General features: G+C 58.5%; 7 protein-coding genes across 20 annotated transcripts; 2 read left to right on the forward strand and 5 right to left on the reverse strand.

The window, feature by feature from the left end:
• The first annotated feature begins 12722 nt into the window (after positions 1-12722).
• Positions 12723-16271, forward strand: AVPR2 (arginine vasopressin receptor 2). Of its 8 annotated transcripts, none has more exons than XM_041741745.1 (5): positions 12723-12896; positions 13346-13505; positions 14284-14400; positions 14695-15576; positions 15730-16271. In XM_041741745.1, the coding sequence occupies exons 3-5, from the start codon at positions 14313-14315 to the stop codon at positions 15933-15935; spliced, it is 1176 nt and encodes a 391-aa protein (XP_041597679.1). In that variant the 5' UTR covers positions 12723-12896; positions 13346-13505; positions 14284-14312; the 3' UTR covers positions 15936-16271. The 8 variants fall into 8 exon arrangements, with proteins under 8 accessions (XP_041597679.1, XP_041597681.1, XP_041597680.1 ...); XM_041741747.1 differs by lacking the exon at positions 12723-12896 and adding an exon at positions 12922-13113 and having other exon boundaries at positions 13343-13505; XM_041741746.1 differs by lacking the exon at positions 12723-12896 and adding an exon at positions 12922-13113.
• A 44-nt stretch (positions 16272-16315) lies between these two features.
• Positions 16316-33676, reverse strand: ARHGAP4 (Rho GTPase activating protein 4). 2 transcript variants are annotated; one of them, XM_041741742.1, is made up of 22 exons: positions 33480-33674; positions 28890-29097; positions 28653-28815; positions 28433-28495; positions 27939-28151; positions 27104-27232; positions 26802-27023; positions 21912-22013; positions 21569-21760; positions 21396-21480; positions 21162-21189; positions 20847-20949; positions 20182-20242; positions 19994-20071; positions 19777-19911; positions 19565-19670; positions 19236-19469; positions 19082-19155; positions 18811-18994; positions 18548-18640; positions 18166-18280; positions 16316-16974 (listed from the first exon to the last, which is right to left on the reverse strand). In XM_041741742.1, the coding sequence occupies exons 1-22, from the start codon at positions 33544-33546 to the stop codon at positions 16744-16746; spliced, it is 2886 nt and encodes a 961-aa protein (XP_041597676.1). In that variant the 5' UTR covers positions 33547-33674; the 3' UTR covers positions 16316-16743. The 2 variants fall into 2 exon arrangements, with proteins under 2 accessions (XP_041597676.1, XP_041597674.1); XM_041741740.1 differs by having other exon boundaries at positions 19777-20242; positions 33480-33676.
• Positions 33677-38992: 5316 nt separating this feature from the next.
• Positions 38993-43494, reverse strand: NAA10 (N-alpha-acetyltransferase 10, NatA catalytic subunit). Of its 2 annotated transcripts, none has more exons than XM_041741776.1 (8): positions 43294-43494; positions 42705-42887; positions 42474-42532; positions 41624-41669; positions 41423-41538; positions 41180-41224; positions 39816-39900; positions 38993-39314 (listed from the first exon to the last, which is right to left on the reverse strand). In XM_041741776.1, the coding sequence occupies exons 1-8, from the start codon at positions 43312-43314 to the stop codon at positions 39078-39080; spliced, it is 792 nt and encodes a 263-aa protein (XP_041597710.1). In that variant the 5' UTR covers positions 43315-43494; the 3' UTR covers positions 38993-39077. The 2 variants fall into 2 exon arrangements, with proteins under 2 accessions (XP_041597710.1, XP_041597711.1); XM_041741777.1 differs by having other exon boundaries at positions 42789-42887; positions 43294-43491.
• A 217-nt stretch (positions 43495-43711) lies between these two features.
• Positions 43712-49942, reverse strand: LOC121483335 (renin binding protein). The gene is made up of 11 exons (XM_041741775.1): positions 49797-49942; positions 49410-49519; positions 49175-49250; positions 48899-48974; positions 48558-48730; positions 47744-47968; positions 46922-47003; positions 46410-46585; positions 45916-46047; positions 43954-44041; positions 43712-43861 (listed from the first exon to the last, which is right to left on the reverse strand). Exons 1-11 carry the CDS (start codon positions 49821-49823, stop codon positions 43728-43730), a joined length of 1299 nt encoding a protein of 432 aa, XP_041597709.1. The 5' UTR covers positions 49824-49942; the 3' UTR covers positions 43712-43727.
• Positions 49943-51540: 1598 nt separating this feature from the next.
• On the reverse strand, positions 51541-76718 carry HCFC1 (host cell factor C1). 3 transcript variants are annotated; one of them, XM_041740798.1, is made up of 26 exons: positions 75014-76718; positions 69024-69172; positions 68645-68805; positions 67815-68023; positions 66762-66846; positions 66153-66259; positions 64794-64973; positions 64332-64691; positions 63906-64066; positions 63181-63378; positions 62593-62817; positions 62346-62450; positions 61892-62111; positions 61272-61414; positions 60982-61120; positions 60580-60800; positions 58429-59956; positions 58066-58229; positions 56970-57414; positions 56192-56512; positions 55899-56017; positions 55676-55813; positions 55332-55517; positions 54482-54782; positions 53858-53921; positions 51541-53666 (listed from the first exon to the last, which is right to left on the reverse strand). In XM_041740798.1, exons 1-26 carry the CDS (start codon positions 75204-75206, stop codon positions 53627-53629), a joined length of 6162 nt encoding a protein of 2053 aa, XP_041596732.1. In that variant the 5' UTR covers positions 75207-76718; the 3' UTR covers positions 51541-53626. The 3 variants fall into 3 exon arrangements, with proteins under 3 accessions (XP_041596732.1, XP_041596731.1, XP_041596730.1); XM_041740797.1 differs by having other exon boundaries at positions 56192-56515; XM_041740796.1 differs by having other exon boundaries at positions 56192-56515; positions 56970-57546.
• Positions 76719-76854: 136 nt separating this feature from the next.
• TMEM187 (transmembrane protein 187) lies at positions 76855-81659 on the forward strand. Of its 2 annotated transcripts, none has more exons than XM_041740800.1 (2): positions 76855-77173; positions 80570-81659. In XM_041740800.1, exon 2 carries the CDS (start codon positions 80800-80802, stop codon positions 81598-81600), a length of 801 nt encoding a protein of 266 aa, XP_041596734.1. In that variant the 5' UTR covers positions 76855-77173; positions 80570-80799; the 3' UTR covers positions 81601-81659. The 2 variants fall into 2 exon arrangements, with proteins under 2 accessions (XP_041596734.1, XP_041596733.1); XM_041740799.1 differs by lacking the exon at positions 76855-77173 and adding an exon at positions 77704-78970.
• Positions 81660-115170: 33511 nt separating this feature from the next.
• Positions 115171-124388, reverse strand: IRAK1 (interleukin 1 receptor associated kinase 1). Of its 2 annotated transcripts, XM_041741861.1 has the most exons (14): positions 124155-124388; positions 123907-124074; positions 123663-123797; positions 123463-123557; positions 123105-123293; positions 122817-122881; positions 122504-122618; positions 121616-121734; positions 120799-121006; positions 120321-120386; positions 118397-118633; positions 117398-117812; positions 116822-116965; positions 115171-116288 (listed from the first exon to the last, which is right to left on the reverse strand). In XM_041741861.1, exons 1-14 carry the CDS (start codon positions 124288-124290, stop codon positions 116227-116229), a joined length of 2154 nt encoding a protein of 717 aa, XP_041597795.1. In that variant the 5' UTR covers positions 124291-124388; the 3' UTR covers positions 115171-116226. The 2 variants fall into 2 exon arrangements, with proteins under 2 accessions (XP_041597795.1, XP_041597796.1); XM_041741862.1 differs by lacking the exon at positions 120321-120386.
• Positions 124389-128120: the final 3732 nt, after the last annotated feature.

Here is a 128120-nt window from a genome sequence, read left to right on the forward strand (position 1 = left end):
TTGGAGGAGACACACCCACATTACGGAGGGTGATCTGCTTTACTCACTCTATTTATTGAAAGGTCATCTCATCCAGAAAGATCTTCACAGACACACCAGGGTGATGTTTGACCAAATCTCTGGGCACCCCCTGGCCTGGTCACGTTGACACATAAAATCCAACTATCATAATGGTAAGCTCAGATGTGTGGGGCTGCCTGGGTGGCTCAGCGGGTGAGCGTCTGCCTTCGGCCCAGGGCGTGATCCCGAGGTCCCGAGATCAAGCCCCATATGGGGCTCCCCGCAGGGACCCTGCTTCTCCCTCTGCCTGGGTCTCTGCCTCTCTCTGTGTCTCTCATGAATAAATAAATTAAAAATCTTTAAAAAAATCTCATGGGATCCCTGGGTGGCTCAGCAGTTTAGCACCTGCCTTTGGCCCAGGGCACAATCCTGGGGACCCGGGATCGAGTCCCACGTCGGGCTCCCTGCATGGAGCCTGCTTCTCCCTCCTCCTGTGTCTCTGCCTCTTTCTCTCTATGTCTATCATAAATAAATAAATAAATAAATAAATAAATAAATAAATAAATAAATCTTTAAAAAAAAATCTCAGACGTGTGGACGGGAGCCCAGGCAGAGTCATACACCTGAGCTCTGGGGAGTTGGAAGCAGGGTTTTAAGCAGCTCTAGGGACCAGGTGATCCTATCTGCAGGGCACACCTCCCACCGCTCGCTCAGCTGCTCTCCCGGTGATTCAGCTCCTGTTGCTTCTACCACCAGCAGCCAACTCCATCCCACCCTCCTGTGTGTCTGTCTTTGCATCGTTTTTTTTAAGATTTATTTATTTATTGGGGGGCATGGGCTAGGGGAGGGGCAGAGGGAGAGGAAGAAGCAGGCTCCCCATAGAGCAGGGAGCCCAACGTGGGGCTCGATCCCAGGACCCCAAGATCTCAACCTGAGCCGAAGGCAGATGCCCAACCGACCAAGCCACCCAGGCGGCCCTGCTTCATCTTTTGCTTCTGCCTAATCCTAATTTCTTTTTTTTTTTTTAAAGATCTTATGGGACCCCTGAGAGGCTCAGTGGTTGAGCGTCTGCCTTCAGCCCAGGGCATGATCCTGGGGTTCCAGGATCGAGTCCCACAGGGAGCCTGCTTCTCCTTCCTGTGTATCTGCCCCTCTCTCGGTGTCTCTCATGAATAAATGCATAAAATCTTTAAAATAAAAAAATAGGGATCCCTGGGTGGCACAGCGGTTTGGCGCCTGCCTTTGGCCCAGGGCGCGATCCTGGAGACCCGGGATCGAGTCCCACGTCGGGCTCCCGGTGCATGGAGCCTGCTTCTCCCTCTGCCTATGTCTCTGCCTCTCTCTCTCTCTCTGTGTGACTATCATAAATAAATAAAAATTAAAAAAAAATAAAAATAAAAAAAATAAAATTTGATAATCTTCTAAAAAAAAATAATAAAATAAAATAAAATAAAAAAATAAAGATTTTATTTATTCATTTATTTGAGAGGGGCCGTGTGTACAAGCAGGGGTGTGTACAAGCAGGGGGAGCAGCAGGCAGAGGGAGAGGGAGAAGCAGGCTCCCCGCTGAGCAGGGACTCAATCCCAGGACCCCAAGATCATGACCGGTGCCCAAGGCCTAGCCGACCAGGAGCCCCCCAGGTGCCCCTGCCTGATCCTAATTTCTGCCTCCACTTGGCTTCTGCTGCTTCGGGTCGGTTAGAGGCTCCCTTTTCTCCCCAGGTCGGTTGGCTTCTGATCTCACTGCAGTTTAAGTAAGAAAGAAGCTGATTGGCCCCACTAGTCACCAGCTTAGGTGGGAGGAGCTTCCTGTGCAGGTAGACTGATGGATGGGCAGGGCCCCGGGGAAACTCCAGTTGTGCTTGGCCAGGTGCTTGCTCGTGGTCCAAGCAGCTGAGGCCACGGTTAGGGCAGGCCACGGGGTATACAGTGGGGCCATCTGTTATGGACTGAATTTTGTGCACTCCCCCCATTCTTTTTTTTTTAAGATTTGATTTATTTATTCATGAGAGACCCAGAGAGAGAGGCAGAGACACAGGCAGAGGGAGAAGCAGGCTCCCTGCGGGGAGCCCGATGCGGGGACTCGATCCCAGGACCCGGGGGCACGCCCTGAGCCAAAGGCACACGCTCACCCGCTGAGCCACCCGGGCATCCCACACTCCCCCCATTCATGTGTTGAAGCCCTAACCCCTCATGTGAGTATATCCGGAGATGGGGCCTCTAGGAAAGTAAGGTTATATGACGTCCTAAAGGTGGGGCCTTGATCCCACAGGACTAGTGTCCTTGTGAGAAGAGATAGCAGAGACTCCTCTCTGTCTCTCTGTCTCTCATTGCCATGTGAGGACACAGCAAGGAGACAACCATCTACCAGCCAGGAAAAGAGCTTTCACCAGGAAAGCAACCTTGTCAGAACCTGCTTCCAGGGCTGTGATAAAGCAAATGTCTGTTGTTCACGCCACACGGTCTAGGGTATTCGCTGTGGCGGCTGGAGCCGGCTGAAAGCACCCATGTGCCAGCCGCTGGTTAGAGGTGCTTCCGCGGCAGGGAGTCTCGGTGCTCCTAGGTCACCTCTGCTCTTGTGGCTCTTGTGATTCTTCAAACCCAACTGCCCATTGGACGCGCGCGGTCACCCCCCCTTTCCCGCAGAGTGCCACGTCGGGACGGGTGTCACTCGGGCTCCCCGCAGGGCTGCCGCGGGCCCCCTCCAACCTGCTGCCCGGACCTAAGTTAAGCACAGGCACTGACTTTCTCCTAAAATGACAGCGAATGACTGTCTTTTTAAAAAAGATTTTATTTATTGATTCATGACAGACAGAGAGAGAGGTAGAGACCCAGGCAGAGGGAGAAGCAGACTCCATGCAGGGAGCCCGACGCGGGACTCGATCCTGGGTCTCCAGGATCACACTCCGGGGCCGAAGGCGGCGCTAAACTGCTGAGCCACCTGGACTGCCCTGAATGACTCTTTAAAAGCAAACATTGCCGAGGACAGAAGCAAAGGAGATGACACAGCAGCCGCAGGCCGGAGCGCAGAGTCCCAGGGCAGGGCTCACGCGCGACTGAGGGGTCGCAGTGACGACGGGGGCCAAAATCTGTTCAAGGGGCAGCCGGTCTCCCCCACGCTGTCCTCCGTCCCAGCAGAAAGGGAAGTTCTTTGTCTGGAGACGAGGAGACAAAGGGTGCCTCGGCTGGCCAGCCCCGGGGACAGCTGAGGCGCACCACGCTGGGGACAGGAGCTGGGGCAGGTGAGCACTGACCCCTCCGCCCTCCCAGCTCCCGCACCCGCAGCCACCCCGCCACGTGGGCTGGAGAGAAGTCCCCAGCTAAGGGCCGTGCGGCCGCCTCCCCGCCCAGCGGAGGAAAGGGGGACGGAGGTGGCCGGCAGGCTCCTGGGCCGCAGCGACCCGACAGCCATACCATCAAGCTGTGTGGCCAGAGCGTGGACCCGGCCCCGTCCAGCCGATCATCCTGCGGATGCCCCGAGCCCGAATGTGGCCCAGCTCACCCCGCCGCCCCTGCCCCACGATGGGAGTTCAGGGGTCACCAACGGCAGGACTCGAGAGGCCCATAAGCTGCCTCCACCCCCAGCGCCCGGACCACCTGGAGATGCTTGCGCGACCCGAATCCCGCCCTGCCGCAGGCCGAGCTCTGGGCTGCCCCAGGAGGAGCCGCCCCAGCCCGAGCCCGAGCCCGAGCCCTTGCCACGCGTGCTCGGCCGCTGCAACGTGCAGCACTTGCCAACGCACCCACAGGTGGAAGCAGTGTCATCAGAAGCAGCCTCGGGACTCAGGAAGCATGAAAATCCTGAGGGGGACGTGTGGGTGACAGTGATGTTCCCCTGCCCCCCCACCCGCTCCCACATAAGCACTCCCTCCTTCACATCTTCAAAAAAAAAACATACTAAAGACAGTGACATTGGGATTTTCCACTAAAACACCTCAAGCACATCACCTACCTTGGAGGCCATAGGTGGCAACCCACTGCTCCCAACAAGCATTCTTAATGTTTTGTTTTGTTTTTTTTTTTTTAATTCATGAGACACAGAGAGAGAGAGACAGAGACACAGGCAGAGGGAGAAGCAGGCTCCATGCAGGGAGCCCGATGCGGGACTCGAATCCGGGACCCCCGGGATCACGCCCTGAGCCCAGGGCAGGTGCTCAACCACTGAGCCCCCCGGGGGCCCCCCAACACGCATTCTTAAAGATGAGAGGACGAGAAGGATCATTCCAGGGAAGCCTCTAACGGAGATCAAGACGAAGACGAGACAATCAGTGGGAAACAGGACCCTAAGGGATAACAAGTATTTGCTTAAAATTCCTTAAGGAGATTTCTTTAAAACTCCTTCGCATCCTCAGGGAGATAATAGAATGTGAGTATTCACGAAAGAGCACGGTGCTCCGAGAGGGCACATTCGAAGAACAAGTAAGAGCTTCCTGCGGTAGGATGAATTAGGAAGTCGGTGTACGTGGATCTCTTGCTTCTGCCGAGGATGCGGAAGGTTCCATTCCTAGATATTAGAAGCACAGATTTTGTTGTTGTTGTTGTTGTTTGTTTTTGTCTTAAGCCTATCATGGAGCTGAAGTTGCCAAAAAGAAAAAAAAAAGTGGGCCAAAAAGAAAAAAAAAAGTGGGCCAAAATCTATAAAAACAGCAGGCCCTTCCTAGGAAAAAGCCCCATTGGCACTTTTGTCCCTGGCAGCGGCGGCAGCAGCAGGAGGAAGCTGCCATAGGCTCGAGTAAAAAGAAAACAGGAACTAGTAACACATTTGTAGAGGCCACATAGGGGATGGCATGACATTTTGAGTCCCCAGGGGCCTCAGACACAAAGAGCTGGCATTCGCCCACCGACTCTTCTCCGTGGGCTTCACCAAGAAAGTCTGCAGGCGGCCCAGGGGGGCTGACCTATTGTCTCTGGGCACCCACGTGCTAGGGGTGCTGAAGCCCGCGTGCAGGGCAGGAGATCTGGGAGGAAGGCCACCGCAGGCCTTCCAGGGGCGTTGGCAGGGGACAGGTCGCGCCGGGGCTGAGGAAATACAGGACTCAGGGCAGGTAGGAGGCTTGGCACAAACCTGCCAGGCGCCTGAAGTCCTACCCCGAAGCCTGGCAGGACTCGAGCCGGAAGACCCGAAACATGCTCTGGGGCGCACGTTCCTGGATCCCCTGAAGTCTAGGGGTGAGGCGGAGCTGGAAGAAAGATATCCCCAGGCACTATGATCACAAGTCCACAATTTTTTAAAAAAATGATTTATTTGTTCGTTTAAGACAGAGGAAGCAGGGCAGCCCGGGTGGCTCAGCGGTTTAGTGCCGCCTTCGGCCCAGGGCGTGATCCTGGAGACCTGGGATCGAGTCTCACGTCAGGCTCCCTGTGTGGAGCCTGCTTCTCCCTCTGCCTGTGTCTCTGCCTCTCTCTCTCTGTCTATCATAAATAAATAAATAAATAAATAAATAAATAAATAAATCTTAAAAAGAAAGAAGAAGAAGAATTGAGGAAGGGCTAAACCCGGGCAGCCCTGCCTGAGTGTTTCTTGTGGTCGCGGTAGCTGAAGCCGGGACGGCGCGGAGCCGGGCACCTTAGAGCTGCCTGGGCATCTCCGTCTCTTCACGTCTCAGAGCCCTTGCGTGCAGTCTCTCACGAGGCCTACCGTGGGCCTCTTCACAGCCCGGCAGCCTCGGGGAGGTTGGACTGCGGTGGCTAAAGGCTGCTAACGAGGCAGGAGCTGCACCCCGTTTTCTGACCCAGCCTCAGAGATCCAGCAGCATCACTCACATCATGTTACGTTGATGACAAACAAGTCACAAGCTTGCGAATTATAGGGAGAGGGAGGCTTAATTCCACCTGTTTTTTTTTTTTTAAGATTTTAAATCATAAAAAAAAAAAGATTTTAAGTCATCCCAACACCCAAGTGAGGCTCGAACCCACAACCCCGAGGTCCATAGTCGCGTGCTCCACCGACTGAGCCAGCCAGATGCCCCAAATTCCACCTTCTGATGGCAAAATGGCAAGGTCCCAGAACAGAAGAATGGTAGATATTGTTGGGGATGCCTTTGACAAACACGGTCTGCCACACACCCCGGTTAAAAGGTGGAGACTGTGGGGCCACATAAAATGGCTCTATGTTACTGCAAGAAGCCTACAGTTAAAAGAAGAAGAAGAAGAAGAAGAAGAAGAAGAAGAAGCAGCCAACCGTTAGCATAAAGACACAGGGAAGTTGAAAGTAAAAGGATGGAAAAAGATACATCACGCCAACTCAGCATGAGAAAGCTGGTATGACGATATTCATATCAGAGTTGAATTCTAGACAAATAATATTACCGGAGATAAAGAGGGGCAATCAAAAAGACATAATAATCTTAAATTTTAATTCTAAATATTTATGTCAGAAAAACATAAATAATGTTAAATATGACCCGCCTTTGGGTCAGGTCAAGACCCCAGGGTCCTGGCATCGAGTCCCACGCCCGGCTCCCTGCTCAGCAGGGAATCTGTTTCTCCCTCTGCCCCTCCTCCTGCTCATGCTTGTGTGTCCTCGCTCTTTCTCTCTCGGAAATAAATAAATAAAATCTTTAAAAGGAAAAAGAAATAGGCAAATCTCCAAACATAGTTGGAGACTAAAACATCCCTTTCTCAATAATTAGTAAAACAGAGAGGGAAAAAGTCAATAAGAATGTAGATTTTTTAAAAAGATTTTATTTATTCATGAGAGACACAGAGAGAGAGGCAGAGACCCAGGCAGAGGGAGAAGCAGGCTCCATGCACCGGGAGCCCGACGTGGGATTCGATCCCGGGTCTCCAGGATCATGCCCTGGGCTGAAGGCAGCGCTAAACCACTGAGCCACCCGGGCTGCCCCAAGAATGTAGATTTGAACAACACTATCAACCAAAGTGACTTAATTGATATTTATAAATCAAGAAAATAACAGGAAAATATATATTCTGGGGCACCTGGGTGGCTCAGTGGTTAAGCGTCTGCCTTTAGCTCAGATCATGATCCGGGGTCCTGGGATCGAGTCCCACATTGGGCTCCTCACAGGGAGCCTGCTTCTCCCTCTGCCTGGGTCTCTGCCTCTCTTTGTGTCTCTCATGAATAAATAAATAAAATCTTTAAAAAAATAGAAAACAGGAAAACAATATAGTAAATAAATGAAACCAAAAGCTGTCTTTGAAAAGATTAATGAAATTGATAAACCTCTAGCCAGTCTGATCAGAAAAAATGGAGAGAAGATACAAATTACCAATATCAAGAAATGAAAGAGAGAAGAAAAATGAAAGGGAAGCTATCACTACACATTACAAATATTAAAAGGATAATAAGGGAACACCGGGAAAAACTTATGCCAGGTAATCAACCATATTAACAGAGTAACATATTAACAACAGGGCAGCCCGGGTGGCGCAGTGGTTTAGCGCTGCCTTCGGCCCGGGGCGTGATCCTGGGACCCGAGATCGAGGCCCACGTCGGGCTCCCTGCATGGAGCCTGCTTCTCCTTCTGCCTGTGTCTCTGCCTCTCTCTGTGTCTCTCATGGATAAATAAATAAAATTAAAAAAAAAAAAAACAGAGCAACAACAAAAATGAAAAAGCACATGATCATCTTAATAGATTCAGGAAAAATATTTGACTAAATTCAATGCCTACTTGTGATAAAAGTTCTCAGTAAAGTAGGAATAGAGGGAAACTTCCTCAGCCTGATAAAGGGCATCTATGAAAAACCCACAGCTAACATCATATTTAATGGTGACACACTCACTGCCTTTCTGTTTTGATCAGGAACAAAGGATATCTTTCATCACTTTTACTCACTGGAGATCCTAGCTAGTGTGATAATGCAAGGAAAAGAAATAGAGGCACATAGATTAGAAAGAAATGTGTTTTTATTCAAGATGACATTGTTATCCCTGTAAAAAAAAATCCTAAGAAATCTACAGAAACCAACAGAACTGTTGAGTAGGTTTAGCAAAGTCACGGGATAAACAGTCAATATGCAAAAATCAGTGGTATTTCTATGTACTAGCAACAACCAATCACAAATTATGACATTTATTTTTTTTGAAGATTTTATTTATTCATGAGAGACACAGAGACAGAGGCAGAGACACAGGCAGAGGGAGAAACAGGCTCCCTGCGGGGAGCCCGATGTGGGACTGGATCCCAGAACCCTGAGATCATGACCTGAGCCAAAGGCAGGTGCTCAACCACTGAGCCCCCCAGGTGCCCAGAAATTATGACATTAAAAGTACCATTGGCAGGGGTTCCTGGGGGGCTTAGTCAATTGAGCGGCTCACTCTTGATTTTGGCTCGGGTCGTGATACCAGGGTCATGAGACCCAGCTCAGTACAGAGTGTGCTTGTCCCTGTACCCGCCCCTCCCGCTGCTCATGCACTCCCTCCTCCCACCTCAAATAAGTAAATAAACAAACAAACAAACAAACAAATAAATAAATAAATAAAATCTTTAAAGAAAAAAATAAAGAAGCACGTGGTTTCACCATTTCTTCAAGTCTTCCTTTATTTACAAGGGTTCCTGTGTCTTGTAAAACTTACATAAATGTATGTGCTTAAAAAAAAAAGAAGAAGAAGGGGGATCCCTGGGTGGCTCAGTGGTTTAGCGCCTGCCTTCGGCCCAGGGCGTGATCCTAGAGACCCAGGATCGAGTCCCACGTCGGGCTCCCTGCATGGAGCCTGCTCCTCCCTCTGCCTGTGTCTCTGCCTCTCTCTCTCTCTGGGTCTCTCATTAATAAATTAATAAAAATCTTTTAAAAATTAAAAAATAAAGAGGCAAGTGGTGGCACAGCTGCAAAGCAACAGAGCTAGCAGCCTCAGTGCTGAGGACGTACAACACGCACACACGAAGGCCTGTACTCAACATTCAGAGTAGCCTTATTCATAACGGCCTCAAACTAGAAACAACCCGTGTGTTCAGCAACTAGTAAGGGAATCAATTATCTGTGGCCCATCCCCACAACAGAACCCTACTTAGCACACGAGAGGAACAAAATCCTAATACACACACCAGCAGATGTGAACTCAAAGGCATTCTGCTAAGTAAAAGACGTCAGGCACAAAATACTACATAGTCTATGACTCTATTTATAGAAAATTCGAGAAAAGGCCAATGTATAGTGATGGATGGTGGTTGCCAGGCTCCAGGTGGGGAAAGGAGATGGCAAAGAGCCACGAGGCAACTTTCTGGAGAGAGGCAAATGTTCCGCATCATGATTATGCTGGTGGGCACGCCTCCGTAGACGCGGGCCAGATCTCATGAAACAATTTGTGCATTTTCCTGGCTACGAATCATACTTCAAAAAGTCTGATTTTAAGAAGTCAGGCGGGACAAGGAGAGAAATCATTGCCTAGGTGGTGGCCGTAAGAAGAGTGGAAGCGGGCAGCCCGGGTGGCCCAGCGGTTTGGCGCCGCCTTCGGTCCACGGCCTGACCCTGGAGTCCCAGGATCGAGTCCCGCGTCGGGCTCCCTGCGTGGGGCCTGCTTCTCCCTCCACCTGGGTCTCTGTCCCTCTCTCTGTGTCTGTGTCTCCCATGAATGAATAAATAAAAATCTTTTTTAAAAAAGGGGAAAAAAGAATAGTGGAAGTGCTGAGCAACGCTGAAGTGGCCCCAGCCGCAGCCGTGCATGGAAGGCTGGCAGGAGGAAGGCGGGCGCGTGGCAGTGGCCCTTTCGACCACAGGCCGGGACAACCCTGACCAAAAAGGAGGCGCCTCTGTCAGGCTGCCTTCCCGCCAGATGAGGACCTCCCGGTCATCTGGGGGCACAGCCGTCAACAGCTCCCCAGCCTCTGCCCCTGGGTCCTCAGCCCAGGAGAGAGGATGCTCCCAGTGGCTGCTGGGGACCCCCCGCTCCCAAGCTTCGGGGTCCTAATCCAAGGACCAGTCTCCTCCCTCCCAAAGCTTGCAAGCAGGCTTTGCCTAATTTTCAAAAGTATTATTTACTCGAATTTGGACCTCAGGTGAGTGGACACCCCGTCTTGCTGTCAGCGTTGGCACATGCACGTCCCTGCGCGCGCACACACACACATTTTTTGTGTATTTTTTTATATCACACACACGTTTTTATTCAATGTATTTTTGCCCCTTTGGGTCCCACCCTGTGCCCCAGTGCCCTGTCACCCCACTGGAGCCCCTCCTGGGTGTTTGGTTGCCATCAGGCTCTCCTCATTCCGCTCCTTGCTCATCACTTCAGTCTGGCTGCCATGCAGCACCGGCCGTCTGCAGCGAGGACCCCACTGGGAGGGACGCGCAGCCGGGCCCCCCCCTCGCCCGATACCCCCCAGCGGCTCTGCTCGCGCCCCTCCCGTCGGGTGCCCACCTCTGCCCCCGGCCTCCTGGGCAGATCCTCTCCTGGCTCTATCACCTCTTCTCCATGCGTCTGGCTGCCTCCTCTTCCTCTCTCTTCCCTGAAATGTCCCTCGAGCGTTTGTTCAGGAGCCCGACAAATGTCTCCTCGCCGTGGCATCCACCCGCTAGCGGCGTCACCATTTCTCCGCTGGGCGATGCCTCCCCGCGCAGCCCGCTCGGCCCAGACCCACACAGGGCCCTGCGCAGGGGCAGGGACTGGCTCCTTCCGGGGCCTGCGGCACTTGCTGTTCGCTGAGCAAAGGGTCTTTTTTTTTTTTTTTTTAAAGATTTTATTTATTAATTTGAGGTAGAGAGAGGACGGTAGCAGGGGCGAGAGGGAGAACGGGCTGGATCCCAGGACCCGGGACCATGACCTGAGCTGAAGGCAGACGCGTCACCGCCCGAGCCCCCGGGGGCCCTGAGCCAGGGGTTGTGGGGACAGAGAGCCACTGCTAGGGGAAGACAGGGTGGCCTCTGATGCCCTGCCCTGGTGCTGGCGCCTGGGATGCTCGGTGCCCCCCCAGGTCTCGTGTCCTTTGCCGCGCAGGCTCGTCTCGGGGGGTGTGCTCCGACCTGCGCCCCGGCCCTTGCTCCGGCCTTTCCCAACCAGCCTCCGGTGCTCCCTGCAGGGAGTGCGGGTGCCTCCGGCCACCCCCCGAAACTCTGGTCGGGGATCCCTCTCTGCCGTCTCCGGGGTCCCCGGCCACCTGCGTGTCTCGGGGAGGAGCGGCCCCCGGCCGTGCCCTGTTCACGAGCCCCCCGTGGCCCTGCCGGTGAGTGCGCCCGTCAGCCTTCTTTCCCATGAACTGCTGCCCAGCCCCATTTTAGTCCCCTGGGGGTGGCGGGGGGGGGGCCTGCGACAGGCATGTCACCTCTGATCAGCTCCTCGCCGCAGGCGGTATGACTCAGCAGGCCTGGCCCAGCGCCCACGCGCACCTGCGCCTGCACCGTGGGCCCCCCAGGCCCGGAGGCTCTGGGCGAAGGCCCCAGCCTCTCTCTTGCCTTGGTGGCTTCTTGGTTCCTCTGGGAGTCGCCAGCAGCCGCTCCACGTGCCCAGTGTCCCTGGAGCATGTGGTGGCCTTGGGCGCCGCCGCCTCCCCTTGCCTCTGGGACACAGCACCGAGGAGGGCAGGGGCTTCGCGCAGAGGTTGCCCCGGGCTCAGCAACAGGAAACAAGGAGTGTGGGGAGCAGGGCCGGCGACAGATGCCAGCTCTCCGCTGGGACCCGGGCGGGGACGCCATGTGGGGGCTCGGTCTCTGGCTTCCGGCCGGGCCCCCGGCGCCGTGAAAGTGGGCTCTTCCGTGGGCTCGTCTCCAGGCCTTTGCCCGTCCTGTCCCCGGCAGCCTTCAGCGGGGGGCTCCCCATTTCAGAGACCCCAGTGGAGCTGGGCCTAGGCTGTCCAGGGTCACGCAGCTGTAGAGGGGCAAGGCGAGCACGTGTGGCACGCGGGTGCCTCAGTTTCCCGGGCAGACGAGGGAGGTCCCATCTAGCATGGGGGGAGGGCGGCGTGACAAAGGCTGCTGGGTGTGCTGTGACTTTTTACCAGCGGCTCAAAACTTTCCCTTGAGGGATCCCTGGGTGGCGCAGCGGTTTGGCGCCTGCCTTTGGCCCAGGGCGCGATCCTGGAGATCCGGGATCGAATCCCACGTCGGGCTTCCGGTGCATGGAGCCTGCTTCTCCCTCTGCCTGTGTCTCTGCCTCTCTCTCTCTCTCTCTCTCTCTCTCTCTGTGACTATCATAAAAAAAAAAAAAAAAACTTTACCTTGAATAATCGGTTTTAGAGTCTTCCCAGGAGCTCCCTTTCCGACCATTCCTGTCCACCCGGACAGTGGCAGAAAGTGGTTCCTAAGGATGCCCGGGGGCTCAGCGGTTGAGCATCTGCCTTCAGTTCAGGGCGTGACCCCGGGGTCCTGGGATCGAGTCCCCCACCGGGTCCCCCACAGGGAGCCCGCTTCTCCCTCTGCCTGGGTCTCTGCCTCTCTCTCTGGGTCTCTCATGAATAAATAAAATCTTTAAAAAAACAAAAAGAAAGAAAGTTGTTTCTACGCTGCTAGGTTAATAATGGCAGTGTGGTTACAGGGGAGAGTGACGATTCTCTAGGTCTCAGGAGGTGTGACTGAGGGTTCCGATGCCGGGTGTCAGCATTCTGCAACCTGCGTCCGAATGGTGCAGCGGAAACCACTGGAATATGCGTGTGCACTGTGCAGGGGGGTAGCGTGTGTGTGTGTGTGATTGTAGTGAATGTGCAGCACGTGTGGATGCGGTACGTGTGCCCCCTGCAGGGGTGGGTGCGTGCTGAGTATGCGAGACGCCGCCCCCCCCAGCTGCCCCCCCAAGGCTCTCTGGCCAGGAAGGCGAGGCCCAAGTCTTGGCCATACTTGGGCCTAGTCAGCGCGAAGCTGTCTTGGCCTCCAGCCTTGCAGGTCATTAGAGAAGACGGACAAACAGGAAAACAGGGCCAAGTGGGCCCAGGGCCTGGCACTCGAGGCGAGCGGGCCACGGCGCGGGGCTGGGCTGCACCAGCCTTGGCGGAGCGAGGCCAGGCTCTGCGGTGAGAGCAGGGTTGGCGGGAAGAGGGCACCCGGGACGGCAGGGAGAGGGTGGGCTGCAGGCCCCGCCCTGGAGCCCCCGGAGGGAAGCCCCTCCACACGCGTGCCCGGACGTGAGCCATCCGTGCCTGTGTGGGTGCCGAGTGCGTGCGCCCCTGTGGCCGTCCGGCGGTGCGGGAGGGAGACAGAGGCCTGCAGCCTCCCCTCCTCCTAGGGCAGGTAGCTGCAGGTGGGGGGGGAGGAAGAGGGTGGGGGTGTCCCTGGCTCCCACAGGATCCTGGGGAGGAAGCTGGCTGTCACAGGGGTGCATTAAGCCCTGGCTTGAACCCGCCCCACCCCCTCCCTTCCTGTCCCTCATCTCCGGTGGCCCTAATTGAGGAGGGGCGGGCACCAGCACTCACATAGTGGGGATTCCACGAGCTCTCACCCCTTCCTCCCCGGGGCCCAGCAGGGACACAAGGAACCTGGCTGGGAAAGGAGTCACGCCGTGCCACCAAGAAGCTGCGTGGCCTTCGTCAGCCTCAGCCATCTGTGGCCTTAGTTTCCCCACTTATACAGCAGAGCTGCTGAGCTGAGCGATCTCCCAGAACCCCGCCGGACCTGACCTCCCAGTAAGGTGGACCCCGCGGGGACGGAGTGGGGGGACAGGCAGCGGCTGGGGGTGTTGGCTGCCTGCTGGTCACAGCCAGGCCTAGCCGGGGACCAGCCTGGGAGGGCTCAGGCACCCGGGAGTGGGGGGCAAGGCGTCCTGGGGACAGACCCGGGAGGGCCCGGACAGGAAGGGCAGCGCAGGAGGCCAGGAGCCTACTTCCCGGTGCCCCAGGCAGGAGGCCAGGAGAGGCACGTGGGGGCAGGGAGGGAGAGGAAGTCCCCTCCTGGGCAGGTCACTCCCAGAGGCTGGGCTGGGGCGGGGCAGGGGATGGGGAGCAGATCTGAGCTCCTGGGCCACCTTCGCAGCCGCCACTGCCCAGCTGCCCGGAGCCCAGAGAGCCGAGCCAGGTAAGGGGCTTTGGGGGGCCCCGGGGACAGTGGCCTCTCCTGCCCAGCCCAGCCCTCCACCGGCCGCCTCTCCAGGGCTGTGCGAGAGTGCGTGGGGGGAGGCAGTCTGGACGTGTGCTCCGGATCTGCGGGCTGCGACGTGGGTCCTAGGACACGCTCACGCGTGTGTGCGACGGCTCCTTTCTATCTTAACCTGCTCGGTACTGGGGAGCACAGCGGGGCCCGGGATCCATGACCTCACCGACCTCCATCTGACCGAGCGTGCCTCCCCACCGCTGGGACCCACACACACAGGCACCCCGCCACCCTGGCACCTAGTCTCTAGGGGCGCCTGTCGAGAGACTAGGCCCCTCGGTTGGGAGGCTGAGCCCGATACCCTGTGTCCCCCAGGCGCTCGAGACACCTGCCCCGGCCCCACCATGCTCATGGCATCCACCACCTCGGGTAAGGTTCCAGCCCCCGGGCCGAACCCGTCCCCCCACCAATCCCTCCTCGGGGACGAGCCAGGTAGGCCGAGCGGGCTTGCAGAAGCAGAGAAGCCCCCCTTTTGGAGACTCCTTCACCCTCCCTGTCGGGGCTGCCAGCGTGGGGAGGCGCGGGCACGGCCCTGCGTGCTCATGGGGGGGCTGCCCCCCCCACGGGCCAGGAGTGGTGAGCGCTCCACTTCGAGCCGGGGCCTGGGAGGCGGCAGGGAAGTGGGGGGGCCCAGGTTGACGCGGCTCAGCCACTGGCTCTGCCCGTGGGCCCAGGGCCCCCCGCAGAGCACATACCCTAACGGGGCCTCTTCCTCCACCCGCCCAGCTGTGCCCCGGACCCTCTTTCCACCTACTCCAGCTGGCAACGGCAGCAGGGAGCTGCTGGACACCCGGGACCCGCTGCTTGTCCAGGCCGAGCTAGCCCTGCTCTCCACGGTCTTCGTGGCTGTGGCCCTGAGCAACGGCCTGGTGCTGGGGGCCCTGGCGCGCCGGGTCCGGCGGGGTCGCTGGGCACCCATGCACGTCTTCATTGGCCACTTGTGCCTGGCCGACCTGGCTGTGGCTCTGTTCCAAGTACTGCCCCAGCTGGCGTGGGATGCCACGGACCGCTTCCGTGGGCCTGATGCCCTGTGCCGGGCAGTCAAGTACCTGCAGATGGTGGGCATGTATGCCTCCTCCTACATGATCCTGGCCATGACGCTGGACCGCCACCGCGCCATCTGCCGCCCCATGCTGGCATACCGCCACGGAGGTGGAGCTCGCTGGAACCGGCCGGTGCTGGTGGCCTGGGCCTTCTCGCTCATTCTCAGCCTGCCCCAGCTCTTCATCTTTGCCCAGCGTGACGTGGGAAATGGCAGTGGGGTCCTTGACTGCTGGGCCCACTTCGCTGAGCCCTGGGGCCTCCGAGCCTATGTCACCTGGATCGCCCTAATGGTCTTTGTGGCACCTGCCCTGGGCATCGCGGCCTGCCAGGTGCTCATCTTCCGGGAGATTCACGCCAGCCTGGTGCCGGGGCCAGCAGAGAGGGCTGGGGGGTGCCGTGGAGGGCACCGGACCGGCAGCCCCAGCGAGGGGGCCCGGGTGTCCGCAGCCATGGCCAAGACGGTGAGGATGACGCTGGTCATTGTGATCGTCTACGTGTTGTGCTGGGCGCCCTTCTTCCTCGTGCAGCTGTGGGCAGCGTGGGACCCGCAGGCGCCCCTGGAAGGTGGGTGTGGCTGCAGCTAGGGCGGTGGGGGACCTTCGGGCTGGGCCGTGCACGCGCCTTCACCCCGCAGACATACACCCCAGTGAGCAGACGGGGTCACTGCACCTCTGCACGGACACCCTCAGCCCCAGCCCGGACTCTCCCTGCCCACAGGGGCCCCCTTCGTGCTGCTTATGTTGCTGGCCAGCCTCAACAGCTGCACCAACCCCTGGATCTACGCCTTCTTCAGCAGCAGCGTCTCCTCCGAGCTGCGCAGCCTGTTCTGCTGGGCCCGGAGTCGGGCCCCACCCAGCCCGGGGCCCCAAGAGGAGTCCTGCGCCACGGCCAGCTCCTTCCTGGCCAAGGACACTTCCTCCTGAGGAGCCAAGGGGCGCCTTCCTTCCAGAGGCTCTGCGAGGCCCGGCTGCCTACCTGGGGCTGGCCCTCGGACCCCTGGGGGGGAGGAGACCCTCTGGGAGGGGGCTCCAGGACTAGGAGCCAGAGGTCAGCTCCTTGGGGCCGGGCGTGGGGGGGCTAGGGCGGCAGCCGGGGGCCACGTCCGGGGGGTGCACAAGGCCTCCATGCAGCGGGTGCCTGCCCCTGACATGGAGGCTCCCCGGAGCCCGGGAAGAAGAAAAGGGGTAGGGGGCCTCTCTGCTCCCCCTCTGCCCTCCCCTCTCACTCTGTCCCTAATAAAAGATCCAGCTCTTTTTCCACCCAGCGGGTCTCCTTGGATGAGGGTAAGGGCGCTTGTCGGCAGCGTGCAACGGCATCCTCGGACCCCCACCGGACACCAGGCCCTGCGTGCGGCTCAGCAGGCCGCACGGCCCCCACTCGGACGGCCGTGTACCGAGACCCCTGCCGCCTTTGCCGAGCGCCCCGCATCTGGCCGTGCCCCCGCCTGCCCCCCGAGACAGAGGACTGGCTTGCACGGGGGTCAACACGCAGGCCTTTATAAATGGCAGCCAGCACCTGCCGGCCGCCACCGGGCTGGCACCCAGTGCCCGGCAGCCACCGCCAAGCCCTCACAGCAAAGCCAGGGTCGGGGCAGGCAGGGGCACGTCGGGGCAGCCGTCTCCTCCTCTGCGAAGGGGCAAGAGCAGGAGCCCGGCGCCGGCCACACAGGGCCAGGGAGACGCCACAGGTGGCCACGTCGGGGTGGGGGGCTGCAGAGCGGCCGGCAGTGCCTCAGTGCTTAAGGGGAGAGTCCAGGCCCTGGGGATGGGACGCCGAGGGGGACGCCGGGGCCCCGGAGCTGCGGGAGAAGCCTTTGCTCCTGCCCAGGCGGCCGGAGGCCGGAGGCTTCAGGCTGCAGGGCCCGGGGCCGGGGGATCCGGTGGACGTGGGCCCCGCGCCCTGGCGGGCGGAGGTCTTTCCCAGGAGCTCCTTAAACACGGAGTCCATGGTCTGTGCCACGGCCTAGAGGACAGAAGATGAGGGACAGCATCTGCAGAGCTCCCTCTCCCACCCTCCGGTCAGGCTGTCGCCACCCGAGCCACACGTGGGGCCTTCCTCCCTCTGCTGCCCAAGCGTCCGCTGGAACTCGTTCTCATTCCACAACCGAGGTCCTTGGCCACCTTCCTGTCACCACACCCCTCCTCCCCACCGGTCCCGAAGCCGCCGCCCCTCCTCCCTGCCTGGTTTCCCTCCTGCCGCTTATGGCGAGGGGGGGGGTCACAGCCACCTCTGGGGATGGCAATTCTCAGCCCAGCCCTGACGTGGGGGCCCCTCTGGCTGAGTCCCAGGTCCCCTCTCTCCTCCTACCTACTCTCTCCCTGGCTGAGGTCACAGCCACCTCCCGACCCCTGGGAGCACCACTGTGCTGGAGCCTCACGGGTCGGCGTCCACCCGCACCCCACCTGGCCCTGCCTGCTGCCCGCGCCCCCCATTCCATGTTCTGGCTGCCCACCCCTCCCCTACGCCTGACTCCGGCTTCTCTGGCATTAGCAGCCATGTGACCTAGCTCGCCCCCTGGTCCCCGACTCCCGGCCCGGCCACTGGGCCTCCACCGGCACACCGCGTGCTCTTGGGCTCTCTCCCTGGTGCATGTCCCCACGGCTTCTGTCTTAGCCCAGCAGTGCTCACTGGGAGCCCACAGGTGGGCGCGCTCCCCAGAGTAGGGAGCCGGGTCTCCCCAGGGTGCTCCCTGGCCGGGGCCATGTTCAACACCCACGGTCTCCCGCACTGAGAACCAGCACCCTGCCGGGCTTCCCAGGCAGCCACCCACTCCGGCATCTCTTCCCCCGGTCCCTTTCATCCTCCTCGGGCACCAAGCGCCTGCTGGGTGACTGCCTGTCACCCGCCCTGGCTCTAGATGCCATGCCTGCCTGCGAGTCCCACTTGCCACTCCCCAGTCCAGAACGTGAAGCCCAACCGCACGAGCCCCCGTGTGCCCCTCAACCCCGCTTCTGGGCTCATCCTTCCCCTCTGGCCTCACCCCCTTACTGGCCTGCCTCTCCCTGGGCTGGGCTCAGCCAGCAGGTGTGGAGCCAGGAAGGGCAGACCCGAGCATCAGGAGGAAAAAGTCTGGTTTCTAAAGTGACGCAGACTCTCCGGGAGAGGTGTCACCCCGCCCCCATCACCTGCCACACAGCCAGTCCCGGCTCTCACCTTGTCTACCTCCACGTATCGCTCCGGGGAGGTGGGGACCAAGCAGTGTCGTCTGGGCCCAAAGGGCCCCCCGGGTATGCCCAGGGGGGCCTCAGGCGGAGTGCATGGCTCTGGCCTGCAGGGTACAGACAGTGAGCCCACAGGGGCCCCTCCCGGGCCAGGGCACGGCCAAGGTAGAGGGAAGAGCGAGGCCGGCCCAGCGGGTCCCTCACCTGGACGGCTCTCCCCCACCTGGGCCCCTCTGCACGTGGCCAAAGTCAGAGCCCACCCCTTGTGACCTGGCCCAGCACCTGCTCCCTGGGACGGGCTTCACTCCCCAGCAGCAGTGCTCAGGCCGAGGTGGGCAAGTGGGGCCACCAAAATGAGTCTCCCCCTCGCTCACCGATGGCCAAGTTCCACGGCCAGGAGGACCTCTGGACTGCTCACCGGCTCCGCTGCGACCTGTGGCCCCTGGCCCGCCGAGTGCTTCTCTGCACTAGGGTCAGAGGGACAGCCTGCTGAAAGCGCGCCTTCCGGGGCCAGGCTCTGGGGGCCGGCGGGCCCAGTGCTGGCCAGAAGGGGTCTGGGGCGCCCAGGCCTAGGGAGGCTAGGACTCGGGCAGGGGAAGGGCCAGAGGCCCGGGTGAACGAGAAGCAGCTCACTCACCCCACGGGCAGCGTGATGTACTTGTGGGGAATGAGCCCCCGGGCGCCCGCGCACTCGCCCCGCCACCAGTCGCCCGACGCCCGCTCGTACAGCCGCAGCACATCCCCGCGCTGGAAGCTCAGCTCCTGGGCCGTGCGGCCCGTGTAGGAAAAGCAGGCCACGGCCTCCACGCCGCCGTCCAGGTCTGGGGAGAGAAGGGGGTCCGAGCTGGGAGGGGGAGTGGGCACCCAGGGCGGGGACAACCCTCCCTAACCCTCCTCTCCCCCCTCACCATCCTCCTGGGCCAAGGTCCCGGCTTCCAGCTCCGGCTCGTTCTCCCCAACCAGGCCCTCCAGCTGGGCGTCCCTGAGGTCAGAGCGAGGCATCTGAGTAGACGAGAGGGCTCCCCCTGCTGGACCCCCCACCCTGGCACGCAACGGGCATACCCCAAGCAGCCGGTGGAAGGCGGTGCCATGCACTTCTCATAGATGGGGCCGGGCAGCAGGGTCGGGGGTGGGAAAACCCGCGCGGGCTGCACGATGAGAGTCTGTACCAGCTGGTTCACCCGACCCTGCAAGGCCACTGGGTCCTGGCCGGCGGGCACGGGCAGCAGGGTCGGCCCAAAGCACACGGCCAGGTTGTAGGGATCCATCATGTTCTCATCGCTGTACTGAGCCAGGCTGTGGGCACACGCGGGTCACAGGCAGGGGACTCCCCAGCTGGGGTCCCCTGCACCCCCAGCGCCAGCCCCCCTCGGCCCCCAAGAAGCACTCACTGGTTGAGGAAGGCGAAGAGGTAGCGCAGGACCACCAGCACCGGTCCGGGCAGCTGGGCCAGGAGGCGGCTAACGTGCTCCACCCGCTCGGCCACGGCCTCCAGCTCTGCGGCCCCGGGGCCGCCCCCCGTGGGGAGAGAAGCCCGTGAGTGTGGCCACGGCCACAGGGAAGCGGCCCCGCCCACCCGGCCAGCCTCAGGCCCCGGCCTCACCGGCCGAAGCCAGCAGCTCTTTGAACAGGTCCGGTGGGAAGAGCGGGGGATCCAGGCTCCGGAAGTAGAGCTTCAGCACCCCTGCCACCGAGTCCAGGTCGTGGGCCGTACAACCCTCCACCAGTGGGTCCTCCCCTGAGGGCGGCACGGGGCGCAGGAGGCGATCACCCCGGCTCTGGCGATGCCCCCGCCCCTGCCCCATCCTGCCTGTCCCTACCTCTCTCGAAGGCTTCACGGATTTCTGAGACCCGGGGCTGGGCGCCCGACACCCGGAAGATGCCCTCGTGCTGCAGGCCTGAGGGAGGATGAGAGCCGGTGGGTGCCGGGTCCCCTCTCCAGGCGGTCCGGGGCCGGTGCCAGGGCCAAGGGCCAGGCCGGCAGCAGGAGGGCCCGGGTCTGGCTTACCATTGAGGTTGATGAAGCGGACGCAGCTCTCCACCACCAGGGGCACGGGCTGGCCTGAGCTCTGCGGACAGAAGGGGGTTCACTCACTGTCCCTCCTTGTCACTCGCTCCCTTGTACCTTTCTCTTACAAGCCATGGGTATCGGCAACGAGGTTGGCGTGTGGTTTGTGACATCCGCCAGTTTAGGCAGCGCCTGACATTGTTTGCTGTCTGCCTACTGCAAGCAACTTCTGCGTGTTGACCTCGAATCGAGTGACACTGCAAATCTCAAATTTGTTCATTTAAATAGTCCGTTGGCTCTTTTGAATACGGACGGACTGCATAGTCGCTTCATAACAAAGGCTAGCGCTATTTCTTCTCGGACCTTTCTCGCCCCCCGCACCCTGACCTCTAGGACCCCCCCCCCCCACACCACGTCAGCCAGAAGCGGGGCTTGTGGGTTCCACGTCGCACATGCGCCTGCCTGAGGCTTGCTCTAGATGCCTGTTACTAGCTAAGGACGTTCCCTTCCATCAGAGGAGACCTGACAAAGGCCCATCCAGGAAGGGACGATTGACCAGTTGTTGGCAATGGAGGCGACACTGGGGTCACAGGCACCGGGCTGGACAGAAACCAAAATGCGGGGGAGCGCCCGCACTCAGCTGGAGCATGAGGCAAAGCCAGTACCTGGATAAACTTCTCCATGTCTCCCCCGAAGAGTTTCTGGTTATACTGGGAGCTGGGGCGGGGGTGGCGGCTCTTCTGCAGTCTTCTCTGTGTGTACTGGGTCCTGTGGTGAACGGAAGTTGGCTCTGAGGGGAGCAGGCATGTTTAGCGCCACCTTCAGCCCGGAGTGTGATCCTGGAGACCCGGGATCGAGTCCCACGTGCTTCTCCCTCTGCCTGTGTCTCTGCCTCTCTCTCTCTCTCTCTCTGTGTGTCTCTCATGAATAAATTAAAAAAAAAAAAAAAAGAGCACACCGGCCCTGCACGACGCACTCACCAAGACACCTCCCGCTCCTCCTTGTCACCTGGGGCGTAGAAAACATTGGTGAGCTTTTCAGGCCAGGAGGTGAGCACCGCCCTGAGCAGCGCCAAGGGGCCGGGCTCACAGGGTAGCGGCCGGGACCCTTGCTGGGGTATTGCCAGCATGCCCGCCAAGCTCTCCGGGCAGAGAGGAGCATGGGCCGCATGGGGTCCCCACGCAGGAGGGTCGAGGGCCAGAGGCAGGGCCCACCTCGCTCAATGGCCTCCTGCAGTTTCTCATGCTTGGCCTGCAGCTTGGCAAGGATGCTCCGTCCGCTCAGGTACTCCTGCAGCTTCTGTGAAGCCCCAAGAAGAGTCCAAAGTTTTAATCCCAGCTCTGGCCCCTCCCTGTGGGCTGCCCCCCGCCCCACCCCCCTTTCCCACCATGATGTAGAAAGTCTCGGTCTCCTGCTGCTGGCCTCGTCTCCGGCCAGCCTGCCGAGCCCCCGGGTCCGAGCTGGTGGACTTGAGGGACTCAGTGGAGGGGCTGGCTTGGAGGGAGTCGAGCACGTCCCCATCTTCCGATGCCACCACCTCCAGCAGGGCCTGCAGTGTGGCCTTCAGAGTCTTGCTCACCTGGAGAGAGGGCAGCACCAGGGCCGGAAGAAATGGGGCAGGAGCGAGGGACAGGAAGGCCTAGTCGTGGAGGAAGGGGGCATGGAGGCCGCGGCCCCCTGGCTCCAGGGGTCCGGGTCCGTGTCCCTGTCCCGAGCCAGGGCGCTCATACCTCCTCCGTCTCGATGGTCTGCCGGTCCAGGCGGCTCTGGATATTCTGGGCTCTGGGCAAAATCTCGTCCCGCAGCTCCATCTCCACCCGGATCTCGGCCACCTGTGCGGGGCAGCATGCAGGGCGCCGAGGCTGAGCCCAGGCCACAGGCGGGGGCGCATGGCGGGGGGCGGCCCCACGCGGGACCCCAGCACTTCTCACCCACTGACACTCGCACCCCAACACCCACGGCAGCGCTACTCATAAGGGCCCGGGGACAGAATCGAGCTGAGTGTCTAGTGGATGATGAGTGGAAAAGCAAGAGCAGCATGTCCATACGAGGGGATGTCACTCAGCCACAAAAACGAGTGGCCCCCCCGGCTGATGGGCGCTACACGGGGGGCGGGGGGGACCTAGAAAACATTCTGCTCAGTGAAAGGAGCCGGCCACAGAAGGCACACATCACACGATCCCATTGCCACGGAAGGTCCAGGAGAGGCAAAGCGAGACACAGAAAGGAGACAAGCGGGAGCCGGGGGCTGAGGCAGGGGGTGCGCGGGGACTGCTTCACGGGCCCAGGGTTTCTTTCGGGGGGTTGGACGTGTTTTGCCACGAGCTCATGGTGATGGTTGCATAACTCGGCGAATACTGCAAAACACATCGGATGGTGCGCTTCAACTTGGCGAATTACACGGCAGGTGATTCAGACCTCAACAACGCTGTTGATTATTTTTGAAAACATAATCAGGAGGACTGGGGCCTGAGACAGAAGAACGGCCCCCTCTCATCAGGCAGAAATAGATTCCCGAGGCAAAACGTGAGTGGCTTGGCGGGGGGGGGGCAGAGTGGAGGATGGGGGAGAAGGCCCCCAGAATTGAGAAATTCGTCTCCTCTGAACATTTAGGGATCCAGAGAACCCTGGCATCAGGTGAAAATTGAGAGTGAAGACGTGGCTTATCCACGGCAGGCTAAACACACCCCCTCTGTTCTCTGCAGGCCCCACCTACAGGGGTGCGGGAAGGCCCAGGTCACGGCGACGCAGGGGGACGCAGGGGGACGGGAGCAGCTCAAGTCTGTCCGGGAAACGATACTGTAGCTCCTCCAAAAACCGCACCTACACCTGCCACACGAGCCGGCAATGCCACTGCTGGGTGTATCCTCCAAAGAAGTGAAAGCAGGGGCTCAAAGAGAGATTTGCACACTCGTGTTCACAGCAGCCCAAAGCGGGAAGCAACCCAAGTGCCCATCAAGGGATGAGTGGATAAGCAAAATGTGTTCTGTCCAGACACCGGAACGTTATTCAGCCTTAAAAAGAAGGAGATCGAGGTGCCCGGGTGGCTCAGCAGTTGAGCATCTGCCTTTGGCTAAGGTCGTGATCCCGGGGTCCTGGGATTGAGTCCTATATTGGGCTCCCCACAGGGAGCCTGCTTTTCTCTCTGCCTCTCTCTCTTTCTCTCATGAATAAATAAATAAAATCTTAAAAAAAAAAAAAAAAGACAGACAGACGTGATCCCTGTGCTCGGGGAGGCTAGTGCCAGGAGTGCGGCCCAGGCAATAGAGAAGCACATAAGGACATTTCAGATTGCATTCAGAGCACTGAGGTACATGGTGACTCAATAAAATCTTAAAAAAAAAAATAGGAAGGAGATCCTCTCGCAGGCTACAACTTGGATAAACCCCGAGGACACTATGCCGAGCAAAACCAGCAAATCACAGATGATTCCACTCATATGAGTGACCCAGAGTAGTCTTGATATAGATTCATAGAGACAGGAAGTAGGTTGGTGGGCGCTGGGGGGCTGCGGGAAAGGGAGGGGCCGTGAGTGTCTCCTGGGGACAGAGTTTCAGTCTGGGAAGATGGAAGAGTCCTGGAGACGGAGGGTTCCACAACAGTGTGAATGTGCTTAGTGCCACCGAACATCACACTTAAAAATGGTAAAAATGGCTAAAATGGGGGCACCTGTTTGGCTCAGTGATCCAAGCATGTGACTCTTGGTCTTGGGGTCTTGAGTTCCAGCCCCACATTGGCTACAGAAATTACTAAAAAAAAAACAACAAAGAAACCCTACACACACACACACACACACACACACACACACACACAATCAACTGTACATATAGAGTTAAAATGGTAAATCTTATATATGCTTTACCAGAATCACAAAAAAAAAGCCTCTCCAGGTCCTAGGGAACACTAACATTAGAAGAACCTCCCCTCAACCCATACAGTTAGCAGAAAACTAGAGATGTAGCCTCTGGAAAGGATAAATCAGAGGGCTTCTGGACTTGGGGACACTAGTCACAGCTAAAGAAGGAGAAACAAATTCCTACTGACGCGATGGAAGCAAGCAGCCGCTGCCATCTGGAGCTGTCCAGACGGGACTTGGTGTTATCATACTGAACATAAGGAATGTCACAGAGCATCAGCATCAGACAAGGTCACTCGGTGGCCATGAGAGGTGAAGACAAAAACAAGAACTTTATCCAAGCCACAAAAATAACCAAACCTCCCCCTGTTCAGGTAACAGGAGTGACTGCTGCTTTAGCCTCCCTCATCCCCCACCCCCCACCTCCTGCCTTCTAGACAAGATTTATGAAGACATCCAATCAGAGTTACCCCTGCTTCCCCACAGTATCTAGGCCAGAGCCGGAGCCGGGTCCCTCCCCCAAATCCTCTAGCCTCAGCCCAGGTCCTACTAGTCCTTTCTAGCACCCTTTTACCAGGATGCCCCACGCTCCCCACCATGGGGGTCTTCCTCAAAGCAATGGTCCAAGTCCCCGAGGGGAAGTCCCCTGTTGACAAGTTCTGCTCAAGCGCATCGGATATCTAATCCACCACTCAGCGCCTCCTCTGAAATATGACCTGATGGCCAAGAATTGCCAGCCATTTGAGGGAAGCTCTAAAATGAAAGAGAAAGGCGAAAGCAAGCTTTTCTTTCTTTCTTTTTTAACTGCAAAGAAACTAGAAAATGCAGGGAGCAGAGAAAAATGTCCAGAAAACAAAAATGAACATTTCAGAATGATTTGAGATGATATGTCCACAAAACAAGAACAAAGGGTTATTTTAGGATTTTTATTTATTTATTTGAGAGAGAGAGAATGAGCATGGGGGACAGCGGAGGTGGAGGGAGAAGCAGACTCCTCACTGAGGAGGGAGCCCACGTGGGGCTCCCTCCCAGGATCTCAGGATCTTGACCTGAGGCAAAGCAGATGCTTAACTGACTGAGCCACCCAGGCAGGGACCCCCAAAGCATCATTTTAAATAGGAATCTGGAAAACAAAACCGAACTCTCAGAAACAAAAACTACGAAAGTAAATTTTTTAGAATATTCAACAAAGGGTTGAAAGAGATAGTTGAAGAAATCTCTAAAAAAGCAGAACTAAAAGGCCTAGAGGTGAGGGAATAGGAAAGGGAAAAGAGGAAAATTAGAGAATCAATCCATGAGGTCCAACATCCAATTATAAGAATCCCTAAAAGTGAGAGAAAAGAAAATTAAGAGGAGGAAATAAAGCAATAATATGATTCCCAAACCTAGGGCCACACCACTCCAGAAAATGCCCACCGGCTGCCCAGCATCATGAAGGAAAAAGGATCTCCCGAGGAGCATCATCATAAAATTTCACCAGGCAGGAAAGAGACTCCTGAAAACTTTAGGGAGAAAATGTGCAGGTCGCATACAAAGGATCAGAAATCAGAAGGGCATTGGAGCGATGCCTTTAACGGTCGAAAGGGAAACTGATTTTCAACTCTGAATTCAATATCCAGCTAAACTATCAATCAATTTGAAGGCTAGAATCCAGGCATTTTCAGACAAGAGAAGTCACAGATTGCCTGGGGCGCTGGACGGAGGGCAGGGCGATGAGCCAGGGGCCGGGCTGCTCTAGGGTTAGCCCTGGGTGGAAGGAAGTCAGTTGAAAAGCAACTAGCCACGTGCTGTGCAATTTGAACCCAGGGAGGGAAGCACCAGAAGCAGCAGCTAGGAGACTGGGAAGTAGCGTTTGTGAGGAGCGGAATCGAGAACAGAAAAGGTGAATCAGAGAACTGCCATGTGCCATCGTGAGCCTTGAGTAACACTTGACTCTTTCAAATATGACTCGGATCAAAATAATAGATTAATGCTTCTCTCTCTGCCTCTCTCTCTCTCTTTCATGAATAAATAAATAAATCTTTAAAAAAAAAAGGGCAGCCCTGGTGGCGCAGCAGTTTAGGGCCGCCTGCAGCCCAGGGCGTGATCCTGGAGACCCGGGATCGAGGCCCATGTCGGGCTCCCTGCATGGAGCCTGCTTCTCCCTCTGCCTGCATCTCTGCCTCTCTCTCTGTGTCTCTCATGAATAAATAAATAAAATCTTAAAAAAAAAGAAAAAAGAAAAGCTAAAAAAACAAAAAACAAAATATAGATTAAAAAGTTAAAAGCTCCATGAAACCCCTGTCCACTCACAATGCCCATGTGGACAAACTGGGAAAAGTAAAGGAATAATTGTAAACAAGTAAAAGGATGCCAGCTACATTCTACTGCTTGTATGGTTTATTTCCCTTCAACTTGGCATGATGAAATGTCTAAACATGCAGAACATTTGGATGAAAAATGTATGAACAGCTAGATGCCCACCTACTATCTGGCGTCCACCTGGCGGTATTTTTACTGTGTTTGCGGTGGTGGGGGAGGGGTGCATTCATTGGCAGTACTGCAGGTTGCTTGTTTCAAATGCCAGTGGAGAAACTTCTAGAGAGCCTCATTCGCCTCCAGGCCATTGAATGAGGGTCGGAGAAATAAGCTGCTTTCAGGAGTCTCCACTCCTTTGCAAAGTGGCATTCATTGGACTTAAGGAGGGTTACAATGAAGGCCAGAGAGCTGCAAAGACCTTTGTGCCAATGCCTGGGGCATTAGGGGCCGGGGCAGTGACCCTCACCTCATCTCCTTCATGGGGGTGGTAGTCAAAACGCAGTGGGGGGCAGAAGGCGACTGCATGCACCTCCAACACCTTGGCCTTGTCCCCTGGAGGATCCAGGGCCTCCACGGCCTCTTCCAGGCTGCCCAGGCCCTGCATCTGGGAGGCTTGGGTCCGGCTCTCAGCAGCCGTGTAGCTCCGGAGCACCTGCCCCAGGGCTAAGTGGAATCCTGTGTCGCAGCACTGGGGAGGAGGCAAGCACGTGGCTCGAGTGGGCCCCCGGAGTACGGGCCCAAGCCCCTGCCCGCCCACCCAGTACTCACGTCCATGAGGTCCAAGACGTCACGCAGGTAGTAGTTGCTGACAGCAGCATTGACACTGGCCAGGCTGAGCAGGTACTCGTTCCGCGCCTTTGTGCACTTGAGTTTGTGCTCCAAGAACTTGGCCTGACGCTGCTCAAGGCCACACAAGTACAGCAGGGTCACCTACTCGGCCAGCAGGCCAGCCCTCATCTGCGGCCTTCCACAGAATCTCCACCTCCACGGGGACACCTGCAGCCGATGTCCCACAGGCCCCTCCCACCACATGGCCCAGAAGTCCCAATGTCTTCTTCCCTTGCCCCACTTTGCCGCACCCTGCCACGGACACACACCCCCCAACCCGGGCCGACAGCCCCAGTTCTGCATCAACTCCTCCTGGCTTGGTACCTCCCCAACCTCTGGGGGCAACCTCCAGCCTCCTCTCCGTGCACATCACCCAATCACCCATCCTATGCGCCTTGCTGCCCCTCTGACACCTGACAGCACTGCGTGAGGCAGGGGTGGTGGGGGGCAGGGAAGGCTTCCTAACTTGGGAGCACGGAAGTTCTCTTCACTCTGGCCAGCTGGGGGAGAGCTACGAGCATGTAGGAGTGGGGGGGGGGAGACTGTTCCACCACACACACCCCCTCCCGTCGCATCACCCACCCCACTTGGGGAGCCCTCCAAAGCCAGTAGAGTTGACTAGGCCCAGCCTTACCAGAGGGCTGTGGCTCTCCTCTCCCCAGCCCTGCCTTCTGCCTCCAAGCCCCATCTCCCAGCAGGCCCCGGCGAGGGCTGGGGATTCTAGGGACAAAGGCTGGAACCAGAACCTTCGAAGACAGGTGCCCTCCAGGCCCACCTTTTCCACCAGCCGTCCTCCCTTCTTGAGGGAGCTCTTGCGCAGGGGCCCCGCCTCGGTGGCGGTGGCGGTTGCGGCGGCGGCAGCAGCGGCGGCAGCGACAGCAGAGGCAGCACTGCGGCCCGCCCGCTTCTCCTCCTGCCGCTCGGCTTCCCGGAGCTTGGCCTCAGCATTCACGCTCTCCATGTGGTACACCTGGTACGTCTTCTTGGCCTGCAGGGAACACCCGGGCCAGGCCGCCCTCCTGAAGGCCAAGGCCGCAGCCAGCCCGCCCCCTCCTCCCCAGCGCATCTGGGGCTCGGAGCCAACAGCTGGCCCATCCCCACCGCGTGCCCAGAGCAGGGGGAGGGGCTGTGCTTGCCGTGCCCCCACCCAGGCCTCTCCCAGGCGCTCAGTCTCGTCCCCTCATCCGGTCCGTGCGCCAGCCTTGGGGAGTTTGGGGAGCCGGGATGGGATGGCCTCCCTCGGCTGGGGCGGGCGGGCCCTGTCCTCACCGTCTGAAGCTCCGACACCACCTCCAGCAGCTCGTCCTGCAGCTGTTGCTCCAGATCCTTACTCTGACGAGGAGGCCGAGCGTGAGCCCCAGTGCGGCTGCCCCCGCTGCCACCCATCGGCCCTCGAGGCTCCGCCAGCTCCCTGTGCCCGACACCCACGGGCCTCCCTGGACCCCGACGCCGTGCACGCCTCCCGCGCCCAGGGCGAAGGCGGCCTTACCCTCTTGACTATGCGGCCCACATCCTCTGCGATGTGACTCAGGCGCTGGGCCAGGGGTCCGGCCAGCACCTCGCTGAGGGTCGCGCTCTCCCGGCTCTGCTGCCGCGTCTGCTGCAGCAACACGGCCCAGCAGTGCAAGGGCGACAGGAGGGACGGCTCCTTCCTGGGGCAGAGGGGCGCTCAGGGCCGGAGCGGAGCCCGCAGCCTGCCGGGCCACCCTGCCCCGCGAGCACCTACCGGAAGCTCTGGTGCTCGCGGCTGCTGCCCCCGAGGCGGCCGCCCCGGCCGGAGAAGCGCTCGGCCAGCTTGTCCAAGCCCCGGGAGTACTCCAGCTCCACCTCGGCGCGCCGCCGCATGAACTCGGCCAGCTCCTGCAGCAGCTCCCGCCGCAGCTCGCCCTGCAGCTCCAGGCAGCGCAGCTGCTCGCTCAGCTGCCAGCGCATCTCTGCGGGGGACGGCGGCTCAGGCCCACGACCGGCCGAGGACCAGGCCCGAGGCCGGGGACGCGTGCTGGGCACAGCCCTCGGGGAAAGGGAGCTCTGGGCTACGGCTAACGGGCCGGGCCGGACCCAGCCGGGGAAGACGGGAAGGCTGCTGTTCCAGGGGCAGAGGGAGGGCTGGGGCCTGCGGTGGCGGCGGGAACCCAGAGTGGCCCCAGCCCCGCGTCGCCCTGTCCCCGGCCAGGTGCCTTTCAGTTCGGCTTCCCATCACTCCCTGGTTCCTGGAAAGCCCCTGAGCTGTTTGCCCTGCCACTTCCTGCCTTTCGGGTGCCCACGACCCCAGGCAGGGTGGCCTCTCCTGCAAACACACACAGGGCCGCACAGGGGCGAGGCTGCCACGGCACCCTGCCGAACCCGCAGCGAACTCGTGGCCTTAGTAGCTGGGAACCCTGCCCCCGGCCCCCCAAGGAGAAAGGGCAGCCCCACAGTGAGGGCCGATGGCCGGAGCAGGCTGGTTGGAGCTGGCAAGCGAAGGGACAGACAGGGCTGGCCTGTTTTCTGTCCCCTGTTTCCACTCCGCATCACCCATCCACAGGGCACCCCCACCCCCCGCCAGAGACAGCCACACCCGGGGCCCCCACACTGCTGGCTTTTGACACCTTATCGCTGGCTCGATTTGGCAACACTGCTTTCCCCACCAAAGCAAAGAACCGCCTGAATGGCAGGTTTAAGCAACCTGCTACAAACACTTCTGCCGCCCACTGGGTGCCCAGGTGCACACGGGGGATCCCGGGGAATAATGCACTGTCTGGACTTCCGGCAAACAGGTCACCTGCTTACTAGCCCCATCCACGTCCCCAGGGAGGCACACTGATTGCTTTCCCCATCTTGCAGACTGTTGATGACACACCCAGTCTGGCGGGGCATGTTCTAGATGAGGAGACACAGCGGCAAAGAGGGCCGACCAGCGGCTTGTGCCCATGAAGTTGGGATGGGATTGGGGGTGCAGACCACAAGTGGACGGGGGCGCCTGGGTGGCTCCCTTGGTTAAGTGTCTGAGTTCAGCTCAGGTCATGCTCTCGGGGTCCTGGGACCGAGCCCTGAGTTGGGCTCTGCACTCATGGCGGGGACAGGGGGGGCTGCCTCTCTGGCTTCCTCTGCCCCTCCTCTCGCTCAGGCACACATGCACATGCTCTCTCTCCCTCTCTCTCCAATAAATAAATATCTTTAAAAAAAACAGACGGGGATCCTTGGGTGGCTCAGCGGTTTAGCGCCTGCCTTTGGCCCAGGGCATGATCCTGGGGTCCCAGGATGGAGTCCCATATCGGGCTCCCGGCATGGAGCCTGCTTCTCCCTCTGCCTGGGTCTCTGCCTCCCTCTCTGTGTCTCTCATGAATAAATAAATAAAATCTTTAAAAAAAAAAAAGATCACAAGTGGACACATACACACTAGAATGTCCAGGAGCAAGGGGCGCTGAGGAGGCAAACAGCAAGGTGAGGTCAGAGCGGCAGGTGGGGGGGGGGGAGTTCTCTTAGAACAGGTGGCCAGGAAGTGAGCAGGTGACAGAGGGGCCACGGGGCCACTTGGGAAGAGTGTTCCGGCCAAGAGAACAGAGAAGGCTGTTGGAAGCAGTGTGGCTGCAGGGGGAAAGCGGAGTCGTGCGAGAGGCCCATGGTCAGGGGAGGACGTGCAGCGGGTCACCGAGGGAAAGAGGAGCCCCAGCAGCTGGGCCACACGGTGGGGCTTCCCTCAGGCTGCTGTGGGGAGGCCAGGCAGAGGGCAGGTGGCACACAGAAAGCGCCCGGCCAGGCTGGCACCTCCTGAACCAGTCTAGGCAGAAGTCAGCGAGGGCTCAGAGCAGGGAGCGGGCCTGGGAGGGGGTGACAAATGGCATTTCTGTGCTGCCAGCGACTTCCCAGAGGCGGTGGGCACGGGGCAGCCTCCCCGGGGTGCACCTGCCCTGCATCCCCATGGCCCCCTCTGCTCTCCGTTTGGAGAAGGCATCCTTCCTCCGGCGGCCCTCTCCCCGATTCGGCCGCACCCACACACAGTCCTCCAGCCCCTGCCCCCGCCCCAGCAGTGCTCAGGGATGGGCTAGGGCCACAGCCCTCGCGCCTTCCGGGGGATTACTGAACGGGAGTGCTCCTTCTAGGGCGGGGTGGAGCTGGGTGAAGAGGAGCCAGAGGTGGCCGGTGGCGGTGGTGGCTGCTCCCTTCCCTACCAACGGTGAAAGCAGCGCAGGGGAGGGCAGCGCCAAGCGACCCAGAGCCTCTTTGTCCCCTCCGGGGCCAGGCTCCGGCGCTCAGCTCCCCGGCCAGGTGAGTGGGCTCTATGCCCCTCGCAGTCTGGACATTCGTCGCCGAATCAGGGTACCATTTGGGGGCTAAAAGGACCTCGCATTTCATTCCTAGGAAGACCTGAGAGGTCCCAGCTCACCTCACCTTCCTCTGGTGTTTGCCCCGCCCTCCCAAGCAATCTGTCCCCGGAGACCAATGGCAGCTGAGCGGTGTGAAGACAACAACAGCTCGTGGGGGGGGGGGCGCTCTTCCTTCTGCGAGGCCTGCCCTCCAACCCTCCAACCCGGACTCCCACACTGGCTGGTGTCAAGAACACCCGTGACGGAGCATCCCCGGAGTGCAGCGAGCTGGTGCACGGCCCCCAGCCCCTGGGATGTCACCCTCAAGCTGTCAGATCTCAGCTCCCATGCACCCCTCATCAACCCTTCCCGGACCTCCCCTGCAGCTGGGTCTGGCCCTCCTCCCTCCTTTCTTGACATCTGTGCTTTCCCTTTACAGGGGCGTCATCGTACACGAGCCTAACCGTCAGGGGTCGTTTGCTACGTGTCTCCGTCACCGGACCTGCGAGCTGGACGAGGGCAGGGCCTGGGTCTTTTGCTTAGGACTGTATTCCCAGGGCCTGGGAGAGAATAGACGCGCGCAGAACATCTGTCAAAAGGAAGGATGGAAGCCTTCCACATCTGCTTCAGTTGCGCGGCTGGGTCTTGGGCCCCACCAACACTTCCTGTGAGCAAGGCGTACGGTCTCACTTCTGCTGACAAATAAAGCAGAAGAGAAGATGGCCACCCAAACCGCCACTGTGCTGACCTTTCAGAATTTAGGGTGTCAAGACAGTGATCCTGGTTTTTTGTTGTTGTTGTTGTTGTTTTTTGGGTTTTTTTGTTTTGTTTTGTTTTGTTTTGTTTTTTTGTTTTTAGCATGGTAAAAAGTTTCTTTGGGGAGAGGAAGGGTTCGGGAGCTAACGTCACTGGCGGTCCGGAGCAGGCAAGAAACTTTTTAAAGACAGCCTTGCTCGGATCCCCAGTTTTTCAGTGTGAATTAACTGATCCATATCTGCCGACTGAAGAGTTTCCAAAGTCCTCCAGCTTCTTGACATTTGGGGGAAACAGGAATGGGGGGCAGTGTCTTCACCTGCGAAATGATGAGGGCAAGGCTTGGAGGGGCAGCTCGGCCCGCACAGAGCCACCGCAGGCCACCTGAGGCCGGCTCCGGGCAGCAGGCCACCTTTCCCAGACAGGGAGGACTCAGGCATACTTTGGTGTAAATGGCTTGTACTGGGAAATTACGTTAGAACCCGCATCTGTGGGTCGGCAGGCACCTCGAGGGTCATTTCCTTCTCCCTCGAAGGGGCTGTGCTGGGTGACCGAGCGCAAGGCCCTTCTCGCTGAGCTTTGGCTTCCTTCACTGGTAAACCGGAGCGAATGACACTGACATATGGGGTCACACATCTGAAGACTCGGGGAAACTTTAGGGCCCCAACTGTGGGCACTTGGATGCCACCTTCTTTCGTTTGCAAGAGTTAGCATGGCCTGGATAAGAGGGGCAGAAGCTGTCGCCCAAGGGTTTGCAAAGCTCATTTGCATGTGATTTGCACAGTGTTTATCAGAACCCAAGGAGGTCGGCTCCCGCAGGCTTTGAAGCTGGCCCGCTGAATCTCTAAGCGGGGGACCCCGAGATCCCGAGACCCCAACACGGCGGCCCTCAGCTCCCAGCCACCTCAGTGCCCAAGAGAGGGCAAAGGAACCGGTTTCCAGGCCAAGCTACCCCCATCCAGGCGCTCGAGGCGCTCAGGCTCCCCTCCCTGGACCTCCTCGGCAAAAGCAAGGTGCTCCATTTCACTGTGGCTAGAATGTCACTTTCTGGGGGGCAGCGGGTGCCCCCTTCCCTCCCTGGGTGAGGTGCAGGGAGCAGCAAGGAGGGCAGAGCGACCAAAGGAAGGGGGGAGGGAGCGGGGGAGGAAGGGGAAACAGCCCAGCCCGCGGCTGAGGGGCCGGCTGGGCTCGGGGTGCGGGGAGGGCGAGCAGCGGCCGGCGCGGCGGGCCTGGGGGGCCCCGACGCCGGGTCTCCGCAGGCACCCGCGCCCTCTCACCTTTCACTTGCGCCTCGTACTCCGCCTGCAGCCCTCGCTCCCGGCGCAGCTTCCCGTGCGCGGCCATGGCTTCCGGGCGGCCGCGCCGTCGAGCCCCGCTGCTCCCACGCGGCCGCGAGCGCGCCGGGCCGGCCCTGGGGCTCTGCCGCCCGCACCCCCGCCCCGCCGGCCCCGCCCCGCCCCGCCCCCGCTGCGGGCCCCGGGGCGGGGCGCCCCCCAGCCTGGCACCGCCGGGAGGGGTTTCCGGCGGGGTCCCCCGGCGGCCGGACCTTGCCGCCCCCTCGCGCCCAGCGCCCGGCACCCTCCGGCCGCCCCCGCCCCGAGCCGCACGCTTCCCGCGCCTCCCTCGCCGCCCGGGCCCTGGATGCCAGCGGGCACTGATGCCACAGCTGCTCCAGGCCCTGGGCGCCCCGGGCCACCTGCTTCCCCCCGGACATCGCGCCGGACCTCCCGATCGCAACGCACCCCGCCCCACCCGAGCCCCACCCAGCGAGCCAAGTGCTAGGAGCCTGGGGAGCCCGCTGGGACGCCGGGGGTGGGAAGGGAAGGAAGGGCACCACCAGGGATCAGAACCTCAGCCACTGTTCCCTCAGGCCCCCTCATGGTGGGGAGCCCAGGCCTTGGCTGAGGTTCCCCTTCTGCTCAACCCCATAGGGAGGAACAAGCCTCATTTCCCCATAGGTAGTTACCACTTCCTACCACTTCCTGCTGCCGGAAGAGCCTCTTCTGCCTTCTTTGGCCTGCCCTTGCACCTGCCCTGTCTTAGGCTTGGGGCTGGGGGTTCAGCCTTCGTCCTCCCCCCTTCAGCCAGCGCAAAGCCGTAGCAAGCCTGGGGGCCAATCTGGGGGCCTCCCTCATCCGGGGGTGCTGGAGTCGCCCTCCACCCCTCTCTGCCAACCTGAAGCCAAAGGGCAACGGATCTGGTCCAGTAAACTGGGAAGGCAGGATGCAGGTGGCAGTTGACAAAGCAGACCAGACAACGGTCTTCAGTTGGGTGGGAGGGAATCCCTGGGGTACAGATGGTGGGCAGGGGGCGAGGGGCGAGGCAATTGAACTCCAGACTCGTGCCCCGGGAGGTGAGGCAAGCCTATAAGCACTAGTGCAAGGACTCCATGTAGACACGTGCGTGCAAGGATGTCAAAGTCAGTCTCAGTGCAAATGTGGGCAGGTGGGACCCCGACCCGAAGCTTAGGGGGAGGGAGAGTGGGGGAGACTGTGCAGGCACTTCCTGCCTGTAAGCTACAAGCAATCCTCTTGCTCAGAAGGGGAAAACAGACCTCCCCACCTCCCTGCCCCACAACCCTAACTCCCACCCAGGACCAAGGCCCTTCTCTAAGATACCACGCGTCCAAGGCACCTGGGGTTGGAAGGCCCCGGGGGCTGGCAAGACACCAGCAGGCCCAGAACCTGGGCTTCCAGGAGCTGACGTCAGCACTACACTGTTGGGAGTCCTCCAGCAAGGCAGGCGAGCCTCCTGCCCCTTCCCGAAGCATGTCCAGGCACTCCCGCCCCCAAACCTGTTCCTGTGTCAGGAACCCACACCCCATACCTCATCAGCTAACCCCAACATGCCTTGGCCCCTACCCTCCAACTGTGCCCTGACCAGCCCCCTTTAGTCCCTTGCCCACCCAGCAGAGCCATGCACCGAGGGCAAGCCCACAGGAAACTGCTGCTGAACTCGCCTCAGCCCCTACTTTCAAATGCTCTCTTCTATCCTTTTATGGCTCCAGAAATACTCATGCGATGCCCCATTTGGCCGCTGCTTTAAAACTGACTTATATAAAAGGAGGAAGGGGATCCCTGGGTGGCTCAGCGGTTTGGTGCCTGCCTTCGGCCCTGGGCGTGATCCTGGAGTCCTGGATCGAGTCCCACCTCGGGCTCCCTGCATGGAGCCTGCTTCTCCCTCTGCCTGTGTCTCTGCCTCTGTGTGTGTATGTGTGTCTCATGAATAAATAAAATCTTTTTAAAAGGGGGGGGCATTTGGGTGGCTCAGCGGTTGAGCATCTGCCTTCAGCCCAGGGCATGATCTTGGGGTCCTGAGATCGAGTCCTAATTGGGCTCCCCGCAGGGAGCCTGCTTCTCCCTCTGCCTGTGTCTCTGCCTCACCTTTGTGTCTCTCATGAACAAATAAATAAAATCTTTAAAAATAAAAATAAAAGTGACATAAAAAGCCCTGGCTTTAAGGACACTTGTTTGGGGATCCCTGGGTGGCTCAGCTGTTTAGCGCCTGCCTTCAGCCCAGGTTGTGATCCTGGAGTCCTGGATGGAGTCCCACATCGGCTCCCTGCGTGGAGCCTGCTTCTCCGTCTGCCTATCTCTCTCTTTCCCTGTGTCTCTCATGAGTAAATACTTTTATTTTTTTTATAAATTTATTTTTATTGGTGTTCAACTTGCCAACATAGAGAATAACACCCAGTGCTCATCCCGTCCAGTGCCTCCCTCAGTGCCCGTCACCCAGTCACCCCACCCCCCGCCCTCCTCCCCTTCCCCACCCCTAGCTCGTTTCCCAGTTAGGAGTCTCCCATGCTCTGTCTCCCTCTCTGTTATTTCCCACACATTGTTTCTCCTTTCCCCTCTATTCCCTTTCACTATTATTTATATTCCCCAAATGAATGAGACCATATAATGTGTGTCCTTCTCCGAGTGACTTACTTCACTCCGCATAATACCCTCCAGTTCCATCCCCGTCTCATGACTAAATAAATAAAATAATTTTTAAAAAAAGGGGACGCTTGTTTGGCCTTTGAGGGCCCAGCGCTTTCTCCATCCTCACCGCCCCCCCATTCCCGTTCAAAGAATCCCAAAGCCCATTATCCTGCAGAGGGCGAGGACCCGATGGGACCTCTGGGACCGCGGTCCAGGAGCTGAGGAGCGGAGTAAACCCTGGGTCCTGAGGGCGACCTCGGGGCCGCCGTGCTCAGGTGTGCGGCGCGGAGGAGGGGCGAGAGGGACACGAGCTCCACGTTAAGTGTGGGCGTCAGAGCGAGAATGCGGGGGGCATTAAGCGGGCAGGGAAGGTCCCACGGGAGACGCCGCGGGGCCCCCATTTCCTACAAGCTCTCTAGGAGGCGCCAGGGATGGGGCTTCAGGGGCACGGCCGTGCACCCATCTGCGCACGGGCGCTCCGCCTGCGGGGGCGTCCCCGGAGCCCCCAGCCCCGCGGCGAGGACGGAGGGGCGGGCCCGCCTCCCCGCCGCCCGCCGCGCCGCCCCGGAGCCGCTCCTCCCACGGGCGGCGGCCGCAGAGGCGCGGGAAGCGCTGGGCCCCAGGGGCCGGCGGCCTGCGGCTTCGCTGCCCGCCCCGCCCCCGCCGCGGCCCCCACCTCCGCCCAGGAAGCGCCGCGGAAGCCGCCCAGCCGCCCCAGGCCGCGGGGGACGCAGGGCACGCAGGGCAGGGGGCGGGCCGGGCCGGGGCGGCCGCGGCGGGGGGAGGGTGCGGCCTGGCGCCGTGGGAGCGACCGCGGGCCCCCGCCCCGCGCTGGGGCGCGGCCGAGGCAGTGCGCATGCCCGCCCCGCGCGGGAAGGCCCGCCCCGCCGCCGCCCGGCCACTCAGAGCCTGGGAAAGGAGGCGGCCGCGCGGGCGACGCGGGCGGCCCTGACGTCAGGCGCAGGGGCGGGGCGGGGTGGGGCGGGGCGCCGCGGGCGGGCAGGCGCAGGCGCAGCTTTGCGCCCCGCCCCCTCGGCTTTGGGCTCCGGCTGCGCCGCGGTCACGTGGCGGGCGGCGGCCTGAGAGGGCAGCGAGCTGCCGCCGGGGCGGGGGGGCCAGCGGGCCTCGCCGGGGAGCCGCGCACCGTCTGCGCGAGCAGCCGCAGCGAGCACAGGGGCAGCCCAGGCAGAGCCTGCCCGAGCCTAACCGCCGCGGGGGACGCTGTGCAGCCCCGGGCGGGGACGGGGACGGGGACAAAGGCCGGGAGCAGATCTCAGGGCTGGAGTCAAGCCACGGAAACGGACGGCTTACAGAAGCCCGCCCACGGAGAGCACGGGGCACCTGGCGAGGCGTCTGCCTCGGGCTCAGGTCGTGATGCCAGGGTCCTGGGCTCGAGCCCCGCTTGCACCCGCCCTGGGCAGGGAGCCTGCCACTCCCCCCGCGTGTGCCCGCTCCCTCTCTGTCAGCAAATAAAAAATAAAATACCGAGCACAAACTGGTTGCCAGAGGGGAAGGGGGATGGGCAAACTGGGTGAAGAGGGGGAGATACAGGCTTCCGGTCGTGGGATGAGTGTGTGGGGAATAAAAGGCACAGCACCGGGAATACAAGGACACGGGAACAGCAGCGCGTGGTGACAGATGGGAGCTCCACCTGTGCTGAGCCTAGCAGCACCTATAGACGGGGCGCAGCACTGTTTACACCTGAAGTTGATCCAACATTGTTATGCCAACCAGTCCAATTAAAAAAAACCAGGGCTAATGTTCTGTATGAAATGACCCTGTGCAGGGCACTTGAGTGGCTCAGTAGGTAGAGCATCTACCTTGGGCTCAGGTCAAGACCCTGGGATTCTCGGACCCAGCCCCACATGGGGCTCCCTGCTCAGCAGGGAATCTGCTTCTCCCTCTCCCTCTGCTCCTCCCTCTGCTCATGCTCACGCTCTCCCAAATCAATCTTTCAAAAGAATTTTTTTAAATGACATTAAAATCTTAAAAAAAAAAAGGGGGGGGCAGCCCAGGTGGCTCAGCGGTTTAGCGCCTGCCTTCAGCCCAGGACATGATCCTGGGGACCCGGGATCCAGTCCCACATCGGGCTCCTGCATGGAGCCTGCTCTTCCCTCTGCCTGTGTCTCTCTCTCTCTCTCTCTCTCTGTCTCTCATGAATAAATAAATAAAATCTTTTTTAAAAAAGGAAATGACTTTATGCCTTTGTCCAAAACCAGAATGTGCAACAGAAAAAGGAACCATCAGTCCTGGACTAGGGTTAATGATGTATCAATGTTGGCTCATGTAACATTTGATACAAAGTAACTCGGGGATGGTGAAGGAGGCGGGAGGGAGGTTCCAGGGAACTATCCAATGGCTCAGTTCTGTAAACCTAACGCTGTACTAAAAATAAAGTTTATCAACTATTTCCAAATGAAGGCTTAGGTTAGGGGGCAGATTCCATGGGTATTACGGTAGTCGAACACACCAGACTTCCCGATCTTCTGGATGGCAGGGGAGGGAGGAATCAAGGACAGCTGCCAGGACTTGAGCAACTGGGTGGCTGCTTGGGCCATGACAAGACAGAACGGCACCAGATAAGCCCCGGACTCTAGGCATCAGAAGCCCAGCAAGGCAGTGGCAGAGCATCTGCCTCCCGGCAGGGACCAGCCTCCAGAACTCCAGGGTGTCCCTTTCCCGGGCCCAAAGGTGCCGAAAGCCATCAGACATGGGAGCCCCACCTCCGAATCCCCTCTACTTGGCTCTGGAGGGAATGCGGTGCTGAAAGGCTGTGATGTCCATAACCACAGGGACACGGAGTGGCTGGAGAGAGGTGGCCCCCCGCCCGCCCCCATGTGCATACTCGCACACACACACTCCCCAAGGCCACTGGGGGAAGTTTATTGGGAAACCTCGAGGGGCGAGCACAGGATGGGCAGGCCAGGGTGGGGTGAGGAGCAAGTGCGGGCTCTAGGAGGCAGAGTCAGAGGCCTCTGAGCTGTCCTTGACGTCGGTGCTCTCTGTGGTCTCGCTGACCTCGCTGAGATCCTTGCTGTCGCCCCCGCTATCGTCAGCAGCCAGGCCTCTCTCGTCACGACAGGCGTCTCCAGAGCTCGGAAGCGAGCTGCCCCTGCCCTCCACCTTGTTCTCGATGGCGCCCAGCACCACGTGTCTGCCTTTGTCCTTCAGCTCCAGATGCCTTCGCAGCTGCCGCCAGGAGCCCGGGGGGACAGAAGGGGAGACGGGACCTAAGTCTCCTGAGCACACAGGCCCTCCGCCGCCCCCCACACCAGGGATGAAGGGCGGCAGGCCTGGGGCAGGAGACCTCTTGGGCCCTGCAATCTCCTCTCGAGTGAGCATGCACATGCCTCCCTCACACGGGTGCCACCAAGCCCTCAGAACGGCCCTGGCCCCTGACGAGCCTGGGGCAGGACCCTGACTTTCTCCTCTCCCAGCCGAGTCTCACCCCTAAGACCAGGGGACCAAGTTCTGGGCGCTTCCAAGAGTCTCTTCCCTCTCCTCTGCCATCACACCTCAGACAGAACAGGCTTTGGCAGAGAAGGGAATGTTGGGGTGATACCTCCTTTCCAGCCCGGCCATGGCCTGCTCCCCACCTGGCAGCTGAGAACCTGAGGGGAAGTGGCCCCGACTGGGCAGCACAGCCTCTGAGGGCCTCCGACAGCCTCAGGCATCCCAAGGGACACTCACCTCGTCAGCCATCTGGGTGAGGTCCCGCTTCATCGCGTACGCGTCTTCCCCATCGGCGTAGTACTTGGGCTCCACTTCGCTGATCCTGGGGGCAGGAGGAACAGAAAAGAACGACCCAAATCAGAGGGTCAAGTCTCCTCAGTCTTCTGGCATCCTGCGCTAGTGTGGCGGCACGTCTGTCTTCCCCTGACGGAGACAGCAAGCCCATTCCGACGCGGCCTGCCCTTTGCGCTCGCCAGCAGTAGGCAGCAAGTAGCACCCAGCGCCTTGCACCCTCTGGGGGTTCCCACTGTCCTGTGTCCCTAAGCTGGCTCCCACACATCTGTTTCTGTGGTTTGCTGTGAGCCCAAGCCCTGAATTAGCTGTTCCCTTCCCTCCATGCCCTGTTCCCTGTCACTCACTGAGCAACCAAGGCTGACTCCTGGGCCTAGCCACTGGAACGGAGGAGGACGGGAGCTGGGACCTCTGGTTCCTGACACTCACTGCCAGGCCCTGTGACCCCTGCTCTGAGGACCTTAGGGGCCAAGCCTGCACTGGAGGGTGGATGCACACACTCGGGTACCCTGCCACTGGAAGGGTGTTGGGCTTGATGGCCTAGGAGGGCTGGCCAGCCCCGAGACCCCAGAACTGTTGGCCACCAGAGACTCTATATCCAGATCAGGACCCCTCCCTGAATGCCTTTCCTGGCGGTCCCTCTTCACCCCCAGCAAACTGAAGCTGAAGCTGTCTCCGGGGGCCCTCCACCCCCAGCCGGGATCCCCCTTGAGCAGCTTCCACCACATCACTTCCCTGCCAGGTTTTCTCTGCTCTGCGCCAGGCACACAGAGACTCCCATGTCCCCAAGTGGGCTTACCCTCATCCACCAGGACACCCCAAGGCTCTGCATCCCTCCACTGCTCTTGCTGATGACTCTACCTGCCTGGACGTGCTTAGGTTTCCATAGCACCACACTCTCCTTTCTCCTGGTTGCTCTTAGATGCTTCTAGGTGCCAGGCCACCTTGAGCCCTGCTTCTGCTCATGTCCTGGGCCCTCACCTCTACTGAGAAGACTGCGCTTCACCACATGGCCCTCCACCTAGGCCTAGCCGGCATCGAGCGACACAGCCAACCACACCAAACACTCCTGCATCACAACCTGCTTTGAGCAGACTACAGCAGGCAGGTGTCGTCCCCACAGACCCTGAAGGAGACACTCTGGTAATATCTGGAAGTCCATGGCCTGCTCTCCATCTCAGCTGAGCCCAGGTCTCTCCCCCAGTCACCCACATCCTTCCACCTGGAAGGCAGCTCAGCCTGTCTCAGATGCCTGGATGTGCCAGACTTGGGACCACCCCATTCCATTAGAAAAATCTCGATCTACTTACTGAAAGTTGAGGGTGTTGGAATAGAGGTGCAGGGCGGCCCGGTTACTGCAGGGGAACAAGGCGCTGCTAAGCTGCACAGACTGGGCCAGACAAGGACGGCACGTCCAGGCCTGGCCCCCCCTCCCCGTGCCCCCCTCCCCACTAGTCCCAGATCTTCTCCAAGAGCCAAGGCACCCCAGGACCCACATGAAGACAATACCTCCTCCCCCCACCCCTCCCTTCCTCCCTCAGCCTGGCTTCCACCTCTTCCTGACATGCAGGGAGACGTATTTGGCATTGAAGTTCTCGATCATGGCTCGGGAGGCCTGGTCCATCAGCTTCTGAGCCAGGCCAAGGCGCCGGTGGGAACGTTTCACAGCCTGGTGGGAGAAGAGTGGGACCTTGAGGGCTGCCTCAACTAAGCCCACCTCTACCCCTGCCAGGACCTGGGCAGGCCCCATGTACCAGGGAGGTGATATGTCCATGGGGCACGTCATCCGGGTCCTCTTCCCTAGAACAAGAAGAAAGAAGATGCTAGAAAGGAGCCTGGCGCAGATGCAGTCACCACCCCACATCCCCGGGGTGCATGCCAAGCAGGAGCACAAAGTCCTCTGGTGGCTCCGAAGTCGCCCGCTCCCTGGACCCCGGAGGGAGGAGAGCTGGGACGCTCACAAGCCCACACAGTGGCCCAAAGACAAATGCAGCGTCTGTGGGGGTACAATGGGAATGCTGATCATGCCATAAGGAACTGACCTACGAAGCCATGAAAAGACATGGGGGAACTTTTGATACACATGACTTAAGTGAAAGGAGCCAACGTGAAAGGGCCCCATACTGTAGGACTCCCATCCTATGACATTCTGGAGAAGAGAAACTACAGACATGGTAAGTGACTATGTCTGTGGTTCCCGTGGGGGGGAGGGGAGAGGAGAAGTGAAGTAACCCGGAAGGTTTTTAGGACACTGAAGCTCCTGCGTGTGGAACAGCAAATGCGTGTTCTTAGACACACGCCCCAATCCACAGAAAGTACAACACAAAGCAGATCTCCGTCATGTGGCAATACCGGTTCATCCAGGGTCACAAACGTACTGCAAGATGTTAACGATCGAGAAAACTAGAGGGCAAAGGGTAAGGAGTACCCGGGCAGTCTATCCTTCCCACCCAGTTTTTCGTAAACTTGAAAGTGAACTGAAGACTAGTATATTAATCCCTTAAAACAAGAAACAGCGAGACACACGTGGTGTTGGCGATCACCCTCCCGCCATCCACTCCCAACTCTGGCACCAGGCTTCTGTCTCCGTCCTTGGTGACTCACATTTTGGCCAGCACGTACCCCACAATCTTCCCGTTCTCATCCTCTGCGATGTAAGAGAGCTAGGTGACAAGGAAGAGAAAGAAGTCAGAAAATAACTTCCTGTCAGAGCTGGACGAGCCCGTGGCAGACCCCTGGTCCCACTGCTGGCCTGTCACTGTGCGCATGACAGAAACGGGTCAAGGGGTGGCTTTAGTGACAGCTCCCGACCCCTGGGTCCACTAGCTGGCTTGCCTGCCGCACAGCCCACTGCTGCTCCTCCCACGTGGATCTTCCTCGGCCTGGTTTCTGCCCCTCCCGAAATTCCGAGCTGCCCACCTGGGGCCAGGAGAGGCCGTGGTAGAAGTAGTATTTCATCTGGTAGTTCTCGGGCAGGCACAGGAGGTTGCAGTGCTGCATGTTCATCAGGTCCTCCGGCTGCGGGAAGGCGGGCAGGGAGCGCGGTCGGGCCAGGGGCCGTGGTGACCCAGTAGGCCTCAGCCTCCCTAGCAGCCAGCTCCCCGTCGCTCTCCTCCCGACCCCCGCCCCCGCGGGGCCGGGCGGGCGCCGTCACCGAGTGCACAGCCGCCGTGCAGAGCTCCTCGGTCCCAGGGACGGCCGGGAGCGCCGGGAGGCTCCGGGACACCGTGCACGGGCGCCCCGACATCCCCGCTGCGGCACGTCCACGCCGCGGGGACGGGGGCGCTCACCTGTCCGTGCCCCGAGCCCGCAGGCGCGCGGGGCGAGCCGCCCAGGGCCCGGCCGGGCCCCTCGGGAGCATGCGCACGCGGCCCCGGGCCCCGCACCCACGCGGCGCGGACAGCCTCCCGCCCCCGCCGCTCACCCTCGCATTGCGGATGTTCATAACGGCGGCGGGGCTCGCGGCTCCCAGCGGGTCGTACACGCAGTCAGCTGCTGCCGCCGCGCTCCAAGGCGACGCCGGGGCGGCCGGGCCGGGGCTGGGGCCGGGGCTGGAGCTGGGTCTCGGGGCTCGCGGGGGCGGCGGCGGAAGGGGCGGTGCGCGCCGGGCCCCGCCACCGGCCGGAAGTGCGCGCCTCCGAGCCCGCCCCCGCGGCCGGCCGGGGTCGGGGCCCGTCCGCGGGGCGGGACGGAGCGGGGCCGAGCCAATGGCCGCGGCGCGGGGCGGGCGCCCGGGGGCGGGGCCGGGCCGGGGGCGGGGCCGGGCGGGGGCCGCAGGTACCCTGCCGCCAGGTGGGCGGCCGCCCCTCCCCGCGACCCCACAGACGCGCGCACACGGCCAGTGGAGCAGGCTCAGCTTTATTTCGCGGCTTGACGGGCGGGGACGGCGGCGGGGCAGCCGGGGCCGGGGCTCGGGGCCGGGGCGAGACGGCCCAGCAGAGCGCCCAGCATCTCCTCGCACATGGCCAGGCACCTCGGCACGTGGAAGCAGCCTGCGGGGAGAGGCAGGACAGCGGGTCGCAGGCCGAGAGGCAGCCGACGGCCCCGAGCCCCTGCGGCGCGGCCCTTGCCGTCCCCCACTCACCTTTGAAAGGACCCCCTTTGATGGTGAGCGCGACCTTCCCCTCCCGGGTCAAGTAGCCAAACCACTCCCCGTGCTCAGGGTCGCGAAACTGCAATCACAAGACGGTGACAGCCAGGTCTGCAGGAGTCTCCCTGGGGCCACAAGGCCAGGGAAAGGGGCGTTCACCGTCCCCACCGCACCGCTACCCCGCGGTCACGGCTCCGCGAAGGTGGCTCCAGAATCAGCGCTTTTCAAGGCGAGACGGCGTCCAGGGCCGAAATGAAGGCGTGGGGCTTTTCCCCTTTCGACCCCGGGATGGGGCTGTGCAGCTACATAACCCTCGGGGGGGGGGGGCGGGGCACGGGCTCGGACTCGACACCCCACAAGTGGGACTGGGAAGCACCCCGTTTGGGGATGACCAAAACGTTCCAGAGCTGGTGGTTACAAATGCATACATTGTCCCATCTCGCTGAGCTGAGCTCGTGGACACAGTTCATGTGGATAAATTGTATTTAAATAAAAAATGATTTCAAGAAACAAAAAGAGAGCCCTGGTGGAGGCGGGGACCTCCATGTAACTTAGAAGCAAGTTGCTCCCCCACGGAGACCTGGGCTGGAGATTCTCCCTCTGGCCCTCCCTCGCTCAAATTAATAGATACATCTTAAAAAAAAAAAAAAGCGTATTCCTTAACTCCCCCTTCATGCAGTTAAAAGTGGTGCTGTTTAACACATGTTCTTTAGCAATGCATCCGATGTGAACAGCCTCAGGTCTCCGGATTCCTGTGTTTGGAAGTGGTGATGTGCGTCTGTGCAATGCTTGTAATGTGAACACACTGGGGACCTCTACTGATGGTAAAGTCTGGCACTGCTGACACCACTGTGGAAGCGAACACTGGGTTCCAATTTGGTGCAAATGGAGGTATAATTTTCTCCCAGGTTTCGAAGCCCACACACCCCAGAATAACACCGTCCCTGCTGTACTGGGATTGAGCAGCCAGGGGATCACGGTTTTAGAAACACATGAAGAGTCTTCATCGGCAGGCGCTGCACCCAAGGTGACCCCTGAGCACCAGCTGGTACATCACTCTGCTCACAGGGCTTTGCTTCTGGGGGACCCCTGGCTTCCTTCCTACCTCACAGCTGATTCTGGTCTCCTATTCTCTCTTCTCTTCCCCTTCTGTACCCAAAAGCTTACTTTGCCTCCCAGCTCACAGTATCCTCTACCTCCTTCTAACACCCAAGTGAGGGAAGGCTCAGCTGTTTAGCGCCTACCTTTGGCCCAGGGCATGATCCTGGAGTCCCGGGATCGAGTCCCACATCGGGCTCCCTGCATGCGGCCTGCTTCTCCCTCTGCCTGTGTCTCTGCCCCTCTCTCTCTGTGTATGTCTCATGAATAAATAAATAAAATCTTTAAAAAAAATAACACCCAAGTGACCATCGCCAATGCAGACTCTGACCCCTCTGCCCACTGCAGCTCACACCCCAGGCCAGGCCCCCATCCTCACTGGCCTCCTGTCTCCCTGCCTTTGCCGGTGTTCTACAGACTCCCCTCCCGGGACCCAGTAATGCCTAAATCCCACAAGGTAACTCCTCTGTGCAGGGCAACCCCCTCTGCCTTTGCTGCCTCCCGCTCATCCCCCAGTCCCCTGACGTTGATCTGTTTTCCAAAGCTGTCATTACCGTCTGTATGTTTGTTTACTTGTTTATAGTCTGCCCCCACCCCCCCACACACACCCCGCAACCAAAACATCAGCTCCAGAGGAGCAGAGGCCGGACCTCCAGGAACTCAGGCCAGCTGAGGGACCATGCCCAGTGAGGGACAGAAGAAGGGGGTGTGGGATGAGCGTCCCCCTCGGGGCCTAGCCTCCTCCCACAGCCCAAGGAAGCCTGGCCGCGGCCCACCTGGACAGGAGTGGCTGCCTGCCGTTTCATCCACACCCACCCTGAGCCCATGGAGGGCTCTGGACCAGGAAGCAGCACCTACCTGGCGGAAGGTGTACTCAGCCACCTGGTAGAAGAGGTGCAGCAAGGTGGGGTCCCCGCTGTCACTGTAGCCCATGAGGAAGGCAATCATGGCTTCACTGTGTGGCCACCAGAGCTTCATGGCCCACTCCAGCTGAGAGCAGAGCAGGGGCAGATCTCAGCAGGATCAAAACGCGATCAGAGGCAACAGACATAAGGGAGCGATCTGCCCCCGCCACTGACACCTTACAGTCACCCACCCGAGAGCCTTTCACAGATGAAGGGGACACATGTCTCAGAACTGGCATTGTCTGACTTCCCTGACAGCCTCCCTATGCACAGGAGGTCGAGGGCCGCTGGTGTCGAAGTCAAGAGTTTACCCCCAGGGTCTCACTGGGCAAGTTCCTCGCTCTGAGACCCAGGCCCCCTCTATGACCCGGGTGATGACGGCACCCACCTCCCAGGGAAGAAAGCCTTGAACAGGCCAGTACCGTGTGGCCCTGGGCACATCCCCACCTGGGTTGGGCAGAGGCCATCGGCGTCCTGGAAGTAGAAGAGGCCTCCATGGTCAGGGTCCCATCCAGAGCGGAAAGGCAACAACAGGAACTTGTCGATAACACGGGCTCGAAGTTCGGGGTCACCCTTCCTGATGGCGTGACGGAGCAGGAACCAGCCGGCTTCCAGCGCATGGCCTGGTGAGTGCTCCAGATAAGGCAGGCAGCACATGCTCCCGGGCGGGGGGCTCAGCCTCCCGTGCTGAGCACAGTGCCTCCCTTCCTCCTCCACGACGGAGCTCACGCCTCACGCGACAGCCACCGCCCCGCAGGAAGTTTGCCCTCCGGGTCTGTCCCTGCTGGGGACACCCCAGCCTAGGAGGCCCGTCCCGGCTTCCCTGCCTGGTCCTCAGCAGCAGGTGGAGGGTGCGGGGAGGAGGGCAGACCCCAGGCACTCCCCACAGCTAAAGCACAGAACCCCAGACCGAGCATTCCCTTCCTCCTGGGCCAGCCCCAGCCCACTTTACTCCTCACCTGGGTTCTGGTGCCTCCCCAGGCAACCAGAAAGTTCCCCGCCATCCTCTGACACGTTCTCCAGCACAGCCTGTCCATCCCTCTGCCAAGAGAGGAACAGAAGGTAAATCTGCCTTCAGCTCCTGCCCATCCAACCAGGAAGGCAGGCCCTCCGTCCCTCCGTCCCCCTGCCCCCCAGCCCCCCCTCGCCCCGGGATCTGCAGTCTTGGGCAGGCTTGGCTCAGAGGGGTTACTTGAGAAGGGGCCCGAGGACCTGGTTGAGTTCTGACCCTTGCCTGGGCCACCGAGGTGAGAAGAGCGACACACCCAATGGGGGCTGCGGGGGCGCCTGGGGGGCTCAGTTGGTTGGGTGTCTGTCTTTGGTTCGGGTCACGGTCCCAGGGTCCAGGGGTGGCTCAGCGGGGAGACTGCTTCTCTCTCTGCCCTGCTCCCCCTACTCATTCCCTCTCTCACTCTCTCTCTCTCTCAAATAAATAAAATCTTTTTAAAAATGAATGAAGACAGATTCAGTCAGCTGGGCTGCCCACAGAGGCCCAGAAGGCCTTGGATCTGGCCGGGATTCCTGCTCTCTAAGGTGCCAGAGGCCCTTTACCGGGCTCCCCGGGCTCCCAACCTTTCCAAGGGTCTAAGCCGAGCTCTCCCCTCCCGCCGTGTCTCCCCATCTGTAAAGGGGGCCGTCAGGACCCAGCTGGGGGTGTGGGTGTGGGCACAGGAGGTGCCCCAGAGAGTGGGGACTGGGGTCACCCCACTCCCCAGCTCCCAGGCCCTGTCCGGCAGGCGAGTGTCAGCCTCCTATCCACGCACCCCCCGCGTGCCCCCCACCTGGACATGCTGCAGGATCCTCTGGGCACACCAGTCCCCCAGCTCCGCGTAGGTGCCCGCCAGCTCCTCGTCCGCCTCCCCGAGCTGGTCCACCAGGTTGAGCAGCATCATGGGCACCGCCATGGACTCAGAGGCGGGGGCCCCCGGGAGACAGGGCCGGCCCAGCCCCGAGGGGTCCTCCCGCACCCAGTACACGATCTGATCCATCATCCCCACCGCTTCGTTCTGGGTGGGGAGAAAGGAGGCGAGGGGAGGCCCAGGCCGAGGCTGCGTCCCGTGCAGTGTGGTCCCTCGGGTCCTGACCTGGGCTGGGAGAGCCTCGTCCTCCCACCCACGCACAGGGCGACACCTCCACCAAGGGCCTACTCCGGGCCGGCCCTGGGTTGGGTGCTGGGCCCCCCCGCCCCCGAGGGGTTCTGCTCCACCCTGCCTCGGGCTCCCAGTGTGTGGCTGCAGGCCACTCCCAGGCCAGAAAGCAGGGGTGGGGGGCTTCAGGGCAGAGGGAGCGCTCCCTTCCAGCCAGGGCCCTGCAAGGACTGGTCCCTCTGTGCTCCTGTGCTCTACCCTTTACCGTGGATTCAGAGGTAGAGACGGCAGGGAGGGGGCACCCATGACAACACAGAACAGCGGGGCTGGGGTGGGGGCGTTGCCAGCAGCCCTGGGGCCACAGGGGCCCAGAGGCAGGACGGGCAGTGACCCAGCCTGCGGCCAGAGCCCAGGAAGGAGGCTTGCGCAGAACGGGGACGCATCAGGTGGCCCCTTCCAGCTCGAATGAGGGCACGGAGACCCACGGGGCCGCCCTCCTCCCGCACACCTGGTAACGCGCCTCCCCAGTCACCCTCCACAGCTCGTTCATGGCCATGGTGTAGAAACACTCGCTGAAGATGGTTCGCTGCACCTTGATGGGCTGGCCGTCCCGCGTCAGCACAAAGGCGCACTTCTTGCCAGGAGGTGCCACTCGGGCAAAACGCAGCAAAAATTCGCCACCTGGTGGTTGGAAGTCAGCTCGCTAGAACCCAGGTGAGGACACCCCACCTTCCCCTGACTTCGTTCCCGCTTGCGAGTGCCCCCAGGCCCTGGACAGCTTCCGGACCTCTCTAGGAACTAGAGTAAACTGGGAGGCGCCTCTGAGGAGGTGGGCGTGGGGGGGGGCACCTGCTTTAGCTGAATCCAGAAGTTCGGGGCTGCGGAAACGCTCAAATTTTCGGTACAGGCGACAGTACATCCACACCTGTGCGGGAGTGGAGGGAATATGGCTAAAGTGGGAGCTGCGGGGGTTCTCAGGGCTGGGATGAGAGGGAGTCCCAAGGGGCCCCCGTCATGGGGGGGAGAGTGTGGACATGACCGGCCTTGTGTGTGCACACTGAGGACAGGCCAGGCGGCCTCCGGCTTCTGCCTCTGGGAGAGCTTCTGGCCTGGGCACACCCCTACCTGCCTCCCCTGCAGCCAGACGTACTTGAGGTCATCGTACACCTGCCCGTCTCGACCCAGGCACGTGAAGAAACCCCTGTGGGATGCACGGTATTGAAAGGCAGGAAGGGGCCTTGCATCCAGCCCTCGGTCCACTGCTCTGCTGGGCTCAGCAGATCTGAGTCAGCTGAGAGTGAGGTGCAGGCTCAGGAGGGGCAAGGACCCCTGCTGAGGGCAGCAGAAGGGCGAGGCGCACCCGTGCTCCTGGTCGTGAGAGTGCTCCATCCAGAAAGCCACCACTCGGTCCAGCTCCTGCTCCACGCGCTTCTTCCAGGCCTGCAGAGCCTCCCGCTCCTTGTCCATGTCCTGGGGGGGACTCGGGACTTGGAGGCGCAGCTTCTCCACAGCCCTCCCCATCTTCCCAGGTACCAACCTCCCGAGCAGGCTCCTCTGTGCCCCAGGTCACCCCAAGGCTGCCTGAGCCGTCTCCCCTCGGCCCCCAGGCCTCGGAGCCCAGACCTCAGGGCTCCCCACACCCTTGCACGGGGCTGTCCTCCGTCCCGGGACCAGCCCCGGGACTGACCCCACCGTCCTGGGAGTCCTCCAGGACAACACCCTCCCCACTACGGGCCCCCCCACTGGCCTGCCACACTCGGAGACCCCCGCTCATCCTTCCTTCTCCTCCAGGAAGCCAGACCGAGCTGGTCTGGGTCCCGTGACTGTCACTCAGCTGACCCAGCCGCGCCCCGCCCGCCCCCTCCTCCGGGAGGTTCCGTAGAGCCCGGGGGCGGGGCTCGGCGGTCGCAGGCCCCGCCCCCTCGCTCGCCGGCCCCGCCCCTCGGGCCCGGTGCTGGGCGGAGATCCTGCTGATGGGAAATGCAGGCTGAGCCGGACCGTCTGGGGCGGGACGGCGGGACTGGCTCCCCGACACCCGCTCCTCCAAGCCACCTCTCCCCACCGTCGAACTGAGCTGAGGGGACTGTGGGCCCACCCGCCCCGCTCACAGATGCGTGTCCTAGATGCGTGTCCTTATTTACGGTAAACCCCTTCCCATCCGGCCTCTCCCTGCGTTCCTTGGACTCTGTCCCCCTCATGCCTAGCCAGGGACAAGCCTTGGTATGTGGAAGGTTCTAAGGTTCTGTGGGTGAGCGCCCTGGCCTTGGGTCCAGTGGATGGGGCCTTGGCCAGTCCTGAGGCAGAGAACCGGTACTGCTGCTCTCCTCACGCACAGGCCTTTCCCCGGGAGACCACGGAGTGCTGTGCTCAGATGTGACCCGGCCCCAAAGCTGCTACACTGGCCTGGCCCCAAGTGCCCTGCGGGCCACCGTGGGGCAGAGGGCAGGCGAGCGTTGGGATGGTGTAGGGGGGAGGCAGGAATCCCCGCAGCCCTCCAACAGCCGGCAGATCTGCACGGGCCCCTCCCCTCCCACGCTAAGCTCCCCACGGGCCCCTTGCACCAGCTGGCCGGTGTGTCCCCCTCCCCCTGCCACCGGTGCCCTCCCCTCCCCCTGGGCTCATGTCTGCACCCCCTCCCCACCAGACCTGTGCTCCGAATCAGATGAGAACTGGTGCCGTGGGGATGACAGAGCCCATGGCTCCTGGTATCGAGATCAACAGGGCAGGACCCCACACGGGAACTGTGAGCCCACTGGAGTGAGCACCAGGGAGAGAGAAGCTTGCCCTCAGAGGCTTTCCGAGAGGTGGCCGTGAGCTGGCACTGCATGGGTACACGCACCCAAAGAGCGGAGATGGAGTGACTGGATGAGAGGGTAACAAGGCCCTTGGGTCCCTAGCACGAGTGCCAGGCTGGAGCGCTGCTCCTCCCGACCAGGTGGCCCTAGGCACTACCCCATCCGTTTCACCCTGGCTGTACCACCCACATCAATGATGCCGCCGCCAACAGTTGAAAGTTCTGCTCCTTCTCTTTTGGGGGCCTGACTCGTGCGTGCATGGTATTCGGTCCTACAGAGCCTGCTAATAAGCCTCAGACCCAAGAGCCACCCCGTAGGCGATCCAGGTCTATCCTGGGGAACAGATGCTCCGGGGGACCTGAGCTCTCAGTGGAAAGAGCCCAGGTCAGCCCTCCCCACTTGTCCAGGGTGGCTGGTGGCTAGTGACCTGCCAGTCCTTTATCCCAGTCCTCCGTCCTCTGGGTGCAGGAGGGAAGGTGATCCAGTCTCTAGGCAAGGAATGGGCAGCAGCTGGCCAGAGTCCCTTGGCCTCACTGGAGCCTTGAAGCTTGGGAGGCAATCGGGAACCCTGCTCACTGCCCTTCGGAGCAAGAAGCTCCTGGGAGGGGGGGTGTCGGTGAGCCACGGGGGTGGACGGCTGTGTCACACCTCTAGCCTCCTCCCCGGGAGCCCTAGACACAGTCAAAGAGTAGGTAGTTATTTCAAAAAAAGTCTTTTAATTGTTCAAAATAGCACAAAACGACATCGCACTATGGTAATATTGAGTCACGGGGGTTACTCTACAATAGATGAACGGATGTACTGTTCTCAGAAACGAGAGAAATCAAAGGGCGCTCAGGAGAAGGGCAGGGAAACAACGGGACCAGGCGAGTGGGCTCCAAGGTGACTGACTAAACGTGACATTTTCCACAGCGAAGTATACTATAGTACAACAGACCAGAGGCCCCAGGAGCTGTGGGCCAGTGGCAGGGGTCTGCGGAGGCCGGGCCCCTCACTGCAGCTGCATCTCCAGGGCAGAGATGGGGGATCTGGAAAGATTGGCTGCTCGCTTGAATTCCTTTTGTACAACCTGCTGGCAAGCCTTGCTCAGCTCCTAAAGCTTGGGCGTGGGGCAAAAAGCTGACTCATGAGCCACTCTAAGCAGAGCCCGAGCCTCCCAGGTTTGGTCCTGGGAACATGGGCACAGCTCTGCAAATTCACAGAACTGGTGACTGGTGCTACTAGCCCACTTCTTCTCCAGGGTCCGTGTCTTTCCCAGGGTCCACATCTTCCCCAGGGGCCGCGTCTTCCCCAGGGTCCATCAGGAATGACACATCTGCTCTCCGAAACCCAGTTCCCCTCCATCCCCTCACCCTACCTCTTTTGACACAAGGCTGCCTAAAGGGGTTGGCTGCAGGAAGCAGCAGTTGAGGGTGGCCGATACTATTAGCCAATTGGCCAAGGAGGGAACCTGGGGGCGGGGGTGTTGAGAGCACGTGGACCCAGGACCAGCTCCTTAGAAACCTGACTTTAGGCTCCAGCAGACTCAAGTTCAATCTTACAGGTGAAGGGCAATCACCCATGGGGAGTGAGGTTTGACAGCTCACCCCTCCTTTGTCCCAGAAGCCCAGGGACAAGCGAAGGGGCGGATGGCAGGGGCCATCAAGAGGAGACTGGGCCAGGCAACAAATGCCAGGCCCGCAGGGAAGATCCCACACCTCTCCTGTCCCGGCTGCCCCCAGCTTTTCTTCCAGAAAGGTCCCTGCCAAGGCTTAGCCAAGGAGAAAAAAGTAAAAGTTAAGGGGGGGGGGAGGAGCGAGGGGGGAGGAAAAAAAAAGATACACATTCTGTACACAGCTAACAACAACAACAAAAAAAAGGGACAAAACCCCACACGCTAAGGCTAAAATTACAATAAAAATGTTAACTTCATCAATTCCAACTTAAAAAAAATACAACAAATGCAGCAGTTGGTGGTGTGGCCCCTGGCCCCGACCCAGGGGCCAAAGCCAGGCTCAGCGGGGGCTGCTCTGCGCCCCACTGGGAGTCAGGAGATTTGCACGGAACGCTGCTCAGGCCACCATGGGCTCATTCTTCCCCCTTTCTTTTTCTTCTCATTTTCTAGCTCTCTAATTGGGAAAGAAGGAAGGGGAATCGGGTCGGAGTACGAAGGCCGCCGAGGCGGGGTTGCACAAAGCTGAAGCCCGGGGCCAAGAGGTGGTGGGATATGTAAAGGTAACAAAGTAAAACGGAACCAGATGGACATCTAGTGCGCGGGCGCCCCGCCAACGTTCTTGGAGCAGAGGCAGGGGAGGGGGGCCAGGGGCGCCTCTCTTCTGCTTCCATGCTGCAGCCCCTCCCACCCTTGGCTGCCCCCTTGGAACCAAGGTGACAAACTGAAAGAGGCGTGCGGGTGCTGGAGGCGCGTGCTTCCCGTTCTCTGCGTCATGTCTGCTTCATCTGAAGTGTCTGTCTAGCTCCCTCAAGGGCCTCGGAGTTGCGGGCTCGCTCGGCTCCCAGTGGACGGCACTGGTAGGGAGAAGAGAGGAGGAGGGCACACTGTTGTCTCACTTGCTCACTGCTCTTCCAGATCGGCGTTCTGCTTCCTCCCACAGCAATGGTAAGATGTGCTTTCTCGAGAGTATTTTAAAAACAGAGAGAGAGAGAGAATGAGTGGCGGCCAGTGGCTCCTGAGGGTGAAGTGTGAGCGCCGGGTGGGTAGGATGGGTGGGCCCTGGCAGGTGGCGTTCTTGAAGCAGAAGGGGGGGTCTGGCGAAGAATCCAGGTGCAGGGGAGCTGCCTCTCACTGACCATCTGCCTTAGATTTCTTTGGAGCGGATTTCCTTGGGAGAAGAGAAGAAAAAGGAAAGATCAGCGTGGATCTTGACAACGCGGGGAAAGCACAGGTGGGCCTCGCCGTGGGCCTCCCCCGGGCTGGTACCTCACACCCCATTAGCCCCCTCCGATGCTGCTTCCTCCCAGGAGCTGTCTACCCCCAGCCTCAGAGGGCTCCCGAAAGGGGTTTCCTGCTTACATTTCCGGAGAGGACATGGGCCGCTTGCTGGCTGGCTTGGCGCCAGAGCTGTCTTTACTGGTTTCTGCAAAGAAAGTGGAGCCATGGGCAGGTCAGCGAGGTGGGCGGGCAGAACGACTTCGGCCACACAGCAATCCACCAGCCAAGAGGACAAGAGCAGACATGATGTGGCCACCCTGCCTGCACCCTAGAGAAGCCTCTTGGCCCCACCGTCACCGGCAGGCACGTGGAGAATGACGTGTGCCACCTGCATGTGCCACCTCCTGCGGTCGTCCTGGGCCCAGGTCAGAGGCCTTCACTGTTCTCCCCAGTCAGCGTCATGGGAACTGGCACAAAGCCCGACGGGGCATGTCAGGACGTCTGTTCCACACCCTGCCCCCTGGACTTGGGCCTCACCCTGTACCTCCTTCCCTTCAAGTTCTTGCAATCCCTCATCTCGCCTCAAACATCCCTGGAAAACTTTCCCCGAACCCACGGATGAGGCAAGGTGCCCCCTGCCAGGCCCCTCCACTACGGAGCACCCACCTCAGGCTATCTCCCTTAACTCCTGCAACGGTAAAGCTCCAAGTCTGGCCACCCCACCCTATGTGGTGACGCCCAAGGAGCCAGATGAATGACACCCACCTTGCAACCACCTCACTTGAGTAGCCGGGCCATAGCCCTTCTCATTGCGGGCGGCGATGCGGAAGATGATGGCGGGCTTGGTGGTGTAGTCGATGTGAGCATTGGAGAGGCTGGAGGATTGCACCAGGCAGGAGGGGCTGGGCCCACAGTACACCCGCATGAAGGCCAGCTGGGCCGGGGTGGAACTCTTGGGCTCGCCACCCGCCTGCGAGCTCTGGATGGCCAGGTACACCGAGTACTCGATGATCTTGCCGGAGGTCACGGACGGCGGCTCCCAGGTGAGGTGAGCACCATCTGGACTCTAGAACCAAGGGGCCAGAGGTCAAGCCATGCTGCCTGTGGCCTTTGTGACTTTATCTCACTCTGCTTGTCCAGTAACAGGAGCGAGAACGCTTCACAGCTTCCAGAACTGACTGCTCATACCTCACCCCCCTTCCTGACACAACAGAGCTATTTCACAGCAGACGTACGGAGCTCTGAGGACATGGCCTCGCCTGCCCTGACCCGGAAGGCGGCCTGACGGAACGGCGAAATACAATGAACAGGGACTGAAAGCACAGCCTTCCTTCACCTGCTCTGCCACCGACTGTGCGACTTGGCTAGTCTCCTGGCGCCTCAGTTTCCTCATGAGATCCCAGACCTCCTCAAGATGGTGAAGGATTGCATAAAAAAACACGTGGAACATGGCAGATGACAGACCCTCACTGAACACTAGCAGCTCGGACTAGTGTCTGAGAGGGGGAGGGGGACGGCCAGAAGCTGCACCCCAGACAGGCACTCCCAGCGCACGGACTCAGCCTAGGCCTGCTCTACTCTGGCTGGGCACACGGTCATCCCACAGCACACTCACTTTGCTGATTTTAATGGCACAGGGGGCCCCTGGGAAACCAGGCAGACACGTCTTAAAGGCCGAGATCTCACTGAAGGGCCCTCGGCCACAGGCGTTGATCCCGGCAACACGGAACTTATAGGCTGTGCCCGGCTGCAGCTCCTGCTTCTTTAGCTGGTTGTAGTCGGGGACGGTGCCCGAGTCATCCTGGGGAAAGGGACACAGGCAAAGGAAGCATATGGAGCACGCTTTCCACATGGCTGTCTTCGGGCTGGCCTCAAACTGGAAGTTCCCACAAGTCCCAATACCTGCCTCACAGCCATGACCCCCCCGCCCCCAGGGCATCAGCTCCCAGGAAAACTTACGTCGGAAGGAACAGCATCATCTGGTGGCAGGAAATAGTGTGTCACCATTACGTTGGTACCCTTAATGACCCCCACATCAAACCACTGATTCTCCTTCTTCACGGGGGCTTTGCTAGGTGGGGGCGGTAGGTCTGGCTTCTGGAAGGTGGGAAGGAAAGATCAAACCCTCAGCCTTTGGGGCCCAGAGGCAGCACCCCCTGAAACCCCATCATAGCACACTCACCACGCCCAGAGACTCAATGCCGTTGGCCACCTCGGTCAGGGTGGCCGCAGCCTGCAGCTTTGCGGGGCTTGCTACCACGACGGGCTGGGGGGCCACAAAGGTGTTGGAGGGGGCCAGGCCTGCGAGGAAGGAAAATGTCAGCGGGAGCCACCCTGGACACCTGGCTTCTGCGGGGGAGCCCTTCTATGGGGCCAGACCACACTTGTCATCTCTGCGGGGAAGGCCCAGCTGCCCGCCCGCAGACCTTCTCTCCCCGGGAAGGGTGCACTAGGCCAGCCCCCACCCCTGCTTACTCTCGGTGCCCGTGGAGGGCAGCAGGGCCACAGTGCTGGGGACAGCCGCGGCCAGCTCATTGAGGCAGTTGCTCTCGATGGTTGGGTCGTTGAGGCTGTCGGCGGGTGCCAGAGCCTCAGTGGGGAGGTGGTGGTGCTGCTGTTGGGCCTGAGCCTCCTGCAGCTGCTGCTGCTGCTGCACCAGGGCCGCCAGTTCCTGCTGTGTCAGTACGATGGGAATGGTGGTGGCCTGGCCCTCCTGGCCCTCGGCCGACAGGTGGCCCAGCTCTGCCTGCGTCACAGCTGCTGCTGCCTCGGACGTGTCCATGGGCTCCCCGGTGCCTGCTCCAGTGGGGAGAGCGGGGGGCAAGGAGTGCTACTCAAGAGGTGTGCAACACGGCATGGCCCAGCCCCACTTCCCGCCACCACTCCGCTCCCCTCCTAGCCTCGAGTCCCTGGGGACAGCTGTGATGGCCGTGGGCCCCACCTCCTGGCCCTCCCTGGACCGAGGTGCTCTGCCTACTTCTTGGGTGCCAAGCCCAACCCACTCGCTGGGCCCATCTTCCTGTTCACGTCCAACTCCTGCCACTCTGGCAGGGAGCGAGCCTCCTCTTCTCGGGCTGCCCATCACTGTAGCCACCCAGCCAGGGTAGTCAGCAAGAGGCTCCAGAACCCCAAGTCCTTGCTCCTCCTGAGGAACCCATCTTCCCCTTGGGGTTCCCATCTGGCCCAGACTGAAGATGCTGTGGTTAGCTCTTCCATGCCCCCACCCCCCCCCCCCACCCCGACCAGCACCTACCCATGACGGCCTGCTGTGCAGCCTGGAGCACCGCCTGGATGGCCAGGGCCTGGGCCTCCTCTGTGGCTGCGGCCTGGGCAGCCGCTTCAGCGGCGGCAGTCACCGCCAGCTCCTCAGGGGTGAGCCCCGTCACCATGAGGGTGGTGGTGCCCGCCTGGGCCTCAGCCATCAGCTCTTGAGGAAGGGACAACTGGTCTACTTCGGACTGTGTGGGCGGGGGCGGCTGGACCACCACGGTGGCCACCACAGCTGAGCTGGTGGGCTCCTGGCCCGAAGACGGGTCCCCTGTACTGCTCAGATCCACGGCGGCTTGGAGCTCAGGGGTCTGGGAAGCTGACAGGACCTCGGCGGACTCCCCCATCAGGGGTGTGGAGGCAGGCTGCAGGAGTTGCCGTGGCGGCAGCTGCTGGCGAGGCCCTGGCGAGGCCTGGAGTTCCTCTGGGGGCTGCAGGATGTCAACAGCAGAGAAGGGCATGTCAGAAGTTTCTGTGTTGGCTATGGTCACTGTTATCGTGGCCGGGATGGGGACTTCGGTGGTCAGAGCCCCTGGGGTAGCCTCAGTCATTGATGAGATCTTCTAGAAAGGGAGAGAAGCCCCCGTCAGAGGGGAGGAGAGGGCGGCCAGAACCAGGCAGCCTTCATCTTTCCCTGGAGACCTGGATTTGCACTCTCCGTGGGCCAGCGTAACCCCATTCGATGGGAAGGGGCAGCAGGTGACAGAGAAGCGAGGGGCGCAGCAAGGGAGACCCTTGGGACCTGCTGGCCGATTTTCGCCCATCCTCAGAGAAGCTTCCTGGTCTAGCCAAAAGGGCACTCCAGCTCCCGCCGTGTCACTCGTACAGGTTACAGCCAAACGACAAGCGATGGGAAACAGCCACGGAAATCAAAGCGTCTCAGAGACGCTGGGGCCTGGGAGACCCCCGCCTCCTGGCCCAGGGAGCGCGTGCGCCGCAGGCTGCCCTTTTATGGTCAGGAAGAAGGCCCAGGAGCAGGCCGTGCCTGGTGCAAGAGCGACACCTGGTGTCCAACTCGGGAACAGCACAGGCCGAAAGCAGTGGGCCGCAGGAGGTGGCACAGGGGATCTTGGGGCTCTTACCGGCACCGAGGGACCTGGGACCGGTGTGGACTGTGTCACAGTGGTCACAGCCCGCGTCAGCGTGGAGGACACGGTCGTTGTAACGGCACTGGAGCTGGTGATGTTCACGCTGTCACCCTGGGTGCTCTCCACCTCTCCCTGGTCACTGGCCGCTGGTGGGGGATCTGTAGGGAAAGGAGGCAAATGGAGGGCCAGCAGGAGCCCCAGAGCCTCCAGATACTCGGTTGCCTGGATCTGTGCTGGAACACGGAGCCCCAAGAAATCTGACTACTGGCCTCTACCTAGGAGGATCCTTGTCACCTCCCTCAGCCTTTGAGCCCTGGACTCTGGGAGACAACCAATGCCAAGCCAGTCTTCACTCACCTTGGTTTGAGCTCATGTTGGAGGTGACTGTGGTGGCTGTGTGTGTGGTGCCCGTCTCGTGCGTCTCACAAGGGGGGTTGGAGCAGACCCTCTGTGTCGGGAAAGGAGCCAGCAACGAAGCACCAGCCTGGGGGGTGATGGCGGGCGGTGCCGCTACTTCCAAGCCTGACTCTAGGGTCCTGTGGGAGGGGACGGTATCGGGCAGCAGGGCACCCACACTGACTGACATGGTGGTACCGGTGGAAGTGGTCTGGTGTGTTTCACAGGGGCGGCCGGCAGGGGGCTGCTGCCCACCCTCGGGCTGGCCCGCACCCCCGCTGGACGTGGCGGTGGTGGGTGTGTGGGTGGTGCCTGTCTCATGGGTCTCGCAGGGTGGGTTGGAGCAGACCCGCTGGGTGCTGCCTGCGTTCGAGGTAGTGGCGGTGTTGGTGGTGCCCGTCTCGTGGGTCTCGCAGGGTGGGTTGGAGCAGACTTGGGTGACGGTGGCCGAGGGGCACAGCAGCGCCTCCAGGGCTGTCACAGTCACAGCAGGACCAGGTGAGCTCTCATACGCGGGCATGGGGGTCCCCCGGGCCTCGCTGGGCTCCCCGGAACCCATGGTGGAGCGGACTGTGGTGGGGGTGTTGGTTGTGTGGGTGTGATGGGCCTCCAGCTGGCGCCCCACGGACACCAGCTGACTCAGGCTGGCCACGGGGGTGTCCTTGCCACCAGGAAGGCTGGGTCTGACCTGGCCGCTCACAGGAGCCAGCTGCACAAAAGTGGTGCTGCGGCCACCAGACTCCACGGCCAGACCTGGCCCAAGGAGTGGGCCAGCTGAGCATGGGGCTCCTGTGGCCATCACAGTCATTGTGGTGCTGGTCACACTGGTCTGGCGGGTTTGGCACAAGGGCTTGACAAAACCCTGGGCTCCCTCCGACGCCCCAGGGGCCACGCCAATCCGGACCACAGCGGGAGTGCTGCCAGCCACGTAGGCACGCCGGGCGTCTGGCTGTGGGTTGGTGCCGATGCTGGACATAGCGGTGGTGGCGGTGCTGGTGGTGCCTGTCTCGTGGGTCTCGCACGGCGGGTTGGAGCAGCTGTGCTGGCCGGCCATGTTGGACGTGGCGGTGGTGGCCGTGTGCGTGGTGCCCGTCTCATGGGTCTCGCACGGTGGGTTGGAGCAGACGCGAACCACGCTGCCATTCTGTGGCCCGACCGTTGAGGTCACGAGAGAAGCGGCTGCCTCCTGTCTGTCACAGACGAACTGCACTTGGGTGGGCTGGGGCTGCCCCCCGAGATTAGCCACAACGGTGGTGGTGGCCGTGTTGGTGGTGCCCGTCTCGTGGGTCTCGCAGGGTGGGTTGGAGCACACCAGCGTCACGGTGCCTGGCTGCACCTCCCCCTGGCCTGAATCGGCAATGGTGACTGTGGCCGTGGGCTGCTCTGTAGTAGGGGAGGCCAGAATGGACACGGGGAGGTCATGCACGGGCTGGGCCTCAACGCCACTGGGCGCTGTGATGAGAGTCACCTGTGTAGGCTGAGAGACAGGCTAGGGCAGAAGACAGAAGAGAAGAGTTACCTCTACACCTCTGCAGCTTGTCATGTGTCTGGCCTTTCCACCATCCTATCATGTCACCCGTGCTGGCTCCTAAAGCCACAGCCCTAGTACATGCAGGACCTGCTCGCCCTGTTGCCCAGCTCAGAGACCAGGGAAGAGGCACAGCTTCACCTCCAAGTCCATGAGGACTGGGAAGGGGCTGTGGGGTCAAGTCAGAGGCAGAGGCTGAGGCTAGCACCTGGCCAGGGAGGGAGCCCCACCCACCCTGCACCACACAAAGGCCGGCAGCAGCCACTTTTGCCATCCACCAGTTCAGCTTAAGATGCACAGAAGAGAAAAAAAACGCTATACACGCACGAAGACGAACTATCGATCGCATCCTCTACGCCGTAAGAAAAAACACTTGGCCAGTGTTCAAAACCTGTAACCGCCTGAGACCTGATGGCTCGCCGCAACAGACTATCGGATGGTGACTAAGAATCGCAGTGGTGCAACAGGGAAGGAAAAGGAGCCACGCAGGGGAGGAAAAGAGGGACTGGCGCAGGACCCCAAGAGGACAGGCAAGAGCCTCGGGCTGGGGCTCATCCGCACGCTCACGCACGCAGGCACCCTACCTGCATGGTGATGGTGGGGGTGGTCAGCCCACCGGCCGCCGTCAGTGTGGTCTGCGCGGCCGAAACTGTGATGGCAGTGGGGTTGATCACTTGGCTTGAGAGGGTGGCAATGGTACCCAAGGTGGTGATGGGTGTGGCCAGGGAGGCACTGGTACTGTGGCCCCCAGCTCCGGCCAGGCTGGTGGAAACGGTGCCTGTCACTGTACCGAGGGTTGTGACACCTGGAAGGGGAGGGGGCAGGGGGAGGGTTAGGCCCTCAGCTGGGGCCTTACCCCTGCCAGCAACTTTTCACCTGGTGGGGCCAGGGCACTGGGGACTCTGGAACACACTCCATGGGAACAGAAGGCTGGGAGAGGGCATCTCTCCCGTGGGGAGGCGGGCCCAGAAATCTAGGCTACACACCTGTGGTGCCCTTCACAACCAACGTGGTGACAGCTGGCTTGACGGCAGAGACAGTGACAGGGGTGACCAGGCGGACACCCCCCATGGGCACGGTGCGGAGGATGGTGCCTGGCTGTCCAGGGGCCCCCTTTAGCACCACCTGGAATGCCAGAGGAAAGCACCCCCATGTCACTCCAACGTTGCCCAGACCCCTGTGCCACCCCCACCCCGGGCCCCTCAGGAGGACACATGTGGCCTGCTGGGGTCCTGGACTGGACACTAGGGTGAGGGGAGAGGCAGGCATGCCTCACCTGAGTCACTCCTTGCTGCCCATGGCCAGTGGCGATTTTGGGGACAGCTGTGATGATTTTGGCAGGTGCTCCAGTTCCAGAAGTCATCACCTTGGTGGTGATAATGGTGATGGGGGACTTGATGCCAGGACTGCTGGTCACACCTGGGCAAGAGAGGGACAGCTTGGCTTCTGGGGCTCCTCTCCACGTCAGTGCCCATTTCCCATTTCCCTTGAGCCCTCTCGAAAGTAGTTCCTTCTACCACCCCTTGATTCAAACCAAGTACCAATTACAGCCGCACCCCTGCTGCCTCCCTCCCTACAAAGGTGAAATAAAAGGCAAAGAGAGGGGGATCCCTGGGTGGCTCAGCGGTTTAGCTCCTGCCTTCGGCCCAGGGTGTGATCCTGGAGTCCCAGGATCGAGTCCCTTATCAGGCTCTCTACGTGGAACCTGCTTCTCCCTCTGCCTTGTCTCTCTCGTGAATAAATACATAAAATCTTAAAAAAAAAAAAAGGCAGAGAGAGGAAGAGAGAGGAAACGCAGAACCAAACCAAAAGCACGCCCTAACCCAGCATCCAGCATCCACTCGCCTGTCCAGCATCAGCCTCCCAATGCCCTCTGTCATCAGGGGAGGCCCCTACCTGTGGCACCAGCCTGTGTGATGATGGCTGACATGGGGATGGTCTTGATGATGGTGGTCGTGCCAGGCTTGGTGGTGCTCGGGGACACGCTGCTGATGCCCAGGATGGTGGGCTTTGTCCCAGCCCCACTGGCCTGCGTGGTGGTGATGATGGTGGTGGGCTTGCCATCTGCTGAGGTCACTAGCTTCAGGATGGTCCCGGCTGGCAGGGGCCCTTTGGTCTGCAAGAGTCAAACAGGTAGAAGGCAAGGGGAACTGGTATCACTGCCAACATGGAAAGTCTGACACAAAGTCTGTTGTGCCTCCTCTCTACTGGTGGCCTGAGCAGCTCAGGGAATGTTTGGAGACCATGAGTGACGGGACCAAGCCATGGGACTCTGTGCCACACGTGCTTGAGAGACCTTCTCTAGGCAGGGATACAAGCCCCTCTTGCAGCCCGGGGCCCACGTGCTCACCTGGATGATCTGAGTCACCGGGCCCGTAGACGCCTGGCCTGTGACCGCTGAAGTTTGAACTGGTTTGGTCTGAACCACTGACATCACTTTGCCAAGGTTGGAAATCTAAAAGGGAAAGGATGGAGCAAGGAATGATCTGGAAACCAATCAACAGTATGGCTTGGGTTTGGGCTCTCCTGGCATAGGCCCAGGGCAGTGCCACGACCTGGTAGCTGTCACATGCAGCAGACTGGAACCCGTCACTCACCAGAGCGCTGCCTCCTGGGACGGAGATGGGGCTCTTCACCAGGGTGATGGTCTTGGTGACTCCACCCACCACCGTGGTCACCACCTGGGCTTGCTGGGCCACAGTCACAGTCCCTGATTTGTGGACTGTGATGATGGGGCGAGTGGATGTGTTGGCAGCAGAGGAGACGGATGTCCCCACCTGGGCGGCTGCAGTCTTCAGCATTCGAGTGGCTGGGTTGCTCACCTTGAAGGGGCAGAGAAGAGCTGATGAGCGGGACAGAGAGGCCGAGCCTCCACCCAGAATGTCCCAGCAGGCCGACAGCTCCCACCTGCCTGCTCTCCTACCTGCCCCCACCAAGCCACCTGAACAACGGCTCAATTTGCTTTATCTTTTCTTTAGTAAAGCAAGGGAGGATACGAACCGCACATCTAGCCTAAGGCCAGCACACCCCCAAAAGTAACCACTGACGCCGCAGCCCACGGCGAGCAGCCATGTGGGCCAACAGCCCTGCAGGTTGGTCCAAAGCCCGAAAGGAGTGAGCCCTGTCTTATTAGTGCCCAGGAGGCCCTCACTGCTGGCTCAGAAGCAGGCCCAAGTAATGCTCACCATGACTGGGGAGGAGGCCACCTTTACAGTAGCCGGGAGGGTCGTGGTGCCAGGTGTCACGGCCACGGTCTTGACGATGGTGGTGCCCGCCGGGACGCTCAGCACGGTGGGTGCTGAGGAAGGAGGGATCTTCTGGGTGGCGGCAGCTGCGGCTGCCAGCGCAGCCATGCCACTCATCTGTGGGCTGCTGCCAATCACCTGTGGCGGGCACGGGGAGTGTGAGCCCACAGAGAGCAGCAGTGGTGGGTTCTGCTGAAGTCCCCATAGCAGAGAACCCCATCAAGCAGCTCAGCCCTGCCAGCTTAGCATTCATCTCAGCAGCATCTCTTGGCCCCAACCTGGCCTCCTGCACTGACCAGGTGCGGCAACCCAGCAGCCAGAGTCTGCCAGAAACTCTAGATCTTTTCTAAAGACCACAGAGTCAGATACAGCGCTCTCCTCCTGAGCCTGGGTCAAACCCTAGCTGGCTAGATTCTCCCCTCAGGCTTCCTAACAAGAAAGTTCAAGTTTTAAGACGCCCTTATCAAAATAGATTCAGACAACAGGGAAGTCTTTCTCAGGCAATAGCTTACGAACTTGTATTAACTCGGTAACAACGGGTTGCCTCATCAGTGCTTTGCAGCCAAGAAAAGCCCAGGCTGCACGGTGTTGGGGCTGGGTAAAGTCTAAGCCCAGTCGGCACCACGGATCACCAAGAAGTCCCACCCTACTCAATGGATCCTCACCGTCCCCTGGGCGCTCTGCGTTGGCACAACCATTCGCACGCCTGCAGGAAGGGAGGTCACGGTGACGGGGGCTTTCCCAGCCTGGCTGGCAGGTCGCATGGTGACCAATGGGGTTCCTGTTGTAGCCTGAGGACCGGTGACTTTGAGAACAGCAGGGACACCTGGTAAGGTAAGTAAGCAGCCACATCAGCAGAGTCCCAGGCCTCTGCCCCGTTCAGTGTGCAAACGTGAAGTGCCTGCTCGTGCTTCACGTCTGCTCCTTCCAGACACCCTCAGTGAGTGTGTCCGTAGGCACAACTGACCTTTCTCCCAGCCCTGGTGCTAACGACCGCCAGGCGTGCTGTCTCGAGCAGCCCTCACTCAGGGACACCAACTCCTGGTGGGCTAGCCCCTACCCTCAGGTAAACTGCCAGGCCCCCAGCTCACCTTGAGTCCTGGCTGCAGCGGGCACGGAAATCGAGCTGCCAGGCACTGTCGGCAAGACCTGGATGGTGGTGGTGGTCGGGGGCGCGGTGGCAGCCTGGGGCAGGAGCGTGATGCCTACTTGGGTCAGCGGCTGCACAGCAGGTGCGGCTGCTGCTGGGGCAGGGCTCTTGGGAGGGTTGGCAGGCACAGACGGGACTGGATTGGGTGTGGGGGAGGTGGCAGTAGCAGCCGTGGCAGGAATGTCATATTTCTGGAGCTGCAGAAGGTAACTGTCGGCTGTCGCCACTGCCCCCCAGCTCACCTCCAGGGAGTTGGTGTTGGCTCGCACCAGCTGTACCCGGGCGGGGGGCGGTGGCTTTTCTGCAATAGAGCACAGCTGGTGAGAAGGGGCCTCAGCATAAGACCCCTACCTGTGGCGCAGCTGTGCTGGGGCGGCCTATGACCCTGATCCAGCTGCCTTACCTGTTTCCAGGTACCAGAGATCCTTGCAGCAGACCTGGTTGTTCCAGGCCTTTCGGTAGCCGTCGCGCCCACTCCAAATGTATAGGCGGGTATTGATGGCTACGGCACAGTGGCCAGCTCGGGCCCGGGGAATGTTGTCCTCCAGCGTGTCCATCAGGATGGTCTCCCAGGCCATGGTATCTGGGGAGGGCAGGAGGGGGGAGGTCAGCAAGGGGGCAGAGGAACCCATAACCCCCAGTGGCCCTTTGGCCTTTCGCTGTCAGGGATGGGGAATTAAAAACAGGAAGTCATCAAAGATTACTAAATTAAAAACAAACAAACAAACGAAAAATAACTCAGTATGGCAAAAAGACCATAAAAGATAAAATTATAAACCACAAACTACAAACTGGGAAAACTATTTGAAACGCACAGCCAAAGGTTTCACTTCTTGCACATCAAACAACACAAGAGTCTCTAGAAAGAGATGGGCAAAGAGGAACGCGAGTTACAGAACAGGCGACAGAAGGATCTAGAGAGAGATACATACCCTCACTCAAAATAAGAGAAATGCACTTAAACCGTAAGGCACCTGGCATTGATTCCCGAGCCTGTTGCAGCCGGGGCTCAAGGTGAGCTGGGGGCGGGGGGCGGGGGCTGGCCCGGGGGGCGGGGGGAGAGTCCATCACCTATCCGACTCACTGAAGTGCAGTCTGACGGTTGCCGGGCCCGCTCTGCCAGGGACATCTACGTGGGCACAAGCTCTGCACACGATGGCTGGGCAACAGCCTTCGACAGTGATTCTACCTCTAGGTTTTTGCCCTTCAAATGCACTTGCACGTAGGCGAAAATGGTGCAAGGATACTCACGGAGTAGCGTCTGTGCAAGTTTCAACACCTTGATAGCAATTCAAAAGAATGAGGCCGCTCGCCGTGCGGGGATGGGATGGGATGGTCTCCAAGACAGAGTAAACGGAAAAGGCCAGGCGCGGCGCTGCGGGGAGCAGGCTGCCGTGGTGTGGGTTTGTTTATAAGGGAACCTATAGACGGTGCTTGTATATGTAGAAAAGTCCCTGCCGGGTGGACGAGAAGCCACCAATGTGGCTGTCTCTGCAGAATGGGAGGCAGGAGGGAGGCTCTGCACAGTTAAGCTTTCGTGCTTTCAGATGCCGGACCATGTGTAGGGAAAGAGCCTATTCAAAAAATGAAAGTGAGGAGCATCCTCAGAGTGCTCTGACCAGTGGCTACCGCTCGTGGATTCTAGAGGCACAGGCCTTAGAAGCAGCTTCACTCCCTGCACACCCCACACAGCTCTCGGGACTGAGGAGGGCCAGCCTCCCGCAGCCCTCCGCAGGCCACTCCAAGCCCGAGGAGGCCATACCCAGGTTGAGACAAGCCAGTGTGTTGGTACACTTCCACTCCTTCTCGTGTGTGGCCACTTTGACGTCATCCATGACGAGAGGCACCCAGCCACCAAACACGTACATTCTGGGACGAGGGAGGGAAGAGTAGGAGAGGGTTGTAGAGGAGGTGCCAAGCTAGAGGCCACCTCTTCCATCCAGAAAGTTCTAAACACGCTTGGTCCTCCAGCTCTCCCCAGGAGAGTCCCCCAGGACGCATGAAAGGTCTTGATGCAGCCCTCTCCTAGGTGGCTCAGCCCTCACAAGAACTGTGTCACCTTCACCACGTGGCACCGTTCCTTAGCTCACCTAAAGCTCACCTCAGTCCCCATCATTCTCATATGTGCTTTGGGACCTTGGTGTTGACAAAGACACCCACCTGCTCGTGGAGAGTATCTAGAACAGCCTGCGCCCCTCTACCCTGAGTCTGTCTTGGTCTCCCAGGGTCGTAATGTAAAGACGGGGCTGCGGAATGCTAGCCCAGCCAGGAAGAGGCCTCCTCGGGCCTTAGGAATTGCAGGAACGAACACTGAGAGCCCTTTTGGAGCGGGGGTGGGCTGGGAAGAGAGGAGCCATGGCCAGCTACTCACTTGTTTCCTATGGTCGTGGCTGAGTGAAGACTTCGAGGAAGAGGTGCCACCCCACTGAGACTGGGTTTATTCCATGTCAGGGTCTCTGCAGAGCAATGGAGAAGGGAGGATTAGCTACACTAGGTCGGAACCAGGCCCTCCACCCCAGAAGATGTTCCCCAGATGCAGGAAAGGCTCTGGAAGGTGGGTGCCCACCCAGTTCAAGAATTCCATGCCTGGCCTCCCTACAGCGCACAAGAGGCCCTCTAGTGACCAGGTTCCAGCATTTCCCAAGCTCGGTTCACTATCCTGGCAACTGCATCTCTTCCAACACTTACTGAGCACCTCCTATGAGCCAGTGTTGCTCTCAGGGATTGGGGTAGGAGCAGAAAGCACATCCTCAAAAGGCACCGCACTTCATACGCCCTACTCCATAAAACACGTTCACCCCCATTCCACCTCCACTGTCTAAGACCGAGTTCTGGGAAGCGCCGTGCTGCTAGGAATCTCGCTCACGGTAAATGGTTTGAGTGCCAACACTGATCTACAGGACGACGTAACCCTATAGAGATGTGTCATCAGCCATCTCGTCCCCTCAGCTTTCCTTCAGGCCAAAAACCTGAACTTCTCTCAACCACTCCTGATACCCACTCTGGTTACGATCCCAAGTAGCCCCTGCAGGTCTCATGGTCTCTCAACATCCGGTCTAACTGTGAGAGACCAAGGTGTGTCATTCCCGTTAGTCTGACCTCTGATGAATGGAGAGAGACGAACGCTACCTCACCCAGCCAATACCATCCTAGAGAGAGCTTTATCTCCTCCCTTATCCTCCTCTAAGATAGTCACCAACTCAGTCAATGAAGCCTTACTCTTTCTGAAAAGCAATGCCACAAGCTCAAGGCAAAGATGACAGCCGCAAACAGGGTCCCACTCCCACTCTGCCACGAAGAGGAGGAGGAGCTAAGTGGCATGCTCACTCCATCTCCGCACAAACCCAGCTCCCCACCCTACGCCCACCACCCCATAGCCTAGCTGTGCTCCAAGGCTCCTGGGACAGGTGCACCCATGTCTTACCAATATCCAGGGTCCAGAGGTCCCCCAGCCTGCAGCCACTCATCCCTCCGTAGATCACCAGCTTGGACTTCTTATTGTCTTTCTCAGTATAGACCACAGCCGTATGTGACTCCCGGGGTGGAGGCAGGACGCCGTAAGTGATGGGGATGTCCCAGGCTACGACTCCGGAGCCTGGCCGCAATTCCAGGATATATAAGTCATTCAGGTACCTGGAGAAGAAAAGTCAGTTATGGCAAGCCCTGAATGCCTGCACCAGAGGCCTCACCAGCTTCTAGGGGTGAACAGCAGAGTCCGCGGGAGACAAAAGGGGGCTAGGTCCACATGGACTGCAAGTTCTTCTACCCTTGGTCCTAAGAAGGGGCTGCCAGAAGCTCCCAAGGATGAGTGGGAGTCCAAGAGGAGCAGTGGGATGGGGTGTGCAGGGCTGCCTCGCACACAAAACGGGCGTTATGCTAAGGCCTCCTGGGGTAAAGAGGGGTGCCGGTTTCGGACTACCTTCAGACTTCAGAAAAGCACTCGGCCACCGGCCTTGGAAAATATCATCGCTAAGTCTGCAGGCAGCAAAAGCTAGGAAGGAAAGCACCAGCTCTAACTCGGTCTGAGGAGCAGGGATCAGCCAAAGGCAAGATGAGTTTCTACCTCTTGGCCCAGCCCTCCTGCCATGCCACCTCCTCTGCATTAGAGACCTCTGAGACAGAAAGCTCCTTATGGGGCATCTACTGTCACCCTCTCATTTCACAGAAGAAAGGGACTTGGCACGGTGGGGTTGGTTGGCATGTGGCTGAGCACACCCACCCCCATGATTCCACACGAAGAGGACAAAGCCTCACCTTGGAATGTTGTTCTTGGGGTCCTCACTATCGTTGGCCAGACCCCCAAACAGGTAGCATTTGTTGCCCACAAGGGAGAAGCTGTGCCCAAGCCGAGGACATGGAGGGGGCCCATTTTTGGGCGTCTTGGCTTTGAGTCTCTTCCATTCCCACCGGCTTGCCTGTAAAATCAAGATTCGGATTGTATCAGGGATGAACTGGCCCCCATTGGGGCCTGGGCCATTTGTCCTAGAGGGAGAAACCAGGCAGGAGAAGGTAGGCACCCGAATGGAGTAGGAAGGTCCTGGGCAGCGCAGGGTCGCCCCCTCTCCTGAGGGTGGGGTGTTCAGGGCAGCTTCACCTCCCCCTCAAACACTGAGAACACAGTGTGGGCCGTTACCTGGAGCTCATAGAGGTCGTTGCTGTATTTCCCATACTCCACCATCCCACCAAACACTAGCAGGCGGGTCCCGTCACACACGAAGCCATAGGCTGCACACCCAGGGGGGATGTCCCCTCTCACGGCTGGGATGAACCACTGGTTAGTTGCTGGGGAACGAAAGGAAGCAGAAGTCAGAACACTTCAGGAACTCCTAAGAACCAGAGTCTCCACTCCTCTTACTCCCCGAATCCAGCAGCCTGCCAAACATAGTCTGAGAAAGAAGGGGCTGGCCCTCCCTCCAAGCCACCTAGAGTTCTAAGCCCCCTGACCTCAGAGGCCACCTCAAAACAGCCTGCAATCACCCGTTTCTCATCAAGCCTGTCTTAATAAGCAGGAAGTCACTAACCAAGATAATTTATTAGCTTCTGGGAATGTGGCCACTGACTTCCTTCCCGCACTGCTCAGTAGGACCCATATTGGAAAGAAATGTCTAATACCCGAAACACCCTTTCAGTGGCTGTGTGAACCTCTTTATGGGAGTGCAGGGCTACACCTCTAAGTGGCTCAAAGAGTGACTGTGGCCAGCCAGGGCCCTCCCTCCCTGCAGGTGCTGGTGGCAGGAGTGGGGGGAGCAGGTGAGGGAGACCAATCACAGCAGCCCAGCCTGCTGGCTGAGGGGGGGGGGCAGCGGCAAGAATCAATCTCTGCTGGCGTCTCCTAGGTGATGGTCCACAACCAGCCACCCCTCCCCTCGTGCCACACCCATACTGATCTAGAATATTCTTGAAAGCCAGAAGTGGTGGCAGCAGTATTAGCTTCTATGGCAGCCTTACAGCTTCTGCTGGCTGTAGAAGCTTCCCCCAAATCCATCATCTCTAAATGGGGGTGGAGTGGAGAGGCCACCACCGAAGAAGGTGAATGAGAAGTCCTCCCTTGCCCCACCCAGCTCCCCACTCCTCCCCTCCACTCCAGGCTTGTGTCCTGGTTTCAGCTCCCTGTACACCTGCCAAGCCAGGGCCTCCCAGAAAAGTCAGAGTACACATCCTCCTCTTTTGAGGGGTCCTTTTCATTACATGTTAATTATTTAAAGAACTGTCCCTAAACAACAAACCACATTCTCTCCAAAAACTGGGTGCCTGACACACATTTGATCCTACGTCCCTAAACTGGCTGTGGTCAAATGAGAGTGACTTGAGACTGAGGTGCCTGGGGGGTGCGCAAGGGAACCGAGCATGAAAGGAGCAGCCCTTGCGTCCAAATGGGGGTTAGGATCCTCCCATGGAGAGGGCCCTGGGAGCCCTCAACTGCTTCTCAGCCTTTCTCTATAGGCACGTACCAGGTCTCTAGCAGCTCTCTCCTGCAAGCTAGGTGACAAGTCCTATGTCGCCACCCCAAATCCCCATGTACACTCGGGCCTCCTGCCCTCATCTAAAAGCACACTGTACCTCCTGAGACTCTGACAGCCTTTCCTGGGGTAGAAGTGCCCCTACACTCACCGCTACCCAAAATCTCCAAGTCAGTTTGGAACAGGCTGTCGATCCTCCTCCGCAGCACCCCCATCCCTCCTCCACGGTTCAGTGGAGTCACCAGGACTCCAGGATACCCAGGAGCAAGCCGCCCCCACCCTCCGCCTGCCATTCTCCTGGTGGGGGTGCAGCGCTGTAGTGCCTGTGGCACACGCATGCGCCCAGGCCCCAGTCCTCCCCCCCACCTTGCTGTCACCCCTACTGCATGTGAAAAGCAACAATGGTGGAGCCGCCGAGGCAGACCCCCATGCACACATCGGAAGAGGTGGGGTTCCACCCAAGTTACCAAGATAACAGCTGAAAGAAGTCTTGGAGACCACCTCAGCCAAGACCCCGCGGTTGATAAAGGAACAGGGCCCAGGAGGGCAAGTGACTTACCTGAGGTCATAGAGTAAAACGGACAGACAAGAGCCTTGTCACCAACTTCAAAGTCATCACTATGTGCCCACCCAAGGGCCCCATGTACCCAGACCCATCGGCCGCCCTCACTCACCTGAGCACCCTCACGGCTGCTGCACAGAGCTCTGGGGCCATTAGGGGCCCAGTATTCAGGGCTGGGACAAAGCCACATGGCAAACAGGATCAACCCACAGCTTTCCATCACGCTCTAATCACTGATCCAGCTGGCCAGCTTGGAAGTGACCTGTGACGTCCCAAGAGCTCACAATCGCCAGCTCATTTAAGAGGAGCTGATGCTCTAGAACACTCAGGGCCGGGACCCTCCACGCCAATGTCAAGAACAGTCTTGTCAGCGAGCACTGTTTCTGGTGTGAAGCCACAGGCCCGGTTCTGCCCGCGAGATGGCACAGCCGCCGTCTCAAACACACCTGCTGCTCGGTTGTCCCGTAATCATATTATCTCTAGCTCATCGAGCAGGGCATCTCGTAACCCCCTCTGGATCCCGCATCCTCCATTCAGTCTGGCTTGTCAGTACTCTCAGCTGGGGGGGGGGTTGAGGAGACGAGGCCACCTGCACGCAGGACCCTTCATGGGATGACCAGAAACATGACTCCACCCTTTCTTTCCTCAGCAAGCCTGAAACCACAGTTTCTGGGTTTTATCAGCTGCCGCACCCCTTTCCACACTCGCCAAAACCCATCTGTAGTAGCTCCTGTCAACCTCTACGCATCACCCCCTAGAGACCGTACCACCCAGTCCACAGGTGCCCGTTTTGCTCGCTCTGTCATGCCGGGGCGCTTCCTGTGTGGCAGACCCAATGCCAAACGTGGGGAGGGACAGAGAAGACCGCTCCCATCCTCGAACTCCCAACCTAGTAGGAAGGCTGCCATGCCCTCCACTTGCAAGGGGAACAGCAGCCTGGGAGAGGTCTCTCTGCACCACACCCAAACCTTGGGAGCACAGAACAGGGCATCTGGCGGGGGGGGGGGGGGGGGGGGGGGGGCTTCTCAGAAAAGGTGAATTTGGAGCCAGGCCTTGAAGGGTGAACAGGATTTCCTGACAAATGAAACTAACAGGGCCAATCAGGAAGTGACTGCAAGAGCCAAGTGAGAAGAGAGGAGGTCTCGGAATAGAGGGCAAACAGATTTGACACAAACCTAACTTAGCGGCCAATTAGTTACAGGGACAGAGGCACAGGGAGGTACTGCCAAGGTGGTGGCCTGTGCCTGTTAACTGAAGGAAGAGACAGCCCAACGGTCTTCATGAAGATCTGTACCCCAAGCGTTTCCGCGTGACCCTACCACCAGCTGCTAGGGTGACCCTAGACCTGTCACTTCCCCTCTGGGACCCCGATTTCCTCATGTGCAAAAACAAGGAAGTTCTACTACATGTTTTCCAAGGCTCCTTGCAGCTGTCACAGTCACCAGATGTTAGAGGACCACTGAGGTAGACCAGCCTTGGGCAACTGGTTCGGTGGCCAGCCACACCCTCCCCTTGCCAGGGCGCACCCCACTGTCAGTACCAGGTCCTCTGGGTAATCCACTTGGCTACGATGAAATAAAATTCCCTAAGGCCAAGCACAGTAGCTACCCTAAGACCTCCCAAAGGCCAAACAAGTGTCCCCCAGCCGCTGTGATAGCTGTCGCGAAAGAGGAAGCACACACACTTCAAGTGTCACCCCCAGATCGCTGAGCTAACCAAGGCAGCAAAGTGCTCACATACACCCGAAAGCGCCCCCTGGAGCCCTTAATCTTAGCAACAGGGAATGTTTCCAGCCAGATCAGCTCTCTCTCCAAAAGGTCTTTCATCCCACAGAAAGCAAAGTAGAAGAGGCCTAAGGAGTATGTGCTCTGACCCGACTGGAAACAGTAACGGTAAGCAGAAGGGCATCTGTCAAGGCAACAGCTCAGGCTGACGGGCATGTGCATCTGTGCCACCACAGGGGGAAGAGGGGCAACACTGAGCCCGGTGTCTCCCAAGGACTCAAAAACCTTACACTACAAGAACCAGGAGCAGACACCAAACACCGGCCAAATTCCTGCTCCGTTCAAATAATGGGTAAACACCTGGCGAGGAACGGGGAGCTGGGTCAGCTGGCGGCTCTCCTGAGAAGTCGCCTAAGGAGTTGCTTAGCGCAGTTTCCAAACTGCTAACCTGAAGGAATCCGGGGCCGCAGCCCTTTGAAAGCTGCCTACCCTCTAGTACATGACATGCCCTAGCAGGTGGGGAACGAATTAATGCCAAAGTGGCCAATTCATTTTAATAAACTAATGAATATGCACAAGCCCCTGGAAGCAGTGGACTTTAGAGCGGATGGTAATTAGGCCCCTGCCCTACTTTCTAAAATTGTATTTCCCTGTTAAGGAGGCTGCTCCAGGCCTTATGAGAATAAAGTCAGTCCAAGGAGTTTAGAAGGTTCTGCTCAGGGCAGTGGCCTCTCTAAAAACAGCCCTGCCCCTCGGCCTTACCTTACCGAGCTAACTGCTGCCACAGCAGCTGTCTGAGCTGGCATGGAGCACCACCAAGCAGCACAGCCTTGCTGGAGGCAACAGGTGCTGAGTCCCGGAATGCAAAGGGTCACCAGCACCCCACCAGCCTCTGAAAGTCAACTTGGTAGGGGCAACAACCTACCGGGAGCACAGAGAGCTGCCCTCTCTGCCTCAGGGGAGGGAGAAGGAGCACCCGATTCTCACCATGCTAACCACCTTCTCCCTTGGGCGCCAGGTCCCCACGCCAGAGCAACCTCAAAGCTGGGCGGAGGTGCTCGGGTTCGAGGACCTGGTATTGCCGGAGCCGTGGGAAAGAATGGATCTGGAGCAAGTGGACTCTGCTAGGTGTGATGTCAGGAGGCAGAGCTAGAAAACAGCTCCTGGCCACCACCAACCCGAACGCATCCCCCTGCTGCAGAGGGGAACTTCCTAAAAGACCGCTGACAGGCGTGTGGGTGTGCGTGCACGCGCGCCAGCCATCGTGTGCTTTCCCCTCAGGGTGTCTTAGTCTGTCAGGCTCTCCTCAGAAAGACGGCTTGCAAGCCCAGCGGCCTCAGGGAGAACGCCTAGCCCTCCTTCCAAGCGAGGCAAGGTGCGGTGGGCCAACGCGCCTACAACAGGCAGCAACACGGCGCGCAAAGCAGGCCAAGAGGCCACTACAGGCCAGTGGCCGCAGGAAGATGCGGCCCAGTCCCAGGCCTAGCAAGGACGCTAGGTCTTTCCGTGTCCCGACAATCCCACTCCTCCCAATCAACAACGCCTTGGGCTTGAGGGAGAAATGAAAATGGGGAGGATAACGTCAAGCCCAGAAGCAGAAGAGCTAAGGGCCCACCTAGCCCACTACGGATCCCTGGAATTCACCTCCTACACTGAGCCCCCAGATCAAGAAAAGCAGCAACCCAAAAAGAAAAACAGCACAGAAGTAAATGGCGAAGGGGGAGCCAGCAATGCCGCCCTATCTTCCAGTCCCCAGGGCTCCCCAGCGGGCACACCATCCCTCCCCGCCCCCTACCCAGTCGGGATTAGGCTGCTCAACTCTGCCCCTAATCCGTAATCTAGAAGCTGTCATTTCTCCCGAATAAGCATCAAAGATGAAGAAGAGCCGAGCAGGCGCAGGAGGGAGGAAAGGGGTGGGACTCCCTGCGCCAAAGGGACGCATCGGCCAGCCCGCCCGCCCGCCCGGCGGGTAACGGTGTGGGTCTCCAGTCAACGCCGGCAACGCCCCCGCCCCCTCAGCAACCGGACTAGAGAATTTCTGATCCTGAAAAGCGCCCCTCAAAGACAGGGGAGCGGGAGGGGGGCGAGAGCGGGGGGGGGGGGACGGGGAGACGGGGGGGGGCAGGGAAGCGGGGCTGAGCAAAGGGTCGCAGAACAGAGAGAGCAGATCGGTGCAGAGGGAGAGGGAGGAAAGGGAGGAGGGAGAGAAGGCAGGAGGGGAGGGGAAGAGAAAGGAGGGGAGGGAGGGGGAGAGGAGGGAGGGGAGGAGGGTGGGGGAAGAGGAGGAGGAGGAGAGGGAGGGAGGGAGGGAAGGAGAGGGAGAGGGAGGAGATGGAGGGAGGGAAAGATCCCAGGACCCAGCGGGCTTTGCACTCACCCGTGTTGTACACGTGCAGTTCGTCCACTATCCCCTCGTTGCCGCCGCCAAACACCACGATGAGTTCCTTGATGGCCACGGCGCGGTGGCCGTGGCGGGGCCGGGGCACTGGACCCGACCAGCCCACCACTCGCTTCCAGCGAGGCTGCAGGAGCACCGCTGGCGAGTTGGCGGGCGACACGGCCGAAGCCATAGTTGCGGGAAAGGCCGCGGTGGAAAAAAGTCACCAGGCGGGAAAGGAGCCCCCCAACTGCTCTCTCACACACCCCCTTCAGTCTAAGGTAGCTCTCACGGAGAAGGGCTCCTCACACAGCGGTGGACGGCTCCATGGAGGCCGCCATCTTAACTACCCTCCTTCCCTTTGGCTCTTCCCCGGCTTCTAGCTCACCCCGTCTCTTCAAGAGCCTCCCGAAACTTTCGAGCGCCTAGCCCCGAGAAGCTGGAGGCCGCCAAGTCCCGCCGCCCTGACTACTCGCCCGGGCGCTCCCGCTTACAAGCTCGGGCGGGAGGCCCTGGGAGCCGCCATCTTGAGCCGCCTCTCTCTCCTCCCTTCCTCAGTCGTAGCCCTCCCCCGCCGGAAATGGCGGAGCCCCGGCCCGGTTCCCACACCCCCCAAGTCCCCTGCACTGGCCGGCTTCCGGGGCGGGTGGAAAGGAGCCACAAGCACCGCGGTTGTCCCAGCCCCGCCGGCGCTCACACCACAATTGTGGGAGCCGCCATCTTGAGACCGTCCCGCTTCCCCGCCCAGCGCTTAGTGCAGCCGCCGCTCCCGAAACAGCCTCGACACTCGTAAGGGACGGAGGCGCGCCGGAGGCCAGTGGAACGAACTCGAACTCTCGGGGGCTGCTCGGAGACTCGCGCCGTACAGCTTGTGAGGTCTCGAACCTCTTCCCCGAGCCCGCCTCAGCTGCTCAGACTGCGCCTGCCGCCCTGGGAGCCGCCATCTTGAGACTAACTCCCCCTTCCCCCCTATTCTCTTCCTCCTGGGTCAGTTCTTCCACTGCAAACCAAACGCAAGGCAGCGTCCGATCCTCGCTTCCCTCCTTATGACTCCTTCCCACAGGAGCCGCTTCAAAGAGCCAGAGTTAGGCCCCGAAGTGGCAACTGTACGGCAGGAGGAGCGGTAACGGCAGGGCGCTCATGCCTCCTCCCTGGGAGCCGCCATCTTGTGTGAAGAAGTAACAACTAAACATGGCGGCAGCGACGGTCGGGCGAGGGGGCGGAGTCTGGCTACGTCACTGTTTCTCCCCCCCCCGCCCCCGCCCGCGCACGGCAGCTTCTGTGAGCCGAGGCTTCTTAAAGAACCCCCGCGCTGCCCCGCGGCGAGGGCCCTGGTCCGCCGCACACTTAGCTTGGGTTCTGGCCGCTCTCGGGTCTGGCGCAGGCGCGCCCAGCCCCGCGGCCCACCCCCCCCATTGCGCCCTCACGCCTCCGCCCTGGGAGCCGCCATCTTGCCACTTCCCCTCGCCCGGCCGTTCACGGGCGTCAATAGCGACTTTCAGCACAAAACAAAGATGGCGGTTGAGGCATCTGCTGAGTGCCCGGATGCGAAAGCCTCAAACGAGCTCGGCCCCGCCCCCCTGGGAACAGTCCCCCGGGTCGCTGAAGGAACACACGCGCGAGGGGCTGCCCCGCACCAGCAGTGGGCTCAGGGCACGGACTGCCGGGGGAGGCCGGCGGGAGACATCCGCCGCGCCTGGGGCCCGGGGGCGGGCACCCTCGCAGTCCCCACACCCAGCGGCCGTGGGAGAGGCGGCCCGAGACGCGCCGCGGGGGAGCCGGAGGCGGGGCGGAGGGCGGTGACGCGCCGGCTCCCAGGCTCGCGGGCCCCGCCCCCGGGAGCCGGCGGCGCCGTCCGCTGCGCGCCGAGGGGAGCCGGGCCGAGCGCCCGCGCCGCTCCCCGGCCCCCACGCCGCCGCCTGCAGGGCGGGCAGCCGGGCCGGCGGTCCCCGGGCGGCGCAGGCGGGCGGGAGAGCTCCGCGTCGCCTCGCGTCACCTCGCGTCACCCTGCCCCGCCTGCTTCCCAGACCCGCGTCCCGCCCCTGCGCGCAGGCGCGGGGCCGCCCTTCGGGTCCGCCCTTTTCCGAGATTTGAATTTTCCCCAGCAGATACAGAGGCAAGTACCCGGATGGTGATCCCTGGCCTTTTCGCGCCAATACTGTAAGTTGTCGCAGCCGCCTGGAGAGGTGGGTGCCCGCGCGGATCCCGCGGGCCAGGCCGTGCGGGACGCCTCCGTGCGCTGTCACCCCCGGGCCGCCTGCGGGCGGCCTGCGCCCGGGTCTCGGAGCTTGCGGGCGCACCCCCGGCTTTCTTCCACTTTTGCTCAGCTCTATTGTAGCTTTTTTTACACCAAATGCTAATGAAAATGTGGCCTTTCCCGCAATTACCACCGTAGGCTTCAAAGTAGAGCGTGTTAGCCTTGTGACTTTGTTACCAGTGCAAGTGACACATCCTTGAGTGCTGCGGGCGCGCTGAAGATAACCAAAGTAGCAAGGTCTACCCGGAGGGCAGCGGAGCTACTTGGCAAAGGCTGTAGTTACTCTTCTTCCGAGATGCTCTCCCGGCGCATATGTTACATAGTCACGTTCAAAGACATTTTTGGGTTCTTTTTGTTTCTTTTTTGTTTTTTTTTTTAAGCATTTTATTTATTTATTCATGAGAGACACACACAGAGACAGAGGCAGAGACACAGGCAGAGGGAGAAGCAGGCTCCACGCAGGGAGCCCACGCAGGACCCCATCCCGGGGTCTCCAGGATCACGCCCTGAGCCAAAGGCATTCGCTCAACCACTGAGCCACCCAGATGTCCCTCAAAGACATTTTTCTATCACCTTTCCGCATACTAAGTTTATGGTGTACTTGTTTTTATGTGTTTGGAAGGATTTCTTTGACAAAGGCCAAAGATACCTGGGACTGCCAAAGGACAAGAGCCCTCTCCTATAAATAGCTGTGCCACCAACTGCCCTAAATGACTTTGGGCATCCACCTCACCTCTGTGGCCCCAAGGCCCTCCCCCATAAAATAAGGAAGGCAAGCAGCTGGTTTCCAAGGGTCTTGCCCGAATTCAGCTATTTGCTCCCTAGAGTTCAGGGATCACTGCAGTTGCTCCAGGCTTCTTAGATATCCAGGTGGCCCAGATTGGCCTCACCCACTAGGGGTGCCACACATTACACCCTTCGGGCTGCCATCCCCTCATGTGCAGGAAGGGGACACGACTTGCTATTGTCATAAACACTACAGGAAAGAAGCCACCACTGTGATGGGTGACAGTGACTCCTGCTTAAATGCATATAGCTGCAGGAATCAGGGGACTCTTTTTTTAAGATTTGTTTATTTATTTATGATAGACCTAGAGAGAGAGAGGCAGAGACACAGGAGGAGGGAGAAGCAGGCTCCATGCCAGGAGCTGGATGCAGGACTCGATCCCGGGACTCCATGATCATGCCCTGGGCCAAAGGCAGGCACCAAACTGCTGCGCCACCCAGGGATCCCAGGAATCAGGAGACTCTAAGGAACCCCTGAGCCAGGAGATTGTCATGCTTTGCAGGACTTCCCCCAAAACTTCCCCCAAAACTTCAAGCCAATGCTCTTGAGCCTTTGGCCTTCGTGTGCCAGGTGCCGAGGAAATCTGTGAAGAACTTGTATTGTCACATAACAAGCATCGTGGCACTTCAGGTAGACGGAGGAGCTAGGTCAGAAAGTACCCAGACTGGTCTTCTTGGTGAACTTGGCGAGTTGGTTTCATAACATGTCACTCTCAGCTTGCACAAGGGCTCAGGTGGACTCTGCCCCGCAGCCAGAGAGAGGACTCACTCTCCACGCCCTTCCTGCCCTCCTTCTCTATCAAGTTGACAGTGTTTGACTCCTGTCCCCGGCTCCCATCCATACTGGCTGGCAGACAGGAGGTCCCAAAGGCCCGGCACTTCATGCCACAGAGCCAGACCCCAGATACGTGCAGGTAAGGTGTCCCAGCTGGAGCCAGGGGCTCAATGGGGAAGCCAAGTTCAAGGTGTTAGCCAGCCCGAGGCAGGAGGGAATGACGACTACAGAGTCTCATCCTAGCTGACGGACAGCCTGGGCCTAGGGAGCTTTCAGGGCTCCCTGGGGATGGTACTTTGATGTGTGGCCAAGAGATTGGGGTGTGCTCGTGCATGGCGTGGAGAGCCAGCCACTGAACCGTGTTGAGCGGGACCTGGCACGAACCCGTCGGAGGTACTTGAGGACGATACTGGGGGCTGTTGTGCGCAGACCACGATGGCAGTGGCCAGCCTGGAAATGGGAACCCCAGGGCAGGGGCAGCCCCCTGGACCTGGAAACTCCTTAGAGAGGGGGTTGGGGGAGGTGTGTGACAGTGCCACAAGCTGCGATGGAGGCTTATGGTCAGTGAGATGCAGAGTCGAGGTTAGGGCTTTAGTTCACTGGTGGAAATGTGGGGCCTTGTGGCCCTCCTCCACAGTGGACCCCCAAGGCAGGATGGGAACGGCTGTGGGAGGCGCAGCCGCTCCCTCCCCAGAGAATATAGGGGGATGCCCAGGGCCCACGTGGGAAGTGAAATGGTAATGTGCCAGTGGAAGCTTCTATTGGATTGGACTGGAGTTGAGCAGGTGTCCGCTGAGCGCCAGGGAAGCAGAGCAGAGGCATAGCCCGCCCTGCCCTTTCCAGGCCTAAGTGGCAGGAGGGGACATGGGCATTGTAATGCCTCCAAAATAGACACTGCTCTGTGGTCTTCACGTCTGAGAACTGACTTAATCCACACGATGACTCCACTGGGAGGCACTGGCGGCAGCCGTCGTCCGGGTGTGCAAACTGAGGCCCAGACCAGTTGAGGCCCGAGGGCACATGATCTGTAGGTGGGGGGAGCCGGAGTTTGAGCGCCGCAGTCCCTCTCGTCCCCACCTGGCACCACCTTGGCTTCTGAGCCAATTTCAGAGCATTGGACCTTTTCTCTCTACGACGGTGACACATTTCTCGGCCACTAGGCCAACTCACACCACAGCTGGTCCCAAAGCAGTTGACAGCGAATGATAAGTGCACACCGCTTTCACACCTTCTGCTTCTGTGGCTGCAGGAAATGGAAGGTTCTGTCGTGGGCCAAGGAAAGAAGGTGATTTGGGACAGTGTGGCACCTCCGGGGAGGGCAGGAGGGCTGGCCAAGGTGGCAGGCCTGGGGACCAGCTGCCTGCGCTGCCTGGCCTCGCACCTGAGAAGCAGAGGGGTGATGCCCGTCCTCTGCCTGCCGCTGAGGCGGGAAAGCCCGTTCTGCAGTGTAACGACAGACCTAGGAGAGGTCTGAGTCTCTAAAAGCAGTGGCTCTAAGGGGACTAGTGCAACGAGCAGGCTGGCAGGGGAGAGAGGCATGAAGCCCCTAGGGGACAGGCGATTCTAGAAGCTTCCAGAAGCCACAAGTAAGAAGGTGAACGCGCTGTGGGTATCGCTTCACTCTTGCGTCTGTTTTCTTCTGGTGAAAACTGTTGGCGGCTCCTGAGGCCGAGGGGTGGGGAGATGGGGCCTGTCTTTAGGATGGTTTGCTCTCTAACCACACTCTTTGTAACCACAGAGGAAAAAGGCAGCGCGCGCTTCCACTCTTGCCAGCCAATCAGCAGGACCACGACGTCTCTCTCGCGGCAAGGCCGCGGCATCTGCATCGGAAATCACGGGGACGTCTTCCTGCCGGAGAAGCTGGCTCAGCGGGGAGCGGCGGGGCGGCCGGGGCGCCTTTCGCAGCAGCGGTTTCTCGCAGCTCTGAACCGCAGTGGTGGCCGCCTCGAGCCATACCCGGGGTTGCACATGCAGCCCGAGTCCAGGCAGGCCCTCTTGCATGTCGCTGTGGCCAGCTGCCTGTGCACGGCCACCGTCTACGCCGGGGTGTTCGACGGCATCTTCATCCAAGTGGGCTACGAGCACTATGCCGAAGCACCGGTGGCCAGCCTCCCCGCCTTCCTGGCCATGCCCTTCAACTCCCTCATTAACGTGGCCTACGTCCTCCTGGGGATGTACTGGCTACGGAGACGTGCCAGGGCCCCGGGGCGCGCCGTGGAGGTGTGGAGGGCTCGTTACCTGAAGGACGTCTTTGCCAGCATGGCCCTGGTCTACGGCCCGGTTCAGTGGCTGCGGATCGCGACGCAGCTGCACCACGCCGCCGTGCTTGACCAGTGGCTCACCCTGCCCATCTTCGCATGGCCGGTGGCCTGGTGCCTCTCCCTCGACAGGGGTTGGGAGCCCTGGTTGCTCCTTGCCATCGAGTGTCTCTCTCTGGGCAGTTACGGCCTCGCCTTGCTGCACCCCTATGGCTTTGAGGTCGCGCTGGGCGCCCACATCATAGCTGTCGTGGGCCAGGCCCTGCGTACTCACAGGCGCTATGGCAGTGCCTCCTCAGGAACCTCTTTGGCTCTGGGCACGCTCTCCTGCTTGGGCTTCGTGGTCCTCAAGCTGTGTGACCATCAGCTCGCGCGCTGGTACCTCTTCCAGCGGCTCACGGGCCATTTCTGGTCCAAAGTCTGTGACGTGCTCCAGTTCCACTTTGCATTTTTGTTTCTGACAAATTTAAACACTGGCCAAAGACTTCCTGCTGAGGGGAAGGTGCACTAAAGTGTGGAGAGGAAAACCTAAAGAAGAAAAACAAAAAGAAGAAGAAGAAGAAGGAGGAGGAGGAGGAAGGAGGAGGAGGAGGAAGGAGGAGGAGGAAGGAGGAGGAGGAAGGAGGAGGAGGAGGAAGGAGGAGGAGGAAGGAGGAGGAGGAGGAAGGAGGAGGAGGAGGAAGGAGAAGGAAAAGAAGAAGAAGAAGAAAAGGGGCACCCAGTTATCGGCTCCCTGCGTGGAGCCTGCTTCTCCCTCTGCCTGTGTCTCGGCCCCTCTCTGTGTCTCTCATGAATAAATAGAATAAAAATTCTTAAAAAAAAAAAAAAAAACAAAGACATGAGGCTTACATGAAAGACTGTCCCTCCCCTCGAAGTTACGGGCTTCGATATTTAGGGGTGAAATGTTATGCTGTGGGCAACTTACTTTCAAAGAGCTAAAGCAGGTATCTAAGTGCAGGGGATGTGGGGGGCATTGCACTAATCTTGTAACTTTTCTGTAGTTTGACATTTTTTCAAAATAAAATGTTGGGGGCAAATGACCCCCAAGAAATCTATCGCCGTCACAGCTGGAGAGAAATGGTGACCCGCAATAGCTCCAGGCTGTAGGTCAACGCACGTGGGCTGCTGACCACTATGCAGGGTAGCTTCTGGCCCGCATGCCAGGCCAGGCAGTGGGGATGCCAGCGGGCGTCCCCAGAGGCGAGTGGGTTCAGGGAGACCGAGTCACATCAGACACGTGGTGAGCAGACTGATGGGGAAATCAACAGTGCGACTGCCAAGCTGACAGCAGGTCACACCGAAGCCACACCACGCCAGCTCCTTTGTGGGGCAGGGCACGGTGGGTCTAGATGAAGGAAACACAAATGTCAAAAGTTGAATGCTCAACTGAGGGGCGCCTGGGTGGCTGAGGGGGTTCAGTGTCTACCTTCAGCTCGGGTCATGGTCTCAGGGCCCTGGGATTGAGTCCTGCCTCGGGCTCCCTGCTCAGTGGGGAGCCTGCTTCTGCCTCTGCCTGCCGCTCCCCCTCTCTCGCTCTCTCTTGCTCTCTCTTGCTCTCTCTCTGTCAAATGGATAAATAAAAATCTTTAAAAGAATAAAAGTTTAGGGGCAGCCCAGGTGGCTCAGCGGTTTGGTGCCACCTTCAGCCCAGGGCGTGATCCTGGAGACCCGGGATGGAGTCCCACGTCGGGCTCCCTGCATGGAGCCTGCTTCTCCCTCTGCCTGTGTCTCGGCCTCTCTCTCTGGGTCTCTCATGAATAAATAAATAAAATCTTTAAAAAATAAAAGAATAAAAATTTAAAGAATGAGTTTTCAACGGAACGTCGCCCCCAGAGCTAGGGGGTGGCTGAGATGTTCTTAGCGACAAGGGTCACTGAAGCGTCGTGTGTCTGTTTCCATTGGAGAGAGACCAGAGCATGGTCTGAGGAAGCCCTGCCTCCCTGTCACCCCAGGTCCTTAGGGTTTTTTTTTAAGATTTTATTTATTTATTCACGAGAGACACACACAGAGAGAGAGAGAGAGAGACCCAGGCAGAGGGAGAAGCAGGCTCCATGCAGGGAGCCCGATGCGGGACTTGATCCCGGGTCTTCAGGATCATGCCCTGGGCCAAAGGCAGATGCTAAACTGCTGAGCCCCCTGGGGATCCCCAACCCCAGGCCCTTAGGAGCCATGGTGTCCGGATGGCGTCTTGAAACCCCCCGCCGTGCTTGCCATGCAGGTGACAATATTTGAAGCAGCGAGCGCAGGGGTGACGCCGTGGCTGAAGACATGCTGAGGATCTCTGCCCTCTACAGACCCCTGGGGGCCACCCGCCCCGTGTTCCTTCTTCCCGCGTGTTACTATGCCTCTTACACGCTCTTTCCATCCCGTCTTCAGAAGGGCATCTGGTTTGGGGGATCCCTGGGTGCCTCAGCGGTTTAGCACTTGCCTTTGGCCCAGGGTGTGATCCTGGAGACGGGGGATCGAGTCCCACGTCGGGCTCCCTGCGTGGGGCCTGCTTCTCCCTCTGCTTCTCTCTCTCTCTCTCTCTCTCTCTCATGAATAAATAAATAAAACCTTAAAAAATATATATCCTTTTTAAAAAAAAGTTTGGAAGACAAAGGCGGAGGTAAGGAGGACGCCGTCTGTGCCCAGTGGCATCTCAGGACGGGCTGCCCACATGCACCTGCTCCGTGTCCCCCGAGGCCCCTCCCCCTGGAGCCTGCAGGTTGGCCCGCAGACCGTTGCCATGAGCGTTGAGAAGCTTTTGGGACTGGACGTCCTGCCCCACCCGAGCACCTCTCAAGGGGGGTGGGGAGTGAACCAAGCCTCACCTGAGGAACCCCGCGGGGGAGGGCCCGTGAGCCTCGCCTCCGCTTGGGCGGCAGCCAAGCAGCGTCTGCCCGGCCCACGAAGCCTGGGCGCATGGCGTGGCCCGGCTCAGGGTGTGGGGCCTGGGGGCGAGGCATGCTAGTGGGTGAGGAGCAGGGCGGCATTTGCTCGGGGAAGCAGCTCTGAAGGCTCCGCATGTATCAGAAGAGGAAAAGAGGGGATCCCTGGGGGGCTCAGCGGTTTGGCGCCTGCCTTGGGCCCAGGGCATGATCCCAGAGTTCCGGGATTGAGTCCCGCGTTGGGCTCCCTGCATGGGGCCTGCTTTTCCCTCTGCCTGGGTCTCTGCCTCTCTCTCTCTCTCTCTCTCTCTGTCTATCCTGAATGAATAAATAAAACCTTAAAAAAAAAAAAAGAAGAGGCAAGGGCTATGGGTGTCTGTAGGGAGGCCACCCTGACCTCAGCGAGGCCGGCGGGATCGAGGGGAAGACTCACCCGCTTGGGGGGCTCAGCTAGGGATGAGGATGGGGGTGCGGGCAGAGGGCCCCAGGGTCTTACACGGGGTGGGCTCTCCACCTAGTAGCTGGAGATTCCCCCCTTGGGTTGTTTCTGTCGCAGCCGCTGTCTGCCTCATCGAGGAGTAGGTCCCCTGAGGGCGGCTGGGGTTCCGCCCGGCCTTGTTCATTGAGCAATGACTTTTCATTCGACTTCATTTCATTTTTTACCAATACTGAATAAATAAGCTCGAGAACCTTCTAGTTTTCATTCCACCCCTGTGTCAGGCTGGGTCCCCACAGGAAACAGGTGGCATGCTCAGATTAGGGTGACTCAGGACGGTTTCATGGAGAAGTATGCACGCCGCTGTGGGGGTGGGGGAGCGCCGGGGCCCGGGGAGCCCCTGGGCAGGGTGGACGGCACCCGAAGTGTACACTGCAGTGGAAGGCACACGGGGCGGGGGCGAGACCTCCCGAAGGCCAGACGCTCCGTCCTCCCATCTCCCATCCGGGGTTGGCAGATAAAGTGCAGCTCCACGAAGGACGCGTGTCCCAAATACCACCAGACGGACTTATACTAAGAAACTGTTGCATTAAAAAAAAAAGAAAAGAAAAGAAAAAGAAACTGTTCCGTTGTTTATCTTAAATTCGGATTTAGGGCAGCCCGGGCAGATCAGCAGTTTAGCGCCGCCTTCGGCCCAGGGCGTGATCCTGGGGACCCAGGATCGAGTCCCACATTGGGCTCCCTGCGTGGAGCCTGCTTCTCCCCCTGCCTGGGTCTCTGCCTCTCTCTCTCTCTGTGTCTCTCTTGGATAAATAAATAAAATCTTTAAAATAAATAAATAAATTCAGATTTAACTGGGTGCACTCAAAAAAGACACTTGTATTTGCTCAATCAGCTAACCCAACCGAACCCGGAGGCCCAGAACCTTCTGTCCCTGCCCCCTGTTTCCTCAGAGTGTGGCCAGCATGGGCCACGCGGCTTCCTGCATCCCCTCCGGGCCTGACCGCCCCAACCCAGCCCCTGGGCTCGAGGGTGCGAGCAACGTTGGAGGCGCTAGAGGAAGAAGGCTGGTGGCGGTGCCACCCCCCCGCCCGTCCCCACCCCGTCCCCCACCCCCTCTGGGCCCTGCGGCGCTTTCATGTCCTCCCCGCCCCGTGTGCTCGATTCTCTGTCTTACCACCACCCGCCCCCGCCCGACAAGCCCGAGAAGCCCGTGGGCACCAGCGGGGCCCCCTCCCTGCTTTGGGCCCGAGCGGTTCAGAGGTCCCTAAGCTGGGAGGGATCTGCAGAGCCGTCAGGCCCAACCCCCCCCCCGCCCCCCCGCGTTTCAGAGAAACGGAAACTCTAGAAGTTGGACTTGGCCGACAGTTGCACCAGAAACCCCGCATCCCACCCCTGCCCGGGGTCCTGCCCGCTGCGCCCCTACCTGTCCCTGGCGCCGCGGCCTCGCCCTCCCAGCCCACAGCCCGGGCACTTGCCCCCCAGTGAAAGTAGTTGGGGTGCTTTTGCTGACCGTGGAGGTAACACGGGCTCGCTGGGGTGAGGTTGTGTGTTGGGAGGGGACTAGCCCTCTGAGAGGCCTGTCAGGATTCCAGGGGCCCTGCCACGGGGCCGCGCGCCCCTGCACCTGTGTGCTGGGTGCGGATGCTGCCCCAGGCCCCTTCGTGCTTGAGTGACGGTGTTGGTGGCCAGGGCTGCTCCGGGCGCCTTCCCCCACGTCGTGCCCCCACGCAGGGCCCTGGCTCCGTCCCCGCTCAGCGCGTATCAGCCGTGTGGCTGGAGGCAGCCAGGGCTCAGGCCTCTGTTGGAAGTTTGGGTCTGTTCCTCCTCATTATTGATCTTTATTTTCTTCTTTTTTTAAAGATATTTTATTTATTTATTCATTAGAATACACAGGAGAGAGAGAGAGAGAGGCAGAGACCCAGGCAGAGGCAGAAGCAGGCTCCACACACGGAGCCCGACGCGGGACTCGATCCCGGGTCTCCAGGATCAGGCCCTGATCTTTTTTCTTCTTGATTTGTAGGAACTCTGTTTTATATTATAAACATCAACCGTTCACCTGGCGTGCAGATGATGAATATGTTTTCTTGATCATCTGTCTTTGGACTTTGTGGATATTTCAAAGTCACGGGGTTGGAGGTTCCCATGGCCCTCTACGTGTCCACGGCTGTGTTTCTCTAAATAGCTTTTGTTTCTGGTCTCACTTCGGGCGCTTTCCCAGGTGCCTACTGTCTACTCATCAGGCAGCTTTGTCAAATCTTAACATCTCCTATAGCTGCTTCCGATCCTTTTCAGTATAAAATCTGCCCTATAAAACCGGGAGAGGCAGGGGCGCCTGGCTGGCTCTGTTGGTGGAGTCTGCGACTCTTGATCTCAGGGTCGTGAAAGTCATCTCCCCAACGTGGGGCGTAGAGAGTACTTTCAAAAATCATTTAAAGCGGTAATCAGGGATCCCTGGGTGGCGCAGCGGTTTGGCGCCTGCCTTTGGCCCAGGGCGCGATCCTGGAGACCCGGGATCGAATCCCACATCGGGCTTCCGGTGCATGGAGCCTGCTTCTCCCTCTGCCTGTGTCTCTGCCTCTCTCTCTCTCTGTATGACTATCATAAATAAATAATAATAAAAAAAAATAAAAATAAAAAAAAAATAAAGCGGTAATCATAAATAAAAAATCCTTAAAACGGGGGCGCATGGGTGGCTCAGAGCTTTAGCGCCTGCCTTCGGCCCAGGGCATGATCCTGGAGTCCCAGGATCGAGTCCCGCATCGGGCTCCCTGCGTGGAGCCTGCTTCTCCCTCTGCCTGGGTCTCTGCCTCTCTCTCTGAATAAATAAAAGAATCTTAAAAAAATTTAAAAAGTACATTTAGAAATAACACCGTTCAGCTGTTCTTGTCTGCGTGACAGTTTGCCGGACGGTAGTAGTCAGCCGGCACTCCTTGGGGTCGCGTCCCGTCGAGGGGAGGCGATCCCAAAGCTCTGTGCCCAGGTTTCCGCGGAGCCTGGGGGGACGCAGCCCTTCCAACAGGTAGAGCAGCCCCCTGTCCCGGGAGATCTCCAGCAGGTGAAACCCTAGGATGAGCAGAACCAGGCGGCTTATGAGCCCCCAAACACCAACGTGGCTGGGGCGCACCTCCCCGCCTCTGGGTGGAGGCGGGACCCCTGGTCCTGCCGGGAACCCCGTGCCCGGTGCCCAGAGGCAGTGTGCTCCCCCCACCCCCACCCCCGGCGGCCCTGGGCCCGCTGCCTTTCCGCCGGGCCGCCTGACTTCCAGGGCCTGCTCGGTTTGCGGCCCGGGCCACGGTCGCATGGCAGGTCCTTCACCCGTGGTCGTGTTTTTCTAGTCTTTTCTTCCACTTCCTGCCCCTCGCTTTGATCTTTGCCCTCTGTTTCTCTTCAGAATCGCTGACTTCTGGTTTTACTTCTGTGTCTTCTTTCTGGGCCCCGCCTGACTTCCACCGGGGCCTCCGCGACGGCGTGTGGGCGGCCTGCGCCCCGGCCAGCTCAGCCCTCTGCCCCGACACACACGAAACCATGGGGCGCCTGGGGGGCTCCGCGGGTGAGCGTCTCCCTTCGGCCCAGGGCGTGACCCCGAGGTCCGGGGATCGAGTCCCGCGTCGGGCTCCCTGCGTGGGGCCTGCTTCTCCCTCTGCCTGGGTCTCTGCCTCTCTCTCTCTCTCTCTGTGTCTCTCATGAATAAATAACTAAAATATTTTTTTAAAAAGACACGAAACCTGACCGATTCGGTTGGAGCCCCAGCCCTGTCTTCCTGCCCCGCAGGTGACCCCCATCCAGGCTGCTCCCCACGTGCCCTGGCCCTTTTCCCGTGTCTGGGGCCGGGCGCTGGCGATGTTTGCAACTGTCTACACACGCACCGCATGGTCCACACCCCTTCTCTCGTGGGCTGCAGATGTGGACCGCCGGCAGGCTCCCCCCGGGGCTCCCGAGGTGCCCACCCAGGGGGTTCCTCCTCTGGTGCCACGTCCACGCCTCTCTTCTCACGTGCGAGCACTTCGCAAGGCCGCGCGTGACTCAGAGGAGCCAAATCCATTGCCGAAGAGGTTGCTGGAATGACTGCCCCACACAGGTCCCGCCGCTCCCCGTCCACACCCGCACGGGGTGCTGTCAGAGGCCTTACCGTGGGCCGATCTAACGCGGGGGGGGCCTGGAATGTCATTTCCTTCTTGGTTGCCTCTCCCGGCTTAAAATTGAGGCTGCCTGCGTCAATGAAACCTAGCATAGGAGCCGGCAATGGCACTTCTGGGTGTCTCCCCCAAAAAAGAGAAAGTGGGGGGTTGAAGAGAGGCTTGCACACTCGTGTTCGTGCTCCACGCAGTGCAGTCCAATTCACAGAAACCAAAAGGCAGGAGCAGCCCCAGGGCCCCGGGGGCACAGGGGGATAAGCCCGATGTGGCCGGCGGTGCAATGGCGCGCCGTGCGGTCCCCCAGAGGGAGGACTTTCAGACACCTGCTACCACACGACACTCGTGAACGCAGGAGACATCCTGCTGAGCCCGAGAAGCCAGACACAAAAGGACAGATGCGCGGGAGTCTGCGTCTACGAGGTGCCCGGAGCAGTCGGATTCAGAGGGACCGGACATGGGACGGTGGGTGCACTGGGGGGGGGGGCGGGGGGGGGCGTCCGTGTCTCGTGGGACAGGGTTTCAGTGGGGACGCCGGAAAGGTGCCGGGGCAGGGTGGCGGGGGCGGCTGCACAAAATAGGGACGTTCTTGGTGCCACCGCGCCGTGCACGTGGTTAACATGGTGAATTTGAGGTCCTCGGGGTTTAACCACATTTTTATTTTATTTTTTTTTTTTATTTTTTATTTTTTTATTTTTTTTTTTTTTAGGGGAAAGCGCGAACGCAGTCCACATTTTTATTTTAGACACAGAGTGAGCGTTGCGTGGGGGAGTCGAGGAGGGGAGAGCCTCCAGCAGGCTGCACGACCGGCACGGAGCCCGACGCGGGGCTTGATCCCAGGACCCTGAGATGGTGACCTGAGCTGAAACCAGGAGCCAGACGCTCAACTGACGAGCCCCCCAGACACCCCCTAAGCACATTTAAAAAAATCAGTGATGATTTTTGCCTTTCACGAGTGTGGGTGGGCTCTGTGAGCTCTGTGTGCCTCACCTGCCGCTCCTGTGCGGCCGCGGGCTTGCAGGCCCTTAGGCAGCGTCTACACCTGGCGAGGCGACCAGGCCATCAGCCCGGCACACGCTGCGGCACCGCTGCGGCTGCCCGGGGGCGGGAGACAGGGGTCCGGCCGGTGGAGCTAACGGCTCTGAATCAAGGGCTTACTGTCCAGGAAGGTGAGTTACGGACGTCGAGGGACCGTCAAGTTCCTGGAGGTGGGAAGTAGTCAAGGTGGGCTTTGCTCCGGGGCTTTATTTTTTTTTTAAAGATTTATTTATTTATTCATGATAGACAGAGAGAGAGGCAGAGACACAGGCAGAGGGAGAAGCAGGCCCCACGCAGGGAGCCCGACGTGAGACCCGATCCCAGGACCCCGGGGTCACGCCCTGAGCCAAAGGCAGACGCTCAACCGCTGAGCCACCCTGGTGCCCCCCATTCGCCTTTTTGAAGGGTACAGTTCAATGGCTTTTAGTATAGTCACAGGGTTGTACAACGGTCACCACTGTCTCATTCCAGAACGTTGTCACCATCCTGAAAAGAATCCCTGGGCCTATGAGCGGTCACTCCTCGTTCCCTCCCCCCCGCACCCGTGACACCGCTCAGCCGCGCTCTGCGCCTGTGCATTTGCCGGTCACGGACACCTGATAGGAACGGGACCGCTCAGTGTGTTCTGAGTCAGGCTCCCTTCACCCAGCGTGGGTGCGAGGTCCGTTCCTTCTGTAGCGCGTCCCTATTTCCCCGGCCGTAGGGCCCTATCGTACCCCAGTACGTGCACAGGCCACTTCCACTTATCTGCTCGTCAGACACACTGTTTCCACCTCTTGGCTCTTAGGAGGAACGCGGCTTGAACCTTTCTGGATACATGTCTTTGAGCACAGAAGTTGTCCCTTCCCTTGGGTGTCTGGCTGCGGGTGGAAGTCCCAGCCGTCACACTGTCTCCAACAGGCGCAGCCCATTTAGCTTCCACCAGCCACCAAGGCCATTCCGTCCCGGCTTTTGTTACTATTGCTGCATTATGGCCATTCTAGTGGGTGTGAAGCTTTGAAAACACTTTCTGAGTTTTTTTTTTTAATTTTAAGATTTTAATTATTTATTCATGAGACACAGAGAAAGGCTGAGGCACAGGCAGAGGGGAAGCAGGCTCCATGCAGGGAGTCCGACGCGGGAGTCGATCCCGGGACCCTGGGGTCACGACCTGAGCCAAAGGCAGATGCTCAACTGCTGAGCCCCCCGGGTGCCCCCCATTCTGAAATTTCCAAAGCCTCTAATCAGAACCTCCACAGTAGGCGCCCTAGCAAGGGCTGGGGGCCAGGAGTGGACACGGGAGTCCCCCAACGTCGCTTCCACTGGAGACAACCCTCCCCTGGCCGGGCGAGTTAGTCACAGATGTTTCCCCATGAAACTCATCTCTGCATTGGGATGGGCTGTTTTCCCAGATGATTGTTGCTTATATGGCACATCCCAAAGAGGTAGAGGAGCCGAGCCTGTGACGCCCCCAAGGGACTGAGCCAGAGCTGCCAGTTACAACAGATGTCGCCTCTGAGGGGACTTCAGATGGGGACACTGTCAGACATTGTCAGACTGTATCAAAACCACGATGTTGGGGATCCCTGGGTGGCGCAGTGGTTTGGTGCCTGCCTTTGGCCCAGGGCGCGATCCTGGAGACCCGGGATCGAATCCCACGTCGGGCTCCCTGCATGGAGCCTGCTTCTCCCTCTGCCTGTGTCTCTGCCTCTCTCTCTCTCTCTCTCTCTGTGACTATCATAAATAAATAAAAATTAAAAAAAAACCACGATGTCCAGGCATATGCTGCTTACTTGAGACACGCCCACAACATGACTGTGCAAGATTACACGCGGACGTGTGAGAAAGAAGATCTACCTCGGCGCCTGCTAACCCAGAGAGCTGGCACAGCCATGGGATAAAATGCGCCGCAAGAACATTTTAGGGATCCCGTTAACATACTTTCAAAACACACAAAGCAAAAATTGACAGGACTCCAGGGAGAAGTAGACAGATGTAGCATCCCAGATGGAAGTTTCTATGGGCTTCCCTCAAAGGTGTGCAGGTCAAGGAGACAAGAGCTCTGTGGAGTTGCAGCAAATGTGAACAAGCCTGTGACTCAGGGCGCTCTGACGGGCAGGCGGCCTCCCACGTCCCCCCACATCCACGAGTGGCATTGAAACCCAAGAATAGCATCGTGGCCACAAAGCAAGAAGCAAGTAAGTTTGAAGACTTGGTGTTAGACCGGGACGCCTGGGGGGCGCAGCGGTTGAGCAACTGCCTTCGGCCCAGGCAGGATCCCAGGTCCCGGAATCGAGTCCCGCATCAGCCTCCCCGCAGGGAGCCTGCTTCTCCCTCTGCCTGTGTCTCTGCCTCTCCCCCTATGTCTCTCACGAATAAATAAATCAACTCTTAAAAAAAAAACATAAAAAAAAAGACTTGGTGTTTGACCACATTCTTGGAGCTCAGCGCAATTAGGTCGGAGGCGCATAGCGTGTGGTGCACATGCAATTGCCATACATGGCAAAGTTTTAAAAGTCGTGATGAGAATTTTAAGATTCTTAGAACCACCTTAAGAGGAACAAGTACATAATGACACTGGTGGCTGATGGCGCTTCAAGTGAGTCCCATGGCCTTACAAACTGACAGAAATTGTTTCTATGAGCATATTAGGGGGACGACCGGAACTCTCCACATATGCGCACTGAAGGCCCCATCAAACCAACCCCCGACGGTAAACACTAGGGTGACCTCCATCACTACAGATTGGTTTTTGTTTTGTTTTTTTTTTTAAGATTTATTTATTTATTAATGAGAGAGAGAGAGAGAGAGAGAGGGAGACAGGAAGAGGGAGTAGCAGGCCCCATGCAGGGAGCCCAACGTGGGATTTGATCCTGTGACTCCAGGATCGTGCCCTGGGCCAAAGGCAGGCGCCAAACCGCTGAGCCCCCCACGGATCCCCTACAGATTGGTTTTGCATGTTCTGGAACTTCACAGGAATGGCAGCGTGTCCCGTGCAACCGTCATACTCATAACAGCACGTACATTCCTTTCTATCACCGAGTGTTATTCCACCGTATTGACACAGGGAAACTGAAGGGACCCCATGAAAAACTGCCCTTTCCGCTGGTTTTCCTGCTCCTGTTCTTGCTAGGACCTATACCTGCCCCTCACACACGCTTTACGGAACAGATAGTCTATGTCCTCCTTGTGAAGGTCAAGGAGGTGGTGATGTTTTGGAGTCTTCCAGTGCAACGGATAGTGCGTAAGGGGGGACTGGGCAGGGCTGTTGAGAACATTCTCCAAGCTCACCGACTCATCAAGACCCCTGGCTCCAGTGCGTACGAGACTTAAGGAGGACACCTAAACACTCCTCTTTGTTCCTTGGATTACTGCAAAGACCCGTGCTCCAGCCTACCGTCCTCAAAAAAAATCCCGGCCCCAAGCAAGCATGAGACTCATTCCCTTTTCCTTTCTGAGTCTCCTGGACACTACCTGTATCTAGACTCTCTTAGGTCTTCAATGAACTCTACCCTCACTTTCTCTTGGCTCGCATTGGGTTTCTATCCTGCGTGAAGCCGAGGACCCTCCTGGCTGGTCTTAGGGCCCCCGACTGGGTTCTCAGATCCACCCGGCCCACATCAGTGTGGGTACTGGGCAGTTCTGTGGATTTGTTCCTTTTGTTGTTGGGCATTTGGGTTGTTTCCAAGTGCTCCGGACACTTACGCACACGTCTTTGTGTGGACATATGCTTCCATTCTTTTTTTGGTATAAAAATGTGAAGTGGAATTGCTTGCTTGGGGTGAAGGTCAAGATCGTAAGAAACTGCCAAGCAGCAGAGAGCCCCTGCTCTGCTGTCCTGCCCTCTGCTCCTCTGTGGTGTATCAATAAACTTCTAGGTCCGAAGGAAAGAAAGAAAGAAAGAAAGAAAGAAAGAAAGAAAGAAAGAAAGAAAGAAAGAGAAAGAAAGAAAGAAAGAAAGAAAGAAAGAAAGAAAGAAGAAAGAAAGAAAGAAAGAAAGAAAGAAAGAAAGAAAGAAAGAAAGAAGGAAAGGAAAGGAAAAGAAAAGAAAAGAAAGAAAAGAAAAGAAGAAAAAAAGAAAAGAAAAGAAAGGAAAGAAAAGAAAAGAGGGCAGCCCTGGTGGCTCCGTGGTTTAGAGCTGCCTTCAGCCCAGGGCGTGATCCTGGAGACCCGGGATCGAGTCCCGCATCGGGCTCCCTGCGTGGAGCCTGCTTCTCCCTCTGCCTGGGTCTCTGCCTCTCTCTGAGTCTCATAATAAATAAAATATTTTTAAAAATAAACAAAATAAAAAGATTTTATTGGGACGCCTGGGTGGCTCAGCGGTTGAGCACCTGCCTTCGGCTCAGGTCATGACCCCAGCGTCCTGGGATTGAGTCCCACACCCGGTTCCCCGCAGGGAGCCTGCTTCTCCCTCTGCCTGTGTCTCTGCCTCTCTCTCTCTGATGAATAAATAAATAAAATCTAAAATAAAATAAGAAAAAAGCAAAAAAAGAGAAACTTCCCAACAGTTATCCGTGATATCCGTAGTGGCTGTCTCAATTTACCCTTCCCCTGGCTCCAGGTCCTCACCGATACTTAGTATGACCAGTCTTTTTACTGGAATCATTCTGGGGTGTGTGTGTGTGTGTGTGTGTGTGTGTGTGTCACTGTCCCCTGCTTTTCTCTTGCATGTCCCCTTGACTGATGAGGAGGTTGGGCATCTCTTCCTCTCTGTCGCCCTAGTGGGGAGGGCCGGAGGCAAGGACAGCAGAGAAGGAGAGGGCCGGGGGGCCGAGAGCCCCGCAGGGAGAAGCACGGGGGGCCTCGGGCAGGCTCCCCACTCTGGATCCGCAGTAACTGGAGGCGAGCTGCCTTCTGGGTCCGTGGCCCTGAGCCAGGGGAGAGCCACGGGCTCTGGGTGGGGCCCCTGCCGCCCTCGCTCCAGGCTTCCTGGCTGGGGGTGGGGAGGCCCCGTGGGCCGCAGGGCTTTCAGGCTCACTCCCACTCCGTCGTGGGACAGCCAGGAGAGCAGAGAAGCTGCGTGGCCAAAACTGACCCTGGAAGAAAGAGAACAGCTGAACAGAGAGGAAAAAGGGGAGAGACACCAGACAGCCACCCCTGCAACAGCCTCAGGCCCTTCAGAAACAGGTTGTTCTAGTGCATTAAAGAAAATAAAGAAAAGCTTCCAAATGTGCTTTATGAAACCAGAAGAGCCTTCCCCTCCCAGAACACCAGCAGCCACAGTTACTCTCTGTGGGTTCGTCCCAGGAGTCCAGGCCGACCGAATAAGGGAAACTGCTTTCCACATCTGACAAGGATAACAACCCCCTGCACAGACCCCACAAAGAAAGCTGCAGATCACTGTCACCTGTGAGCACGTTTTGAAAATAAAAATATTCGTTAATATGATCCAAAAGCAGATTAAGAAATGAATATATCTTGCCATACGGTCATGAATGAGAGCAGCCTCGTTCGGACTCCCATGGGGCTGCTGATCTAATAGAGGAGAGGATTTAATAAACACACACACACACACACACACGTGCAAATATCAAGCGTGGGATTGTGTCGTGGGTGGGAGGAGAGGGACTACTCCAGGCAGAAGTAACACTTGGCCTGCTACGCACCTTTATTTTAACTGGCTCAATTCTGCGCACTTAGCAGCGTGGCCTTGAGCAGGTCACCTAATCTCTCTGAACCTTCCCCTTTCACCTATAGGGTAGAAATAACCACTGTAGCTCCCCTCTATTGAACTATGCCCAGATAATTTATCATCTACAGAAGGAAACTTCCTTTTTTTAAATATTTTTATTTTTATTTATTTATTTTAAGATTTTTAAATTAAAAAAAGATTTTTAAATTTATTTATTCATGAGAGACACACAGAGACAGAGAGAGAGAGACAGAGAGAGAGAGGCAGAGGCCCAGGCAGAGGGAGAAGCAGGCCCCATGCAGGGAGCCCGATGCAGGACTCGATCCCGGGACCCCAGGATCACGCCCTGGGCCGAAGGCAGGCGCTGAACCGCTGCGCCACCCGGGCTGCCCCAGAAGGACACTTCTAAAAATGATAAAAGGGCACGATTGCAAGCGAGCGAGCAAGCACAATCAGAGTTCACTCCGACAGTGCCCGGATGATTCAATGAGGAATGATGTCACTATCATCAGTAATATTAATGTGTCGGAGGAGGAAAACATGACATCAGGAGATGTCAAAGGTATTTGAAGCAATTCCACTTCGGGGTGTAGATTGGAACGAGTTGCAGGCAGGGCCTGGGACGGAGACTTAGACAGCGTGACTCACAGCTGCTGAGAGGTGGAAGCCACCCAAGTGTCCATCAACTGATGAATGGATAAACAAAATGGGATAGAGACATACAATGGAATGTGATTCAGCCTTAAAAGGGAATAAAATTCCCTTTTTAAAAAAAGACTTTATCTTGGGGACGCTTTTCCTGATTTCAGTTCGGTCCTGATCTCAGGGTCCTGGGATTGAGCCCTCCGTCAGGCTCCGTGTGTAGCCAGGGGTCTGCTGGAGATTTTCCCTTTCCCTCTGCCTCTGCTCCTCCCCCTTCTCTGTCTCGCTTTCAAATAAATAAATAAATAAATAAATAAATAAATAAATAAATAAGGCTTTTAAACTAGATAGATTTTATTTTTATTTTATTTTTAAAAATATTTTATTTATTTATTCATGAGAGACCCAGGCAGAGGGAGAAGCAGGCTCCCTGCGGGGAGCCCAACGTGGGACTCAATCCTGGGACTCTGGGACCACACCATGAGCCAAAGGCAGACACTCAACTGCTGAGCCACCCAGGCATCCCCTGATAGATTTCATTTTTTTTTTAAGATTTTATTTATTCATGAGAGAGAGAGAGAGGCAAGGACCCAGGCAGAGGGAGAAGCGGGCTCCACACAGGGAGCCCGACGTGGGACTCAATCCCGGATCTCCAGGATCACGCCCTGGGCTGAAGGTGGGTGCTCAACCACTGAGCCACCCAGGGATCCCCTAGAATTTATTTTATTTTATTTTATTTTATTTTATTTTATTTTATTTTATTATTTTTTAGATTTTATTTTATTATTATCATTTTTTTTTTAGATTTTAAAGTAATCTCTCCACCCAACGTGGGGCTCGAACTCCCAAGCCCGAAATCAAGAGTCATGTGCTCTACGGACTGAGCCAACAAGGGCCCCAAAAAAGGAATAGAATTCTGATACACGTTCTGATACACTTTTCAACAGGGATGAGCCTCGAAAACGTACTAAGTGAAATAAGCCAAGACACAGAAGGACGCGCAGTGTGCGCTTGCATCGTGAGGTGCCTGCAGTAGGCAACCTAGGACGGTGGGTGCCCGGCTGGGGCGGGGGCCGGGGGTGGGGAGCAAATGTCTAATGGGGCCAGATTTCAGTTTGGGAAGATGCAAGCACTGAGGGGATGGATGGTGGGGATGGTCACGCGTTCAGGTGAATGACCTGAACTTCAGTGCCGCTGACCCGTACAGCTCCACATGGTGCAAGTAGGCAATTTTACACGCATATTTTCTCCCAATAACAAAACAGAAGAAAAAGGTATTTGATGAAATTCACTTCTCTTAACAATGTAGGAATCAGAGTGATGTGTTCCAGGTGACTATTGCTACAACACCCCCCGCACCAAACAGTGGCTTAAAACAACGCCAAGTCTTTGTTACGCTTGCAAATGTACAACGTGAGCAGGGCTCCTGTTGCCGTGGGTGGCACCGCCGGGCCCAGCTCCCAGAGGGCCGCGGCTGCAGTGGCCAAGAAGTGCTGGATGCCGGCCGGGCGCTCGCCCGGGGCTCAAGGTGGGGGGCACATGCGCCTTTCCACGTGGCCTTCCTCACAGCACCGTGTTCCCCACAAGGGAGAGCAGCCCGTGAGAGGATCCGGCCTTGGAAGTCACTAGTGTCCCTTTGGCCAGACTCCATCTAGCCAAGGCACAGAGAGGCCCGCCCAGGGTCAAGGAGACTCCACCTCCTGGTGGGGTGGTGGAAATGTTCTAGAAGAGCAAGTGGGATGGTAAATACTTACTCCAGCCATATATTTTGTAAAGATTTTATTTATTTACTCATGAGAGACACAGAGAGAGAGAGAGAGAGGCAGGGACCCAGGCAGAGGGAGAAGCAGGCTCCGTGCAGGGAGCCCGACGCGGGACTCGATCCTGGGTCTGCAGGATCACGTCCTGAGCCAAAGCCAGACGCTCAACCACGGAGCCACCCAGGCGTCCCAGCCATATTTTTTTCAGGAATATATATTTCGGGGCCCCTGGGTGGCTCCGCGGTTGAGCGTCTTCCTTTGGCTCAGGGCGTGACCCCAGGGTCCTGGGATCGAGTCCCACGTCGGGCTTCCTGCATGGGGCCTGCTTCTCCCTCTGCCTGTGTCTCTGCCTCTCTCTCTCTCTCTCTGTGTGTGTGTCTCATGAATAAATAAATAAAATCTTAAAAAAAAGTTAGAAAATGTAGCGGAGGACCCCATTCTGTACCATTTCCTGTAGCAACACCACCAACGAGAAAAACCAACCAGTACGCAAGAGAGCTGAGGTCTGCATGCGATCAAGTGCCATTGGGTGAGATGTCAGTCGGCGACCCTGCGGAAAGGCCTCGTCCCCTGCGCCAGCTCTGACTGTGGTGGCACTGAGCCCGGCGGGCGCCCCTTATCAGCCAGGGCAGGGTCCCGTGGTCCCATGTGCTAGAACCATCTTGCCAGCCTGGGCTCCCGTCTCTCCACTGGGCCTAACTTGAGACTGGGCCCCACTTGCTCTCCAGGGTTGTGGGATGGTGGCACCGGGTTGGCCCCTTTACCCAGTCTTGGGAGGAGTCTCAACTCTGTAGAAGCAGACACATGTGATGATTTAAGTTTTACCGGCGATTAATTGCCCCTCCCTTCGGTTATGCCAGATCCCCCTAAGATAACAGAGGCCACGTCCACTGCTTTTCAGGATCCTGTAGTTATTCTCATTCTGGTTCTTAACTGCAGTGATGTTCTTTTTTTTTTTTTTTTTTTTTTTTTGGTGTTCGTTTTCAAACATGACCCTTGTACCCAGTGCAAAGCACTCCCCTGCCTCACCCCTCGGCCTTGCCTACACCACAGTCCTTGCTGCTGGTGGCCCTTCAGTAGGGGATCCTCGTGGGTAGGAGCCAGCGAGACAAGCACTTGAAACCCACCACCTCCTGCCAAACGGAGGCTGGGCCCTCCGGGGCCGCTGATGGCTGCAGCCCCCTGGCCCTGGGAGCTCTCCCACACCTGCATGAGTCAGGGGCACTCGAGCTGGGGGCAAGCTCCCCGTTCACTCCCCTCAAAGTCACACCAGCTGACGCCCCTCATTGTCAGGACGCGAGTGTGACAGCTGGCGGTGTCGGGAGGGCCAGTTCTGCTCCGTTACACCCCTCAGCTAGCTCCAAGCAGAGGTGCCCCCCCCAAACACAGCAGCTTTTGACCTCAGAATGTGAGCTACCCGGCCGAGAACTGAAACCATAGATGCTCACCCGGCCTCTGGTCTCCCAGTACTCACATGCCTTCACCAGGCCAGGAAATTCTCGTCTGGGAAGAGGAAGTTGAAAATAACTTGATTGTTTATTTCAGGAACTTCCCCAAAATCCATTTATCCAAACATGAAATTATTCAACTAGCCCTCATCAGGGTAATACCCTGGCATCCCACAGGAGAACACGGGCTTGCCCAGTGGGGTTTTCAGAGGGCCCGTGCCTTGAAGCGTCCACCCATCTGGAACAGCTTCACCCAGTGCCCATCACGTGCGCCCATGGAAGTTGCCACCTTAAACCAGGCCCAACAGCCCTAATTAGAGACACCCCACCCTTGACCTCACACTTCCAAGAAGCTTGATTTTGCTTGGCCTCTAGGGGAGCGGGAGCCAGCACGGGCCCAGGGGGCTCAGGTGAGAGCTCTGAAACCACCATCCTCTCCTAGGCCTGTGTTAAACCACGGTGGCAGCAGACGTGGCTTCCTGTCCCCGTGAGAAACACGTCCAGGACAGGTGTCCCTTCTCATGCCGTCGTCAAAATGGGTGAGAGCAAAGTAAACTGGCTTCTGGCGCCAGGACACGCTCACTCCCGGAAGATAAGCCTGCGGCCCGACGCTTCGGAGCGCCTGCTGACTCATGCTCTAGGCTGCGTGCACCAAGCCACCGTGATGATGTCATAAGCCCGGACTCTACGGCTCTGTGCGTTTCTTGTCCTTCCCTCTGTCAAGGCGGTGTTCTTCCTCATTGCAGAGAGTCCGAGGAACTCAGCCTGGCTTGATCAACAGGTTTTTCCGGTGGTCATTTCAGGGGCCCCATGGCCAATAGGCACAACCGGAAAATGAGGCGGGGACCCCCTTTATGACCTCCGATGGCTCTGGTGGCTCTGGTGGCTGCGCACAAGGTAGAAAGACACCATATACGTCCTCAAAGTCGGTTGTGTTTGGTTCCCAAGTTAATTAGCCAAAGATGCAGAATAAGGTCCAAAGCCAGCTGGCCTCAGCCGGGCAGGGCCTCCGGGTGTCAGAAGAGTCGGTTTCTTCTAACGCTCGAGGCTTCCCAGGCTCGCCACCCGGAGTCACTGCCTCTCTGAAAGCCAAGAACCATTTATTTAACTCGACCATGGGTTGTGCCTCTCTGGCCCTTTATTTTTTTATTTTTTATTTTTATTTTTTTAAGATTTTATTTATTTATTCATGAGGCTCAGAGAGAGAGAGAGGCAGAGACCCAGGCAGAGGGAGAAGCAGGCCCCATGCGGGGAGCCCGACGTGGGACTCGATCCCGGGACTCCAGGGTCACACCCTGGGCCGAAGGCAGGTGCTAAACCCCTGAGCCACCCGGGGATCCCATGAGCCACCCAGGGATCTCCTGTCTGGCCCTTTAGAGGCGGTGGCTGTGCCTGGCAATTCTGCTCCACAAATGATTTTTGTCCTATTCAGTTTTTTCTACTTCTTTTTTGAGACAATTTTGGAGATTTCTCTCTTCCAAAGGCAGTTATTTAATCTAGAATTTCAAAGGTATTGGCATAAAGTCATATTTACTCTTTAGTATTTTTTAAGGGTTTTATTTATTTATTTGAGACAGAGTGAGCAAGAGGGCGAGAGCGAGACAACTAGAGTGAGAGAGCGAGAGGGAGAGCGAGAGAGGGAGAGAGGGAGGGAGCACAAGTAGGGGGAGGGGCAGAGGCAGAGGGAGAAGCCGACTCCGCTGCTGAGCACAATCTGAAGACCCCGGAGATCATGACTTGAGCTGAAGGCAGACGCTTAACCGACTGAGCCACCCGGGCACCTCCAGTGTTTACTATTTTTTATTTGAATTTCTTTTTTTAATATTTTATTTATTTATTCATGAGAGACACACAGAGAGAGAGGCAGGCAGAGACACAGGCAGAGGGAGAAGGAGGCTCCATGCACATAACCCGGGACCCCAGGATCACACCCTGGGCCGAAGGCATGTGCTCAACCGCTGCGCCACCCAGGGATCCCTTATTTGAATTTCTTCCTCAACCCAAACTTTATTTACAAGGATGTTTTAAAAGTTCCAGTTGAAGGGGTGCCTGGTTGCCTGAGTGGGAAGAGCATGCCACTCTTCACCTCGAGGTTGTGAGTTTGAGCATCCCCACTGGATGCGGAGCCTACTTAAAGTAAATAAAATATTTTTAAAAAAATTTCCAGTTGGAGATTCCGCAGGAAGGAGGTACTATCTTTTCCCTGTTCATCCTAATTTCTTTGCATTGCAGTCGGTGACATGTCGCATTTCCATTTCTTGGAATTGGGTAACATTTTCTCGGTGGCAAACAGCATGGTATTTTTCCGACTGTTTTGCGTATGCTTGAAAAGCGTGTGTTCTCTGTTTGTTGGGTACAATTCTCTGTGTATCAGATCAATGTTGGTCTTTTTTTTTCTTTCAACATTAGTCTCTTACCTAAAACATTTAAACGTTAAAAGATAAACTCATAACAAAACACGGATGACCTTTCAAAATGATCTTGAACTGGGAAAAGCCTCTTGAAGCCTGATATCGCAAGCCAGAAGCCGTAAAGAAACAGATTAGTACATTTTTGCATGGAAACCACCACAACCAAAGTCAAAGACACATCACAAGCCGGGATAGAATATGCACAACACATGTGTGCACAAATCAAGGTTATGCTCCCGAGTATGGAAAGAGCTCTCCCTACCAATAAGGAAAAGTTGTGGAGGGGCAGCTGGGGGCTCAGTGGTGGGGCATCTGCCTTTGACTCAGGGCGTGATCCCGGGGTCCCGGGATCGAGTCCCACGTCGGGCTCCCTGCATGGGGCCTGCTTCTCCCTCTGCCTGGGTCTCTGCCTCTCTCTCTCTCTCTCTCTCTCTCTCTGTGTCTCTCATGAATAAATTTTAAGAATCTTAAAAAAAGGGATCCCTGGGTGGCGCAGCAGTTTAGCGCCTGCCTTTGGCCCAGGGCGTGATCCTGGAGACTCGGGATCGAATCCCACGTCAGGCTCCCGGTGCATGGAGCCTGCTTCTCCCTCTGCCTGTGTCTCTGCCTCTCTCTCTCTCTCTGTGTGTGTGACTATCATAAATAAATAAAAAATTTTAAAAAAAAATCTTAAAAAAAAAAAAAAGAAAAAGTTGTGGAAATCTGACCACAGAAATGACTAGATTGTGCCCAGAAAGGAACTTTGGGGCTCCCGGGTGGCTCAGTCGGTTGAATGTCTGACTCTTTGCTTCAGCTCAGGATATGATCTCAGGGTCATGAGATCGAGCTCCACGTCACGCTCTGTGCTGAGCGGGGATCCTGGTTGAGTTTCTCCCTCTGCACCCCGCCCCCTCGCATGTGTGCACACGTGCTCTTTCTCAAATAAATAATTCTTTACAAGGAGAGAAAGCAGCTTCGAAGTCCGGTGAAGACAGTGAAGGCGTGCATAACCTCATTCGTACTGAAAGAAATGCAAGTAAAAAGCAAACTATGCTTTTTCATGGATTCGAGTTACAAAGGTGAAACTTTGGCCCAAACCCAGTGTTTTGGAGGCCGTTTCGGCTACATCCAGCAAAATGACCGAGCAATCCGGCTTCTAGAATTCTCAGCTAGAGATGCCCTTGCCTAAGTGTGCAAAAATACACACCCGGAGCTCCTGGATGGTTTAGGATGGCAAAAGCACAAACAGAAAAACTGGAAAGGGGGCAGCCCTGGTGGCCTGGTTTAGCGCTGCCTTCAGCCCAGGGCGTGACCCTGGAGACCCGGGATCGAGTCCTGCATGGGGCCTGCTTCTCCCTCTGCCTGTGTCTCTGCCTCTCTCTCTCTCTCTCTCTCTCTCTCTCTCTCTCTGTCTCTCATGAACAAATAAATAAAATCTTTAAAAATTAAAAAAAAAAGAAAAACTGGAAAGGACCTGACCCTCCGCAGAGTACCGGTTGAATCTATATATGCTGCATTCACACAGCGTCTGCTCTGCGGGAGGACAAAAGTAAGGTTCATCTGGCCACGGGGAACAGCCTCAGTAGAGCCTGGAAGGTGCAAGATTGTGAGTGTGGCCTGAGTCATGGGAGGCGACGGTGAAGGCTCGTGTGGCCACTCTTGCTGGGGGAGAGTCCAGGCTGGGAAAGGGAGAGAGGGTTTTTCTTCTTCTGTACTGTTTGGACGTCTTTGTCATGCACAGGTATTTTTAAAAAGGAAAAGTTGGTTTTTTTTAAAAAAAAAAGGACTCTAAAAATGTTCTGGCTAGAAAAAAACAAATGGCCACATGGTGGCCGGGAATGGGACTCCCTGTGATCCCAGGTTGGCTTCGCTCCCAGCCTGCTCACTGGTTGCCTTAGAAACCAGCTAAAAGTGGGGGAGTCAGTTATCTCGGGTAGCCATGAAGGCAGTGACTCAGCAGAACAGCCAACCCAAGAGGGAGGTCTCCATTCACTGGGTTCGCCTGCTGACTTTCGTTCTCCTCTGCAAAAACAACAGCGGGGGAGGACTTGTGGCGTCACATTTGAAGCCTGGTGAGGTCATGCAAGATGCAGGGGGGAGAGCAGTCGACCCCCTCCCCAGGTGCTCCCAAGGCGAGCACCGTTTCTCTGTCGTCCTGTGCCGAGGACGCCACGGTCCCCGCCTCTGTGCCAGCCTGTCCTTTGGCTCTGCTTAGTACACAGCCTTCATTCGAGACCCTCCAGCTGCCAGTGTAAAGCTTCCCCAAGGTTGCTACAGCAACTGGTGGCCGATCCACCAGGAGCTTGGCTCTGGGAGATATTTAGAAAAAAACGAAAGCAAACCAAAACAACCCACCCGCCACTAGTGGTGGAACCGAATATGGCTCGTTAACCAGGCGAGAGAAAGGCTAAGGGACACAGGTGGGAAGTGACTTCTTTCACGGCCTGGGCACACGTCTGTCCTAAACGAGGGTGAACCAATGGCACCGATCAACATCTTATTATTATTTTTGCGTGTGAAGCGCCCCTGCTGTGCTCACGTTGACAGAACCAAGGGCCCAGAGGCTGCACCGTGCGGAGCTCCCTGCAGGGCCGCAGAGGAGGTCGCAGGGCGAGGCAGGGGTGGGTGCCTGAGGTGCGATGACAGATGACAGTGGCCTGGGCCCAGTATGGGCCGCGCAGATGGCACCGGGCAAATGGGAGAGAGATACGCAAGGAAGAAGGCAGGATGTGTTGGTTCTTTGGTGTTGGCTGTGCGGGGGGGGGGGGGGGGGGGGGGGTTGGGGGGAGAATCGGATTCTGGCCCCGAGAGGGCACAGGAGGCTAATCCTTAGAGAAAATAGCTCTAAAAAGTTGGACAAAATGTACATTTTGGAGAACAGGAAGCAAAGGCATGACCCGAGGTGAGGGCAGAAGAAATACTTGGAGAGATCGTGGCCGAGGATATTCCGAAACCCCAGATTCGAGGAGGTCACAGCATCACAGACACTGATCAGCACAGCCGTGGAGCAAATGACAGGCAAGCACCTCGCAGGTAAGGCGCGGAGAGTCTCGGACGGGGAAGGACCGGCCAAGGGAGCCCAACAGGTGATGGATGGCACAGTGTCCCTCAGGGGCTGGAACAGAAAGACGCCAGCGTGGAGGCCTGTACCCAGAGGAGTGACCTCTCCAAATGAAGGCAAAAATAATAAAAAAAATAAATGAATAAATACATGCATACATAGAAGCAAAAGAAATAGGTTTCCGGCCAAGGATGGGGCAACTCGACGCTAGCGGGCCTGCCCGGATTGTGGGATACCGCGGGTCGTTCCTCAGGATGAGGGCAATGGCCCTACACCTGAAAGGATGCTGCACCATCGGTCCCTAGGGCCGTGCACTAGGTGGCTGTCATCAGTCGGATGCACAGTGCCGAGCGGCGGTGACAACAGGGGAAGTTGGGCCTCTTCGCGGTGCTGGTGGGACGGAGCATATCTCCATGAAGGTGCCCCCGGCCCTCCTGAGGAATTCAGGAAGGACACGCACGTTTGCTCCGGAGCGCGCTCGTCATGCACAGTGTGACTTGAAATACGCTGATGTCCACGTGGTGGGACCCGGAGAGGGGCTCTGGCAGAGTCCACAGGGACAGCCGAGGTCAGAAGGTTCGTTAAGGTCTCCTAGAGGGGTGCTGCTTTTCTTGACCCAATTTTCTGCCAAGAAATGGAGCGATCTGGGGATGAAAGGGGGGGAAGGAGGGAGGGACCCAGGATGGAAGAACCGACCCGGGGAATATATGTGAGTAAATAGAAGTAAAAATGGACTGCTTAAAATAACAGGGGTAAAAAAAAATAATAAAAAATAAAATAAAATAAAATAAAATAAAATAAATAAAATAAATAAAATAAAATAAAATAAAATAAAATAAAATAAAATAAAATAACAGGGGTAACACCTCTGGGGGTTTGAAATATATGAAAAGAACAGTGTCAAAGGCAAGGGGGAGAGGGAAACGCAGGGCTGCATGATGGTCACCCTGCAGTCATCACACGGGGACACCGAGACAGGAAAAGGAGAAAGGCGGGGAACCAAGAGCAGATGGGGCCCAGAGCTCCTGCTGGGAGGACGGAAAAGTTCTGGGGTGGAGGGTGCTGGTGGCTGTGCCGCACTGTGAATGTTTGGTGCTGCTGAATTGTATCCAAAACATTCCAATGATAGGTATTGTCATGTGTATTTGGCTACAATAGGCACACACAGGCACACACACGCACACACACGCACACACACCCATATTGGTAAATACATTAAAATGTCAATGGACAAACGAGGATCACAAGGCTGGATTGAAGGGGGAAAAAAACCCCAACAAAATGCTGCTTAGAAGATGCGGCCTATTTTTTTGAGATACTGTATTTTTCAAAAACAGTTGATGGAGGGGCAGCCCGGGGGGCTCATCGGTTTAGCGCCCACCTTCAGCCCAGGGCGTGATCCTAGGGACCCGGGATCGAGTCCCACATCGGGTTCCCTGCATGGAGCCTGCTTCTCCCTCTGCCTGTGTCTCTGCCTCTCTCTCTCTGTGTCTCTCATGAATAAATATATAAATCTTTTTTTAAAGATTATTTTATTTATTTTTTTAAAGATTTTTATTTATTTATTCATAGGGAGAGAGAGAGGCAGAGACACAGGCAGAGGGACAAGCAGGCTCCATACAGGGAGCCTGATGTGGGACTCGATCCCGGGTCTCCAGGATCACGCCCTGGGCTGCAGGCGGCACTAAACCACTGAGCCACCAGGGCTGCCCAATAAATAAATAAATCTTAAAAAAAAAAACAAAAACAGTTGCTCGAGGTAGAACTGATATAGAAAAACCGCGCTGGTGCTTAAAGCGCACACTGTGAGGGGGGGGTCTGGGAAAGCATCATGCCCCCAAGTTTCCTCCTGGTTTCCTCCTGGCCCTGGGGAGCCCCTCCCTGCAGCCCCCGACCACCCCCCCTCAGGCGGCTGCTGAGCAGCTTTGTGTCCCAAGAGAGAAGTCTGCACAGCCCAGAGCTGCGGGCGGGGACGCGCTGCTGTCACCCCGAGTGGTCACTGTGACCGCGGGGCGTCCCCCCCTCCCACTGCTGAGTGGTCCTCCGCTGTGCGGACACATCCTTGCTCGTCCGGGCGCCTCCTGTCCACCGGGGTGGCTGCCGCCGTCTGGTGCTGTGCCCAGAGCCCCTGCGACCACTTTGTGTGGATGGCGAGGTGCGTCCTACAGGCCGGTCGCAGCCCGGGGTACTGCGCTGCCCCACGGTCTCTGGAGCGGGGAACCACCTGACACGGGGCGCATGGGGGGGGTCCAGGGGCCCAGGTCTATAGGGCAGCATGTAAGTATGTCCATCCGAACTGCCCGAGGTGGTCATGGGGAAGACCCCAGACCTCCCGTAGGGTCACAGTACCAAAGCTCGTGGTGTGCGTGCGGCGGGACTGAGCCCAGAAGGTTCCCTGGTTCCTGGGGCAAGACAGTGTTGCCCACCCGCTGTGGCACGTGGAGGAGGGCGTCCCGATGTGAGCCTGCGCCTGAGACAGAAGTCACTTGGACACCTAGCATAGACCTACATTTAAAAGCTCAAGCAGCGAAGCATCTAGAAGTCAAAGGACACTATCTTCAAGACGTTGGCATAGGCAAACACCTTTTTAAAAAAAAAAAAGATTTTATTTATTTATTCATTTTGTAAAAGATTTTATTTACTTATTCACAAGGAGACACAGAGAGAGAGGCAGAGACCCAGGCAGAGGGAGGAGCAGGCCCCATGCAGGGAACCCCACGTGGGACTGGACCCCGGGACCCCAGGATCACTGCCTGGGCCGAAGGCAGCGCCAAACCGCTGGGCCACCCGGGCCGCCCAGCAAATCTCTCTTAAGTGGGGAGCAGAAGGCTGGGAAGGTGGGCCCCACTAATATTAAGGACGATTCATCGGAAGGCTGGGCTAGGAGAGGGAAAAGGTGAAGTCTGGCGTCCGTGGCACATGGGTCACCCAGGAGCTGTGTCCTGGCCACTCACCGAGGTCCAACCCACTAACAAGAGGATGACCCCCACCCCCCGCCCCGTGCAGCATCAGGGACGTGCACGCGCCTCCCGCACACACAGGGCCAGTGAGCAAAGGACGCGGCATTCAATGTCATTGGTCATGGCAGAAATGCTGGGTCACCACGGCGACACGGCCCATCACCCTGTCCGAGTGGCCGCAGGTCGAACACGCTGACCAGGTCAAGTGTTGCCGAGGACGTGCAGCATCTAGAGCTCTGCACACCGCCGGGAGAGGGAAGGGGCCCAGCCGCTTCCGATACCGTCCGGGAGGCCACCCTGGTGACCGCTGACCCGGCGTGCCCACTCCTGCCACGTACACACCTGCCCGTGTCCGGCCACAGGACTAATGTGCGTGGGGTCTGGCGAGTGGGCGTGAGGTAGTAGGCACTTGTTACGCCCTGATGGCTGCTGGGGGCCACGTGCCCACCAGGAGCAGGGGCCGCCCTCCTCGTTCCAGGCCGGGTGTCATACGAGTTCGTGATGAAGGGCACACCCTGGCTCTGCGGACCACCCGCGCCATCAGCTCGTGGCTACGGTGACACAGGTGTCGCCTGCACGATTACCCTCTGCCCTGTGGCAGGTCGACCTCGCAGACCGAGGCCGGTGCAATACCCGAGAGGAATGAGGGCTCACGTCACCAGGGCATGCGTGTCCATGGCAGCTTTACTGACCCCAGCCCCAAACTGAATGCAACCCCGACGTCCATCGACGGGAGAAGGTACAGGGCCGCCCGGGTGGCCCAGCGGTTTAGCACCACCTTCGGACCAGGGCCTGATCCTGGAGACCCGGGATCAAGTCCCGCATTGGGCTCCCTGCAAGGAGCCTGCTTCTCCCTCTGCCCAGGTCTCTGCCCCTCTCTCTCTCAAGAATAAATAAATTAAAATCTTTAAAAAAAACACGCAAAAAAAAAAAAAAACAAACAACCACGCAAAACTGATGTATGTATGTGGCTCTTTTGTGTGAGGGATCTTTCTGGAATGTCAGAAGTGCTCTTGTACTGGTTTTAAACATGCCCATGTGTTCTCTGGCACGCCTCCCACCAAGAGTTGGACCGTACTCCCTTTCCCCTAGAGTACAGACTGGCCTGAGCAACTAGCTTCTAAGGAAGAGCGCGGCAGAATGCAGGCCACGAAAGGTGACGCAGCCCCTCCCAGGCTCTCTCAAGACACCCTTAGAACCAGCTTCCGTGCTGGGAAGTGGCCACCTGGTAGGTTTAGGTGTCTTAGCCCCAGCAGGGTCCTCAGCTGACAGCCAGCATCAACCGCCAGACATGTGCGGGGAGCTTCTGGATGGTTCCAGCCCCCAGCCTTCAGACCACCCCAGCCACCATGGAGTGGAGCCGATGAGCCATCCTGTCCGAGCCCTGCCCACATTGCAGGTTTGTGGGCCAAATAAACGTCATTGTTTCAGCCCCTAAGTTTTGGGGTGGAGTGGTACGTAGCGATAGACAACTGCGCAGTCTACCCAGTGCCTGTCGACGGCTGTCTACGCACAGGAAAAGTCACTGAGCTGTGCAGGTACAGTTTGTGAACTTCTCGACTTTTCAGTTGTACCTGCTTAATGACGTCTATCGTAAAAGCCTAACTTCTTGAGGATCTGGCTTGGACGGGAAGGTGGACCGTGACGGTGCTGCCACCCACTGAGACAGGAAGCTTCCGGCGACTGGGAATCCAACGTTCCATTGTCTCATTTTGGCTTGTGATAGCTGCAGGACATCGAAGAGGACGTGTCTGGTAGGCAGCTGGAAGTCTGGGAGGAAAGCTCAGGGGAGAGTTCATTGTTGGGGATGTCATTTGGGAATGACCCAAACATAGGTGGTGTTTAGAGCCCTGAGAATGAGCGAGGTCAGCACAGGGCTGAGTGGGCCCAGGGTGCTCCCCCAGGGAATCCTCTACAAACAGGGGGGACTGTTGCAGAGGTCGCAAGAGGAGGGCCGGCTGAGGGGCCCATACCATGAAGTCAAAGGGGCCACTGGATTTGGCAACATGATTACTGGTGTCCTTGACATACCGCTGTGGTGGAGGGGTGGGGTGGAGCCAGACTGGAAGGAGTTGAAGAGGGGCATGTGGCTGGCTCAGTCAGTTAAGTGTTGCTTTGGGCTCAAGTCATGATCCCGGGCACTGGGCCCCACATTGGGCCCCCTGCTCAGTGGGGAGTCTGCTTTTCCCTCTCCCTTTGCCCCTCCCCTCCACTCATGCTCTCACTCTCAAATAAATAAATAAATAAATAAATCTTTATGTGTGTATGTGTATTTTTAAAGGAGTTGAAGAGACAATGTGGAGAAGGAAACAGACAACTATTTTGAGAAATTTAGCTATAAAGAGGGATGGGGTGCCTGGGTGGCTCAGTCCATTAAGCATCCAACACTTTTTTTTTAAAAAGATTTTATGAAAAAAAAAAAAAAAAAAAAAGATTTTATGTATTTATTCATGACACATACACACACACACACACACACACACACACACACAGAGGCAGAGACACAGGCAGAGGGAGCAGCAGGCTCCATGCAAGGAGCCCGATGAGGGGCTTGATCCAGGGACTCCAGGCAGATGCTTAACCACAGAGCCACCAGGCGTCCCTCTTTTTTAAGATTTTATTTATTTATTTGAGAGAGAGAGAGAATGAGTGAGAGAGAGCAACTGCACAGGTGTGGGGAGGGGCAGAGGGAGAAGCAGACTCCCCACTGAGTGTGGAGCCTCACGTGGGGCTCTATCCCAGGATCATGGCCTGAGCCAAAGTTAGATGCCTAACCCTCTGAGCCACCCAGGTGCCCCTGGTATCCAACTCTTGATTTTGGCTCAGGTCATGATCTCAGGGTCGTGAGATTGAGCCCCATGTTGGGCATCACACTGGGCACAGAGTCCACTTGAGAGTCTCTCTGTCTCCCTTTCCCTCTGCCCCTCCCTCTCCCCCAAAATAAAATAAAACAGTTTCAAGAGGAACAAAGAATTGGGGTTGTGACTGGGGAGAGGTATTGGGTCAAAGGAGTTCTTCAAGAATGGATGCTACTGGGACATGCCTGATGATTCAGGAGAAAGATGGAGTGACCTGAGGAGTGACGAATCACTCAGAACAGACAAACCTGGCATTCTGGCCACGGTGGGATAACAAATACCAGAATGGCCTTCTGCTTGTGAACAACTCAAATACTAGGCAAAATTTTGAAAACAACTGGCAGTGCCAGGCTGTGATGAGAAGGGAAGTAAATGTAGTGACCCCAGTGAGCAGCCTGGACTTCTGCCTCAAGGCACTTTTCAGATCATGGTGCAGGAAGGAGTCTCCTGAGGAGAATCAGTGGTCTCCGTTATTAGAGCTAACAAGCCAATAGTGGAGGAAACAAATAGAAGACCAGAAACATGTGATTAACCCAGAAGAAGTCAGGGATGGAGGAGAAAAGGAACAGAGAACAGATGGGATGAACAGAAAACAAATAGCAAGATGGTAGACTTAAACCCAACCATTAAATGTAAATGGATTAAAGAGACCAATTAAAAGGCAGAGATTAAAAAAGTAAGACCAAACCTCATGCTGTCCATAGATGCATTTCAGATAAAGACACAGACAAAGGGCCACCTGGGGGGCTCAGCGGTTGAGCGTCTGCCTTCGGCTCAGGGTATGACCCTGGGGTCCCTGGATCGAGTCCCGCAGCATCAGGCTCCCCACAGGGAGCCTGCTTCTCCCTCTGCCTGGGTCTCTGCCTCTCTCATGGATAAATGCATTTAAAAATCTTTTTAAAAAGACACAGACAAGTTAAAAGAACAGAATGGGAAAAAAGTTCCATCAAGAAATAAACTAAGCATAAGGAAGTTGGAGAGGCTGTACCAGACAAAGCAGATGTCAAAAGAAGGATCATTACCAGAGATAGAGAGAAATATTTCCAGATTAAAAAAAGACTCAATCTATGAAGAAAACGCAATGGTCCAGGGCACTTGGGTGGTGGAGTCAGTCAGTTAGATGTGGGACTTCAGCTCGGGTCATGACCTCAGTGTCCTGGGATGGAGCCCAGCGTTATGCTTCCCCACTCAGCGGGGAGCCTGCTTCTCCCTCTTCCCCTGCCACTCCCCCTGCTTGTGCTCTCTCACCCTCTCTCTTCCTAATTAATAAAATCTTTTTTAAAAAAAGCCACACAACAGTCCCAAATGTGTGTGCACCCACGAGATCTTCAAATTTGATGCAGCAAAATCTGACAGGATCAGAAGGAGAAAGACAAATCCACAACCACATTTGGAGACTGTGATACTTTTCTCTCAGTCTGCCAGAGAGACCTGGAAGAGAAAATCAGTAAGGATACCGAAGACGTGAACAACTCTCTCAACCACCTTGAGCAAATCGACTTTTATAGAATACACCACCCAACTCAGAATACCCACTCTTTTCCAATAAACATGGAACATCCACCAAGCCAGACCATATGCTAAGCCATAAAAGTCTCAATAATTTTAAAAGAAATGAAATCAGACCAAGTAAATTCCCTGTACTACAATAAAAAAAAAAAAAACCACACACACACACAACAGAAAGAGGCAAAATCTACAAATATTTGGAAATTAAATGCACTTCTAAGGAAGTCATTGCTTAAAGACGTCATCACAAGGGAAATCAGAAAACATTATGAACTCAATGATAATGAAAATAGAACATATCCAAATGCATAGAATGAAGCTAAAGATGTTCTCAAAGGCGATTTATAGCTTTAAATGCTTATGTTAGAAAAAGAAAGGTTTATTTTTTTAGATTTTAAGTCGTCTCCATGCCCAATGTGGGGCTTGAGCTCATGACCCTGAGCTCAAGAGTCACATGCTCCCCTGACTGAGGCAGCCAGGCACTGCAAGAAAAAGATTTAAAATAAATGATTTGGGGACACCTGGGTGGCTCAGCGGTTGAGCGTCTGCCTTCAGCTCAGGGCGTGATCCTGGGGTCCCGGGATCGAGTCCCGCATCAGGCTCCCTGCATGGAGCCTGCTTCTCCCTCTGCCTGTGTCTCTGCCTCTCTCTGTGTCTCTCATGAATAAATAAGTATCTTTAAAAAAGTAAAATAAAATAAATGATTTAAGGTCATACTTTAAGAAGTTGGAAAAGATGAGGAAATTAAGCCCCAAATAAGTTTTATTTATTTTTATTTTATTTAAAGATTTTATTTATTTATTCATGAGAGACAGAAAGGAGAGAGAGAGAGAGAGAGAGAGAGAGAGAGAGAGAGATGCAGAGACACAGGCAGAGGGAGAAGCAGGCTCCATGGGGAGAGCCTGATGTGGGACTCGATCCCGGGACTCCAGGATCACGCCCTGGGCCAAAGGCAGGTGCTAAAGCATTGAGCCACCCAGGGATCCCCTTTGTGTATTTTTATTTTAAAGTAAAATCTTTAAAAAATGCATGACTTCTCTTTTTTTAATGGTTTTATTTATTTATTCATGAGAGACAGAGAAAGAGGCAGAGACACAGGCAGAGGGAGAAGCAGGCTCCCTACAGGGAGTCCAATGTCGGACTGGATCCCAGGACCCTGGGGTCACACCCTGAGCCAAAGGCAGATGCTCAACCACTGAGCCACCCAGATGCCCTGCAAATAAGTTTTATTACTCCAAAATAAGTAAAGTAAAGGATAAAGGGTGGAAACCATCAATAGAAAAATGGATAAGTGATGGAGAAAAATCAGTGAAACAAAAACTTGATTCTTGGGATCCGTGGGTGGCTCAGTGGTTTGGCACCTGCCTTTGGCCCAGGGCTTGATCCTGGAGTTCCGGGATCGAGTCCCACATCAGGCTCTCCCCATGGAGCCTGCTTCTCCCTCTGCCTGGGTCTCTGACTCTCTCTCTCTCTCTCTGTCTCATGAATAAATAAATAAAATCTTAAAAAAAAACTTGATTCTTTAGAACGACCAATAAAGTCGATAAGCCTCTATCTAGGCTGATCAAGACAAAAGGAAAGACAGAAAATACCAATAGAAGGAATGACAGGGGACAGGAGTGCAGATCCTATAAAGGGATGATAAAGGGGTATTATTATTTTTTTTTTTTGATAAAGGGGTATTATTAACTTTATGTCAACTTAGATACAACAGGAAAATTCCTTGAAAGACACAAATTACTGAAACAGACACATGAAGAGAGAAAATCCAAATGGCCCAAATATCTGAAAGAATTTACTTTAAAATTTTTATTTTTACATAGTCTCTGCACTGAACACGGGGCTCAAACTTAGAACCAAGATCAACAGTTGCATGCACTACCAACTGAGCCAGGCAGGCATCCCTAAAGGTACTGAATTTGTAACTAAACATCTTCCCCCAAAGAAAACTCTGACTCGAAGTGGCTTCACTGGTGAAATCATCAAATATTAAAAGTGATGCCAGGCATACAGAAGTCCTATAAGAACCTAAGAGAAGGGAAAAATTCCCAATTTGTTTCATGGGGGCCCTGATACCAAAACCAGACAGACATTACCAGAAACCTGTAGGTCAACACCCCTCATGGACACAGATGCGAGAATCCCCAAGGATATTAGCAATGGCGAAAGACAGAATGAAAGACAATTTTGCATCCAAGTTTGAGAACAAGGCAAGGATGTGCATTCTCACCGCTTCTAGTCAACATTTGGTTAGAGGCTTTAGCCATCGCAATAAAGCAAGAAAAAGGGGGATCCCTGGGTGGCTCAGCGGTTTGGCGCCTGCCTTTGGCCCAGGGCGTGATCCTGGAGTCCTGGGATCGAGTCCCACGTCTGGCTCCCTGCATGGAGCCTGCTTCACGGGCTCTGCCTGTGTCCCTGCCTCTGTCCCTCTCTCTGTGTCCCTCATGAATAATAATAATAATAAAGCAAGTAAAAGAATTGAAAGGCATACAGATTGGAGAACTGGTAACTGCCTTTATTTCCAGAAGAAATGACCGTGTATGTAAACTATTCCAAGGTGTTAACCCCAAACAAACAAAACCCAAAAAAACAAAAGTGAGAAACCACCAGAGCTTGGTTCATTCCTTGATTTTGGCACCAAAACCTGAAAACAAAAACCTGCTGGAGCTAACAAATGAATCTAAGGGAAGCTACCGCATGCAAAGCCGTTATTAAAAACTCAATTGCAGGGGCGCCTGGGTGGCTCAGTCAGGTAGACGTCTGCCGTCTGCCTTCTGCTCACGTCATGATCTCACGGTCCTGGGATCGAGCCGTGTTGGGCGTCCCCACTCTGCGGGGAGCCTGCTTCTGCTTCTCCCTCTGACTGCCATCCCCCCGCCCTGCTTGTGGTCCGTCAAATAAATAAAATCTTCATAGAAAAATAAATAAATTTTAAAAAGTCAATTACATTTCCAGAAACTATTGATGATCAATTAGAAAATGAAATAGGGGCACCTGGGTGGCTCAGTCAGTCGAGCGTTGGACTCTTGATCTTGGCTCAGGTCACGATCTCAGGGTTGTGAGATCGAGCCTCGAGTTGGGCTCACGCGCTGGGCATGGCGCCTGCTTAAGACTCTCTCTCTCCCTCTCCTCCTGCCCCCCTACCCAGAAAGAAGGAAAGAAAATGGAATAAAGATCCCATTCACCATAGCATCAAAGCCTGTAAAATACATGGGGGTGGAAACAAGAGCCTCGAGAGGACTTTTTTTCAGTTGTGTGCGGGTGGGGGTGGCTGGGGCCCCGTGGTTAAGGACCCCGAGCTGAAAAGCATCGGAAACACTCAGGCCTTTCAGTGCAACAAACTCCAAAAGCACAGCCGCAGATTGGAACGTAAGCTTTTATTCCTCTAGGACAGCTTGGACTTCACCAACGCCTAGCTTCGTGGGCATGTAGTGTGACTCATGACTGCGGACACGAAATCATCGTAAGCCTGTGCTACCTTCGAACACGCTCAATTGCACAAAAGTGGACTTGCTTTGCACGCGTGAGTCCCGTCTTGTTTCCTGCCCCCCCCCCCCCGCCCGCCCCATCCGGCTTTCCACCTGCCCGACTTCCTGGGACTTCGTGCGGTCTGGGCCTAGCCCCATCTTGGGTCGTGGCTCCTCTGTCACAATCAGTGCCTGGGCCTGACACCGAGCCAGTGGCCTCCGGGGCCTGCCCTGGCTTGGCGGCCATCAGTGGGCGCACCCAGGGTGGCCTGGCCAGCAGGCGGTCACGTTAGCCTTAGCTCCCGGGTCCCTGGTGCAGCCCGCAGACAGTGGCCTGGTAAGAGGGGACAGGGCACTGCTGGACTCTCTGCGGTGTCCTACAACTGTCACTCGAGCCGGTGAGCTGAACCACGGGATGGCTACACCTTACTTTTCCAAATTATGAGGGGCCGGGAGGGCCCCGGGCCTCGTTTGCTCTGCTCTACAGAGCGGCCACTTGTCCCCAGGGCTCCAGCCAAGTGCAAAGAGAAGGGCAAAGGTGGGCCCCGCGCAGCTCTTGGGGGAGCCAGCTCCCGGCTCCGCCCCGTGCCGGCAACCCCGCTCATGTCTTCTCCCGGCCGGGCGGCCCGCAGCCCCACACGTGCATTCCTCCCACACCCCGGCACCCCTCCGACGATCACGGCTTTCCTGTCCCCCAAATGATGGAATGACGGCGGGCCTTACGACATATCCTGCCCTACTGACAGCTTCCAGCAGCCGGCCGGGGTGGCTCCGAGCCCGGCCCGTGCCCACGCCCCTGGAGCAGCTGGGGGGCTCCAGCACCTGCTCTCCCCTGTGAGGAGGCGGCCCCCACCCCCCACCGCCCACGGGCTGCTGAGGATTCGAGCCATGAGAACTTCCGACTATGAGAACTTTGACTTCCAGGTTTAGGGAATGTGCCAGGTGCGCAGATCAGCTCTGGAATTCATCACTCTCCTCGGGCCGTGGCCTGTGCTGGTGCTCCCCTCCTAGGTCTGCAACGGGGGGAAATGCCAGTTAGGAGACGGGGGCGCCCCCGGCTGCCGGGAGGCCTGGCTCGAGGGCCAGGCCGCGCTTCCTTCTCAGCTCCTGGGCATTCTCGGGAATTAGGGCTTTCCCTTCCAAAGCAGCCCTGCTTCCACTAGTCCCCGGGAGGGAAAATACCCGCTGGGGCTTTGTGTGTTCTGGAAGCAGGGGGCGGGGGCAGCTGGCAGCCCCAGGCTAAGGGGAGGCGTTGCTGTCAGGGGGACGTGAGGGCGCTCGCACAAGGCCTCGTCCAGAAAACACAGCTTCCCGAAGGGAGGCGTGGGGGGCAGGCTGGGCTTCTAGCCATCGTTAGACGGGGTGGCCTGCCTCTGAGCCGTCCCACACCCTCGGGGAGCAGGGGCCTTGTGCAGGCCCGGCTGGAACAAACCCTCCGCTGTTTGGGGCTGGCACGAGGACGCATGCCTGAGCGGCCCTGGAGGCCGGCCATCCAGCTGCAGCGCGTCGGAGCAGCAGGGGCCCCAGAGGGGCCGGGGCCAGCTACCTGGGAGGGAGCTAGAGGACAGCAGCTGCAGGCTGTCCAGGACCCCGTCCTCGTACAAGGCCAGCTTCTGCACCATCTTCTGTCGGGCTGGGTTGATGACGATCTGCGGTGGCTGCGATGACGTGGAGCTGCTCAACAGTGATCCTGGCGGGGGGAGTGGGGGGCGGGGAGTAGCCCTCTCAGCTGCAGCGGCCACCGTCCCTGGGAAGTCCTCAGTGACGCTTCTGGCCTCAGCACTCTTCCCACCCCCAGCTTAGCTCCCGGCCCCCTTGGGACAGGAGTCCTCAGTGCCATCGGTGAAGGAAGGGCCTGGGAGGGGCCGGGCTGTCGCCCCAGCTCCTGGCTAGGCCAGGAAGCCAGTCCCGCATAAAGCCTTCCTTGTTCCCGGCTTTCAGGAAGTCAGCTCCTGGCCTCGTCTCACCCACCCGGAGGTCAGGGCTGGAACCAGCTAAGGACAGAGTGAGATGGAGAGCGGGCGCCCGGGGCTCTCCTCCCGGAAGGCTGGGGGTGGGGGGCGTGGGGACTGGCAGCGAAGGAGGTCCCCCATCCCTCTCCCGGGTCCCCGCACCCAGGTACCTTCCACAGCTGTCAGCTGGGGCCCTGGGCCACCGCCCCAGCTCGGCTCCTGGCTGGCGCCCCCCCGAGCACTGCCGGCCTGCCCGAGGGGGGCCGCGGCCCCCAGGGTGGCCCCCTGCGTAGGGCTGCCCAGCAAGGCCAGGCCCGGGGGGCAGCTGGGGCTCATGTGCCAGGAACACAGGGCGGCGGACAGGCCGGACACACTCTCGTCGCTCTCCACGGGCTGGTTGGGGCCTTTCTGGAGCCACTCCGTGGCCTGGGCCGGTGCTCCCGACGGAGCCACCAGGGGCTGCCGTGGGCTGGCGCCGCTGCTGGGGACGGACACATACGAGTTCTCCTGCGGGGAAGGGGGGCCGTGGTGGGCAGCCTCTGCTCCTGCCACCGCCGCCTGCAGCTTCTCCAGACGCTCGTACACCTGCGGGGGGAGACGGGGCTCTCAGGGCGTCAGGCCCAAGCAGGGCTCCCCCGGCACCCCCGGCCGGGGCACAGGGCCGCTCCGGGTCACCTGTGGCCTGTGTCGGGGCTTGGGCTTCCAGGGGCCTCAGGGACCGCGCGGCCGGCCTACCCTGCAGCCGGGGAAGCTCCATCCCTCGCCTGTTTAGCCCTGTCACGAGGAATGCCGAGCAGGCACGGCCGCTCACACCAGGGCCGGAGAAGGGCTCTTCTCTGTCCTCAGGGAAGCTAAGCTCACGGCCCTGCTGCCCTCACAGGGGCCTCTGCATTCTTGAGGGCAGGGGACAGAGGTGACGCAGGTGCAGTGGCGCAGCACACCCAGCATGGGGCGCCGTCGAGGCCCTTTCCCTGCGCGCCCCGCCGGGTGGGCTCGGGCTGCCCCAGCAGAACTGAAGGGCAAGCGGAAAAACGTCTGGAGACGCTGTCCCCAGAAAGAGGCCTGGCAGGTGCCACGCAGGGCTCGCTGCAGGGCAGCGCCGTGTCTGATGGGCCACCCCCTCCGCCCCAGGGGCCGCCAGCCAGTTTCCAGTACTCCCCTCGGGCTACCTGGGTCATGGGGGGCCTCCTCTTGGCCCGGCGGTGCAGGCAGCAGCAAGCCAGCTGGCCCAGGACCAGGCCCAGCTCCGGCGGGCACGGCCCGGGCCTGGGGTCCAGGTGCTTCTTACAGATCTGGCTGGCAATCGGGGCGGCCCAGGCATCCGTGGCCAGGCCCGCTTGGAGTGTGCTCTGGGTGCTTCTGAGGGTCACCCCGGCCTCCTCGGCCTCCTCTTCCACCAGGTCCTTCTGTAGTACAGACACCGTGAGCGTGGCCGCTGACGGGGCCGCGCCTTCACCCCATTCCCAGGCTCTCATCACTGACTCCTGAGGGCTTTTTGGACACTGATTAAGCACCCATGGCGTGCCCAGCACTGCCCCAGGCCCGAGGGGTGCAGCGACGGAGCACCCTGGGCCCACCTTCACGGAGCTGACCTCCTGGAGCGGAAGAGACACCAACAAGCCTGGAAACCAACGGGAAGCTTCGAGGAAGGGGCGCCTGGGCAGCTGGTCGGTGAAGCGGCTGCCTTCGATGCTGGGATCAAGGCCCACGGCCCGGCTCCCTGCTCAGCGGGGAGTCCGCTTCTCTCTGCCTCCCCCTGCTCATCCCCCCGCCCCCCTCTCGCTCACTCTCCCTCTCAAATAAATCGATAAAATCTCAAAAAGAAAAAGAAAGAAAACTTCCATGGAGAGGCCCACGGGGCTTTGACCAGGGCCTGAGCAAGTAGCACGTAGGAACCTGGGTGCCGGGATCTGAGGGCACAAATTGGCCAGAGGTCAGAGGCGAGCAGGGGCGGGGGAGCACCCCACAGAGAGGTACCCAGGGGTGCAGCCGGGACTGCAGGCCATCTTGTGTTTTGAGACTGGAAGGACCAGGAGGAAGCACCTGGGTGGGAAGGGGCCTTGAGGGCAGGAGGAAAGGCTCGAACCAAGGCGCTGGGGCAGGCAGCAGGGCTAGCTGAGCTTGGAGGACAGAGGACACTGGTGATGGCGGGACCCAGGGAGTTGTGGTTAAGGGATCGGGCCTCCGCCCCAAGCCCAGGGGGAAGGCAAAGAGCCTTCCACACTATCTCTTGTTTGTTTTGCAACTTCGCTTAGGCCCTGGCACGGAGAACAAAGAGGAAGGGTCCAAAGAAGACCAGAGAGGGATCCCCGGGGAGCCTGCCTGGCTCCACCCACTGTGCCAATGGGACGTGCTGATAGATGGAGAAGGTGAAGGAAGCGCTCCCGGGGGGCTCCCCAGTTCCAGCCCTGACCCTCCGAGCCTCGCTAATGGACAGAGACAGCCCCAAGCCCGGAACAGGGGCAGCAGGAGGTAGACCAGCCCCAAAACGTAAAGAACAAACGTTGACCCAACGCATTCGGGACCTCGGAATCGTCTGAGCACGGCAGGTGCATGAAGCCTCTTAGCATGTGGGGCCACGGGCCCCGCGACGACCAGCAGGGCTCTGCTCCAAGACCACTGTCGGGCCGGGACCGGAACCCAGGCCTCCCGCCTCCTGGCCCCGTCCCAGCGCACAGCGAGCCAGACCGAGCCAGACAGAACCGGGCAGCTCCCTCCCAGCCTGCAGCGCTCCTCAGCTCGCCCGACTTCCCACCGCAGCCTCCCCCGGGGCCCTGTGTTCTCTTCTCCCCTGCGCTTCTGGCCCCGCTGGGATCCCCCCTTCCCCACTCCCAGCCCAGGTGGGGGCTGGAAAGGCCCATAGCATCTGCAGAAGAAAGACAGGTTTTTCCTCAGCAAGGTCAAGGGAAGCTGTCTGGAGCCCTGCCTACTTCCAGAGATGAGTCAGCAGTAGCAGGGGCTGGCTTCTGTGGGGCACTGCACTCCAGATCATTCCACCCTCCAGGGCTGCACCTGTTGGTTATCAGGAGTGGCGCTTCCCTGCCTCCCCTCTGCCTCTCTCCATCCCTCCCTGCCTCAGCTCAGGATGCTCACCAGATACTTGGTCTTGGCACCCTGCGTCCTCACAGCCCTCTGGCCAGCCAGAGTCTCCAGCACTACCTGGAGAGGGCAGGATGGAGAGTGTCGTAGTGCCTTCTGGGATAGTGCTGCCCCAGGGCCTTGGCGGGGAGGGCCACGTGTGGCGGGGCTTGTGGGGTGGACGGGGGCGCCCAGCCCAACGAGGTGGCCGAGGCTGATGGGGGCCTGGCCCTCGGACGGGCTGCCAGCAAAGATGAAGCCACGCGTCATGGGGCTGACGCTTCGGCGGTTTGGAGGGCCACTTGCAGGGAAGGGCCAAGATGCGCGGCCACGGTGGGGGCTTGTGTTGGGGACGGAGGGGCCCTGGAGCTGACGCCGCGGTCAGCTTCCTGCCGGCTCGCTCTCTGGCCTCGGAGGGCACCACCTGGGCCCTCCTGCCTTTGCTTGGCCACAGCGCCCGCACCCCAAGCCAGGAAAGGGGCCGGTGGCTCACCACGCCGAAGCTGAAGGTATCCGTGTCCACGGCCAGTCTCCCCGTCTTGACGTACTCCTCGGGCAGGTAGGCCAGGGTGCCGCGCACCGTCCGCGTCCGGGCCACTGAGCTGCTCTGGCCGGGGTTGGCTCCTGCAAAACGGCTGAGACGGGCCAGGCCGAAGTCTCCCAGTTTGGGCATCAGTCTGTCATCCAGGAGGACGTTGGAACTTGCGGAGGGAAGGAGCGGTGTCGGGTGGGCCTGGACCAGCGCCGCACCCCACAGTCGCCTGGCACCGACAAAACTGGACTCGGGGCTGCCGCCGGCCGGCACCCGGCCCATGGAAAGTGGCTGGCGCCGCCTGGTGGCCCGGCTGCGGGGTGCGGTGGGGGGGCTGCCAGGGGGGCGGGGGCTCCCTCACACAGTCTGGTCCCCGCTCATCAGCGGGGCCCACCTTGGCCTCTACTTCCACACCTGTCCCAGCGGGCCAGGTACTCAGTGACCCAGGGCCCCTTGGGCCTCGGAGAGCAAGTGACACTGCTGCCTGCTGGCAGAAGATTCGGGAACATCATTCCCTTGCCAGAGTCTCTGCTCTTACTGCTCGCGGAGGCCCCAGGGGCCTGGCTGTGCCCCGCCCTCACCTTTTTTTTTTTTTTTAAAGATTTTATTTATTTATTCATAGATGCAGAGAGAGCAAGAGGCAGAGACCCAGGCAGAGGGAGAAGCAGGCTTCATGCAGGGAGCCCGACGTGGGACTCGATCCCGGGTCTCCAGGATCATGCCCTGGGCTGCAGGCGGCGCTAAACTGCTGTGCCACTGGGGCTGCCCCTGCCCTCACCTTTTGATGTCTCCATGGATGAGGCTGGGGCTGTCCTGATGTAAAAACTGAATGGCCCGTGCTGTGCCCAGAAGGATGTTCAGTCTCTGAGGCCAGGAGAGAGGGGCGCAGGCCTCGGTCTAGAGAGGCAGAGGGAGCAAAGGGGCACAGGAGAGGCTGGGAAGTCATTGTGCCTTGAACCAAAGCGCCCCTCCGCCTGTCACTGTGGCATCTAGAGAAGCCACTCCACTCTCTGTGCCTCTGTCCCCTTCTGGAAAACACAGAGCAAAATCTCCAGGAGGTACTTCACCAGAAGGTGGAGACTAAGCTATTCTAGTGCTTTGTAAGGCACGCCGAGGAGGGGCCCGTGGCCGGGGTCGTGCTTCCCAGAGCCATCATCCAACTGGGCGCTCCTCCGTGCTTGGCGTTCACCCCTCGTGCCTGGGATGACTGGGATGTGGTCGGGGGCACTGGCCCCTCCTCCCCCAGCACGGCGTGCTCGTCCTGGGAGCGGACGTGCCCCGTGTGTCCTGGGGGTGTCACAAGAGGACGGCCAGCTGCAGATCCAGACGGTGCAGTCTGCCGCCCCAGGCCCCCTTTATTCAAGGACAATGCTGACCAGACCGTTTAGCCACTCTGCTTGCAACAGGGACAAGCGTGAGTCAGGGCACCGGGTCAGTCACCCGCTTCTTAGAGGCGCCATGGCCCAGGCGCCCTGGCCTGCAGGAACGGCCAGGGACAGAGCACGGGGAGGGGTGCCAGGGAAACTGGGGGCCCGCCAGGGGCCACAGCCTGAGCCCAGACCTCGCCTGCTGGTGGGACCTGCCCAGAGAGCCTGGGGCTGTGTGCCCCCCGCTTCGCTCGGGCGCTCCGGGTGCCGCGGGTCCGGGGAGGTCCAGGGAAGTCTACCTGGAAGTGCAGGCGGTCTTCCAGGGAGCCGTTGGGCAGGAAGCCGTAGACGAGGCAGTAGAAGCCACTCTCGGCACAGTAGCCAGCAAAGTCCACAATGTTTGGGTGACGAAACCTGCTTGAAAGAGTGGGACCCGCTCTGGCCCCTGGCCTCCACCTCGCGTTCCATGTGGACGTCGTGGGGGTGGGCTGGGCCTGACAGGCTCTGTGGGCCTGAGGGAGCCGGGTAGCATGCTCGGTGGTCCTGGAGGCCACTGGAACCCCCAGCTGGCTCTCCCCGCGCCCCCAGCCAGGAGGGGTGCCCCCGGCTCACCGTGACAGTTGTTCCACTTCGGTCAGGAAGCTCTGCTTCACTGTGGTCCACTCCAGGTCTGCCCCCTGCAGCCCCCAAGGAAAATGAGGGCGGGGAGGCAGCGTGAAGCTCGTGCGGCCAGGCTCGATGGCCACTCTCACTGCCACCCGTCCTGGGCCCAGCGCAACCAAGGTGCTGGGAGACCCTGAACTGGAGGATCAGAGGGCTGAAGGAGGGCCACGGGGAGGTGAGGGTGTGCGGACAAGCTGCCAGGGCCTCCGTGCGTGTGGGGGGCTCTGCTACACCCACCTCCTTCAGCCTCTTCACCGCGTACAGCGTGTTCCTCATCACCGCCCGGTACACGCAGCCGAAGCCGCCCTCCCCGATCTTCAGTTCGTCCGAGAAGTTGTGGGTGCCCTGGGAGATCTCACTGAGGGGCCAGCAGAACGGAGAGGGGTGGGCTCCCTGCAGGAGCGACGCTGGGCTCTGTGCACTGGGCTGTGGGCGGAGATGGAGGAGCAGGTGGGGGCCTCTGTGCCCGTCCCCGGAGAGTCACAAGTGCCCCCTGCCCAGCTGCCTCCGGCCGGCCCTCTGAGCTGCCTGGGGTCCCCAGCAGCATTTTTTTGCTCCTTGTCTTGCCTGTTCCCTGGGGGTGGGACCCACCTACCTTGGTAGAGGAAGGGGCTGGACACAGCGGTGGCGGCTGCAGGATGCCAGGGCTGTGGACAGGACGGAGCTCAGCCCCAGAGTGGGTCTGGGAGCCTGGAAAAGGTTCACAAAGACACCAGTGAGAGGCAGGCGGGGTCGGCGACGGTCAGGGCGGCCCTTCGCAAAGGTCCATCAAGCCCGACACCCGGGCCCTCTTACCTGGGGAGGGGAGTGTGGACGCCGACGCCGGCGGCAGCTTCTGGGGGCGGGGGACGTCGGCCTCACGGGGCGCGGGGGGGCTGCTGGGCCTCGGGGCGCTGGTGCTGGGGGGCAGGATGGGGGCGGGCGGGTGCCCTGGGACGCCGGGGAGGGAAAGGGCGGTTAGGCCCGGGCGGCGGGAGGAGGAGGAGCCCCGTGGGAGGCGCCCGGGGCCGGGGTCGCGGGGGCCGGGCCGCGCGCTCACAGGCCGTGATGATGTCCCGGGCGCGGAGCAGCTGCAGGTGCGTGAGGATGCTCACGAGGTCGGCCACGCGGGCGTTGCGGTTGATCCAGGGCCACAGGACGCTGGCCGTGCGCTGCCCGGAGCGCTCGCACAGCCGCAGCTCGGTCTGGTCGCGCACGATCAGGGCGGCTGCGGGGCGGCAGGCGTCAGGCCCGGCGCCCGGGGCCCGCGCGCCTCCCGCCCCGGCGTCGCCCGCCCGCCGCACCCACCGAACTGGCACCAGTCGGCGGGCTCCAGCGCGTCCATCACTTTGTAGAAGCGGCACATGACCCAGGGCGGCACCTCGTACAAGAAGTGCTGGGCGCCGGGAGCCGCGGGGTCCCCCGGGCCCGGCCCACCGGCCATGGCCGCCGCCGCCGCCGCCGCCGCCGGCCGGGCCTCCTGGGGCCTCTCGAGGCCGCGGCGGGCGCGGGCCTTGGCCGGCGGGTCCGCGGACACTGACTCACTTCCCCTTTAAGCCGGCCTCGTGCGGCGCCCGGCGGGGCGGAAGGGGCGGGGCCCGGGCCCGCCGCCATCTTGCCCGCCGCCGCCGCCGCCGCCGCCGCCGCCGCCTCGGGCCTCGGCCACACGGGGGCGCCGCGGGCAGGCCGTGCGCGGGGCGGCCGCACCCCTGGGCCAAGAGGCGGCGAGGCGGGCTTCCCGGAGGCGGGGGCGGCGGCGGCCCGAGTGGGGCCCCGGGGGGTGCGGGGCCGTGCCGGGGCCCTGCCGAGGGCTAGCGCCGGCGCTCGGGAGCGCCACGGGAGGGCCCCTTGGGGACGTGCGGCCGCACTGGGGCTGCGGGCTCCGAGCGCCCCCTCCCGCTGCCGCCGTGCTTCCGGCCCACCGGGCAGGCCCCCGAGTGACGCGGCCACGGCGCAGCGTCCCCGGGCGCCGGCTCGGTCCGGCCGCGCGCGGTCTTCCCGCGGGACTCGGGCCCGTGCCCCCGGGCTCCGCAGCTGCGCATTCCCTCGGCTGTGCCGCGCGCCCCCGCTCCGGCCGCCCCTGCTCCCTGCTCATTTCCCTGAAGGCGCCCGCAGGCCGCTTCGGCCCCCAGGCCCGCCGCCTCCCCGGGGAGCCCCGGGCCCTGGGGCATGGCCCCGCTGAGCCCCTGCCCTTGTGTGCCTCCCCGCTAGGTGGGGGAAGACCCCCAGGCAGCAGCGCCGCCTTCCTCCTTTGTCTCTCCAGTTGCAGGACCGCTGGCCAGGCAACCTGCCCCCCTCCGTCCTGACACCAGAGGGCTCCCCTCCAGGCTGTGCTCCCAACTGGGGCCTCCACGGGGCCCCCCGCCAAGAAGCCACAGCCATTGCCAGCCACACCCTGGGCCCCAGTGGCTTCTCAGGACGAGGGCCCTCACAGAGACTGCGGCCTCGGTCCGGGAAGTTAGCATGCATGCACACACCGAGCTCGGACCGGCAGCCTTGTCCTCCTCGCGCTGCTGGACAGCGGCTCCCAGGCCAGGCCCCGCACGCGACATGCTCAACACGCACAGGTCCAATTTCAACCCTTCGTTTGAACCTTCAAGGCCAGGACGTTCGAATGCACCTTCTAGCAGCTGCGCCCACATTTATTTGCATGTGAAGCTGGACTCTGAGCAGTTGTTCCCTCCAGCCCAGCAACAGCCCGGCGACAACAGCTCCTGAGTGCCAGGTTTGCAGAAGGCCTGCAGACCCCACGGTGATGACAGTGGCAGGGAGCCGGGTGAGCAGACGCCATGCGAAGAAGGTCTCGAGCCACAGGCCCAGGAGGAGCCACAGCTGGGGGATGGCTGCTGTTTCCAAAAGCACCTGGACAGAAGACAGACGACGTGCCCCTGCCATGGCCCACGGGAGCAGGGAATTCGGGCTGCTGTGTGGACGGCCTGCGGCCCGCTGGCCTCTGGACCTGGGGCACGGCGGGCAGACCCGGGCCGGCTCCGGCCCCGCCTGCCCCCCACAGCTCCCCATCGCACGCTGCAGCGGCGCGCCTAGAAAGTGTACCTTGCAACCCAAGAGGAGGCCGTGTGTGCAGCAGGCTGGTCTTTCCTCCCCAGGCAGTCCTGAAAGCGGCTGGCTATTTGCGTTCAGGGACAGCCAGACGGAATCAGGAAACCCAGCACCGTGCTGTCCTGTGAGCTGTCTGATAATGAAAGCCCAGACCTTGAGTCACTTTCACAGAGAGATTTATCGAGAATGCTAACAGCACAGGATACAGTACTTCCCAACAAAAGGTGCAAACGCGTCACTTAGAAAGGCATGCTGAGTATTCTTTGCTTTCACACGTATTAAAAAACTTACAAAAATAAAATAAAACTGCGTGCTGCCCATCTTTTCAAATAGTAAAAGAACCTTATGAAAAAATCACTTGATTTTACAACAAAAGACACAAACGGACATTTTTATGTAAATTTATAAGGCAAACTCTTTATATAATAAATAGGTTACAGGGATTCAGTGGGGGGGTGTTTTTGAAACGTATACAGGTACATTCAGACAGGTTTACTGAAATGGTACAAATTTCCTTAATAAATTGCCTTTTGTTTTTAAATATATCAGTGCTTTCAGTCATTTGGCTATACACAAAGAACCTTTTTTTGAACACTACAAAAAAGCAATCAATATTTTTTGTTTTTAAAACGACCTACTTATTTTCTAAAGTAATTGTCCCAAAACACAAAAACTGAAGGTGAATGTGATGGAGGGCTTTGGAGACATCTCTAGCCAAGTCTGTCCTGGGCTGCTCCCTGTCCCACACACGCCTTTCTCCCACCCTCGGTCCAGGGTGGCCGGGGTCACTGTGACTCAGGAGGGGGCAGCTACCCTGCCTGGTTCCTTCCTGATACTAAACCCATGTGCAAATAGTCATGACACTCAGCATTGTCTTCGCCTTTTGGGGGGGGGGCTGGGTGCTAAGGGAGCACACATCTGTCCCTGTTCTGTGAGCCCAAAACAATGTCTGGTGGGGGTAACGGCTTTGCTCAGAAGGATCTGGTTTTGCCAAGGGAAGGGATGGGGGGTTTCTCACGCTCAGATTTTCCTGGGGGTCAGAGGACGGCAAAGAGAGTGCACCTCCTCCACCGTCGTCCTATCACCCAGGAGGGTGAAGAATCTAGAGGTCATGTCAATGTTGGATGTACTCTGGGATGGTACTGGGTGGGATGTGATGGGCGTGTACTGAACGGTAATGCCCACCACCTGGCCTGACCAGGAAGCGCTGCATCAGGTGGAGAGGGGCCAGTCTGCCCTGTCAACATACACTGACCTGTGGCCACAGCAGAGGTCTCCAGGGAGATGACCACCCTTCGTCTGAGCTCTGCTCCTCAGGCCTGCCCTATCTTCCTCCCGCGGAGGCAAGGTCGGCTCTGCTTGCACCCCTCCTGTCTCCCTTCAAAGGAACATCAACCTGGTCTGGCTTTAAAAAGAAGGATGATGCTAATAATCTCAGGGGGGAAAAAAGGCAACAGAATCCACTGGGTGGAACCAAACCTGGTTTTGCTCTGACTTTGAAAATGGCAACACATCAGCTATTTGGTCCGTTGGCTTAGGCTTAACTTCTTTGGGTGGCATCTGGTTGATCTGGGCAGGGGTCATCTCTTCGGATCTCCCCTCCTGGGGAAAAAGGACAGCCCCTCTCATCTTGGTCACCATCCCCTCCCTCCAAATTCGTTTGTTTGTAAAGAAAAGGTGTCTAGAAGCATTTGTCTCTGGAACAATTACTTTAAACATGGTTACAATACAGACTTCAGTTCAAACACAGAAGAGATTTACTTAGCAAATTTCCTTTCACCCACCAAAAATTACACAAATATAAGCCTCAACACCACAGTTAAGAGGACCAGTAGAGAGAACCTCATGTTTGGAACACAAAAGGAGAAATAAAAAACCAAACCAAACCCAAACAGAAAAACCCCAGAAAAACGATGGAAGGATGAGGGAGAAGGGGAGGAGAGCAAACACAGCACACGTTACAGTGTCCGGGTACACGGGAGCCCAGCGCGAGGAACGGGCTCGGCACACATTGAGTAACAGTCCTGGTGATATTTGGTCATATATTCATCAACTACTGACTCTGGAGCGGCCGTTATTGATTGAAGCAGTGACAAATCAAACGGAAAAGGAGGCCTTGGTAGCAAGGGAAGGAGCAGGCTTCAAGTTCTGCAAGCCTTTCGCACTCCACCGTCCAGCTCCCCAGAAACACTCAACTGGGTGGGCCCTGCTCCG

Source organism: Vulpes lagopus, chromosome X (genome assembly GCF_018345385.1).
Source record: "Vulpes lagopus strain Blue_001 chromosome X, ASM1834538v1, whole genome shotgun sequence".
NCBI lineage: Eukaryota > Metazoa > Chordata > Mammalia > Carnivora > Canidae > Vulpes > Vulpes lagopus.

Excerpts from the sequence above, each read along its gene's own strand:
- TMEM187 (XM_041740800.1), top strand. The coding sequence starts at position 80,800 with ATGCAGCCCGAGTCCAGGCAGGCCCTCTTGCATGTCGCTGTGGCCAGC.
- ARHGAP4 (XM_041741740.1), bottom strand. The coding sequence starts at position 33,546 with ATGGCCGCGCACGGGAAGCTGCGCCGGGAGCGAGGGCTGCAGGCGGAG. Across the intron at positions 28,496-28,652 it reads TGGGCCGCATAGTCAAGAGG|AGTAAGGATCTGGAGCAACA; the intron begins GTAAGGCCGCCT and ends CCTCCTCGTCAG. Across the intron at positions 19,470-19,564 it reads CTCTTCGCCTTCCTCAACCA|CCTGGCTCAGTACAGCGATG; the intron begins GTGAGTGCTTCT and ends GTGTGCCCACAG.
- LOC121483335 (XM_041741775.1), bottom strand. The coding sequence starts at position 49,823 with ATGAGCGGGGGTCTCCGAGTGTGGCAG. Across the intron at positions 49,520-49,796 it reads GGGGTCTCCGAGTGTGGCAG|GACATGGACAAGGAGCGGGA; the intron begins GCCAGTGGGGGG and ends AGTCCCCCCCAG. Across the intron at positions 46,048-46,409 it reads ATGGCCTCTGCCCAACCCAG|CTGGAGTGGGCCATGAAGCT; the intron begins GTGGGGATGTGC and ends CTCTGCTCTCAG.
- AVPR2 (XM_041741743.1), top strand. The coding sequence starts at position 14,511 with ATGGGGGGGCTGCCCCCCCCACGGGCCAGGAGTGGTGAGCGCTCCACT. Across the intron at positions 15,577-15,729 it reads CCCGCAGGCGCCCCTGGAAG|GGGCCCCCTTCGTGCTGCTT; the intron begins GTGGGTGTGGCT and ends CCCTGCCCACAG.
- HCFC1 (XM_041740796.1), bottom strand. The coding sequence starts at position 75,206 with ATGGCTTCGGCCGTGTCGCCCGCCAACTCGCCAGCGGTGCTCCTGCAG. Across the intron at positions 57,547-58,065 it reads TCCCAGGTCCCTCGGTGCCG|AAGATCTCATCAATGACTGA; the intron begins GTAAGAGCCCCA and ends CTCCCTTTCTAG. Across the intron at positions 55,518-55,675 it reads ATGATGCTGTTCCTTCCGAC|GATGACTCGGGCACCGTCCC; the intron begins GTAAGTTTTCCT and ends CCCTTTCCCCAG.
- NAA10 (XM_041741776.1), bottom strand. The coding sequence starts at position 43,314 with ATGAACATCCGCAATGCGAGG. Across the intron at positions 39,901-41,179 it reads TCCAACACCCTCAACTTTCA|GATCAGCGAAGTGGAGCCCA; the intron begins GTAAGTAGATCG and ends TCCTGCCCCCAG. Across the intron at positions 39,315-39,815 it reads TCACCCAGATGGCTGACGAG|CTGCGAAGGCATCTGGAGCT; the intron begins GTGAGTGTCCCT and ends TCCTGGCGGCAG.
- IRAK1 (XM_041741861.1), bottom strand. The coding sequence starts at position 124,290 with ATGGCCGGTGGGCCGGGCCCGGGGGACCCCGCGGCTCCCGGCGCCCAG. Across the intron at positions 120,387-120,798 it reads ATACCTTCAGCTTCGGCGTG|GTAGTGCTGGAGACTCTGGC; the intron begins GTGAGCCACCGG and ends TGCCCTCTCCAG. Across the intron at positions 116,966-117,397 it reads CCAGCTGACAGCTGTGGAAG|GATCACTGTTGAGCAGCTCC; the intron begins GTACCTGGGTGC and ends TCCCCCCGCCAG.